Source organism: Sinohyriopsis cumingii, unplaced genomic scaffold, assembly GCF_028554795.1.
Source record: "Sinohyriopsis cumingii isolate HCF-2022 unplaced genomic scaffold, ASM2855479v2 utg001527l, whole genome shotgun sequence".
Classification (NCBI taxonomy): Eukaryota; Metazoa; Mollusca; class Bivalvia; order Unionida; family Unionidae; genus Sinohyriopsis; species Sinohyriopsis cumingii.
In genome coordinates this window covers 2,959,747-3,097,500 of record NW_028316012.1, presented here as the reverse complement: position 1 = coordinate 3,097,500, position 137,754 = coordinate 2,959,747, and the positions used below count along the sequence as shown (strand labels likewise).

At 36.2% G+C, this 137,754-nt stretch overlaps 6 protein-coding genes and 2 long non-coding RNA genes across 8 annotated transcripts; all 8 read left to right on the top strand.

Annotated features, from left to right (window-relative positions):
- Positions 1-6,519: 6,519 nt before the first annotated feature.
- Positions 6,520-8,434, top strand: LOC149772035 (uncharacterized). The gene is made up of 3 exons (XR_016418068.1): positions 6,520-6,648; positions 7,229-7,348; positions 7,839-8,434. It is a non-coding gene; the product is annotated as an uncharacterized LOC149772035 (long non-coding RNA).
- Positions 8,435-16,171: 7,737 nt separating this feature from the next.
- LOC149772034 (uncharacterized) lies at positions 16,172-29,620 on the top strand. Its single transcript, XM_089947970.1, has 2 exons — positions 16,172-16,679; positions 29,571-29,620. The coding sequence occupies exons 1-2, from the start codon at positions 16,172-16,174 to the stop codon at positions 29,618-29,620; spliced, it is 558 nt and encodes a 185-aa protein (XP_089804096.1).
- An 8,154-nt stretch (positions 29,621-37,774) lies between these two features.
- LOC149772033 (uncharacterized) lies at positions 37,775-51,199 on the top strand. Its single transcript, XM_089947969.1, has 2 exons — positions 37,775-38,282; positions 51,150-51,199. The coding sequence occupies exons 1-2, from the start codon at positions 37,775-37,777 to the stop codon at positions 51,197-51,199; spliced, it is 558 nt and encodes a 185-aa protein (XP_089804095.1).
- Positions 51,200-59,335: 8,136 nt separating this feature from the next.
- On the top strand, positions 59,336-72,184 carry LOC149772032 (uncharacterized). The gene is made up of 2 exons (XM_089947968.1): positions 59,336-59,843; positions 72,135-72,184. The coding sequence occupies exons 1-2, from the start codon at positions 59,336-59,338 to the stop codon at positions 72,182-72,184; spliced, it is 558 nt and encodes a 185-aa protein (XP_089804094.1).
- An 8,157-nt stretch (positions 72,185-80,341) lies between these two features.
- Positions 80,342-93,188, top strand: LOC149772031 (uncharacterized). Its single transcript, XM_089947967.1, has 4 exons — positions 80,342-80,849; positions 91,320-91,381; positions 91,896-91,961; positions 93,174-93,188. Exons 1-4 carry the CDS (start codon positions 80,342-80,344, stop codon positions 93,186-93,188), a joined length of 651 nt encoding a protein of 216 aa, XP_089804093.1.
- Positions 93,189-101,368: 8,180 nt separating this feature from the next.
- LOC149772030 (uncharacterized) lies at positions 101,369-114,252 on the top strand. The gene is made up of 4 exons (XM_089947966.1): positions 101,369-101,876; positions 112,376-112,437; positions 112,954-113,019; positions 114,238-114,252. The coding sequence occupies exons 1-4, from the start codon at positions 101,369-101,371 to the stop codon at positions 114,250-114,252; spliced, it is 651 nt and encodes a 216-aa protein (XP_089804092.1).
- An 8,180-nt stretch (positions 114,253-122,432) lies between these two features.
- LOC149772029 (uncharacterized) lies at positions 122,433-123,200 on the top strand. Its single transcript, XM_089947965.1, has one exon. The coding sequence runs from the start codon at positions 122,433-122,435 to the stop codon at positions 123,198-123,200; it is 768 nt and encodes a 255-aa protein (XP_089804091.1).
- A 10,624-nt stretch (positions 123,201-133,824) lies between these two features.
- LOC149772028 (uncharacterized) lies at positions 133,825-135,552 on the top strand. The gene is made up of 3 exons (XR_016418031.1): positions 133,825-134,010; positions 134,587-134,706; positions 135,202-135,552. It is a non-coding gene; the product is annotated as an uncharacterized LOC149772028 (long non-coding RNA).
- Positions 135,553-137,754: the final 2,202 nt, after the last annotated feature.

Sequence of the window (137,754 nt, the reverse complement as noted above, 5' to 3'; positions counted from 1 at the left end):
TTGCTATCTCGAACTTAATATTAAGCACATAACAATATAGACGTATTAACTTTTCGAAATAGTATCATCATCAGGCAGCTGTTTAAGTATCAGTGCTATGCTCAACCAAATGATTGCAGATTTGCATAATTGCAGGTATTGAGATATTTGGTTTTGTCAATACGGTAGCTGACACAGTTTTACTATTGTATTTTTGTCACTTTTCTGTTGTATTTTATGATCTTGTATTATCCTGAATTTGTTTAATCTGATGTAATCTCTGTTGAAGAGGAAATAAAATCTGTCAGTCAGTCAGTCAGTCAGTCAGTCATACATACATACCTACCTACATACATACATACATACATACATACATGCATGCATACATGCATGCATACATACATAAATCAATACATTGATACATACATGCATACACACACATACCTACATACATACCTACATATATACACACACATTCATACTTGCATACATACATGCATACATACACACATACATACATACATACATACATACATACATACATACATACATACATACATTCATACATGCATACATACATACATACATACATTCATACATACATACATTCATACATGCATTATTTCGAAGGTCAATCAAAAGTTTATGCTGCATTCCTGGAGAATGCGAAGGACTTTAATACGGTATGGCATGATGGCCACTTTTATAAGCTATTCTATCTCGAAGTTAAAGGAAAACTGTGGAGATGACTAAAAATTCTTTTCGAGAAGTTAAGGCCCTTGTTCTGCTCAACGGCCATCATTCGAAACCATGCTCAGTCAATCAAGGGGTAATACAAGGAAGAACGCTATCAGCATGGCTATTCTTAGTCATGATAAATGACCTAATATCCTTGCTGGAGTCAACAAAATCTGGAATACAAGTTGGTACCTTAAGTATCCCTTGTGTTTTACTAGGCGATGACATGTCCTTGCTATCTTCGTCATTTATTGGTATGTGTGTTTTACTTCGCCACCTCCATGACTATGCATCGAAGAGGAGACTCCGGTATAATACTGATAAAAGCAATATTGTCATAGTTTCGAAGAAAAAAATAATGCAACAATATAAGTTCATGCTCGGAGATAAAAGGATTCCTATATTCTCTTCTAGAATCTATGCTGGGGTTACTCTCTCCACAGATCTTTCTAATACTGCTGCAGTGAAAAATGCTTGTGATAAAGGAAGATCAGTATTATATTCCCTTGATGGGATTGGCATTGGAAAGGATGGAATGAATCCAATTATTAGCACTAAAATATGGTCAAAAATAGTACTACCTGCAATGACATATGGATGCGAATTATGGTCAAACTTGAGCCAGTCATAGGTATGTGATTTAGAAGTATGTCAAAGAAAATCGGAAGAAGAATTATAGGTCTTGATCAGCGCTCTTCTACAGAAACAACAAGTAGCAGTCTTGGACTGTGGTCAGTAGAGGGATATGTAGATAAAATCAAATTAGGTTTCTTCAATAAAAATCTGCAGAGCTAATGGTTCACTAGCATGGATAATTATATTCAACAGAAGAATTCTTGACTTCCTGATGCACGAGAGCGAGAGCGTAGGGTTTGTTAAAGGTATATATCGTGTTCTTTTGAAATGTATGTATATATTTATGAATATATGTGTATGTGTGTATATATATGTGTATGTGTATATATGTACATGTGTGTATGTATTCATAACTATCTATGTGCATATATGCATGCATGTATATATAGTGTACTCTAAGTCCATTAATGTCAAGCTATGTTCCTATCTTTTCTGTATTAACGAAACATTAACTGAATGAAATCTCTTCTGAAGAGGAAATAAAGTCAGTCTGTCAGTCAATCAGTCAGTCATACATACATACATACATACATACATACATACATACATACATACATACATACACACACATACACACATACACACACAAATATACATACATACATACATACATACATACATACATACATACATACATACATACATACATATATACATATTCTACTCAGGGGCTGTTTTTGATTAACGGACGTATAGATCTGAAGATGTTGAAGTATAATTAGTTTTATATTAAAGCATTGTCTCTGTTTTAGATTAATCAATAAGCAATAACCTCGTGCAGAAGGATCGCCATTGCGTAGTGAAATTTCATAAGATAAATGCTTTAGACATTATTTTATATTCGGATATTATATAGTTGAATTGATACTATTAGTGTATGCCTATATGCATATTAGAAGTAAAGTTGTTAGAAACGATGGAATAATTGCTACTAATGATGGCCTAAGACGAATATGCATATATACAGCCGTACTACAGCAACAATGTATTATCCATCATGAAGAGCATGAGATGTGACTTTGGTATTTTTGCGAATGAAATAATATTACCTTTATATGAGTGGGGTTAATTGTGCTAATATTTTAATGAACGGCTAACTGACAGCAGATCATAATAGTACTGATCGCGTTGTAATTGTGGCATTCTGATGACATATCTTACATTTATTATATGGTTTTATTTTCATCCACAATATTCATGCGAAACAGTTCACCCTCTTCTGATTATGAACTGGCTATACATAAATGACGACGAGTTTCCAAAGTTATCTGGACATTATTTATGGACTAAATATTTAAAGGATACATCACCCTATTAGCGACTTAATGATGCTGTTGTTGAGAATGGCCGCGAGTGGCCAGTGGTCTAAAGCGCTCAACGTTATGGATCACTGTCACTTCACCTATGGAAGCGTGGGTTCGATTTACGGGCAAAAGTGCGTACATGACAAAGCTTGCCAGTAACATTTCGTTGGTCGGTGGTTCTTTCTGGGGTTTTCCCGGGTTCTTACTCTACCATCTTGTGCTGAAAAATGGCTTTAAACCCTACAACAACAACAACAACTTACATAGTTGAAAGCAAACTAAATGAAGAGCTATACTGTGATAGGAAATGGCTGTTTGACTAGACACTTTACAGGGACATTAGTTAAAACCAGTATACTTAGCAAAACGCGCAATCAAAAGTAGAATTGTATTTAGGAGTAAATGACAAAAACGTTACTATAATTTTATTAATATTACCCTGTCCTTGTCGAACCATATACACTTCATATAATGGTGTCTAAGGATATAATAATTTCAAAAAGCGTTAGATAATATAAATTGGATAAGTCAATCTGAATGTATAAAACCATGATTTTTTCTCCATATTTATTGTATGGGGCGAACCCTGAAATATCACTTTGATGTGGGGACAACACAGCTAACAAAACCAGCATCATGGATTTCAAATAAAGAATATACTATAACACATCTTTATCTAGTCTATATTCGTAGATGGACGACATGTAAGGATTTAAGCATTTTTAGGAAATCCGTTCTTACTTTGTAAGGTTTTAACTATTTTAGAACTTTAGTTTCGTATTAATTTGAAATTTACAAGGAACATTAAAACGAGCTGTAAGCGGTCTATTGAAAATAATTTCGAGAGATTATTTTAATAAAACTGATGCTTAATCTTTTATATATTTCAGATTGTAGGAAACTCTATCTCTCTATATAATTGAGAAATCAATCATGTGTTTTGAACGCATACAGTTTTTAAATGGTACAATAGACTCATCCTGGTGATAGCAGAATGTTGAAATTTAATTTTCTCAATCAAGTAAATGTTAAGTTTGTAGACTTTTAGAAACTACATGTATATCTAATGTATATTTGTTTTAACTGCATAGTGAGAATAAAAACAAATAATTAGCTAATTATCGAATCCTGAGTAAAAATATCGATATTAACATTTTTGTTATTATTATTTTATTATTGGTGATGTTGTAATTGTTCGACTGTGACTGGTGCCGATTATATGTTAGGTGAACTTTATAACATATGGATAGATTACATATTTGGATAAAAAGATGGCCCTGTAATTGAAAATACAACTCAGCGCTAATTTACTTGCAGCGGGAAATTAGAAACCTGAACGACGAGGAAATGGTGGGTCTACTCAGCTGTTGAATAAATGTCAAATGGCAAATGTAAATAGCACGAAATATTATACAAAGCTACACAGAGAGAACTGTTTCCAGAATGATGATTAAGTCTTTGGCATAACATTGAACTAAGGTGAGCCCTTTTGTAAATATCGCCTTAATTCATCACGAATAATGGGCATGCAGTAGTATGTTTAAACAGTGTCTAATAAGTTTAAGACAGAAAACAACAATTTTCGTTACAAATCCTATTGACGTTTGATGCTGACATAATAACGTTTGAGCAATGACCCCCAAAATGCAAAACTTAATTTCTGATACAATAAAAAGAAAAGCACGATCACATACTTTGTGTCCCAAGTCATGAACCCCAAAGCACCTTTAATCTACTCAAAACTACTTTTTAACCCGCTCTCGCCAGGAATGATTCCCATTCAATTCGCTTTTTAAACAACCTTTAGCGACAACACATACTTGTAAATGAAATAGGACTTATGTATACAGACAGCTTAGCTCTGTAAAAGCTATAGCTACAATGAATAATACGTACGGTTCACTGATATGTATCCTGTTGCATGAAAGATTAACCTTCGTTTGACCGTTGATTGACGTTCTTAAGATTATTTCGTTAGAATGTATTGATATACCAGTTCTATATAGAAATACTTTCTTGACAAATTGCATACACTGAAACTGAGGATGATATGTTGCTTGATGTTAACAATTATGGTAAATACCATAAAGTCTCATTTTTGCAAAATTTAGTATGTGAACACTTTGATGAATCGTAAGATTCTGACTAGTGACAACAATAATCAATGTTACCAAATTATAATGACAGTCAAATCACCCTATATTGGGATTTAATTCGCAGTACCTCACATTATTTTTTAACATTTTCGAATTGTTATCTAGTCAACAATTTGTTACTTGAAATTTACAAAAAGTAATTTATTTACGACCTTTTCAGTTATCTTTTATTTGTCAGAGCGATTGTATTTGTATAGTTCGCATTCTGCGTTGAATGAATTAACAAATATGTCGTTTATTTCCCAAGGTTTGAATACCGAGCGTTCGCTATATGCAGCCACTTTTTTCAGATCGCATTGATCTACTTACTGATCAGGCTTTCACACGTTTGCCAAGCATGGAAGGGGAATCATTATTTTCAAACCAACTGTGCGTTATGATAACCACATCAGGTTATTGATCTGTGATACATATTATATTAGTCTAATTGCTGAAATATGATCAATCTATAGTATATATCATTTGGTTCATACAAGCAGTTTACGTCACTTCACATGGTCACGATGATGGACTTAATGAATGAAGAAATCGACCAATGATATGCATGCAGTTTCCTTACCAAACGTCGTTACTATCTTACTACGCTGCTTTTCCTTGATTATATTAAATGCAAACGAAGTAAGCGGAATGTTTAACTTTCATATAATATATTTTTGTGAAAACCTTTGAGGCACAGAATGTTGGAATTTACAAGCACTGTTAAGTGGCACTCAACTTTTGGACTTTATCTGACGCTAGTTTTCTCTTTGACGAAGTACCATCACCATGAAGTTAATTTTTTAGTTTTAACTACAACCATAATCAAACAAACACGAATGCATTACGAACTAGAAATGTCTAGCAAACATCCAAATATAAATACGAATAAGTTAGCTTCTTCTAACTTACTAGTGTACCTGTTGTGCTTGCTTACAAAGCATGACACATTCGAATAGTTTGTGTTACTAGATCACAAGTCTGGGAGAAAAAGGATGTGTGTGTGTATGTGCGAGAGAGAGAGAGAGAGAGAGAGAGATATTGGTGACTGTACACTTTCATTTTCCAGCATATTATACACATTTGCATAACTTGGACCTACTACACTCAAGATCACACGCACTATGAATCATGCTCTGAGCAGAACTACACCAACTAGTTTTACCCTCATCAAAGTGATAGAGTGTGATAATGTTTTATTTCCATCCCATAAAAAATTGCTTTATTCTCTACGGTGTCCTCAAATTGGACCTTTAAATCCCCACTAATTCCTTTTTACTCAATTTTGATCATGCTTCTCGATGGGACTACTTATGTAATAACACAACATAATTTCACATATCATTTATATTTATAGAAATACATACATATATATATATATATATATATATATATATATATATATATATATATATATATATATATATATATATATACACATATATATACATATATACAGAGAGAGAGAGAGAGAGAGAGAGAGAGAGAGAGAGAGAGAGAGAGAGAAAGAGACAGGGAAAGATATATTCTACCAAAGTCAATGTATCTAATTCTATGGTCAATACTATCCAAGTAATGAAAGCGGAGATCAGTGGTCATCCAGATGCATCATCCAGTTAACATATATATATAATGAAAACGTTGGCAATCATGAACTATGGAACATACGTACTCTGTGTCAATCAAACATAGGACACAGTTATGATTATTACGATATGTTGTCATTAGGTTTTAGTTCAGGATGAATATTAACGATCCCAGTGTTAGGAATATAATTTTTCTTTACTTTGCAGCTTAGATTCAATCCTCCATTTAGCGGCGTACAATACGAGCTAGAAATGACTATTCGAACAGCCGAGGTAAGTAATTTCTCGCTAAATAGCAATTGAATGTTTCGTCTTTAAATGCAGAATGTAACTGATCCTAAACGTGTATGTCTAATTTCTATAACAGAAGGGTTTAGGTGCACACTTCTATCCGTATCATGCAAACGTTTTGCATACTGCTTTATCGGTGTTAGCTTTGATATTGTGGGAATATTTTAAAACTTAGTGTTCACTATTCTTTCATTAGGCTCTCGTATATATGACAGGTGAATAAATGATCTACTCCTGCTAAATATAAATACACAAAGGTGTAAATCGTCATCGTTATGAAGATAAATACTGTGGGAAATAACTTCCATGAACCTTGTTTTTGCAAAGAATGATGCACACTGAAGATTGATGGAATAAAATTAATACTTAAATTGGTAAGACCGTCCGGGTATCAAGCACAGCAACAAAATTAATCTTGTTTAATTTTTATAAACCGTTATCATCAATCTCCTCCTATTCCTCCTTCTCCTCCTCATTATCTTCTTCTTAATGTTAGTATGATTATTATAATTGTTATTATTATTATTATTATTATCATTATTATTATTATTATTACTACTAGGGTCAAGAAAAGACATGTACAGCTTCGATGTTTGCGCTTCCGAAACTAAACTCTGGCAACAAGGGAGGTAGTATAAAGTGTGACTGTATCGACAACACAGTAATATAGACGATTATAAAGGTAAATAACATATATCATTTGTCTTAAACAGCAAAGACAGAGTAAATATAAATTCCGAGGGCAACTACAAGTAGACGTCTTAATGCTAAACATCTGACAATATATATTGATATATCTTAATCAACGACGAATCTTTGAGAAAACGTCTGAAATACAGTAGTATATCTAGACGATTATTGCATGTCATTTATGTATAGGGTTCGAGTTCCATTCGTGTCAAAAATTAATATGGTGTCTTGCGTGAAACTGGATTTATTCAATACCAATTAAATACATATTTGTCCTATTAACAATATACATTAAAATGTGCCATGAAATCTCTAAATTATAGCAGGGTATCTTGTGCTTATATATATCATAGCACGTAGAAAAGAATATCAGTAAAAGAAAATAATTTTCATGAAGTATTTGTTTCTAGCAATATATTAGAGAAAATAGCGTATACTGCTTTTCCATTTTAAATTGCATTTTGACATATTTTGTTTTGCAGGAAGAAGAGTTTTAGAGATGCAGAAACTATATCCTTCCTTTCCTATTTGAATATCATACATACACGGATATTGCAAATACAACAAATCTACGTCCTACCTGCTTTCTTGTAGAACGAATTGGAAAATAGCACGCTTGCTGGGTACAAACCTAATTTTCACAGTCGTTTTACAATCTTTTTAAATGTACTGATATGATCAAAAGCCTTCCATTTTAAAAACATAATGTATACACTTTTCTCTCAAACTGTCATACTGGATATTTCTAGTAGCTGTCAGCAGCATGATTTTGCACATATACCGTACAAAATGCATAACAGGGTTCTCTATATTATGCGAGTAAGTTTATAGAAATACATTAGAATTAACCCTTTTGGACGATATTGACTTGTTTAACAAATATTTGTACATTTAGATAATTGATAAATTACATCATAGTGTAAATACTGAAATTACATAATTGTCTGAAGTTGGTAAACATTGGCAACGTTGAAGAAAGTCATTTGAAAATTGACATATATAATTAGAACCTTTTACATTTGTAGTTAATAAAAAGTGTATTTTGTAGTGAATAAAGCAGTCTGGTGTATGTACACAGTCAATGTCCTTCATTTTCCTTTTAGTTCACTTAGTAAGAATCACTTATTGCACATTGGATTTGTAACTCCTTTGCAAAGTCGTTAATTCGACATAATGCTCTGATTATTGCTTTTTCGATCTGCGAGTTTTCCTCGTCAAGAAATCGTATAGACCTTTGAGCCAAGCTAAACAGGGCTCAAAGCCATATCGAAAATAAATGTAAATGATAAGTGTTGCTGCAAACAACTTAATTCTCATACATAAAGTGCCAACCCAAACTTATTACATAGTTAGCAATAGTTCTTAACCACGTAATATATTATCATAGCAACACAAAACATATGCCAAGTAAAGCACGCCTAAGAAAACAAAACAAATATTTCTTGGATATTATTCGAACGGAAAATTTAGATTCATTTATATTGATATGTTCATCTAATCGGAGGAAATGCTCATTTAACTGTCACACTTTGTGAAGTTCTGTGTGACCCACTGTTATGCGTTGGGGTGGAATGCTCCTAATATTTATTTGAATTACTGTGGAATTCCCACCCTGGCTCGTTTCTGTAGGAAGTGAAATTAGTGACAGAGAGAGGTAAAGCTGCGAGCCCCCAGTCAGCAATACCGACAATTAAATTATTAAGAACATAAAGGTGAAATTCAAAAGAATACCAATTTAATACAAATTAAACGATACTAATTTCTCAACCAATCTTGTTTCTTCTCTCGACCACGCAACAACCTAATTCATCACGCGATTATAGTGTGAGATGGCTTTCCCTTTACTTGGTTTCTACTCATCTGTGTTTACAACGCCAATTTCTTTCCTCCTTCCGGCGTTCTCCGTACTACGTTCTTCCTGTACGCTACCCATTCTTGTTCTTTTTTCTCCTCCTCCTTTTCTCTCTCTCTCTCTCTCTCTCTCTCTCTCTCTCTCTCTCTCTCTCTCTCTCTATCAACTAGGCTTGTTCTTTGCCTACTGCCTTGCTCTACCCAGTCTCCCTCTCTGAGACTCGGGACTTAGTTCTGTCCCCAAAAGCTTCCTGCGAGAAACACAATAACGTTAGCATGCTTTGTTACCATCTAGCTCACACTAAATCAACAGTCAATCATCAGATAAAGGCTATCTACATCTTCGGTCACGTATTCGTGCACATCGAAAAACACACACGTTCGTATAGAAAACAACGTTGCAATAAAGAGCGGTATCATACTTATGATCCAAACATCACTAAATTGCGTCACATCAATATACATGTATATTCTTAATCTCATTATCCTCAACAATATCACACCAATCAGATGGATTTCTGTGCACTACACTCCCACAAGTGTACACAAATATTCAAATATCCATATTATTTAATTTTACACACTGCAACCATTTCTAAAGTCACAATTCAATTCAACAGTTGCAAAATCTAAAATATCACATGAATAAATACACTAGTTTACCATGAAGTAACTAAATAGCGAATTACAATATTAATTCTGACGAGCGAGCAATCTACATAATCATAGATCATTTCTCAAGTACGCATGTAAATTAAACAATACACAGGTAATACTACATACTAACGATTCTAGTAAGCAAATATACACACTGCACATAATTACAATTACAATATTACATTGCCGTAACATTCTGCAACAATCGAGCAAATAACTCACTGACCTTTACGAAGATGACATTTCGAAATTCGTCGGCTTCTACTTAGATCAAATCCTCACGAAGGATGTCCACGTGTTTCATGTACTTGGTTTTGTCGTGAATCATCTGAAAGTAGCGGGAAGGTTCTGTCAAATACTCCGTCTTGGGTAAACACGGTTGTTGTGCCATTTTACCCCACAAGCACTTTAACATCACTTTGGCAAACGATCGCCTGCCTTCGTTTTTCTCGATGTGGTATAAAGTGATGCCTTCATGCTCCCAGTATTTCTCTTTGAATTTCTTTTGATCTTCGGGAGCGTGACACCAAGAAGGATAGCCACTGGCCTCTTGCTTCAGTTTCAAAAAGGCATCCACGTAGTCTGCGAAAATGCCTTTCTGACTTGGGTCACCCTTATGGTATTGTTGTGTCTTGGGAAAGTGACAAATTTCGTACACTTCTAACAGTTGGTATCCCATGTCCAGTGTTTTGAACAACTCCACGTTGATCCACGTCCCCGTCAAGGCGCGTTCTTCCTTGCTGTGCTGACAAGGCTGGTCTTGGTTGTACGTTTCGGTGCAAGTAAGGCACACAGTAAACATCAGTTTTCCTTGACAATGGTGAAATAACACGGGATGGTACAAGTCCGTGGGAGACAAGACTTTACACTTGATCAAACCTTCGTATTGACGAATGTGATCCAAGTCAATATGTTGCGTCAGCAATCGCGGGTGCCCTGCAGGAAAGCGTCAATATTTGCACACGTAGGGATACAGCGAACACACGTCCAAATATTTAATTTCTTTTCCTTTCTCTTCGTCAGCGTGGTACAGCAAACAGGTGGCATTGGTCCTTCCTCCGTGATCGTACTCGTGTTCCCACATTTCCACCACTTGGTATCCTTGCTGTTCTAACTTCAAGCGTCGCTGACAAGTGTCCCGGTATAAGTCTTCCTAGGTTCGATGTAAAAACTGATTTTTAGTGCCACAATCAGGATGACAGACGGGACATCCGTGAAATAAGCAACCGTTAAACTCGTACACGATCTTGGGTTTTTTTAAGTCCCAGCCATCGACCGAATACGTTCTTATGGTCTTTCCGTCCCCTCCGGTGCGGGCATGCTGAATCCATTTGTCTTCCTTGTCGCACAAGTAATGTAACCAGCGTAGGGCTTTGACCGAGTATTGAGGTTTGACATACTTGGTCGTTTAAGGACTGATGACAGCCACGGTGTTTTCAGGCATGAATCGTTCTTGTTAGATTAAGGAACACTCTTTGGCAATGGTGCAAGCTTCTTTCAAAGGATCGACCCCTCCGTGTTCCATGAACAGTTGTTGAAATTTTCCACAGCAATGCCGTAAAATGTCCACGTCGGAACGACAATACTTTAGCGTTTCTTCCTGAAAGTCAAAAGGGTCCGAGGCGTGAGCCTCGTACCAAGCGTAGAAAGCTTCTCGTTGTTCGGTACGCATGTTGTCGGGGTCTTAATAGTGAGCCTCAGGCAAATGGGGTAGAACGGCATGTTGATTGGCATCTGTATTGAAAAAGTGTGTAAAGTACCCTTTAGCCATTTCTGTCATTCCAAACGTTTTAGGCATTCGACTCGAAGGCATGGCCAAGTAAGTAATCAAATCGTTAAACTGTACTTGTCCCATTTGCATGAAAATGTTTTTGGCTCCGTTCAAAGTGACTTTAGGACGCTCGGTACCTTGTTCCGTGTAGTATCTGAGAAGAAAATGTCCATCGTATTAGGAGAAACTGTGAGCCATCACCGTGGCATGACGATGGCAATCGCCGTAACGTTCGATGTCCTCTTGGCTCCATGTCTTGTCGATGGGGTGTAAGACCCATCGGGCAAAATCGGCTAGCGTGTTCGGTCCTCGAAAGATTTTTTCACGTCCTCCAGGAATCTTGTTGCAGTGAGGGCAATAACTGAAGATAGGTTCTTGAATGCACTTCTCACACGCTCAGTGAGCCACGCAGAAATTAGGAATGTGAATGCCGGTTTCTTGCATGCATTCGAAATCGAAAAAGATGAAATTGCTTTTATCCTTCTTCTTGTGACCATCATCTTTCTATTGTTGGGGTTGGTATTTTTGCATGTATCATGGGTGTTCCAAGACCACGATTTGGTGACAAATGTGAAATTTGTTCTTTCCTCGACATATGTGTGCCTTGGTAGTATTGGTACATATGCCTTGTAAACACGTAGGACACAATCTCAGGAGTTGACAAGTACATTTCTGCTGTGAACCATGTGTCTTCAGATGTTGTTGGTAACAGGCAGGGCTGACAAACGTGCGCAGAAAAGCAGGACAATGTACTCGTTCGTTTCCTTCGTCCTGACAGGGTTGAGAGGCCAACCATCCTGAGCAATTCGATCCACAATGTTTGCGTTGCTCTTGATTGTTGTAATCATATTCACATTTCTCACAGTAATAACCGTATCCCAGGAATGAAGTGATACGGTAATGGTATCGAAATGGTCATCGTGATGATAGAGATGAATGTATTTTCCGTCCTTAAAGTCCTGGCCTCGAAACAACAGAGGTCCGCGCACTACCTGAGGGTACACTTTTAAGGTGTAGCGTCGAGCTAGGGCATCTTGAAATGCCGATCGAAATGGTCATCGTGATGATAGAGATGAATGTATTTTCCGTCCTTAAAGTCCTGGCCTCGAAACAACAGAGGTCCGCGCACTACTTGAGGGTACACTTTTAAGGTGTAGCGTCGAGCTAGGGCATCTTGAAATGCCGCAGCGTGTGTCTTTGGACAGGCCAGATTGTTGTAACATGAGTTCTGCTTCATTTCGTTGTTTGGCTCGGTTCGATTTTCGAATGTTCTCCCAGGCTCTTTTCCATTCTGCCGTGTCGTAATGTCGGCATAGGTTCGTCCCACAACGATAACCCTGGCTAAACACATCTGGTCTTGAGAATTGTGAATTTAGACGAGGCTACGCTTAATGCTGCGAAGGCCGTTTACCAATAAGGCCTTTTTGTTGCCAGTCCCTTGAGGAAGAGAGACGTGGGTCATGGACAGTGTCGCTTTTCCATCGGTGATGTCAAACTGGTCATTGGATTGTTGCACGTGTTGAATCTTGTCCATGACTTAGGAAGGAGTCAATTCTGCGGGACTGCTAAACTCGATCCAAGCAGGGCATTTCAAACCGTCGTGTTCTATGGAAAGTCTCAAGCGATCGTCTTCTTTGGGTTGACATTGTCGCTTGAGTGTGGTGAGCGAAGAATCCCACACCTCGGTGATGAACCCTCCTGCTTTCTCCAAAGGTGCGTAGGACTTGAAATCTTTAAACTTCACCGTGCATTTGTAAGCCGTGGTTCTAAATTTTCTAGAGGGACGCTTTTCCGTCTCTCGAATGTGATAGTAATTTTCAGGGTTGATTGGTGAAATTTGGCTAGGTATAGAATCGCTGGGTGTGGATTCTGGTTCACTAATGTCCTCTTCAAAATCACTGGCATGAATTTGTGCCAAGACTTCAGCAATGGTACGATGCGATAGATCACGTTTCTGCCTCTTACTTTCTTCTCCTTTCTTCACGAATGAATTGGATCGTTTCATCTTGACTGCAACAAGTCAAATGACTAAAGTTTAAACACCATGGGTCACTTTATATCCATGGCAGATCAGCGTATATAAAGGGTGTGTGTCTTGTCCTTCCACTATTCATTTCACTCGCAAACTGAGCAGAACGAGGGACGAGATTACACAGATCGAACTTTTCATCAGAGCTTCGCGAGGGGTCATCAGAAATTTTTCTTCAAAGCAGCCGAGGGACTACTCACGCTCCTTTCGAGGTAAAAGTCAAGATACTTGCTATATCTGTCAGAAGAAATGGCATTGGTCTACAGAGTGTCCAGACCGTCAAAAAAAAAAACATGGGATAGAAGAGACAAAAGTCAAGATACCTGTTATCATTGTCAAAAAAAAGGACATTGGTCTCCAGATTGCCCTAAGAAAATACAGGAGCAAGAAGAAGAAGAGGTGAGTTATGGAAAGGAAGAAGAGGAAGAAAGAAGACAGGTAAAGAAACAGAAACAGTAGAAAAAAAAAGAAGAAGGGAAGAAAGTGAGGATGAAGAGCAAGAAAAAGCTGTGAAAGTGAAGACATTAAAAAGAGAGAGAGTGAAGACAGTCAAAAGAAGAAGCCTATGAACTTTTTTAAATGCTATGTTGTGTTGTGAATTGGATTGTAAAATTTGTACCAGAATAAACAGTCTATAAAATGTAAGTGTCTCTTGGTTTTGATTTTTAGAATAAAAATCTACATTCACGCACTCACACATTCACACGTACTATAAGGGTAAAAAGTTTTTTTTTAAGTTTTAATTGATGTTGGCCATTGAAATATTATCACTTTTCCAGGGAAATGGGTGGCCCTGAAAAGGACCTTTGGGTATTTGTGGGTTTAAACAACAGACTTAAGAAGCAATCAACTTTAACTGTCTTAAGCCTTTGCCACGGCCAGGGCCTACTTCTGGACTGCGTAATGTCGATGATGATTTGGTAGAAATCACTAAGGGTAGTATGGTAGGTGTTGTCACAGGATTGGGTTGTTTAGCTCGGGAAGGTCTTTTTCTCTTCGGTCGTAATAAAGAAGTCCGATACATTTCTTCCAGACATCTTAACTCCGCTAAAATGTCTAACAGTATCGTGACCGTTTGACTTTCACCCTCTTGTTTCTTTACTGCTTCTTCTTGTTGTTTCTTTCTTACCTCTTCTTCTTGCTGCTATAGGAGAAAAGCTTGTTCTGCTTCTTTTTGCTGTTGTATACCTTTCTCCAGTTCTTCTTTCTGTCTCTGTTTAAAATTCTCCACGTGTGGTAAAGAAAGAGAAGGTGGTGAATGCACTGGTTCTGGATCAAATTCTTGCGAAAAAAATCCACAAAATCCCAATTTACCTATTCTGGAAGTAAGTCCAGGTTCTCTTGGGTAGTCTCCACGACCGGTGCACCCCAATTGATCGTCTTCTGAGTTTGCGCCATGTTTATGCTATGTCGCATGGATTGACTGCCCACAAACGCTAGCGACTCTATATAAGGAATGTGACGTCACGGACTGTTCTCTTCCGATTGGACGAATGGTGACTGAATTTTGTAACGAGTGTTTGGATTGGTCAACCAACTCAATCCGTTTCGATCCTTCCTTTCCCTATAAATAATGGCAGTTCGCTACATTCCTTCACCTGTTCTCGTCACCGAGATGTGGACCGACGTGGAATCCTCTACTCTCGTCTCTTCAATGATGTTTAGAACGGACTTACCCATGTACATCCGATTCTCGTGGACTATTGTCAAGATGACGGATACATGTGTGTGGAAAAGAAGAATCTACGTAGAAAGACAAGGTTGTTTAAAGAGGGTTTTGATTTACGGTCCAGAAGTGAGACAGAGTTTAAGGAAAAGAAGGAGACCTATGTGGTGCCCTCTAGGTTAACAGTATGGTATATTAACATAAAACCCAAAGGCCCTTTTCAGGGCCAATCCTATGCCTCGAAAAGACATTCATTTTCATGCCTCAGTTTAAAAAATAAAAAAAATAAAATAAAGTAAATGTGTATTGTCTGTGTTCTCTCCCTGTCCCATGTTCCATTTCCATTGTTCTTCTATAGTCCCATCCATGTTAAAATTCCCCATGTTAAATTCCCATTGTCTCTATCTAGTTCCATCCCACCATGTTAAATTTCTCTTGTCCCTACGGTATCAGACATATTTTCCAATGTTAAAATTTGTATAGTCCTTACGGTACAACACCCCTATTTTATCATTAACGTCCCTAGTCCCTACGGTATTTTTATATACTACTTATGTCCTGTATGATTTTTTGAGTTTAATTTTCAAGCGCATTAAACATTTGATTAGACGTGTATTCCACAACAAAACCCCTTTCAAGACTATCGAAATGTTAGTGTCATAGGAGAACTGCGTTTTCACCTGGCAGAGTTTGAGGTGGGTCTAGTGAGGCCTCTCACGTCATGTTTGATACAGATGACAATCCTATCATGATACGTGCCAGTTGCGTGACACGGTTGCTTTGTGTACCTCCTAATATAACAACAATCGCACATCCCATCCCAATCTATTCAGGCACTTTCATGGATATGACGGAAATAACGCTCATTCATTGTTTCGTCATTTATTGTTATTTTATCATACCAAATGCAGCAGAACCAAGCAAATATGTTCAAAGTGAGGAAATTGCAATTTTAATAAAGAGGATAAATGTGATGGAAACAAAGATAACATATATAGAAAGATTCGCAACTGAAGGCAGACAACGTGAGAAAGCGATGCAAGAACGAATAGAATATCTAGAAAAGGCACGGAGGCATTGTCAGACGCTAACCAATAAAATGGAGACACATCAGGAGGCGATGCAAGGTGAAATCAATCGGCCATATAAAGAAATTCATAATTCAAAAGAAGCGGATAGAAAACTTCAAGTAGCAATATCGGACGCATCCAGGGATGAGAATAAAGATCGTGCAGGTCCGGACAAGGAAATAATTGCCACTACTAATCTGACGATGAACGAGACAAATGTCCTTGACATTAGTGGGGAAATGAAGCCGTCCTTTGTGCATCATAAACGAGCCGACGGTGGTAAGATGTTCAATAAATATAGGCACGAAACCAGAATCACGCACACGTGTTCTTACGAATGTACATACAAAACCTCAGAGAATATCTGTGGTAAGCGAAAGAAAGTACGATCTGCATGGAAGTTAATTCCAGTCACACCATATCCCCCTCAAACTACACCCCAAAATCTAATTATATTAAATAAACATGCGATTCCTATATCTGCAAGACATATTTGTATTGGAGTGCAGTACATAAAACGACTTAGATATAGCTATTAATTTCTGCCGATTATACTGAAACGGTTTTGAAAGCTGTTTGTCTTGCGAACAATTAAAAGCTTTTGTTTATCTCTATCATTAGGGGCCCCGAGTGGACTAGTTGTCTAAAGCGCTCTCCGTTACTAATCACTGCCATCTCACCTCTGTCTGCGTGGGTTCGAGTCTAGGATTCGGCCAATGTGGGTATGTGAGAAAGCTTGCCAGTAGCTTCTCGTGGGTCGGTGGTTCTTCCCGTGGTTTTCCAGGATTCTTCCTTCACCATTAATACTGGCCGCCATGTATAGGCTATCGTGTGCTGAAAAATGGCGTTAAACCCCACAACAACAAAAACAACATCTGTATGATTACCACTCATTAATGCTTATGTATGCTTCAGTTTTGACATGTTAGCCCATAACTTCCAAACGTGTGATATGCCAGTCAGTTCTAAAATATCTATTTTTAAAGGCATGTCTTACCTTCGATTACATGAAAATAATTGTTGAAAGAGAGGTGTCATGATTTTCAAGCAAGGTATTCATTAAATTACTTTAACTTGATGTATTTAAGATCTATCAAAGGTATTTATGGAGAAAGATAACCCATAAGAGAGCGTCTAATTTGGGTAAAAACCCTCTTACAGGAAATGTACTAGTTCAAATAACCTTCTCTTTGTAATTGTTCTTTCATTGTAATAGGTGTGAAACAAACCTTGCACCAATGCCAAAATGACTCCATTTGTTTTAACACGATTGCTTCTTTTGGAATGAAATTTCTACACATATCTTGCTTGGACTTCATTTAGTGTTGGCAGTGTTTATAAAGGAAGTGTTTCAAGCTGAGTCTTGGCATTGTACCAGTGACTAGCAAAACAAAGCTGACGCTTTGTCCTTTTGCATGGAATAAGGTGTACATACATATATACATAATTGTCTATTTCTATAAATGCATACATACGCATATGCAGTAATATATAATTACATGCACAGCTTAACTTCAGAGGTTGAGTATTAGCAAAGCAAAACCGTATCGAGGGTCTGCATAGGTGACAGAAGTGATTGATTTAATTAGAACAATAGCTGAAACATAAAACAATGGATCATACAAGTGGTTTCGGAACAATAGGTGAAATAGACAAAATATTTTGATAGTAGCTTGGCCAATTTAACTGGGAGTGGTATTTTGACCTAATTTAGTTCTTCAATCAGAGGGTATTGGAACAAAAGTAGGAACGGCCATGACCTTTCCGTATAGATCCTCTGGTGTATGCCTTATCTTTGTTCAAAAGAACAAAACTAAACCGTAGATCAATGACTGATGACATCATTTCAAGGCTTATTTGAAGACAAATATTTTATATATTAGTTGTTGTTGATTTTTCAATGGGTTTTGGCCCCGTTTTTAGTACATGCTAGCTAGATATGAAGCGCAGCATACCTGATGGATGAAGAACCCGGGGGAACACTGGGAAGGACCATCGACCATCGGAAAACTACTGGAAAACGTTATACATTACGGCGTTAGCCGAGTCGATAGTCAAGCCGAGGAGGACATGGATGAGATGGCAGTGATCTGAAACGTAGACCGCCTTAGACAACACTGCCATTTCGTGGTCCGTCTAATATGATAGGAATATGGCATACCATATACAAGATTGTACTTGCCCGATCCTTTCAGATGTGATTTATGAAAAAATCTACTAATGGTGGAGCAAACGTTTGAAATATGGATCCGATGCCATGCATTTCATTTTAAATGAAGACAACTATAGCTTTTTGACACACAACGAGACATACTGACTGTGTTCTATAAAACTGCAGTGTGTGGTAGTGAAATCATACTGCAATGCTTTCAGAAGGCTCAAAAATTAAGGTTTTGCTTTACATCAATACATTATATTTTTATCTACAAATGTTTTTTCAGCTGTTTAGTCTGGAGAATAAAGCAGCCATGTAATGAAAATGATATGACCACCCACCCCCAATAAACAAAAACAAACACATATCTTTTGTTCTACTAAATCTCAAAACGATCGTGTTTGGGAAAATGCGTTTCTTTTGTTTCTCTGAAAACCATGAAGACATATTTACATGTCGAATATAAATATATTTCAGCTCATCGTTCAAGAATAAACGCATAGCAATTCCCGGTACTCTTATTCGTAATAACTTATGAATGATCGCTTCCTTTCATGCATGTGTGTGTGTGTATGTGTGTGTGTGTGTGTGGTTGTGTGGTTTTGAAATAGAATACACGATTTGTTCCGAATTTAGTTTGTGACTTTTAAATATTTGAAAACTGTAATTTGTTTGGCAAGTTACACTGTTAACAGAAGATGACTGCGTAGCCGTGTGTCTTGTTCACGGACGTGATTGATCAGCTTTCTTCTGGTCATTTTTCCTTTCTCTTGGTTGCATGCACTCGTATTGTATATGCATAGTCTAAAAGAACACTTCCCATACCATATTTCTTAGTTATTCTGGCAATATCTGGTATAAAGCCCGTTTGTTTTAGCGGGTTGTTCAGATACTGACATAAGCGCATAATGAAAATCGTTTTCCAGATAAAAGTCCAATCGCCCTTACACACTCGGCTGAAAAATAGCAATTTCATCCTATATATGTATGCTTCCATTGACCAGAGTCGCAAGAGTACAAACAGAAGAAAAACTCGTTTGGAATCGACATATTATTGATATTATTCAAAACTATGAAGAAACTTCCTGGAGAGCAAATATGGAACTAAGGGGTGATTTAATTCACTTCAGAAACATTCATTTCGACTTAAAACCAAGTAGTATATGGTTTCATGGGCGTAAATTTCCATTCATGTTATGGCCTATCTCTGAAGTAATGAAACTATATATCATGCCTGTTGGTGAAGTTAAGGTATGCAAACTCTGTGGAAAAAAGACTGACGAAAGAGCGAAACATCTTATTTTAGGTTGCGAAATGCTGCTTGAGGAACGAAACGTTTTCTTTGAGAGAGTGATTGACTCTTTAGAAGTGAGATACGTGGTTAACTTATTCAGTCAAGAAGAAGATATATTGTTGGAGACACTTCTTGGAAGCAGGGTTGATTGCATGTCGTCTATTGATGATGATGTATCAGATTGGCTCATGTTGGTGACCGCAAACAGCATAGCTTCATTCTACAATAAAATGTATCCCTTACTATCAACCAACATGTTCAAACATGACATAAATAGTAAGTAGTAAATTAACATTAAAAATAAAAAATTCAAGGCCAAAGTCTTCTTGTCAAATCCGCAAATTGTGTTGTATGACAGCTGTAGACAGTGTATTTGTTTATGTTTATATATGTATGTGTATATGTATGTACGTATGGGTGTATGTATGTGTATGTATATGTGTATATATATGTGTATATATGTATATGTATATGAATGTGTGTGTATGTTTGGGTATATGAATATATGTGTATATGTATATATGTATGTATAAATATATATATATATACATATATATATATATATATATATATATATATATATATATATATATATATATATATATATATATATAGATATGTGTATGTATATGTATGTGTGTATGTGTGTGTATGTATATGTATGTGTGTATATGTGTATGTATCTGTATGTATATATACATAGATATGTATATATATGTATATATATATGTATGTGTATGTATATATATATATGTATATATGTATGTATGTATAAACATATGTATATGTGTATGTATATGTATGTATGTATGTATTTATGTATATATATATGTATATATATGTGTGTGTGTGGTTATGTATTTGTTTATGTATATTTTCTATAGATTTCTATATGATTTTCGGTATTTGTATATCTCATTTTGTAAATGCATTAGTTGACGATATATATATATCATGCTTGCGTTCTCGTCTATACTGTGTCTCATAATCTTATGATGCGTATAATATCTATCTTAGTAACCTGATATAATCTTTGTTGAAGAGGTAATTAAGTCATTTAGACAGTCAGTCATAGATAAATGCATGCACGCACGGATACGCGCAAACAAGTATATGTATGCATAAATAAATGTGTCATATGAAGAAAAAAAAACTAAATAAAGAATTACACTGTTATAACTTTTTCATTTCATTTTCGTTGCTCTCTCGAACTTAATGTTAAGCACATAACAATATAGACGTATTAACTGTTCGAAATATTATCATCATCATGCAACGTTTAAAAGATCAGTGCTATGCTCAGCCAAATGATTGCAGATTTGAATAATTGCAGGTATTGAGATATTTGGTTTTGTCAATACGGTAGCTGACACAATATTACTATTGTATTTTTGTCACTTTTCTGTACTATTTGATGATCTTGTATTATCCAGAATTTGTTTAATCTGATGTAATCTCTGTTGAAGAGGAAATAAATTCAGTCAGCCGGTCAGTCAGACAGTCATACATAAACACATACATACATACATACATACATACATGCATGCATACATACATAAATACATACATTCAAACATACATGCATGCACACACATTCATACATACATACATACATGCATATATACCTACCTACCTACCTACCTACCTACCTACATACATGCATACATACTTACATACATACATACATACATACATACATACATACATACATACATACATACATTTACATACATTTACATACATACATGCATTATGTAGAAGGTCAATCATACGTTTATGCTGCATTCCTGGAGAATGCGAAGGCCTTTAATACGGTATGGCATAATGGCCTCTTTTATAAGCTATTCTATCTCGGAGTTAAAGGTAAACTGTGGAGATTGATTAAAAATTCTTTTCGAGAAGTTAACGCCCTTATTCTGCACAACGGGCATCATTCGAAACCATACAGAGTCAGTGTATATATGTACATGTGTGTATGTATTCATATATATGTATGTGCATATATGTATGTATATATATATATATATATATATATCATGTACTGTAAGTCGATTATTGTCAAGCTATGTTCCTATCTTTACTGTATTAACGAAAAATTAACTGAATGAAATCTCTTCGGGTATATTATAGTTGAATTGATAATATTAGTGTATGCCTATATGCATATTACAAGTAAAGTGCTACTAATGATGGCCTAAGACGAATATGCATATATACAGCCGTACTACAGTAACAATGTATTATCTATCTTGAAGGGCATGAGATGTGACTTTGGTATTTTTCGCGAATGAAATAATATTACCTTTATCTGGGTGGGGTTAATTGTGCCAATATTCTAATAAACCGCTAACGGACAGCATATCATAATAGTACTGGTCACGTTGTAATTGTGGTATTCTGATGACATATCTTACATTCATTATATGGCTTTATTTTCATTCACAATATTCATGAGAAAGAGTTCACCCTCTTCTGATTATGAACTGGCTATACATAAATGGCTGTTTGACTAGACACTTTACAGGAACACTACTTAAAACCAGTATGCTTAGCAAAACGCGCAATCAAAAGTAGAATTGTATTTAGGAGTAAATGACAGAAACGTTACTATAATTTTATTAATATTACCCTGTCCTTGTCTAACCTTATACACTTCATATAAAGGTGTCTAAGGATATAATAATTTCAAAAAGCGTTAGATAATATAAATTGGATCAGTCAGTCTGGATGTATATAACCATGATTTTTTCTCCATATTTAATATAACGCTGTAATGTATGGGGCGACCCCTGAAATATCACTTTGATGTGGAGACAATATAGCTAACAAAACCAGCATCATGGATTTCAAATAAAGAATATACTATAACACATTTATATCTAGTCTATATTCTTAGATGGACGACAAGTAAGGATTTAAGCATTTTTAGGAAATCCGTTCTTACTTTGTAAGGTTTTAACTATTTTAGAACTTTAGTTTCATATTAATTTGAAATTTACAAGGAACATTAAAACGAGCAGTAAGCGGTCTATTGAAAATAATTTCGAGAGATTATTTTAACAAAACTGATGCTTAATCTTTTATATATTTCAGATTGTAGGAAACTCTATCTCTCTATATAATTGAGAAATCAATCATGTGTTTTGAACGCATACAGTTTTTAAATCGTACAATAGACTCATCCTGGTGATAGAAGAATGTTCATATGTAATACTATATATTATTTGAAATTTAATTTTGTCAGTGAAGTAAATGTTAAGTTTGTAGACTTTTCAAAACTACATGTATATCTGATGGATATTTGTTTTAACTGCATAGCGAGAATAAAAAAGAAATAATTAGCTAATTATCTGATCCTGGATAAAAATATCGACATTAACATTTTAATTATTATTATTTTATTATTGGTGATGTTGTAATTGTTGAATAAATATCAAATGGCACAGGTAAATAGCACTAAATATTAAAAAAGCTACACAGAGAGAACTGTTTCCAGAATGATGATTAAGACTTTGGCATAACATTGAACTAAGGTGAGCCCTTTTGTAAATATCGCCTTAATTCATCACGAATAATGGGCATGCAGTAATATGTTTAAACAGTGTCTAATAAGTTTAAGACAGAAAACAACAATTTTCGTTGCAAATCCTATTGACCTTTGATGCTGACATAATAACGTTTGAGCAATGACCCCAACAATGCAAAACTTAATTTCTGATACAATGAAAAGCAAAGCACGATCACATACTTTGTCGCCCCAGTCATGAACCCCAAAGCGCCTTTAATCTACTCAAAACTACTTTTTAACCCGCTCTCGCCAGGAATGATTCCCATTCAATTCGCTTTTTAAACAACCTTTAGCGACAGCACATACTTGTCAATGAAATGGGACTTATGTATACAGACAGCTTAGCTCTGTAAAAGCTATAGCTACAATGAATAATACGTACGGTTCACTGATATGTATCATGTTGCATGAAAGCATAACCTTCGTTTGACCCTTGATTGACGTTCTTAAGATTATTTCGTTAGAATGTATTGATATACCAATTCTATATAGAAATACTTTCTTGGCAAACTCACACACACACACACAGATATATAGATGTTTAGATGGGTCGTTGTCGGGCATGTAAGATTGAGTTTCTAATTATATGCTCCAGTCCTATGCCATTTCGGAACGGAATAAACAGCGATCCATTCACAGTTCTCATTTCCAGCTACATCAATTCACATTATCCATCCCAAATCGATTGCCAGATCTTCCGAACAAAACACGAATTATCTAATACGATGTACATTTTACTTCACTTTCTTCAATACCGTAAAGTCTCATATTTGCAAAATCAAGTATGTGAACACTTTGATGAATCGTAGGACTCTGTCTAGTGACAGAGGCATGTGTCCGATATTTCTATTCAGAATATTATCTCTAACCATTATTAAAATGGCAATGAGGGAAACTTAGCATAAATAGTACGAATGATATGCACAACAATAATCAATGTTACCAAATTATAATGACATTCAAATCACCCCATACTGGGATTTAATTCGCAGTACCTCACATTATTTTTTAATATTTTCGAATTGTTATCTAGTCAACAATTTGTTACTTGAAATTTACAAAAAGTAATTTATTTACGACCTTTTCAGTTACCTTATATTTGCCAAAGCGATTGTATTTGTATAGTTCGCATTCTGCATTGAATGAATTAACAAATATGTGGTTTATTTCCCAAGGTTTGAATACCGAGCGGTCGCTATATGCAGCCACTTTTTTCAGATCGCATTGATCTACTTACTGATCAGGCTTTCACACGTTTGCCAAGCATGGAAGGGGAATCATTATTTTCAAAACAACTGTGCGTTATGATAACCACCTCAGGTTATTGATCTGTGATACATATTATATTAGTCTAATTGCTGAAATATGATCAATCTATAGTATATATCATTTGGTTCATACAAGCAGTTTACGTCGCTTCACAAGGTCACGATGATGGACTTAAGGAATGAAGAAATCGACCAATGATATGCATGCAGTTTCCTTACCAAACGTCGTTACTATCTTACTACGCTGCTTTTCCTTGATTATATTAAATGCAAACGAAGTAAGCGGAATGTTTAACTTTCATATAATATATTTTTGTGAAAACCTTTGAGGCACAGAATGTTGGAATTTACAAGCACTGTTAAGTGGCACTCAAAGTTTGGACTTTATCTGACGCTAGTTTTCTCTTTGACGAAGTACCATCACCATGAAGTTAATTTTTTAGTTTTAACTACAACCATAATCAAACAAACACGAATGCATTACGAACTAGAAATGTCTAGCAAACATCCAAATATAAATACGAATAAGTTAGCTTCTTCTAGCTTGCTAGTGTACCTGTTGTGCTTGCTTAGAAAGCATGACACATTCGAATAGTTTGTGTTACTAGATCACAAGTCTGTGAGACAAAGGGTGTGTGTATGTGTGTGTGTGTGTGTGTGTGCGAGAGAGAGAGAGAGAGAGAGAGAGATATATTGGTGACTGTACACTTTAATTTTCCAGCATATTATACACATTTGCATAACTTGGACCTACTACACTCAGGATCACACGCACTATGAATGATGCTCTGAGCAGAACTACACCAACTAGTTTTACCCTCATCTAAATGGTAGATTGTGATAATGTTTTATTTCCATCCCATATAAAATTGCTTTATTCTCTACGGTGTCCTCAAATTCGACCTTTAAATCCCCACTAATTTCTTTTACTCAATTTTGATCATGCTTCTCGATGGGACTACTTATGTAACAAAATGCCTAAAATAAAAGTGGCCTCCTGGTAACTGGCAATCGAGAGATAAGTTAGGAAGAAGCAATGTTTGAGGTTAACATGCGGTTAAGTAAACATCGAACAACCTATGATTTCAACCTTATTAATAAAGTGAACGTCAATTATTTTCGGAAAATATTGAGTCTATACCAATATAACACATCACATAGATGCCATAGCTTAGGTCAAGAATATACACTTAATAAACTGTATTTCCTTTGCGTGTGTACAATATTGATGTATATGCCAACAGTCTTTTTTTCATAACTCTATTTTTGAATTGAATATATATAACGAGACCGGTCAAAGACATGTTTACATCCAATCTTTTCCCTAACTTTATCAAGGTGCTGTTACAGGAAATATATTCTGCAATATTATAACAATTATAATGAAAGCAAATGTAATCAGAAACGGAAGTAGGTACTGGAACAAACTAGTTTCGACTATTCTAAGTCATCATCATATTAACCCAGTATTGCAATAACAAGACGGCTAGATAATTCGTCTCATAATATTAACATTCTCTAACAAACCTAGCGTTTGCCCTTTTCGTATGTGTGGCCTTTTATATAGTTTTATTATAATTGAGTGAGTATTGGTTTGATTTCGGGAGCTATCAAACCGAATAATTAGATCGCTTGACGGAGCGGACGTTATAACGAAGATTATTTACCAGACTTATCGAATAACTTCCTATAAATTTCACCATCTTAAGTTTCGTAATATGACAAATTAGGGGATATTCTTATGTGTAAGTGGTTTGTATTTTCGTGATTCGCGAGACAAAGCAAGATGAAGCGAGAAAAATCAAGCAATTATGAGGTAACAATTCCGTGAATGTCGTTTAAAGGAAAGCGATTTACGGTTTAACGCCTTCGCGTTGAAGAACCTCTCAAAGGACGTAGAATATTGTCTTCTTACATATCAAAATAAGTGACAGACACATCGGTCTTAAGCTAGTTTCTCGCAAGTGTTCTGACCATTTAGTTGGTTGCTGTTAGATCCCTTGTATTTGGCACATTCAAATTGAAATATACTAAAAACGCATTAATAATTAAGCTATGCGAAATCACGAGAAGGGCAAGGACAAATTAATCACTGAAGATAAAAGATAAAAGCAAATACAAACAATCCGTCGTTGTCGCCCGATTCATGAACTTCTAACCGATTGTTAACCCTTTGTTGCTTGGCTGCTTTCGTCAGGTCCATATATATTGCGCAAAAGGTTCCTTTTCTTCCATACCGTGTTTGGCAACTTTCTGTCAGCGATTCAGCAAAGAAAAGAAAATAATGTTGACATATGTGGTTATCATCAGTCTTTTCGGACTTTGCATTGCTTTCACTGACATACCGACGTCTGAAACATACACAGATGCTGATGTTAACAACCCTTTGGTACTAGAACAAGCAAATTTCTTTTTCAAACCTTTCACAGGACTTTTGACAAGACCTTGTAGAGGTTCTGTTTTGGTCAAAGTTACAAAAGCAAGACACAGGGTGAGTTAGCATTTCTTTATACTCGTATTTAATAACACAACATAATTTCTCATATCAGTTATATTTATATACATACATGTATATATATATATATATATATATATATATATATATATATATATATATATATATATATATATATAGAGAGAGAGAGAGAGAGAGAGAGAGAGAGAGACATAGAGAGACAGAGAGATGATGATGATGATATTCTTTTATTCCTCCATTTTCTGAAGATTTTAAGACAAAAAAGAAATGCATTTAAATACATAGAATCACAAAAATAGTAGATTCGTTACTTATTGAATTATTTCCAATAGCAAACGAATAAATAAATTAAAATCATTACTAATCTAGATAGAGATATATATACGATAAAACATTTGAAAATGTATCCTCACAACAAAAATAGTTTCCTACTCTCTTTGCAATCCAGTACAAGTATTTCTTTCCTTATATTTTGAGTGAGTTCTCTATTGAATCGAATATATAATATCCTTTATCTTAATGAAATACTTGGTAGATAGTCTGATCATATTTAACCATGCCTCAAATTCTAAACGTTCTGATATATCATTTAAACCACCAAGTAGTATAATCAGTATAACATCATCGATCTGATCACAGAAATCACGGTAAATCACTGGAGGCATATACGAAAATAGACTTTCCATCAAGTGGTTTCTGTCGTCTGAGGTTAAGGCACAATTCATCGAAATGTGCAAAATACGGTCATGACTCATTTTGCCACATAGGGGACACAGTCCAGGTCTTGCTTGCATTCCTCCAATACGAATTAATGTCCCATATTCCATTTTTCTGCTTGAGTCAGTGTAAGCTATTTTCCATAGATGATGCATTTTTAATCCTGGATTAATTTTTAAAAATCTACCAAATCCCTCTGATGGATTTCTGATACTCATTTCATGTTTTCTCTCCTCTAATATCTGTATTCTTGTCCCAATTAAGTTTTTCCATAAACTATGGAAAATACGTACTCTGTGTCAACCAAACATAGGTCACATATATGATTATTACGTTATGGTGTCACTAGGTTTTAGTTCAGGATGAATATTAACGATCCCAGTGTTAGGAATATAAATTTTCTTTACTTTGCAGCTTAGATTCAATCCTCCATTTAGCGGCGTACAGTACGAGCTAGAAATGACTATTCGAACAGCCGAGGTAACTAATTTCTCGCTAAATAGCAATTTAATGTTTCGTCTTTAAATGCAGAATGTAACTGATCCTAAACGTGTATGTCTAATTTCTATAACAGAAGGGTTTAGGTGCACACTTCTATCCGTACTGAAAAATCATGCAAAGGTTTTGCATACTTCTATATCGGTGTTAGCTTTGATATTGTGGGAATATTTTAAAACTTAGTGTTCACTATTCTTTCATTAGGCTCTCGTATATATGACAGGTGAATAAATGATCTACTCCTGCTAAATATAAATACACAAAGGTGTAAATCGTCATCGTTATGAAGATAAATACTGTGGGAAATAACTTCCATGAACCTTGTTTTTGCAAAGAATGATGCACACTGAAGATTGATGGAATAAAATTAATACCTAAATTGGTAAGACCGTCCGGGTATCAAGCACACCAACAAAATTAATCTTGTTTAATTTTTATAAACCGTTATCATCAATCTCCTCCTACTCCTCCTCCTCATCATCATCATCTTCTTCTTAATGTTATTATGATTATTATAATTGTTATTATTATTATTATTATTATTATTATTATCATTATTATTATTACTACTACCACTAGGGTCAAGAAAAGACATGTACAGCTTCGATGTTTGCGCTTCCGAAACTAAACTCTGGCAACAAGGGAGGTAGTATAAAGTGTGACTGTACCGACAACACAGAAATATAGACGATTATAAAGGTAAATAACATATATCATTTGTCTTAAACAGCAAAGACAGAGTAAATATAAATTCCGAGGGCAACTACAAGTAGACGTCTTAATGCTAAACACCTGACAATATATATTGATATATCTTAATCAACGACGAATCTTTGAGAAAACGTCTGAAATACAGTAGTATATCTGGACGATTATTAACTTGCATGTCATTTATGTATAGGGTTCGAGTTCCATTCGTGTCAAAAATTAATATGGTGTCTTGCGTGAAAGTGGATTTATTCAATACCAAATAAATACATATTTGTCCTATTAACAATATACATTAAAATTCGCCATGAAATCTCTAAATTATAGCAGGGTATCTTGTGCTTATATATATCATAGCACGTAGAACAGAATATCAGTAAAAGAAAATACTTTTCATGAAGTATTTGTTTCTTGCAATATATTAGAGAAAATAGCGTATACTGCATTTACATTTTAAATTGCATTTTGACATATTTTGTTTTGCAGGAAGAAGAGTTTTAGAGATGCAGAAACTATATCCTTATTTTCATATTTGAATCTCATACATATACGGATATTGCAAATACAACAAATCTACGTCCTACCTGCTTTCTTGTAGAACGAATTGGAAAATAGCACGCTTACTGGGTACAAACCTAATTTTCACAGTCATTTTACAATCTTTTTAAATGTACTGATATGATCGAAAGCCTTCCATTTTAAAAACATAATGTATACACTTTTCTCTCAAACTGTCATACTGGATATTTCTAGTAGCTGTCAGCAGCATGATTTTGTACATATACCGTACAAAATGCATAACAGGGTTCCCTATATTATGCGAGTAAGTTTATAGAAATACATTAGAATTAACCCTTTTGGACGATATTGACTTGTTTAACAAATATTTGTACATTTAGATAATTGATAAATTACATCATAGTGTAAATAGTGAAATTACATAATTGTCTGAAGTTAATAAACATTGGCAACGTTGAAGAAAGTCATTTGAAAATTGACATATATAATTAGAACCTTTTACATTTGTAGTTAATAAAAAGTGTATTTTGTAGTGAATAAAGCAGTCTCGTGTATGTACACAGTCAATGTCCTTCATTTTCCTTTTAGTTCACTTAGTATGAATCACTTATTACACATTGGATTTGTAACTCCTTTGCTAAATCGTTAATTCGACATAATGCTCTGATTATTACTTTTTTCGATCTGCGAGTTTTCCTCGTCAAGAAATCGTATAGACCTTTAAGCCAAGCTAAACAGGGCTCAAAGCCATATCAAAAATAAATGTAAATGATAAGTGTTGCTGCAAACAACTTAATTTTCATACATAAAGTGCCAACCCAAACTTATTACATAGTTATCAATAGTTCTTAACCACGTAATATATTATCATAGCAACACAAAACATATGCCAAGTAAAGCGCGCCTAATAAAACAAAACAAATATTGCTTGGATATTAATCGAACGGAAATTTTTGATTGATTTATATTGATATGTTCATCTATTTGGAGGAAATGCTCATTTGACTGTCACACTTTGTGAAGTTCTATGTGACCCACTGTTATTCGTTGGGGTGGAATGCTCCTAATATTTATTTGAATTACTGTGGAATTCCCACCCTGGCTCGTTTCTGTAGGAAGTGAAATTAGTGATAGAGAGAGGTAAAGCTGCGAGCCCCCAGTCAGCAATACCGACAATTAAATTATTAAGAACATAAAGGTGAAATTCAAAAGAATACCAATTTAATACAAATTAAACGATACTAATTTCTCAACCAATCTTGCTTCTTCTCTCGACCACGCAACAACCTAATTCATCACGCGATTATAGTGTGAGATGGCTTTCCCTTTACTTGGTTTCTACTCATCTGTGTTTACAACGCCAATTTCTTTCCTCCTTCCGGCGTTCTCCGTACTACGTTCTTCCTGTACGCTACCCATTCTTGTTCTTTTTTCTCCTCCTCCTTTTCTCTCTCTCTCTCTCTCTCTCTCTCTCTCTCTCTCTCTCTCTCTCTCTCTCTCTCTCTATCAACTAGGCTTGTTCTTTGCCTACTGCCTTGCTCTACCCAGTCTCCCTCTCTGAGACTCGGGACTTAGTTCTGTCCCCAAAAGCTTCCTGCGAAAAACACAATAACGTTAGCATGCTTTGTTACCATCTAGCTCACACTAAATCAACAATCAATCATCAGATAAAGGCTATCTACATCTTCGGTCACGTATTCGTGCACATCGAAAAACACACACGTTCGTATAGAAAACAACGTTGCAATAAAGAGCGGTATCATACTTATGATCCAAACATCACTAAATTGCGTCACATCAATATACATGTATATTCTTAATCTCATTATCCTCAACAATATCACACCAATCAGATGGATTTCTGTGCACTACACTCCCACAAGTGTACACAAATATTCAAATATCCATATTATTTAATTTTACACACTGCAACCATTTCTAAAGTCACAATTCAATTCAACAGTTGCAAAATCTAAAATATCACATGAATAAATACACTAGTTTACCATGAAGTAACTAAATAGCGAATTACAATATTAATTCTGACGAGCGAGCAATCTACATAATCATAGATCATTTCTCAAGTACGCATGTAAATTAAACAATACACAGGTAATACTACATACTAACGATTCTAGTAAGCAAATATACATACTGCACATAATTACAATTACAATATTACATTGCCGTAACATTCTGCAACAATCGAGCAAATAACTCACTGACCTTTACGAAGATGACATTTCGAAATTCGTCGGCTTCTACTTAGATCAAATCCTCACGAAGGATGTCCACGTGTTTCATGTACTTGGTTTTGTCGTGAATCATCTGAAAGTAGCGGGAAGGTTCTGTCAAATACTCCGTCTTGGGTAAACACGGTTGTTGTGCCATTTTACCCCACAAGCAATTTAACATCACTTTGGCAAACGATCGCCTGCCTTCGTTTTTCTCGATGTGGTATAAAGTGATGCCTTCATGCTCCCAGTATTTCTCTTTGAATTTCTTTTGATCTTCGGGAGCGTGACACCAAGAAGGATAGCCACTGGCCTCTTGCTTCAGTTTCAAAAAGGCATCCACGTAGTCTGCGAAAATGCCTTTCTGACTTGGGTCACCCTTATGGTATTGTTGTGTCTTGGGAAAGTGACAAATTTCGTACACTTCTAACAGTTGGTATCCCATGTCCAGTGTTTTGAACAACTCCACGTTGATCCACGTCCCCGTCAAGGCGCGTTCTTCCTTGCTGTGCTGACAAGGCTGGTCTTGTTTGTACGTTTCGGTGCAAGTAAGGCACACAGTAAACATCAGTTTTCCTTGACAATGGTGAAATAACACGGGATGGTACAAGTCCGTGGGAGGCAAGACTTTACACTTGATCAAACCTTCGTATTGACGAATGTGATCCAAGTCAATATGTTGCGTCAGCAATCGCGGGTGCCCTGCAGGAAAGCGTCAATATTTGCACACGTAGGGATACAGCGAACACACGTCCAAATATTTAATTTCTTTTCCTTTCTCTTCGTCAGCGTGGTACAGCAAACAGGTGGCATTGGTCCTTCCTCCGTGATCGTACTCGTGTTCCCACATTTCCACCACTTGGTATCCTTGCTGTTCTAACTTCAAGCGTCGCTGACAAGTGTCCCGGTATAAGTCTTCCTAGGTTCGATGTAAAAACTGATTTTTAGTGCCACAATCAGGATGACAGACGGGACATCCGTGAAATAAGCAACCGTTAAACTCGTACACGATCTTGGGTTTTTTTAAGTCCCAGCCATCGACCGAATACGTTCTTATGGTCTTTCCGTCCCCTCCGGTGCGGGCATGCTGAATCCATTTGTCTTCCTTGTCGCACAAGTAATGTAACCAGCGTAGGGCTTTGACCGAGTATTGAGGTTTGACATACTTGGTCGTTTAAGGACTGATGACAGCCACGGTGTTTTCAGGCATGAATCGTTCTTGTTAGATTAAGGAACACTCTTTGGCAATGGTGCAAGCTTCTTTCAAAGGATCGACCCCTCCGTGTTCCATGAACAGTTGTCGAAATTTTCCACAGCAATGCCGTAAAATGTCCACGTCGGAACGACAATACTTTAGCGTTTCTTCCTGAAAGTCAAAAGGGTCCGAGGCGTGAGCCTCGTACCAAGCGTAGAAAGCTTCTCGTTGTTCGGTACGCATGTTGTCGGGGTCTTAATAGTGAGCCTCAGGCAAATGGGGTAGAACGGCATGTTGATTGGCATCTGTATTGAAAAAGTGTGTAAAGTACCCTTTAGCCATTTCTGTCATTCCAAACGTTTTAGGCATTCGACTCGAAGGCATGGCCAAGTAAGTAATCAAATCGTTAAACTGTACTTGTCCCATTTGCATGAAAATGTTTTTGGCTCCGTTCAAAGTGACTTTAGGACGTTCGGTACCTTGTTCCGTGTAGTATCTGAGAAGAAACTGTCCATCGTATTAGGAGAAACTGTGAGCCATCACCGTGGCATGACGATGGCAATCGCCGTAACGTTCGATGTCCTCTTGGCTCCATGTCTTGTCGATGGGGTGTAAGACCCATCGGGCAAAATCGGCTAGCGTGTTCGGTCCTCGAAAGATTTTTTCACGTCCTCCAGGAATCTTGTTGCAGTGAGGGCAATAACTGAAGATAGGTTCTTGAATGCACTTCTCACACGCTCAGTGAGCCACGCAGAAATTAGGAATGTGAATGCCGGTTTCTTGCATGCATTCGAAATCGAAAAAGATGAAATTGCTTTTATCCTTCTTCTTGTGACCATCATCTTTCTATTGTTGGGGTTGGTATTTTTGCATGTATCATGGGTGTTCCAAGACCACGATTTGGTGACAAATGTGAAATTTGTTCTTTCCTCGACATATGTGTGCCTTGGTAGTATTGGTACATATGCCTTGTAAACACGTAGGACACATTCTCAGGAGTTGACAAGTACATTTCTGCTGTGAACCATGTGTCTTCAGATGTTGTTGGTAACAGGCAGGGCTGACAAACGTGCGCAGAAAAGCAGGACAATGTACTCGTTCGTTTCCTTCGTCCTGACAGGGTTGAGAGGCCAACCATCCTGAGCAATTCGATCCACAATGTTTGCGTTGCTCTTGATTGTTGTAATCATATTCACATTTCTCACAGTAATAACCGTATCCCAGGAATGAAGTGATACGGTAATGGTATCGAAATGGTCATCGTGATGATAGAGATGAATGTATTTTCCGTCCTTAAAGTCCTGGCCTCGAAACAACAGAGGTCCGCGCACTACTTGAGGGTACACTTTTAAGGTGTAGCGTCGAGCTAGGGCATCTTGAAATGCCGCAGCGTGTGTCTTTGGACAGGCCAGATTGTTGTAACATGAGTTCTGCTTCATTTCGTTGTTTGGCTCGGTTCGATTTTCGAATGTTCTCCCAGGCTCTTTTCCATTCTGCCGTGTCGTAATGTCGGCATAGGTTCGTCCCACAACGATAGCCCTGGCTAAACACATCTGGTCTTGAGAATTGTGAATTTGGACGAGGCTACGCTTAATGCTGCGAAGGCCGTTTACCAATAAGGCCTTTTTGTTGCCAGTCCCTTGAGGAAGAGAGACGTGGGTCATGGACAGTGTCGCTTTTCCATCGGTGATGTCAAACTGGTCATTGGATTGTTGCACGTGTTGAATCTTGTCCATGACTTAGGAAGGAGTCAATTCTGCGGGACTGCTAAACTCGATCCAAACAGGGGATTTCAAACCGTCGTGTTCTATGGAAAGTCTCAAGCGATCGTCTTCTTTGGATTGACATTGTCGCTTGAGTGTGGTGAGCGAAGAATCCCACACCTCGGTGATGAACCCTCCTGCTTTCTCCAAAGGTGCGTAGGACTTGAAATCTTTAAACTTCACCGTGCATTTGTAAGCCGTGGTTCTAAATTTTCTAGAGGGACGCTTTTCCGTCTCTCGAATGTGATAGTAATTTTCAGGGTTGATTGGTGAAATTTGGCTAGGTATAGAATCGCTGGGTGTGGATTCTGGTTCACTAACGTCCTCTTCAAAATCACTGGCATGAATTTGTGCCAAGACTTCAGCAATGGTACGATGCGATAGATCACGTTTCTGCCTCTTACTTTCTTCTCCTTTCTTCACGAATGAATTGGATCGTTTCATCTTGACTGCAACAAGTCAAATGACTAAAGTTTAAACACCATGGGTCACTTTATATCCATGGCAGATCAGCGTATATAAAGGGTGTGTGTCTTGTCCTTCCACTATTCATTTCACTCGCAAACTGAGCAGAACGAGGGACGAGATTACACAGATCGAACTTTTCATCAGAGCTTCGCGAGGGGTCATCAGAAATTTTTCTTCAGAGCAGCCGAGGGACTACTCACGCTCCTTTCGAGGTAAAAGTCAAGATACTTGCTATATCTGTCAGAAGAAATGGCATTGGTCTACAGAGTGTCCAGACCGTCAAAAAAAAAAAACCATGGGATAGAAGAGACAAAAGTCAAGATACCTGTTATCATTGTCAAGAAAAAGGACATTGGTCTCCAGATTGCCCTAAGAAAATACAGGAGCAAGAAGAAGAAGAGGTGAGTTATGGAAAGGAAGAAGAGGAAGAAAGAAGACAGGTAAAGAAACAGAAACAGTAGAAAAAAAAAGAAGAAGGGAAGAAAGTGAGGATGAAGAGCAAGAAAAAGCTGTGAAAGTGAAGACATTAAAAAGAGAGAGAGAGTGAAGACAGTCAAAAGAAGAAGCCTATGAACTTTTTTAAATGCTATGTTGTGTTGTGAATTGGATTGTAAAATTTGTACCAGAATAAACAGTCTATAAAATGTAAGTGTCTCTTGGTTTTGATTTTTAGAATAAAAATCTACATTCACGCACTCACACATTCACACGTACTATAAGGGTAAAAAGGTTTTTTTTAAGTTTTAATTGATGTTGGCCATTGAAATATTATCACTTTTCCAGGGAAATGGGTGGCCCTGAAAAGGACCTTTGGGTATTTGTGGGTTTAAACAACAGACTTAAGAAGCAATCAACTTTAACTGTCTTAAGCCTTTGCCACGGCCAGGGCCTACTTCTGGACTGCGTAATGTCGATGATGATTTGGTAGAAATCACTAAGGGTAGTATGGTAGGTGTTGTCACAGGATTGGGTTGTTTAGCTCGGGAAGGTCTTTTTCTCTTCGGTCGTAATAAAGAAGTCCGATACATTTCTTCCAGACATCTTAACTCCGCTAAAATGTCTAACAGTATCGTGACCGTTTGACTTTCACCCTCTTGTTTCTTTACTGCTTCTTCTTGTTGTTTCTTTCTTACCTCTTCTTCTTGCTGCTATAGGAGAAAAGCTTGTTCTGCTTCTTTTTGCTGTTGTATACCTTTCTCCAGTTCTTCTTTCTGTCTCTGTTTAAAATTCTCCACGTGTGGTAAAGAAAGAGAAGGTGGTGAATGCACTGGTTCTGGATCAAATTCTTGCGAAAAAAATCCACAAAATCCCAATTTACCTATTCTGGAAGTAAGTCCAGGTTCTCTTGGGTAGTCTCCACGACCGGTGCACCCCAATTGATCGTCTTCTGAGTTTGCGCCATGTTTATGCTATGTCGCATGGATTGACTGCCCACAAACGCTAGCGACTCTATATAAGGAATGTGACGTCACGGACTGTTCTCTTCCGATTGGACGAATGGTGACTGAATTTTGTAACGAGTGTTTGGATTGGTCAACCAACTCAATCCGTTTCGATCCTTCCTTTCCCTATAAATAATGGCAGTTCGCTACATTCCTTCACCTGTTCTCGTCACCGAGATGTGGACCGACGTGGAATCCTCTACTCTCGTCTCTTCAATGATGTTTAGAACGGACTTACCCATGTACATCCGATTCTCGTGGACTATTGTCAAGATGACGGATACATGTGTGTGGAAAAGAAGAATCTACGTAGAAAGACAAGGTTGTTTAAAGAGGGTTTTGATTTACGGTCCAGAAGTGAGACAGAGTTTAAGGAAAAGAAGGAGACCTATGTGGTGCCCTCTAGGTTAACAGTATGGTATGTTAACATAAAACCCAAAGGCCCTTTTCAGGGCCAATCCTATGCCTCGAAAAGATATTCATTTTCATGCCTCAGTTTAAAAAATAAAAAAAATAAAATAAAATAAATGTGTATTGTCTGTGTTCTCTCCCTGTCCCATGTTCCATTTCCATTGTTCTTCTATAGTCCCATCCATGTTAAAATTCCCCATGTTAAATTCCCATTGTCTCTATCTAGTCCCATCCCACCATGTTAAATTTCTCTTGTCCCTACGGTATCAGACATATTTTCCAATGTTAAAATTTGTATAGTCCTTACGGTACAACACCCCTATTTTATCATTAACGTCCCTAGTCCCTACGGTATTTTTATATACTACTTATGTCCTGTATGATTTTTTGAGTTTAATTTTCAAGCGCATTAAACATTTGATTAGACGTGTATTCCACAACAAAACCCCTTTCAAGACTATCGAAATGTTAGTGTCATAGGAGAACTGCGTTTTCACCTGGCAGAGTTTGAGGTGGGTCTAGTGAGGCCTCTCACGTCATGTTTGATACAGATGACAATCCTATCATGATACGTGCCAGTTGCGTGACACGGTTGCTTTGTGTACCTCCTAATATAACAACAATCGCACATCCCATCCCAATCTATTCAGGCACTTTCATGGATATGACGGAAATAACGCTCATTCATTGTTTCGTCATTTATTGTTATTTTATCATACCAAATGCAGCAGAACCAAGCAAATATGTTCAAAGTGAGGAAATTGCAATTTTAATAAAGAGGATAAATGTGATGGAAACAAAGATAACATATATAGAAAGATTCGCAACTGAAGGCAGACAACGTGAGAAAGCGATGCAAGAACGAATAGAATATCTAGAAAAGGCACGGAGGCATTGTCAGACGCTAACCAATAAAATGGAGACACATCAGGAGGCGATGCAAGGTGAAATCAATCGGCCATATAAAGAAATTCATAGGTCAAAAGAAGCGGATAGAAAACTTCAAGTAGCAATATCGGACGCATCCAGGGATGAGAATAAAGATCGTGCAGGTCCGGACAAGGAAATAATTGCCACTACTAATCTGACGATGAACGAGACAAATGTCCTTGACATTAGTGGGGAAATGAAGCCGTCCTTTGTGCATCATAAACGAGCCGACGGTGGTAAGATGTTCAATAAATATAGGCACGAAACCAGAATCACGCACACGTGTTCTTACGAATGTACATACAAAACCTCAGAGAATATCTGTGGTAAGCGAAAGAAAGTACGATCTGCATGGAAGTTAATTCCAGTCACACCATATCCCCCTCAAACTACACCCCAAAATCTAATTATATTAAATAAACATGCGATTCCTATATCTGCAAGACATATTTGTATTGGAGTGCAGTACATAAAACGACTTAGATATAGCTATTAATTTCTGCCGATTATACTGAAACGGTTTTGAAAGCTGTTTGTCTTGCGAACAATTAAAAGCTTTTGTTTATCTCTATCATTAGGGGCCCCGAGTGGACTAGTTGTCTAAAGCGCTCTCCGTTACTAATCACTGCCATCTCACCTCTGTCTGCGTGGGTTCGAGTCTAGGATTCGGCCAATGTGGGTATGTGAGAAAGCTTGCCAGTAGCTTCTCGTGGGTCGGTGGTTCTTCCCGTGGTTTTCCAGAATTCTTCCTTCACCATTAATACTGGCCGCCATGTATAGGCTATCGTGTGCTGAAAAATGGCGTTAAACCCCACAACAACAAAAACAACATCTGTATGATTACCACTCATTAATGCTTATGTATGCTTCAGTTTTGACATGTTAGCCCATAACTTCCAAACGTGTGATATGCCAGTCAGTTCTAAAATATCTATTTTTAAAGGCATGTCTTACCTTCGATTACATGAAAATAATTGTTGAAAGAGAGGTGTCATGATTTTCAAGCAAGGTATTCATTAAATTACTTTAACTTGATGTATTTAAGATCTATCAAAGGTATTTATGGAGAAAGATAACCCATAAGAGAGCGTCTAATTTGGGTAAAAACCCTCGTACAGGAAATGTACTAGTTCAAATAACCTTCTCTTTGTAATTGTTCTTTCATTGTAATAGGTGTGAAACAAACCTTGCACCAATGCCAAAATGACCCCATTTGTTTTCACACGATTGCTTCTTTTGGAATGAAATTTCTACACATATCTTGCTTGGACTTCATTTAGTGTTGGCAGTGTTTATAAAGGAAGTGTTTCAAGCTGAGTCTTGGCATTGTACCAGTGACTAGCAAAACAAAGCTGACGCTTTGTCCTTTTGCATGGAATAAGGTGTACATACATATATACATAATTGTCTATTTCTATAAATGCATACATACGCATATGCAGTAATATATAATTACATGCACAGCTTAACTTCAGAGGTTGAGTATTAGCAAAGCAAAACCGTATCGAGGGTCTGCATAGGTGACAGAAGTGATTGATTTAATTAGAACAATAGCTGAAACATAAAACAATGGATCATACAAGTGGTTTCGGAACAATAGGTGAAATAGACAAAATATTTTGATAGTAGCTTGGCCAATTTAACTGGGAGTGGTATTTTGACCTAATTTAGTTCTTCAATCAGAGGGTATTGGAACAAAAGTAGGAACGGCCATGACCTTTCCGTATAGATCCTCTGGTGTATGCCTTATCTTTGTTCAAAAGAACAAAACTAAACCGTAGATCAATGACTGATGACATCATTTCAAGGCTTATTTGAAGACAAATATTTTATATATTAGTTGTTGTTGATTTTTCAATGGGTTTTGGCCCCGTTTTTAGTACATGCTAGCTAGATATGAAGCGCAGCATACCTGATGGATGAAGAACCCGGGGGAACACTGGGAAGGACCATCGACCATCGGAAAACTACTGGAAAACGTTATACATTACGGCGTTAGCCGAGTCGATAGTCAAGCCGAGGAGGACATGGATGAGATGGCAGTGATCTGAAACGTAGACCGCCTTAGACAACACTGCCATTTCGTGGTCCGTCTAATATGATAGGAATATGGCATACCATATACAAGATTGTACTTGCCCGATCCTTTCAGATGTGATTTATGAAAAAATCTACTAATGGTGGAGCAAACGTTTGAAATATGGATCCGATGCCATGCATTTCATTTTAAATGAAGACAACTATAGCTTTTTGACACACAACGAGACATACTGACTGTGTTCTATAAAACTGCAGTGTGTGGTAGTGAAATCATACTGCAATGCTTTCAGAAGGCTCAAAAATTAAGGTTTTGCTTTACATCAATACATTATATTTTTATCTACAAATGTTTTTTCAGCTGTTTAGTCTGGAGAATAAAGCAGCCATGTAATGAAAATGATATGACCACCCACCCCCAATAAACAAAAACAAACACATATCTTTTGTTCTACTAAATCTCAAAACGATCGTGTTTGGGAAAATGCGTTTCTTTTGTTTCTCTGAAAACCATGAAGACATATTTACATGTCGAATATAAATATATTTCAGCTCATCGTTCAAGAATAAACGCATAGCAATTCCCGGTACTCTTATTCGTAATAACTTATGAATGATCGCTTCCTTTCATGCATGTGTGTGTGTGTATGTGTGTGTGTGTGTGTGGTTGTGTGGTTTTGAAATAGAATACACGATTTGTTCCGAATTTAGTTTGTGACTTTTAAATATTTGAAAACTGTAATTTGTTTGGCAAGTTACACTGTTAACAGAAGATGACTGCGTAGCCGTGTGTCTTGTTCACGGACGTGATTGATCAGCTTTCTTCTGGTCATTTTTCCTTTCTCTTGGTTGCATGCACTCGTATTGTATATGCATAGTCTAAAAGAACACTTCCCATACCATATTTCTTAGTTATTCTGGCAATATCTGGTATAAAGCCCGTTTGTTTTAGCGGGTTGTTCAGATACTGACATAAGCGCATAATGAAAATCGTTTTCCAGATAAAAGTCCAATCGCCCTTACACACTCGGCTGAAAAATAGCAATTTCATCCTATATATGTATGCTTCCATTGACCAGAGTCGCAAGAGTACAAACAGAAGAAAAACTCGTTTGGAATCGACATATTATTGATATTATTCAAAACTATGAAGAAACTTCCTGGAGAGCAAATATGGAACTAAGGGGTGATTTAATTCACTTCAGAAACATTCATTTCGACTTAAAACCAAGTAGTATATGGTTTCATGGGCGTAAATTTCCATTCATGTTATGGCCTATCTCTGAAGTAATGAAACTATATATCATGCCTGTTGGTGAAGTTAAGGTATGCAAACTCTGTGGAAAAAAGACTGACGAAAGAGCGAAACATCTTATTTTAGGTTGCGAAATGCTGCTTGAGGAACGAAACGTTTTCTTTGAGAGAGTGATTGACTCTTTAGAAGTGAGATACGTGGTTAACTTATTCAGTCAAGAAGAAGATATATTGTTGGAGACACTTCTTGGAAGCAGGGTTGATTGCATGTCGTCTATTGATGATGATGTATCAGATTGGCTCATGTTGGTGACCGCAAACAGCATAGCTTCATTCTACAATAAAATGTATCCCTTACTATCAACCAACATGTTCAAACATGACATAAATAGTAAGTAGTAAATTAACATTAAAAATAAAAAATTCAAGGCCAAAGTCTTCTTGTCAAATCCGCAAATTGTGTTGTATGACAGCTGTAGACAGTGTATTTGTTTATGTTTATATATGTATGTGTATATGTATGTACGTATGGGTGTATGTATGTGTATGTATATGTGTATATATATGTGTATATATGTATATGTATATGAATGTGTGTGTATGTTTGGGTATATGAATATATGTGTATATGTATATATGTATGTATAAATATATATATATATACATATATATATATATATATATATATATATATATATATATATATATATATATATATATATATATATATATATATAGATATGTGTATGTATATGTATGTGTGTATGTGTGTGTATGTATATGTATGTGTGTATATGTGTATGTATCTGTATGTATATATACATAGATATGTATATATATGTATATATATATGTATGTGTATGTATATATATATATGTATATATGTATGTATGTATAAACATATGTATATGTGTATGTATATGTATGTATGTATGTATTTATGTATATATATATGTATATATATGTGTGTGTGTGGTTATGTATTTGTTTATGTATATTTTCTATAGATTTCTATATGATTTTCGGTATTTGTATATCTCATTTTGTAAATGCATTAGTTGACGATATATATATATCATGCTTGCGTTCTCGTCTATACTGTGTCTCATAATCTTATGATGCGTATAATATCTATCTTAGTAACCTGATATAATCTTTGTTGAAGAGGTAATTAAGTCATTTAGACAGTCAGTCATAGATAAATGCATGCACGCACGGATACGCGCAAACAAGTATATGTATGCATAAATAAATGTGTCATATGAAGAAAAAAAAACTAAATAAAGAATTACACTGTTATAACTTTTTCATTTCATTTTCGTTGCTCTCTCGAACTTAATGTTAAGCACATAACAATATAGACGTATTAACTGTTCGAAATATTATCATCATCATGCAACGTTTAAAAGATCAGTGCTATGCTCAGCCAAATGATTGCAGATTTGAATAATTGCAGGTATTGAGATATTTGGTTTTGTCAATACGGTAGCTGACACAATATTACTATTGTATTTTTGTCACTTTTCTGTACTATTTGATGATCTTGTATTATCCAGAATTTGTTTAATCTGATGTAATCTCTGTTGAAGAGGAAATAAATTCAGTCAGCCGGTCAGTCAGACAGTCATACATAAACACATACATACATACATACATACATACATGCATGCATACATACATAAATACATACATTCAAACATACATGCATGCACACACATTCATACATACATACATACATGCATATATACCTACCTACCTACCTACCTACCTACCTACATACATGCATACATACTTACATACATACATACATACATACATACATACATACATACATACATACATACATACATTTACATACATTTACATACATACATGCATTATGTAGAAGGTCAATCATACGTTTATGCTGCATTCCTGGAGAATGCGAAGGCCTTTAATACGGTATGGCATAATGGCCTCTTTTATAAGCTATTCTATCTCGGAGTTAAAGGTAAACTGTGGAGATTGATTAAAAATTCTTTTCGAGAAGTTAACGCCCTTATTCTGCACAACGGGCATCATTCGAAACCATACAGAGTCAGTGTATATATGTACATGTGTGTATGTATTCATATATATGTATGTGCATATATGTATGTATATATATATATATATATATATCATGTACTGTAAGTCGATTATTGTCAAGCTATGTTCCTATCTTTACTGTATTAACGAAAAATTAACTGAATGAAATCTCTTCGGGTATATTATAGTTGAATTGATAATATTAGTGTATGCCTATATGCATATTACAAGTAAAGTGCTACTAATGATGGCCTAAGACGAATATGCATATATACAGCCGTACTACAGTAACAATGTATTATCTATCTTGAAGGGCATGAGATGTGACTTTGGTATTTTTCGCGAATGAAATAATATTACCTTTATCTGGGTGGGGTTAATTGTGCCAATATTCTAATAAACCGCTAACGGACAGCATATCATAATAGTACTGGTCACGTTGTAATTGTGGTATTCTGATGACATATCTTACATTCATTATATGGCTTTATTTTCATTCACAATATTCATGAGAAAGAGTTCACCCTCTTCTGATTATGAACTGGCTATACATAAATGGCTGTTTGACTAGACACTTTACAGGAACACTACTTAAAACCAGTATGCTTAGCAAAACGCGCAATCAAAAGTAGAATTGTATTTAGGAGTAAATGACAGAAACGTTACTATAATTTTATTAATATTACCCTGTCCTTGTCTAACCTTATACACTTCATATAAAGGTGTCTAAGGATATAATAATTTCAAAAAGCGTTAGATAATATAAATTGGATCAGTCAGTCTGGATGTATATAACCATGATTTTTTCTCCATATTTAATATAACGCTGTAATGTATGGGGCGACCCCTGAAATATCACTTTGATGTGGAGACAATATAGCTAACAAAACCAGCATCATGGATTTCAAATAAAGAATATACTATAACACATTTATATCTAGTCTATATTCTTAGATGGACGACAAGTAAGGATTTAAGCATTTTTAGGAAATCCGTTCTTACTTTGTAAGGTTTTAACTATTTTAGAACTTTAGTTTCATATTAATTTGAAATTTACAAGGAACATTAAAACGAGCAGTAAGCGGTCTATTGAAAATAATTTCGAGAGATTATTTTAACAAAACTGATGCTTAATCTTTTATATATTTCAGATTGTAGGAAACTCTATCTCTCTATATAATTGAGAAATCAATCATGTGTTTTGAACGCATACAGTTTTTAAATCGTACAATAGACTCATCCTGGTGATAGAAGAATGTTCATATGTAATACTATATATTATTTGAAATTTAATTTTGTCAGTGAAGTAAATGTTAAGTTTGTAGACTTTTCAAAACTACATGTATATCTGATGGATATTTGTTTTAACTGCATAGCGAGAATAAAAAAGAAATAATTAGCTAATTATCTGATCCTGGATAAAAATATCGACATTAACATTTTAATTATTATTATTTTATTATTGGTGATGTTGTAATTGTTGAATAAATATCAAATGGCACAGGTAAATAGCACTAAATATTAAAAAAGCTACACAGAGAGAACTGTTTCCAGAATGATGATTAAGACTTTGGCATAACATTGAACTAAGGTGAGCCCTTTTGTAAATATCGCCTTAATTCATCACGAATAATGGGCATGCAGTAATATGTTTAAACAGTGTCTAATAAGTTTAAGACAGAAAACAACAATTTTCGTTGCAAATCCTATTGACCTTTGATGCTGACATAATAACGTTTGAGCAATGACCCCAACAATGCAAAACTTAATTTCTGATACAATGAAAAGCAAAGCACGATCACATACTTTGTCGCCCCAGTCATGAACCCCAAAGCGCCTTTAATCTACTCAAAACTACTTTTTAACCCGCTCTCGCCAGGAATGATTCCCATTCAATTCGCTTTTTAAACAACCTTTAGCGACAGCACATACTTGTCAATGAAATGGGACTTATGTATACAGACAGCTTAGCTCTGTAAAAGCTATAGCTACAATGAATAATACGTACGGTTCACTGATATGTATCATGTTGCATGAAAGCATAACCTTCGTTTGACCCTTGATTGACGTTCTTAAGATTATTTCGTTAGAATGTATTGATATACCAATTCTATATAGAAATACTTTCTTGGCAAACTCACACACACACACACAGATATATAGATGTTTAGATGGGTCGTTGTCGGGCATGTAAGATTGAGTTTCTAATTATATGCTCCAGTCCTATGCCATTTCGGAACGGAATAAACAGCGATCCATTCACAGTTCTCATTTCCAGCTACATCAATTCACATTATCCATCCCAAATCGATTGCCAGATCTTCCGAACAAAACACGAATTATCTAATACGATGTACATTTTACTTCACTTTCTTCAATACCGTAAAGTCTCATATTTGCAAAATCAAGTATGTGAACACTTTGATGAATCGTAGGACTCTGTCTAGTGACAGAGGCATGTGTCCGATATTTCTATTCAGAATATTATCTCTAACCATTATTAAAATGGCAATGAGGGAAACTTAGCATAAATAGTACGAATGATATGCACAACAATAATCAATGTTACCAAATTATAATGACATTCAAATCACCCCATACTGGGATTTAATTCGCAGTACCTCACATTATTTTTTAATATTTTCGAATTGTTATCTAGTCAACAATTTGTTACTTGAAATTTACAAAAAGTAATTTATTTACGACCTTTTCAGTTACCTTATATTTGCCAAAGCGATTGTATTTGTATAGTTCGCATTCTGCATTGAATGAATTAACAAATATGTGGTTTATTTCCCAAGGTTTGAATACCGAGCGGTCGCTATATGCAGCCACTTTTTTCAGATCGCATTGATCTACTTACTGATCAGGCTTTCACACGTTTGCCAAGCATGGAAGGGGAATCATTATTTTCAAAACAACTGTGCGTTATGATAACCACCTCAGGTTATTGATCTGTGATACATATTATATTAGTCTAATTGCTGAAATATGATCAATCTATAGTATATATCATTTGGTTCATACAAGCAGTTTACGTCGCTTCACAAGGTCACGATGATGGACTTAATGAATGAAGAAATCGACCAATGATATGCATGCAGTTTCCTTACCAAACGTCGTTACTATCTTACTACGCTGCTTTTCCTTGATTATATTAAATGCAAACGAAGTAAGCGGAATGTTTAACTTTCATATAATATATTTTTGTGAAAACCTTTGAGGCACAGAATGTTGGAATTTACAAGCACTGTTAAGTGGCACTCAAAGTTTGGACTTTATCTGACGCTAGTTTTCTCTTTGACGAAGTACCATCACCATGAAGTTAATTTTTTAGTTTTAACTACAACCATAATCAAACAAACACGAATGCATTACGAACTAGAAATGTCTAGCAAACATCCAAATATAAATACGAATAAGTTAGCTTCTTCTAGCTTGCTAGTGTACCTGTTGTGCTTGCTTACAAAGCATGACACATTCGAATAGTTTGTGTTACTAGATCACAAGTCTGTGAGACAAAGGGTGTGTGTATGTGTGTGTGTGTGTGTGTGTGCGAGAGAGAGAGAGAGAGAGAGAGAGATATATTGGTGACTGTACACTTTAATTTTCCAGCATATTATACACATTTGCATAACTTGGACCTACTACACTCAGGATCACACGCACTATGAATGATGCTCTGAGCAGAACTACACCAACTAGTTTTACCCTCATCTAAATGGTAGATTGTGATAATGTTTTATTTCCATCCCATATAAAATTGCTTTATTCTCTACGGTGTCCTCAAATTCGACCTTTAAATCCCCACTAATTTCTTTTACTCAATTTTGATCATGCTTCTCGATGGGACTACTTATGTAACAAAATGCCTAAAATAAAAGTGGCCTCCTGGTAACTGGCAATCGAGAGATAAGTTAGGAAGAAGCAATGTTTGAGGTTAACATGCGGTTAAGTAAACATCGAACAACCTATGATTTCAACCTTATTAATAAAGTGAACGTCAATTATTTTCGGAAAATATTGAGTCTATACCAATATAACACATCACATAGATGCCATAGCTTAGGTCAAGAATATACACTTAATAAACTGTATTTCCTTTGCGTGTGTACAATATTGATGTATATGCCAACAGTCTTTTTTTCATAACTCTATTTTTGAATTGAATATATATAACGAGACCGGTCAAAGACATGTTTACATCCAATCTTTTCCCTAACTTTATCAAGGTGCTGTTACAGGAAATATATTCTGCAATATTATAACAATTATAATGAAAGCAAATGTAATCAGAAACGGAAGTAGGTACTGGAACAAACTAGTTTCGACTATTCTAAGTCATCATCATATTAACCCAGTATTGCAATAACAAGACGGCTAGATAATTCGTCTCATAATATTAACATTCTCTAACAAACCTAGCGTTTGCCCTTTTCGTATGTGTGGCCTTTTATATAGTTTTATTATAATTGAGTGAGTATTGGTTTGATTTCGGGAGCTATCAAACCGAATAATTAGATCGCTTGACGGAGCGGACGTTATAACGAAGATTATTTACCAGACTTATCGAATAACTTCCTATAAATTTCACCATCTTAAGTTTCGTAATATGACAAATTAGGGGATATTCTTATGTGTAAGTGGTTTGTATTTTCGTGATTCGCGAGACAAAGCAAGATGAAGCGAGAAAAATCAAGCAATTATGAGGTAACAATTCCGTGAATGTCGTTTAAAGGAAAGCGATTTACGGTTTAACGCCTTCGCGTTGAAGAACCTCTCAAAGGACGTAGAATATTGTCTTCTTACATATCAAAATAAGTGACAGACACATCGGTCTTAAGCTAGTTTCTCGCAAGTGTTCTGACCATTTAGTTGGTTGCTGTTAGATCCCTTGTATTTGGCACATTCAAATTGAAATATACTAAAAACGCATTAATAATTAAGCTATGCGAAATCACGAGAAGGGCAAGGACAAATTAATCACTGAAGATAAAAGATAAAAGCAAATACAAACAATCCGTCGTTGTCGCCCGATTCATGAACTTCTAACCGATTGTTAACCCTCTGTTGCTTGGCTGCTTTCGTCAGGTCCATATATATTGCGCAAAAGGTTCCTTTTCTTCCATACCGTGTTTGGCAACTTTCTGTCAGCGATTCAGCAAAGAAAAGAAAATAATGTTGACATATGTGGTTATCATCAGTCTTTTCGGACTTTGCATTGCTTTCACTGACATACCGACGTCTGAAACATACACAGATGCTGATGTTAACAACCCTTTGGTACTAGAACAAGCAAATTTCTTTTTCAAACCTTTCACAGGACTTTTGACAAGACCTTGTAGAGGTTCTGTTTTGGTCAAAGTTACAAAAGCAAGACACAGGGTGAGTTAGCATTTCTTTATACTCGTATTTAATAACACAACATAATTTCTCATATCATTTATATTTATATACATACATGTATATATATATATATATATATATATATATATAGAGAGAGAGAGAGAGAGAGAGAGAGAGAGACATAGAGAGACAGAGAGATGATGATGATGATATTCTTTTATTCCTCCATTTTCTGAAGATTTTAAGACAAAAAAGAAATGCATTTAAATACATAGAATCACAAAAATAGTAGATTCGTTACTTATTGAATTATTTCCAATAGCAAACGAATAAATAAATTAAAATCATTACTAATCTAGATAGAGATATATATACGATAAAACATTTGAAAATGTATCCTCACAACAAAAATAGTTTCCTACTCTCTTTGCAATCCAGTACAAGTATTTCTTTCCTTATATTTTGAGTGAGTTCTCTATTGAATCGAATATATAATATCCTTTATCTTAATGAAATACTTGGTAGATAGTCTGATCATATTTAACCATGCCTCAAATTCTAAACGTTCTGATATATCATTTAAACCACCAAGTAGTATAATCAGTATAACATCATCGATCTGATCACAGAAATCACGGTAAATCACTGGAGGCATATACGAAAATAGACTTTCCATCAAGTGGTTTCTGTCGTCTGAGGTTAAGGCACAATTCATCGAAATGTGCAAAATACGGTCATGACTCATTTTGCCACATAGGGGACACAGTCCAGGTCTTGCTTGCATTCCTCCAATACGAATTAATGTCCCATATTCCATTTTTCTGCTTGAGTCAGTGTAAGCTATTTTCCATAGATGATGCATTTTTAATCCTGGATTAATTTTTAAAAATCTACCAAATCCCTCTGATGGATTTCTGATACTCATTTCATGTTTTCTCTCCTCTAATATCTGTATTCTTGTCCCAATTAAGTTTTTCCATAAACTATGGAAAATACGTACTCTGTGTCAACCAAACATAGGTCACATATATGATTATTACGTTATGGTGTCACTAGGTTTTAGTTCAGGATGAATATTAACGATCCCAGTGTTAGGAATATAAATTTTCTTTACTTTGCAGCTTAGATTCAATCCTCCATTTAGCGGCGTACAGTACGAGCTAGAAATGACTATTCGAACAGCCGAGGTAACTAATTTCTCGCTAAATAGCAATTTAATGTTTCGTCTTTAAATGCAGAATGTAACTGATCCTAAACGTGTATGTCTAATTTCTATAACAGAAGGGTTTAGGTGCACACTTCTATCCGTACTGAAAAATCATGCAAAGGTTTTGCATACTTCTATATCGGTGTTAGCTTTGATATTGTGGGAATATTTTAAAACTTAGTGTTCACTATTCTTTCATTAGGCTCTCGTATATATGACAGGTGAATAAATGATCTACTCCTGCTAAATATAAATACACAAAGGTGTAAATCGTCATCGTTATGAAGATAAATACTGTGGGAAATAACTTCCATGAACCTTGTTTTTGCAAAGAATGATGCACACTGAAGATTGATGGAATAAAATTAATACCTAAATTGGTAAGACCGTCCGGGTATCAAGCACACCAACAAAATTAATCTTGTTTAATTTTTATAAACCGTTATCATCAATCTCCTCCTACTCCTCCTCCTCATCATCATCATCTTCTTCTTAATGTTATTATGATTATTATAATTGTTATTATTATTATTATTATTATTATTATTATCATTATTATTATTACTACTACCACTAGGGTCAAGAAAAGACATGTACAGCTTCGATGTTTGCGCTTCCGAAACTAAACTCTGGCAACAAGGGAGGTAGTATAAAGTGTGACTGTACCGACAACACAGAAATATAGACGATTATAAAGGTAAATAACATATATCATTTGTCTTAAACAGCAAAGACAGAGTAAATATAAATTCCGAGGGCAACTACAAGTAGACGTCTTAATGCTAAACACCTGACAATATATATTGATATATCTTAATCAACGACGAATCTTTGAGAAAACGTCTGAAATACAGTAGTATATCTGGACGATTATTAACTTGCATGTCATTTATGTATAGGGTTCGAGTTCCATTCGTGTCAAAAATTAATATGGTGTCTTGCGTGAAAGTGGATTTATTCAATACCAAATAAATACATATTTGTCCTATTAACAATATACATTAAAATTCGCCATGAAATCTCTAAATTATAGCAGGGTATCTTGTGCTTATATATATCATAGCACGTAGAACAGAATATCAGTAAAAGAAAATACTTTTCATGAAGTATTTGTTTCTTGCAATATATTAGAGAAAATAGCGTATACTGCATTTACATTTTAAATTGCATTTTGACATATTTTGTTTTGCAGGAAGAAGAGTTTTAGAGATGCAGAAACTATATCCTTATTTTCATATTTGAATCTCATACATATACGGATATTGCAAATACAACAAATCTACGTCCTACCTGCTTTCTTGTAGAACGAATTGGAAAATAGCACGCTTACTGGGTACAAACCTAATTTTCACAGTCATTTTACAATCTTTTTAAATGTACTGATATGATCGAAAGCCTTCCATTTTAAAAACATAATGTATACACTTTTCTCTCAAACTGTCATACTGGATATTTCTAGTAGCTGTCAGCAGCATGATTTTGTACATATACCGTACAAAATGCATAACAGGGTTCCCTATATTATGCGAGTAAGTTTATAGAAATACATTAGAATTAACCCTTTTGGACGATATTGACTTGTTTAACAAATATTTGTACATTTAGATAATTGATAAATTACATCATAGTTTAAATACTGAAATTACATAATTGTCTGAAGTTAATAAACATTGGCAACGTTGAAGAAAGTCATTTGAAAATTGACATATATAATTAGAACCTTTTACATTTGTAGTTAATAAAAAGTGTATTTTGTAGTGAATAAAGCAGTCTCGTGTATGTACACAGTCAATGTCCTTCATTTTCCTTTTAGTTCACTTAGTATGAATCACTTATTACACATTGGATTTGTAACTCCTTTGCTAAATCGTTAATTCGACATAATGCTCTGATTATTACTTTTTTGGATCTGCGAGTTTTCCTCGTCAAGAAATCGTATAGACCTTTAAGCCAAGCTAAACAGGGCTCAAAGCCATATCAAAAATAAATGTAAATGATAAGTGTTGCTGCAAACAACTTAATTTTCATACATAAAGTGCCAACCCAAACTTATTACATAGTTATCAATAGTTCTTAACCACGTAATATATTATCATAGCAACACAAAACATATGCCAAGTAAAGCGCGCCTAATAAAACAAAACAAATATTGCTTGGATATTAATCGAACGGAAATTTTTGATTGATTTATATTGATATGTTCATCTATTTGGAGGAAATGCTCATTTGACTGTCACACTTTGTGAAGTTCTATGTGACCCACTGTTATTCGTTGGGGTGGAATGCTCCTAATATTTATTTGAATTACTGTGGAATTCCCACCCTGGCTCGTTTCTGTAGGAAGTGAAATTAGTGATAGAGAGAGGTAAAGCTGCGAGCCCCCAGTCAGCAATACCGACAATTAAATTATTAAGAACATAAAGGTGAAATTCAAAAGAATACCAATTTAATACAAATTAAACGATACTAATTTCTCAACCAATCTTGTTTCTTCTCTCGACCACGCAACAACCTAATTCATCACGCGATTATAGTGTGAGATGGCTTTCCCTTTACTTGGTTTCTACTCATCTGTGTTTACAACGCCAATTTCTTTCCTCCTTCCGGCGTTCTCCGTACTACGTTCTTCCTGTACGCTACCCATTCTTGTTCTTTTTTCTCCTCCTCCTTTTCTCTCTCTCTCTCTCTCTCTCTCTCTCTCTCTCTCTCTCTCTATCAACTAGGCTTGTTCTTTGCCTACTGCCTTGCTCTACCCAGTCTCCCTCTCTGAGACTCGGGACTTAGTTCTGTCCCCAAAAGCTTCCTGCGAAAAACACAATAACGTTAGCATGCTTTGTTACCATCTAGCTCACACTAAATCAACAATCAATCATCAGATAAAGGCTATCTACATCTTCGGTCACGTATTCGTGCACATCGAAAAACACACACGTTCGTATAGAAAACAACGTTGCAATAAAGAGCGGTATCATACTTATGATCCAAACATCACTAAATTGCGTCACATCAATATACATGTATATTCTTAATCTCATTATCCTCAACAATATCACACCAATCAGATGGATTTCTGTGCACTACACTCCCACAAGTGTACACAAATATTCAAATATCCATATTATTTAATTTTACACACTGCAACCATTTCTAAAGTCACAATTCAATTCAACAGTTGCAAAATCTAAAATATCACATGAATAAATACACTAGTTTACCATGAAGTAACTAAATAGCGAATTACAATATTAATTCTGACGAGCGAGCAATCTACATAATCATAGATCATTTCTCAAGTACGCATGTAAATTAAACAATACACAGGTAATACTACATACTAACGATTCTAGTAAGCAAATATACATACTGCACATAATTACAATTACAATATTACATTGCCGTAACATTCTGCAACAATCGAGCAAATAACTCACTGACCTTTACGAAGATGACATTTCGAAATTCGTCGGCTTCTACTTAGATCAAATCCTCACGAAGGATGTCCACGTGTTTCATGTACTTGGTTTTGTCGTGAATCATCTGAAAGTAGCGGGAAGGTTCTGTCAAATACTCCGTCTTGGGTAAACACGGTTGTTGTGCCATTTTACCCCACAAGCAATTTAACATCACTTTGGCAAACGATCGCCTGCCTTCGTTTTTCTCGATGTGGTATAAAGTGATGCCTTCATGCTCCCAGTATTTCTCTTTGAATTTCTTTTGATCTTCGGGAGCGTGACACCAAGAAGGATAGCCACTGGCCTCTTGCTTCAGTTTCAAAAAGGCATCCACGTAGTCTGCGAAAATGCCTTTCTGACTTGGGTCACCCTTATGGTATTGTTGTGTCTTGGGAAAGTGACAAATTTCGTACACTTCTAACAGTTGGTATCCCATGTCCAGTGTTTTGAACAACTCCACGTTGATCCACGTCCCCGTCAAGGCGCGTTCTTCCTTGCTGTGCTGACAAGGCTGGTCTTGTTTGTACGTTTCGGTGCAAGTAAGGCACACAGTAAACATCAGTTTTCCTTGACAATGGTGAAATAACACGGGATGGTACAAGTCCGTGGGAGGCAAGACTTTACACTTGATCAAACCTTCGTATTGACGAATGTGATCCAAGTCAATATGTTGCGTCAGCAATCGCGGGTGCCCTGCAGGAAAGCGTCAATATTTGCACACGTAGGGATACAGCGAACACACGTCCAAATATTTAATTTCTTTTCCTTTCTCTTCGTCAGCGTGGTACAGCAAACAGGTGGCATTGGTCCTTCCTCCGTGATCGTACTCGTGTTCCCACATTTCCACCACTTGGTATCCTTGCTGTTCTAACTTCAAGCGTCGCTGACAAGTGTCCCGGTATAAGTCTTCCTAGGTTCGATGTAAAAACTGATTTTTAGTGCCACAATCAGGATGACAGACGGGACATCCGTGAAATAAGCAACCGTTAAACTCGTACACGATCTTGGGTTTTTTTAAGTCCCAGCCATCGACCGAATACGTTCTTATGGTCTTTCCGTCCCCTCCGGTGCGGGCATGCTGAATCCATTTGTCTTCCTTGTCGCACAAGTAATGTAACCAGCGTAGGGCTTTGACCGAGTATTGAGGTTTGACATACTTGGTCGTTTAAGGACTGATGACAGCCACGGTGTTTTCAGGCATGAATCGTTCTTGTTAGATTAAGGAACACTCTTTGGCAATGGTGCAAGCTTCTTTCAAAGGATCGACCCCTCCGTGTTCCATGAACAGTTGTCGAAATTTTCCACAGCAATGCCGTAAAATGTCCACGTCGGAACGACAATACTTTAGCGTTTCTTCCTGAAAGTCAAAAGGGTCCGAGGCGTGAGCCTCGTACCAAGCGTAGAAAGCTTCTCGTTGTTCGGTACGCATGTTGTCGGGGTCTTAATAGTGAGCCTCAGGCAAATGGGGTAGAACGGCATGTTGATTGGCATCTGTATTGAAAAAGTGTGTAAAGTACCCTTTAGCCATTTCTGTCATTCCAAACGTTTTAGGCATTCGACTCGAAGGCATGGCCAAGTAAGTAATCAAATCGTTAAACTGTACTTGTCCCATTTGCATGAAAATGTTTTTGGCTCCGTTCAAAGTGACTTTAGGACGTTCGGTACCTTGTTCCGTGTAGTATCTGAGAAGAAACTGTCCATCGTATTAGGAGAAACTGTGAGCCATCACCGTGGCATGACGATGGCAATCGCCGTAACGTTCGATGTCCTCTTGGCTCCATGTCTTGTCGATGGGGTGTAAGACCCATCGGGCAAAATCGGCTAGCGTGTTCGGTCCTCGAAAGATTTTTTCACGTCCTCCAGGAATCTTGTTGCAGTGAGGGCAATAACTGAAGATAGGTTCTTGAATGCACTTCTCACACGCTCAGTGAGCCACGCAGAAATTAGGAATGTGAATGCCGGTTTCTTGCATGCATTCGAAATCGAAAAAGATGAAATTGCTTTTATCCTTCTTCTTGTGACCATCATCTTTCTATTGTTGGGGTTGGTATTTTTGCATGTATCATGGGTGTTCCAAGACCACGATTTGGTGACAAATGTGAAATTTGTTCTTTCCTCGACATATGTGTGCCTTGGTAGTATTGGTACATATGCCTTGTAAACACGTAGGACACATTCTCAGGAGTTGACAAGTACATTTCTGCTGTGAACCATGTGTCTTCAGATGTTGTTGGTAACAGGCAGGGCTGACAAACGTGCGCAGAAAAGCAGGACAATGTACTCGTTCGTTTCCTTCGTCCTGACAGGGTTGAGAGGCCAACCATCCTGAGCAATTCGATCCACAATGTTTGCGTTGCTCTTGATTGTTGTAATCATATTCACATTTCTCACAGTAATAACCGTATCCCAGGAATGAAGTGATACGGTAATGGTATCGAAATGGTCATCGTGATGATAGAGATGAATGTATTTTCCGTCCTTAAAGTCCTGGCCTCGAAACAACAGAGGTCCGCGCACTACTTGAGGGTACACTTTTAAGGTGTAGCGTCGAGCTAGGGCATCTTGAAATGCCGCAGCGTGTGTCTTTGGACAGGCCAGATTGTTGTAACATGAGTTCTGCTTCATTTCGTTGTTTGGCTCGGTTCGATTTTCGAATGTTCTCCCAGGCTCTTTTCCATTCTGCCGTGTCGTAATGTCGGCATAGGTTCGTCCCACAACGATAGCCCTGGCTAAACACATCTGGTCTTGAGAATTGTGAATTTGGACGAGGCTACGCTTAATGCTGCGAAGGCCGTTTACCAATAAGGCCTTTTTGTTGCCAGTCCCTTGAGGAAGAGAGACGTGGGTCATGGACAGTGTCGCTTTTCCATCGGTGATGTCAAACTGGTCATTGGATTGTTGCACGTGTTGAATCTTGTCCATGACTTAGGAAGGAGTCAATTCTGCGGGACTGCTAAACTCGATCCAAACAGGGGATTTCAAACCGTCGTGTTCTATGGAAAGTCTCAAGCGATCGTCTTCTTTGGATTGACATTGTCGCTTGAGTGTGGTGAGCGAAGAATCCCACACCTCGGTGATGAACCCTCCTGCTTTCTCCAAAGGTGCGTAGGACTTGAAATCTTTAAACTTCACCGTGCATTTGTAAGCCGTGGTTCTAAATTTTCTAGAGGGACGCTTTTCCGTCTCTCGAATGTGATAGTAATTTTCAGGGTTGATTGGTGAAATTTGGCTAGGTATAGAATCGCTGGGTGTGGATTCTGGTTCACTAACGTCCTCTTCAAAATCACTGGCATGAATTTGTGCCAAGACTTCAGCAATGGTACGATGCGATAGATCACGTTTCTGCCTCTTACTTTCTTCTCCTTTCTTCACGAATGAATTGGATCGTTTCATCTTGACTGCAACAAGTCAAATGACTAAAGTTTAAACACCATGGGTCACTTTATATCCATGGCAGATCAGCGTATATAAAGGGTGTGTGTCTTGTCCTTCCACTATTCATTTCACTCGCAAACTGAGCAGAACGAGGGACGAGATTACACAGATCGAACTTTTCATCAGAGCTTCGCGAGGGGTCATCAGAAATTTTTCTTCAGAGCAGCCGAGGGACTACTCACGCTCCTTTCGAGGTAAAAGTCAAGATACTTGCTATATCTGTCAGAAGAAATGGCATTGGTCTACAGAGTGTCCAGACCGTCAAAAAAAAAAAACCATGGGATAGAAGAGACAAAAGTCAAGATACCTGTTATCATTGTCAAGAAAAAGGACATTGGTCTCCAGATTGCCCTAAGAAAATACAGGAGCAAGAAGAAGAAGAGGTGAGTTATGGAAAGGAAGAAGAGGAAGAAAGAAGACAGGTAAAGAAACAGAAACAGTAGAAAAAAAAAGAAGAAGGGAAGAAAGTGAGGATGAAGAGCAAGAAAAAGCTGTGAAAGTGAAGACATTAAAAAGAGAGAGAGTGAAGACAGTCAAAAGAAGAAGCCTATGAACTTTTTTAAATGCTATGTTGTGTTGTGAATTGGATTGTAAAATTTGTACCAGAATAAACAGTCTATAAAATGTAAGTGTCTCTTGGTTTTGATTTTTAGAATAAAAATCTACATTCACGCACTCACACATTCACACGTACTATAAGGGTAAAAAGGTTTTTTTTAAGTTTTAATTGATGTTGGCCATTGAAATATTATCACTTTTCCAGGGAAATGGGTGGCCCTGAAAAGGACCTTTGGGTATTTGTGGGTTTAAACAACAGACTTAAGAAGCAATCAACTTTAACTGTCTTAAGCCTTTGCCACGGCCAGGGCCTACTTCTGGACTGCGTAATGTCGATGATGATTTGGTAGAAATCACTAAGGGTAGTATGGTAGGTGTTGTCACAGGATTGGGTTGTTTAGCTCGGGAAGGTCTTTTTCTCTTCGGTCGTAATAAAGAAGTCCGATACATTTCTTCCAGACATCTTAACTCCGCTAAAATGTCTAACAGTATCGTGACCGTTTGACTTTCACCCTCTTGTTTCTTTACTGCTTCTTCTTGTTGTTTCTTTCTTACCTCTTCTTCTTGCTGCTATAGGAGAAAAGCTTGTTCTGCTTCTTTTTGCTGTTGTATACCTTTCTCCAGTTCTTCTTTCTGTCTCTGTTTAAAATTCTCCACGTGTGGTAAAGAAAGAGAAGGTGGTGAATGCACTGGTTCTGGATCAAATTCTTGCGAAAAAAATCCACAAAATCCCAATTTACCTATTCTGGAAGTAAGTCCAGGTTCTCTTGGGTAGTCTCCACGACCGGTGCACCCCAATTGATCGTCTTCTGAGTTTGCGCCATGTTTATGCTATGTCGCATGGATTGACTGCCCACAAACGCTAGCGACTCTATATAAGGAATGTGACGTCACGGACTGTTCTCTTCCGATTGGACGAATGGTGACTGAATTTTGTAACGAGTGTTTGGATTGGTCAACCAACTCAATCCGTTTCGATCCTTCCTTTCCCTATAAATAATGGCAGTTCGCTACATTCCTTCACCTGTTCTCGTCACCGAGATGTGGACCGACGTGGAATCCTCTACTCTCGTCTCTTCAATGATGTTTAGAACGGACTTACCCATGTACATCCGATTCTCGTGGACTATTGTCAAGATGACGGATACATGTGTGTGGAAAAGAAGAATCTACGTAGAAAGACAAGGTTGTTTAAAGAGGGTTTTGATTTACGGTCCAGAAGTGAGACAGAGTTTAAGGAAAAGAAGGAGACCTATGTGGTGCCCTCTAGGTTAACAGTATGGTATGTTAACATAAAACCCAAAGGCCCTTTTCAGGGCCAATCCTATGCCTCGAAAAGATATTCATTTTCATGCCTCAGTTTAAAAAATAAAAAAAATAAAATAAAATAAATGTGTATTGTCTGTGTTCTCTCCCTGTCCCATGTTCCATTTCCATTGTTCTTCTATAGTCCCATCCATGTTAAAATTCCCCATGTTAAATTCCCATTGTCTCTATCTAGTCCCATCCCACCATGTTAAATTTCTCTTGTCCCTACGGTATCAGACATATTTTCCAATGTTAAAATTTGTATAGTCCTTACGGTACAACACCCCTATTTTATCATTAACGTCCCTAGTCCCTACGGTATTTTTATATACTACTTATGTCCTGTATGATTTTTTGAGTTTAATTTTCAAGCGCATTAAACATTTGATTAGACGTGTATTCCACAACAAAACCCCTTTCAAGACTATCGAAATGTTAGTGTCATAGGAGAACTGCGTTTTCACCTGGCAGAGTTTGAGGTGGGTCTAGTGAGGCCTCTCACGTCATGTTTGATACAGATGACAATCCTATCATGATACGTGCCAGTTGCGTGACACGGTTGCTTTGTGTACCTCCTAATATAACAACAATCGCACATCCCATCCCAATCTATTCAGGCACTTTCATGGATATGACGGAAATAACGCTCATTCATTGTTTCGTCATTTATTGTTATTTTATCATACCAAATGCAGCAGAACCAAGCAAATATGTTCAAAGTGAGGAAATTGCAATTTTAATAAAGAGGATAAATGTGATGGAAACAAAGATAACATATATAGAAAGATTCGCAACTGAAGGCAGACAACGTGAGAAAGCGATGCAAGAACGAATAGAATATCTAGAAAAGGCACGGAGGCATTGTCAGACGCTAACCAATAAAATGGAGACACATCAGGAGGCGATGCAAGGTGAAATCAATCGGCCATATAAAGAAATTCATAGGTCAAAAGAAGCGGATAGAAAACTTCAAGTAGCAATATCGGACGCATCCAGGGATGAGAATAAAGATCGTGCAGGTCCGGACAAGGAAATAATTGCCACTACTAATCTGACGATGAACGAGACAAATGTCCTTGACATTAGTGGGGAAATGAAGCCGTCCTTTGTGCATCATAAACGAGCCGACGGTGGTAAGATGTTCAATAAATATAGGCACGAAACCAGAATCACGCACACGTGTTCTTACGAATGTACATACAAAACCTCAGAGAATATCTGTGGTAAGCGAAAGAAAGTACGATCTGCATGGAAGTTAATTCCAGTCACACCATATCCCCCTCAAACTACACCCCAAAATCTAATTATATTAAATAAACATGCGATTCCTATATCTGCAAGACATATTTGTATTGGAGTGCAGTACATAAAACGACTTAGATATAGCTATTAATTTCTGCCGATTATACTGAAACGGTTTTGAAAGCTGTTTGTCTTGCGAACAATTAAAAGCTTTTGTTTATCTCTATCATTAGGGGCCCCGAGTGGACTAGTTGTCTAAAGCGCTCTCCGTTACTAATCACTGCCATCTCACCTCTGTCTGCGTGGGTTCGAGTCTAGGATTCGGCCAATGTGGGTATGTGAGAAAGCTTGCCAGTAGCTTCTCGTGGGTCGGTGGTTCTTCCCGTGGTTTTCCAGAATTCTTCCTTCACCATTAATACTGGCCGCCATGTATAGGCTATCGTGTGCTGAAAAATGGCGTTAAACCCCACAACAACAAAAACAACATCTGTATGATTACCACTCATTAATGCTTATGTATGCTTCAGTTTTGACATGTTAGCCCATAACTTCCAAACGTGTGATATGCCAGTCAGTTCTAAAATATCTATTTTTAAAGGCATGTCTTACCTTCGATTACATGAAAATAATTGTTGAAAGAGAGGTGTCATGATTTTCAAGCAAGGTATTCATTAAATTACTTTAACTTGATGTATTTAAGATCTATCAAAGGTATTTATGGAGAAAGATAACCCATAAGAGAGCGTCTAATTTGGGTAAAAACCCTCGTACAGGAAATGTACTAGTTCAAATAACCTTCTCTTTGTAATTGTTCTTTCATTGTAATAGGTGTGAAACAAACCTTGCACCAATGCCAAAATGACTCCATTTGTTTTAACACGATTGCTTCTTTTGGAATGAAATTTCTACACATATCTTGCTTGGACTTCATTTAGTGTTGGCAGTGTTTATAAAGGAAGTGTTTCAAGCTGAGTCTTGGCATTGTACCAGTGACTAGCAAAACAAAGCTGACGCTTTGTCCTTTTGCATGGAATAAGGTGTACATACATATATACATAATTGTCTATTTCTATAAATGCATACATACGCATATGCAGTAATATATAATTACATGCACAGCTTAACTTCAGAGGTTGAGTATTAGCAAAGCAAAACCGTATCGAGGGTCTGCATAGGTGACAGAAGTGATTGATTTAATTAGAACAATAGCTGAAACATAAAACAATGGATCATACAAGTGGTTTCGGAACAATAGGTGAAATAGACAAAATATTTTGATAGTAGCTTGGCCAATTTAACTGGGAGTGGTATTTTGACCTAATTTAGTTCTTCAATCAGAGGGTATTGGAACAAAAGTAGGAACGGCCATGACCTTTCCGTATAGATCCTCTGGTGTATGCCTTATCTTTGTTCAAAAGAACAAAACTAAACCGTAGATCAATGACTGATGACATCATTTCAAGGCTTATTTGAAGACAAATATTTTATATATTAGTTGTTGTTGATTTTTCAATGGGTTTTGGCCCCGTTTTTAGTACATGCTAGCTAGATATGAAGCGCAGCATACCTGATGGATGAAGAACCCGGGGGAACACTGGGAAGGACCATCGACCATCGGAAAACTACTGGAAAACGTTATACATTACGGCGTTAGCCGAGTCGATAGTCAAGCCGAGGAGGACATGGATGAGATGGCAGTGATCTGAAACGTCGACCGCCTTAGACAACACTGCCATTTCGTGGTCCGTCTAATATGATAGGAATATGGCATACCATATACAAGATTGTACTTGCCCGATCCTTTCAGATGTGATTTATGAAAAAATCTACTAATGGTGGAGCAAACGTTTGAAATATGGATCCGATGCCATGCATTTCATTTTAAATGAAGACAACTATAGCTTTTTGACACACAACGAGACATACTGACTGTGTTCTATAAAACTGCAGTGTGTGGTAGTGAAATCATACTGCAATGCTTTCAGAAGGCTCAAAAATTAAGATTTTGCTTTACATCAATACATTATATTTTTATCTACAAATGTTTTTTCAGCTGTTTAGTCTAGAGAATAAAGCAGCCATGTAGTGAAAATGATATGACCACCCACCCCCAATAAACAAAAACAAACACATATCTTTTGTTCTACTAAATCTCAAAACGTTTGTGTTTGGGAAAATGCGTTTCTTTTGTTTCTCTGAAAACCATGAAGACATATTTACATGTCGAATATAAATATATTTCAGCTCATCGTTCAAGAATAAACGCATAGCAATTCCAGGTACTCTTATTCGTAATAACTTATGAATGATCGCTTCCTTTCCTGCATGTGTGTGTTTGTGTGTGTGTGTGTGTGTGGTTGTGTGGTTTTGAAATAGAATACACGATTTGTTCCGAATTTAGTTTGTGACTTTTAAATATTTGAAAACTGTAATTTGTTTGGCAAGTTACACTGTTAACAGAAGATGACTGCGTAGCCGTGTGTCTTGTTCACGGACGTGATTGATCAGCTTTCTTCTGGTCATTTTTCCTTTCTCTTGGTTGCATGCACTCGTATTGTATATGCATAGTCTAAAAGAACACTTCCCATACCATATTTCTTAGTTATTCTGGCAATATCTGGTATAAAGCCCGTTTGTTTTAGCGGGTTGTTCAGATACTGACATAAGCGCATAATGAAAATCGTTTTCCAGATAAAAGTCCAATCGCCCTTACACACTCGGCTGAAAAAGAGCAATTTCATCCTATATATGTATGCTTCCATTGACCAGAGTCGCAAGAGTACAAACAGAAGAAAAACTCGTTTGGAATCGACATATTATTGATATTATTCAAAACTATGAAGAAACTTCCTGGAGAGCAAATATGGAACTAAGGGGTGATTTAATTCACTTCAGAAACATTCATTTCGACTTAAAACCAAGTAGTATATGGTTTCATGGACGTAAATTTCCATTCATGTTATGGCCTATCTCTGAAGTAATGAAACTATATATCATGCCTGTTGGTGAAGTTAAGGTATGCAAACTCTGTGGAAAAAAGACTGACGAAAGAGCGAAACATCTTATTTTAGGTTGCGAAATGCTGCTTGAGGAACGAAACGTTTTCTTTGAGAGAGTGATTGACTCTTTAGAAGTGAGATACGTGGTTAACTTATTCAGTCAAGAAGAAGATATATTGTTGGAGACACTTCTTGGAAGCAGGGTTGATTGCATGTCGTCTATTGATGATGATGTATCAGATTGGCTCATGTTGGTGACCGCAAACAGCATAGCTTCATTCTACAATAAAATGTATCCCTTACTATCAACCAACATGTTCAAACATGACATAAATAGTAAGTAGTAAATTAACATTAAAAATAAAAAATTCAAGGCCAAAGTCTTCTTGTCAAATCCGCAAATTGTGTTGTATGACAGCTGTAGACAGTGTATTTGTTTATGTTTATATATGTATGTGTATATGTATGTACGTATGGGTGTATGTATGTGTATGTATATGTGTATATATATGTGTATATATGTATATGTATATGAATGTGTGTGTATGTATGGGTATATGAATATATGTGTATATGTATATATGTATGTATAAATATATATATATATACATATATATATATATATATATATATATATATATATATATATATATATATATATATATATATATATATATATATATAGATATGTGTATGTATATGTATGTGTGTATGTGTGTGTATGTATATGTATGTGTGTATATGTGTATGTATCTGTATGTATATATACATAGATATGTATATATATGTATATATATATGTATGTGTATGTATATATATATATGTATATATGTATGTATGTATAAACATATGTATATGTGTATGTATATGTATGTATGTATGTATTTATGTATATATATATGTATATATATGTGTGTGTGTGGTTATGTATTTGTTTATGTATATTTTCTATAGATTTCTATATGATTTTCGGTATTTGTATATCTCATTTTGTAAATGCATTAGTTGACGATATATATATATCATGCTTGCGTTCTCGTCTATACTGTGTCTCATAATCTTATGATGCGTATAATATCTATCTTAGTAACCTGATATAATCTTTGTTGAAGAGGTAATTAAGTCATTTAGACAGTCAGTCATAAATAAATGCATGCACGCACGGATACGCGCAAACAAGTATATGTATGCATAAATAAATGTGTCATATGAAGAAAAAAAAACTAAATAAAGAATTACACTGTTATAACTTTTTCATTTCATTTTCGTTGCTCTCTCGAACTTAATGTTAAGCACATAACAATATAGACGTATTAACTTTTCGAAATATTATCATCATCATGCAACGTTTAAAAGATCAGTGCTATGCTCAGCCAAATGATTGCAGATTTGAATAATTGCAGGTATTGAGATATTTGGTTTTGTCAATACGGTAGCTGACACAATATTACTATTGTATTTTTGTCACTTTTCTGTTCTATTTGATGATCTTGTATTATCCAGAATTTGTTTAATCTGATGTAATCTCTGTTGAAGAGGAAATAAATTCAGTCAGCCGGTCAGTCAGACAGTCATACATACACACATACATACATACATACATACATGCATGCATACATACATAAATACATACATTCAAACATACATGCATGCACACACATTCATACATACATACATACATGCATATATACCTACCTACCTACCTACCTACCTACCTACATACATACATACATACTTACATACATACATACATACATACATACATACATACATTTACATACATTTACATACATACATGCATTATGTAGAAGGTCAATCATACGTTTATGCTGCATTCCTGGAGAATGCGAAGGCCTTTAATACGGTATGGCATAATGGCCTCTTTTATAAGCTATTCTATCTCGGAGTTAAAGGTAAACTGTGGAGATTGATTAAAAATTCTTTTCGAGAAGTTAACGCCCTTATTCTGCACAACGGGCATCATTCGAAACCATACAGATTCAGTGTATATATGTACATGTGTGTATGTATTCATATATATGTATGTGCATATATGTATGTATATATATATATTTATAATGTACTGTAAGTCGATTATTGTCAAGCTATGTTCCTATCTTTACTGTATTAACGAAAAATTAACTGAATGAAATCTCTTCGGGTATATTATAGTTGAATTGATAATATTAGTGTATGCCTATATGCATATTACAAGTAAAGTGCTACTAATGATGGCCTAAGACGAATATGCATATATACAGCCGTACTACAGTAACAATGTATTATCTATCTTGAAGGGCATGAGATGTGACTTTGGTATTTTTCGCGAATGAAATAATATTACCTTTATCTGGGTGGGGTTAATTGTGCCAATATTCTAATAAACCGCTAACGGACAGCATATCATAATAGTACTGGTCACGTTGTAATTGTGGTATTCTGATGACATATCTTACATTCATTATATGGCTTTATTTTCATTCACAATATTCATGAGAAAGAGTTCACCCTCTTCTGATTATGAACTGGCTATACATAAATGGCTGTTTGACTAGACACTTTACAGGAACACTACTTAAAACCAGTATGCTTAGCAAAACGCGCAATCAAAAGTAGAATTGTATTTAGGAGTAAATGACAGAAACGTTACTATAATTTTATTAATATTACCCTGTCCTTGTCTAACCTTATACACTTCATATAAAGGTGTCTAAGGATATAATAATTTCAAAAAGCGTTAGATAATATAAATTGGATCAGTCAGTCTGGATGTATATAACCATGATTTTTTCTCCATATTTAATATAACGCTGTAATGTATGGGGCGACCCCTGAAATATCACTTTGATGTGGAGACAATATAGCTAACAAAACCAGCATCATGGATTTCAAATAAAGAATATACTATAACACATTTATATCTAGTCTATATTCTTAGATGGACGACAAGTAAGGATTTAAGCATTTTTAGGAAATCCGTTCTTACTTTGTAAGGTTTTAACTATTTTAGAACTTTAGTTTCATATTAATTTGAAATTTACAAGGAACATTAAAACGAGCAGTAAGCGGTCTATTGAAAATAATTTCGAGAGATTATTTTAACAAAACTGATGCTTAATCTTTTATATATTTCAGATTGTAGGAAACTCTATCTCTCTATATAATTGAGAAATCAATCATGTGTTTTGAACGCATACAGTTTTTAAATCGTACAATAGACTCATCCTGGTGATAGAAGAATGTTCATATGTAATACTATATATTATTTGAAATTTAATTTTGTCAGTGAAGTAAATGTTAAGTTTGTAGACTTTTCAAAACTACATGTATATCTGATGGATATTTGTTTTAACTGCATAGCGAGAATAAAAAAGAAATAATTAGCTAATTATCTGATCCTGGATAAAAATATCGACATTAACATTTTAATTATTATTATTTTATTATTGGTGATGTTGTAATTGTTGAATAAATATCAAATGGCACAGGTAAATAGCACTAAATATTAAAAAAGCTACACAGAGAGAACTGTTTCCAGAATGATGATTAAGACTTTGGCATAACATTGAACTAAGGTGAGCCCTTTTGTAAATATCGCCTTAATTCATCACGAATAATGGGCATGCAGTAATATGTTTAAACAGTGTCTAATAAGTTTAAGACAGAAAACAACAATTTTCGTTGCAAATCCTATTGACCTTTGATGCTGACATAATAACGTTTGAGCAATGACCCCAACAATGCAAAACTTAATTTCTGATACAATGAAAAGCAAAGCACGATCACATACTTTGTCGCCCCAGTCATGAACCCCAAAGCGCCTTTAATCTACTCAAAACTACTTTTTAACCCGCTCTCGCCAGGAATGATTCCCATTCAATTCGCTTTTTAAACAACCTTTAGCGACAGCACATACTTGTCAATGAAATGGGACTTATGTATACAGACAGCTTAGCTCTGTAAAAGCTATAGCTACAATGAATAATACGTACGGTTCACTGATATGTATCATGTTGCATGAAAGCATAACCTTCGTTTGACCCTTGATTGACGTTCTTAAGATTATTTCGTTAGAATGTATTGATATACCAATTCTATATAGAAATACTTTCTTGGCAAACTCACACACACACACACACAGATATATAGATGTTTAGATGGGTCGTTGTCGGGCATGTAAGATTGAGTTTCTAATTATATGCTCCAGTCCTATGCCATTTCGGAACGGAATAAACAGCGATCCATTCACAGTTCTCATTTCCAGCTACATCAATTCACATTATCCATCCCAAATCGATTGCCAGATCTTCCGAACAAAACACGAATTATCTAATACGATGTACATTTTACTTCACTTTCTTCAATACCGTAAAGTCTCATATTTGCAAAATCAAGTATGTGAACACTTTGATGAATCGTAGGACTCTGTCTAGTGACAGAGGCATGTGTCCGATATTTCTATTCAGAATATTATCTCTAACCATTATTAAAATGGCAATGAGGGAAAGTTAGCATAAATAGTACGAATGATATGCACAACAATAATCAATGTTACCAAATTATAATGACATTCAAATCACCCCATACTGGGATTTAATTCGCAGTTCCTCACATTATTTTTTAATATTTTCGAATTGTTATCTAGTCAACAATTTGTTACTTGAAATTTACAAAAAGTAATTTATTTACGACCTTTTCAGTTACCTTATATTTGTCAAAGCGATTGTATTTGTATAGTTCGCATTCTGCATTGAATGAATTAACAAATATGTCGTTTATTTCCCAAGGTTTGAATACCGAGCGGTCGCTATATGCAGCCACTTTTTTCAGATCGCATTGATCTACTTACTGATCAGGCTTTCACACGTTTGCCAAGCATGGAAGGGGAATCATTATTTTCAAAACAACTGTGCGTTATGATAACCACCTCAGGTTATTGATCTGTGATACATATTATATTAGTCTAATTGCTGAAATATGATCAATCTATAGTATATATCATTTGGTTCATACAAGCAGTTTACGTCGCTTCACAAGGTCACGATGATGGACTTAATGAATGAAGAAATCGACCAATGATATGCATGCAGTTTCCTTACCAAACGTCGTTACTATCTTACTACGCTGCTTTTCCTTGATTATATTAAATGCAAACGAAGTAAGCGGAATGTTTAACTTTCATATAATATATTTTTGTGAAAACCTTTGAGGCACAGAATGTTGGAATTTACAAGCACTGTTAAGTGGCACTCAAAGTTTGGACTTTATCTGACGCTAGTTTTCTCTTTGACGAAGTACCATCACCATGAAGTTAATTTTTTAGTTTTAACTACAACCATAATCAAACAAACACGAATGCATTACGAACTAGAAATGTCTAGCAAACATCCAAATATAAATACGAATAAGTTAGCTTCTTCTAGCTTGCTAGTGTACCTGTTGTGCTTGCTTACAAAGCATGACACATTCGAATAGTTTGTGTTACTAGATCACAAGTCTGTGAGACAAAGGGTGTGTGTATGTGTGTGTGTGTGTGTGTGCGATAGAGAGAGAGAGAGAGAGAGAGAGAGAGAGAGATATTGGTGACTGTACACTTTAATTTTCCAGCATATTATACACATTTGCATAACTTGGACCTACTACACTCAGGATCACACGCACTATGAATGATGCTCTGAGCAGAACTACACCAACTAGTTTTACCCTCATCCAAATGGTAGATTGTGATAATGTTTTATTTCCATCCCATATAAAATTGCTTTATTCTCTACGGTGTCCTCAAATTCGACCTTTAAATCCCCACTAATTTCTTTTACTCAATTTTGATCATGCTTCTCGATGGGACTACTTATGTAACAAAATGCCTAAAATAAAAGTGGCCTCCTGGTAACTGGCAATCGAGAGATAAGTTAGGAAGAAGCAATGTTTGAGGTTAACATGCGGTTAAGTAAACATCGAACAACCTATGATTTCAACCTTATTAATAAAGTGAACGTCAATTATTTTCGGAAAATATTGAGTCTATACCAATATAACACATCACATAGATGCCATAGCTTAGGTCAAGAATATACACTTAATAAACTGTATTTCCTTTGCGTGTGTACAATATTGATGTATATGCCAACAGTCTTTTTTTCATAACTCTATTTTTGAATTGAATATATATAACGAGACCGGTCAAAGACATGTTTACATCCAATCTTTTCCCTAACTTTATCAAGGTGCTGTTACAGGAAATATATTCTGCAATATTATAACAATTATAATGAAAGCAAATGTAATCAGAAACGGAAGTAGGTACTGGAACAAACTAGTTTCGACTATTCTAAGTCATCATCATATTAACCCAGTATTGCAATAACAAGACGGCTAGATAATTCGTCTCATAATATTAACATTCTCTAATAAACCTAGCGTTTGCCCTTTTCGTATGTGTGGCCTTTTATATAGTTTTATTATAATTGAGTGAGTATTGGTTTGATTTCGGGAGCTATCAAACCGAATAATTAGATCGCTTGACGGAGCGGACGTTATAACGAAGATTATTTACCAGACTTATCGAATAACTTCCTATAAATTTCACCATCTTAAGTTTCGTAATATGACAAATTAGGGGATATTGTTATGTGTAAGTGGTTTGTATTTTCGTGATTCGCGAGACAAAGCAAGATGAAGCGAGAAAAATCAAGCAATTATGAGGTAACAATTCCGTGAATGTCGTTTAAAGGAAAGCGATTTACGGTTTAACGCCTTCGCGTTGAAGAACCTCTCAAAGGACGTAGAATATTGTCTTCTTATATATCAAAATAAGTGACAGACACATCGGTCTTAAGCTAGTTTCTCGCAAGTGTTCTGACCATTTAGTTGGTTGCTGTTAGATCCCTTGTATTTGGCACATTCAAATTGAAATATACTAAAAACGCATTAATAATTAAGCTATGCGAAATCACGAGAAGGGCAAGGACAAATTAATCACTGAAGATAAAAGATAAAAGCAAATACAAACAATCCGTCGTTGTAGCCCGATTCATGAACTTCTAACCGATTGTTAACCCTCTGTTGCTTGGCTGCTTTCGTCAGGTCCATATATATTGCGCAAAAGGTTCCTTTTCTTCCATACCGTGTTTGGCAACTTTCTGTCAGCGATTCAGCGAAGAAAAGAAAATAATGTTGACATATGTGGTTATCATCAGTCTTTTCGGACTTTGCATTGCTTTCACTGACATACCGACGTCTGAAACATACACAGATGCTGATGTTAACAACCCTTTGGTACTAGAACAAGCAAATTTCTTTTTCAAACCTTTCACAGGACTTTTGACAAGACCTTGTAGAGGTTCTGTTTTGGTCAAAGTTACAAAAGCAAGACACAGGGTGAGTTAGCATTTCTTTATACTCGTATTTAATAACACAACATAATTTCTCATATCATTTATATTTATATACATACATGTATATATATATATATATATATATATATATATATATATATATATATATATATATATATATATATATATATATATTTATATATATATATATATATAGAGAGAGAGAGAGAGAGAGAGACAGAGAGAGACAGAGAGAGAGAGAGAGAGAGAGACAGAGAGAGAGAAAGAGACAGGGACAGATATATTCTGCCAAAGTCAATGTATCTTATTATATGGTCAATACTATCCAAGTAAAGAAAGCGGAGATCAGTGGTCATCCAGACGCATCATCCATTTAACATATATATATAATGAAAACCTTGGCAATCATAAACTATGGAACATACGTACTCTGTGTCAACCAAACATAGGTCACATATATGATTATTACGTTATGGTGTCACTAGGTTTTAGTTCAGGATGAATATTAACGATCCCAGTGTTGGGAATATAAATTTTCTTTACTTTGCAGCTTAGATTCAATCCTCCATTTAGCGGCGTACAATACGAGCTAGAAATGACTATTCGAACAGCCGAGGCAAGTAATTTCTCGCTAAATAGCAATTTAATGTTTCGTCTTTAAATGCAGAATGTAACTGATCCTAAACGTGTATGTCTAATTTCTATAACAGAAGGGTTTAGGTGCACACTTCTATCCGTACTGAAAAATCATGCAAAGGTTTTGCATACTTCTGTATCGGTGTTAGCTTTGATATTGTGGGAATATTTTAAAACTTAGTGTTCACTATTCTTTCATTAGGCTCTCGTATATATGACAGGTGAATAAATGATCTACTCCTGCTAAATATAAATACACAAAGGTGTAAATCGTCATCGTTATGAAGATAAATACTGTGGGAAATAACTTCCATGAACCTTGTTTTTGCAAAGAATGATGCACACTGAAGATTGATGGAATAAAATTAATACCTAAATTGGTAAGACCGTCCGGGTATCAAGCACACCAACAAAATTAATCTTGTTTAATTTTTATAAACCGTTATCATCAATCTCCTCCTACTCCTCCTCCTCATCATCATCATCTTCTTCTTAATGTTATTATGATTATTATAATTGTTATTATTATTATTATTATTATTATTATTATCATTATTATTATTATTACTACTACTAGGGTCAAGAAAAGACATGTACAGCTTCGATGTTTGCGCTTCCGAAACTAAACTCTGGCAACAAGGGAGGTAGTATAAAGTGTGACTGTACCGACAACACAGAAATATAGACGATTATAAAGGTAAATAACATATATCATTTGTCTTAAACAGCAAAGACAGAGTAAATATAAATTCCGAGGGCAACTACAAGTAGACGTCTTAATGCTAAACACCTGACAATATATATTGATATATCTTAATCAACGACGAATCTTTGAGAAAACGTCTGAAATACAGTAGTATATCTGGACGATTATTAACTTGCATGTCATTTATGTATAGGGTTCGAGTTCCATTCGTGTCAAAAATTAATATGGTGTCTTGCGTGAAAGTGGATTTATTCAATACCAAATAAATACATATTTGTCCTATTAACAATATACATTAAAATTCGCCATGAAATCTCTAAATTATAGCAGGGTATCTTGTGCTTATATATATCATAGCACGTAGAACAGAATATCAGTAAAAGAAAATACTTTTCATGAAGTATTTGTTTCTTGCAATATATTAGAGAAAATAGCGTATACTGCATTTACATTTTAAATTGCATTTTGACATATTTTGTTTTGCAGGAAGAAGAGTTTTAGAGATGCAGAAACTATATCCTTATTTTCATATTTGAATCTCATACATATACGGATATTGCAAATACAACAAATCTACGTCCTACCTGCTTTCTTGTAGAACGAATTGGAAAACAGCACGCTTACTGGGTACAAACCTAATTTTCACAGTCATTTTACAATCTTTTTAAATGTACTGATATGATCGAAAGCCTTCCATTTTAAAAACATAATGTATACACTTTTCTCTCAAACTGTCATACTGGATATTTCTAGTAGCTGTCAGCAGCATGATTTTGTACATATACCGTACAAAATGCATAACAGGGTTCCCTATATTATGCGAGTAAGTTTATAGAAATACATTAGAATTAACCCTTTTGGACGATATTGACTTGTTTAACAAATATTTGTACATTTAGATAATTGATAAATTACATCATAGTGTAAATACTGAAATTACATAATTGTCTGAAGTTAATAAACATTGGCAACGTTGAAGAAAGTCATTTGAAAATTGACATATATAATTAGAACCTTTTACATTTGTAGTTAATAAAAAGTGTATTTTGTAGTGAATAAAGCAGTCTCGTGTATGTACACAGTCAATGTCCTTCATTTTCCTTTTAGTTCACTTAGTATGAATCACTTATTACACATTGGATTTGTAACTCCTTTGCTAAATCGTTAATTCGACATAATGCTCTGATTATTACTTTTTTCGATCTGCGAGTTTTCCTCGTCAAGAAATCGTATAGACCTTTAAGCCAAGCTAAACAGGGCTCAAAGCCATATCAAAAATAAATGTAAATGATAAGTGTTGCTGCAAACAACTTAATTTTCATACATAAAGTGCCAACCCAAACTTATTACATAGTTATCAATAGTTCTTAACCACGTAATATATTATCATAGCAACACAAAACATATGCCAAGTAAAGCGCGCCTAATAAAACAAAACAAATATTGCTTGGATATTAATCGAACGGAAATTTTTGATTGATTTATATTGATATGTTCATCTATTTGGAGGAAATGCTCATTTGACTGTCACACTTTGTGAAGTTCTATGTGACCCACTGTTATTCGTTGGGGTGGAATGCTCCTAATATTTATTTGAATTACTGTGGAATTCCCACCCTGGCTCGTTTCTGTAGGAAGTGAAATTAGTGATAGAGAGAGGTAAAGCTGCGAGCCCCCAGTCAGCAATACCGACAATTAAATTATTAAGAACATAAAGGTGAAATTCAAAAGAATACCAATTTAATACAAATTAAACGATACTAATTTCTCAACCAATCTTGTTTCTTCTCTCGACCACGCAACAACCTAATTCATCACGCGATTATAGTGTGAGATGGCTTTCCCTTTACTTGGTTTCTACTCATCTGTGTTTACAACGCCAATTTCTTTCCTCCTTCCGGCGTTCTCCGTACTACGTTCTTCCTGTACGCTACCCATTCTTGTTCTTTTTTCTCCTCCTCCTTTTCTCTCTCTCTCTCTCTCTCTCTCTCTCTCTCTCTCTCTCTCTCTCTCTCTCTCTCTCTCTCTCTATCAACTAGGCTTGTTCTTTGCCTACTGCCTTGCTCTACCCAGTCTCCCTCTCTGAGACTCGGGACTTAGTTCTGTCCCCAAAAGCTTCCTGCGAAAAACACAATAACGTTAGCATGCTTTGTTACCATCTAGCTCACACTAAATCAACAATCAATCATCAGATAAAGGCTATCTACATCTTCGGTCACGTATTCGTGCACATCGAAAAACACACACGTTCGTATAGAAAACAACGTTGCAATAAAGAGCGGTATCATACTTATGATCCAAACATCACTAAATTGCGTCACATCAATATACATGTATATTCTTAATCTCATTATCCTCAACAATATCACACCAATCAGATGGATTTCTGTGCACTACACTCCCACAAGTGTACACAAATATTCAAATATCCATATTATTTAATTTTACACACTGCAACCATTTCTAAAGTCACAATTCAATTCAACAGTTGCAAAATCTAAAATATCACATGAATAAATACACTAGTTTACCATGAAGTAACTAAATAGCGAATTACAATATTAATTCTGACGAGCGAGCAATCTACATAATCATAGATCATTTCTCAAGTACGCATGTAAATTAAACAATACACAGGTAATACTACATACTAACGATTCTAGTAAGCAAATATACATACTGCACATAATTACAATTACAATATTACATTGCCGTAACATTCTGCAACAATCGAGCAAATAACTCACTGACCTTTACGAAGATGACATTTCGAAATTCGTCGGCTTCTACTTAGATCAAATCCTCACGAAGGATGTCCACGTGTTTCATGTACTTGGTTTTGTCGTGAATCATCTGAAAGTAGCGGGAAGGTTCTGTCAAATACTCCGTCTTGGGTAAACACGGTTGTTGTGCCATTTTACCCCACAAGCAATTTAACATCACTTTGGCAAACGATCGCCTGCCTTCGTTTTCCTCGATGTGGTATAAAGTGATGCCTTCATGTTCCCAGTATTTCTCTTTGAATTTCTTTTGATCTTCGGGAGCGTGACACCAAGAAGGATAGCCACTGGCCTCTTGCTTCAGTTTCAAAAAGGCATCCACGTAGTCTGCGAAAATGCCTTTCTGACTTGGGTCACCCTTATGGTATTGTTGTGTCTTGGGAAAGTGACAAATTTCGTACACTTCTAACAGTTGGCATCCCATGTCCAGTGTTTTGAACAACTCCACGTTGATCCACGTCCCCGTCAAGGCGCGTTCTTCCTTGCTGTGCTGACAAGGCTGGTCTTGGTTGTACGTTTCGGTGCAAGTAAGGCACACAGTAAACATCAGTTTTCCTTGACAATGGTGAAATAACACGGGATGGTACAAGTCCGTGGGAGGCAAGACTTTACACTTGATCAAACCTTCGTATTGACGAATGTGATCCAAGTCAATATGTTGCGTCAGCAATCGCGGGTGCCCTGCAGGAAAGCGTCAATATTTGCACACGTAGGGATACAGCGAACACACGTCCAAATATTTAATTTCTTTTCCTTTCTCTTCGTCAGCGTGGTACAGCAAACAGGTGGCATTGGTCCTTCCTCCGTGATCGTACTCGTGTTCCCACATTTCCACCACTTGGTATCCTTGCTGTTCTAACTTCAAGCGTCGCTGACAAGTGTCCCGGTATAAGTCTTCCTAGGTTCGATGTAAAAAACTGATTTTTAGTGCCACAATCAGGATGACAGACGGGACATCCGTGAAATAAGCAACCGTTAAACTCGTACACGATCTTGGGTTTTTTTAAGTCCCAGCCATCGACCGAATACGTTCTTATGGTCTTTCCGTCCCCTCCGGTGCGGGCATGCTGAATCCATTTGTCTTCCTTGTCGCACAAGTAATGTAACCAGCGTAGGGCTTTGACCGAGTATTGAGGTTTGACATACTTGGTCGTTTAAGGACTGATGACAGCCACGGTGTTTTCAGGCATGAATCGTTCTTGTTAGATTAAGGAACACTCTTTGGCAATGGTGCAAGCTTCTTTCAAAGGATCGACCCCTCCGTGTTCCATGAACAGTTGTCGAAATTTTCCACAGCAATGCCGTAAAATGTCCACGTCGGAACGACAATACTTTAGCGTTTCTTCCTGAAAGTCAAAAGGGTCCGAGGCGTGAGCCTCGTACCAAGCGTAGAAAGCTTCTCGTTGTTCGGTACGCATGTTGTCGGGGTCTTAATAGTGAGCCTCAGGCAAATGGGGTAGAACGGCATGTTGATTGGCATCTGTATTGAAAAAGTGTGTAAAGTACCCTTTAGCCATTTCTGTCATTCCAAACGTTTTAGGCATTCGACTCGAAGGCATGGCCAAGTAAGTAATCAAATCGTTAAACTGTACTTGTCCCATTTGCATGAAAATGTTTTTGGCTCCGTTCAAAGTGACTTTAGGACGCTCGGTACCTTGTTCCGTGTAGTATCTGAGAAGAAACTGTCCATCGTATTAGGAGAAACTGTGAGCCATCACCGTGGCATGACGATGGCAATCGCCGTAACGTTCGATGTCCTCTTGGCTCCATGTCTTGTCGATGGGGTGTAAGACCCATCGGGCAAAATCGGCTAGCGTGTTCGGTCCTCGAAAGATTTTTTCACGTCCTCCAGGAATCTTGTTGCAGTGAGGGCAATAACTGAAGATAGGTTCTTGAATGCACTTCTCACACGCTCAGTGAGCCACGCAGAAATTAGGAATGTGAATGCCGGTTTCTTGCATGCATTCGAAATCGAAAAAGATGAAATTGCTTTTATCCTTCTTCTTGTGACCATCATCTTTCTATTGTTGGGGTTGGTATTTTTGCATGTATCATGGGTGTTCCAAGACCACGATTTGGTGACAAATGTGAAATTTGTTCTTTCCTCGACATATGTGTGCCTTGGTAGTATTGGTACATATGCCTTGTAAACACGTAGGACACATTCTCAGGAGTTGACAAGTACATTTCTGCTGTGAACCATGTGTCTTCAGATGTTGTTGGTAACAGGCAGGGCTGACAAACGTGCGCAGAAAAGCAGGACAATGTACTCGTTCGTTTCCTTCGTCCTGACAGGGTTGAGAGGCCAACCATCCTGAGCAATTCGATCCACAATGTTTGCGTTGCTCTTGATTGTTGTAATCATATTCACATTTCTCACAGTAATAACCGTATCCCAGGAATGAAGTGATACGGTAATGGTATCGAAATGGTCATCGTGATGATAGAGATGAATGTATTTTCCGTCCTTAAAGTCCTGGCCTCGAAACAACAGAGGTCCGCGCACTACTTGAGGGTACACTTTTAAGGTGTAGCGTCGAGCTAGGGCATCTTGAAATGCCGCAGCGTGTGTCTTTGGACAGGCCAGATTGTTGTAACATGAGTTCTGCTTCATTTCGTTGTTTGGCTCGGTTCGATTTTCGAATGTTCTCCCAGGCTCTTTTCCATTCTGCCGTGTCGTAATGTCGGCATAGGTTCGTCCCACAACGATAGCCCTGGCTAAACACATCTGGTCTTGAGAATTGTGAATTTGGACGAGGCTACGCTTAATGCTGCGAAGGCCGTTTACCAATAAGGCCTTTTTGTTGCCAGTCCCTTGAGGAAGAGAGACGTGGGTCATGGACAGTGTCGCTTTTCCATCGGTGATGTCAAACTGGTCATTGGATTGTTGCACGTGTTGAATCTTGTCCATGACTTAGGAAGGAGTCAATTCTGCGGGACTGCTAAACTCGATCCAAACAGGGGATTTCAAACCGTCGTGTTCTATGGAAAGTCTCAAGCGATCGTCTTCTTTGGGTTGACATTGTCGCTTGAGTGTGGTGAGCGAAGAATCCCACACCTCGGTGATGAACCCTCCTGCTTTCTCCAAAGGTGCGTAGGACTTGAAATCTTTAAACTTCACCGTGCATTTGTAAGCCGTGGTTCTAAACTTTCTAGAGGGACGCTTTTCCGTCTCTCGAATGTAATAGTAATTTTCAGGGTTGATTGGTGAAATTTGGCTAGGTATAGAATCGCTGGGTGTGGATTCTGGTTCACTAATGTCCTTTTCAAAATCACTGGCATGAATTTGTGCCAAGACTTCAGCAATGGTACGATGCGATAGATCACGTTTCTGCCTCTTACTTTCTTCTCCTTTCTTCACGAATGAATTGGATCGTTTCATCTTGACTGCAACAAGTCAAATGACTAAAGTTTAAACACCATGGGTCACTTTATATCCATGGCAGATCAGCGTATATAAAGGGTGTGTGTCTTGTCCTTCCACTATTCATTTCACTCGCAAACTGAGCAGAACGAGGGACGAGATTACACAGATCGAACTTTTCATCAGAGCTTCGCGAGGGGTCATCAGAAATTTTTCTTCAGAGCAGCCGAGGGACTACTCACGCTCCTTTCGAGGTAAAAGTCAAGATACTTGCTATATCTGTCAGAAGAAATGGCATTGGTCTACAGAGTGTCCAGACCGTCAAAAAAAAAAAACCATGGGATAGAAGAGACAAAAGTCGATACCTGTTATCATTGTCAAGAAAAAGGACATTGGTCTCCAGATTGCCCTAAGAAAATACAGGAGCAAGAAGAAGAAGAGGTGAGTTATGGAAAGGAAGAAGAGGAAGAAAGAAGACAGGTAAAGAAACAGAAACAGTAGAAAAAAAAAGAAGAAGGGAAGAAAGTGAGGATGAAGAGCAAGAAAAAGCTGTGAAAGTGAAGACATTAAAAAGAGAGAGAGTGAAGACAGTCAAAAGAAGAAGCCTATGAACTTTTTTAAATGCTATGTTGTGTTGTGAATTGGATTGTAAAATTTGTACCAGAATAAACAGTCTATAAAATGTAAGTGTCTCTTGGTTTTGATTTTTAGAATAAAAATCTACATTCACGCACTCACACATTCACACGTACTATAAGGGTAAAAAGTTTTTTTTTAAGTTTTAATTGATGTTGGCCATTGAAATATTATCACTTTTCCAGGGAAATGGGTGGCCCTGAAAAGGACCTTTGGGTATTTGTGGGTTTAAACAACAGACTTAAGAAGCAATCAACTTTAACTGTCTTAAGCCTTTGCCACGGCCAGGGCCTACTTCTGGACTGCGTAATGTCGATGATGATTTGGTAGAAATCACTAAGGGTAGTATGGTAGGTGTTGTCACAGGATTGGGTTGTTTAGCTCGGGAAGGTCTTTTTCTCTTCGGTCGTAATAAAGAAGTCCGATACATTTCTTCCAGACATCTTAACTCCGCTAAAATGTCTAACAGTATCGTGACCGTTTGACTTTCACCCTCTTGTTTCTTTACTGCTTCTTCTTGTTGTTTCTTTCTTACCTCTTCTTCTTGCTGCTATAGGAGAAAAGCTTGTTCTGCTTCTTTTTGCTGTTGTATACCTTTCTCCAGTTCTTCTTTCTGTCTCTGTTTAAAATTCTCCACGTGTGGTAAAGAAAGAGAAGGTGGTGAATGCACTGGTTCTGGATCAAATTCTTGCGAAAAAAATCCACAAAATCCCAATTTACCTATTCTGGAAGTAAGTCCAGGTTCTCTTGGGTAGTCTCCACGACCGGTGCACCCCAATTGATCGTCTTCTGAGTTTGCGCCATGTTTATGCTATGTCGCATGGATTGACTGCCCACAAACGCTAGCGACTCTATATAAGGAATGTGACGTCACGGACTGTTCTCTTCCGATTGGACGAATGGTGACTGAATTTTGTAACGAGTGTTTGGATTGGTCAACCAACTCAATCCGTTTCGATCCTTCCTTTCCCTATAAATAATGGCAGTTCGCTACATTCCTTCACCTGTTCTCGTCACCGAGATGTGGACCGACGTGGAATCCTCTACTCTCGTCTCTTCAATGATGTTTAGAACGGACTTACCCATGTACATCCGATTCTCGTGGACTATTGTCAAGATGACGGATACATGTGTGTGGAAAAGAAGAATCTACGTAGAAAGACAAGGTTGTTTAAAGAGGGTTTTGATTTACGGTCCAGAAGTGAGACAGAGTTTAAGGAAAAGAAGGAGACCTATGTGGTGCCCTCTAGGTTAACAGTATGGTATGTTAACATAAAACCCAAAGGCCCTTTTCAGGGCCAATCCTATGCCTCGAAAAGACATTCATTTTCATGCCTCAGTTTAAAAAATAAAAAAAATAAAATAAAATAAATGTGTATTGTCTGTGTTCTCTCCCTGTCCCATGTTCCATTTCCATTGTTCTTCTATAGTCCCATCCATGTTAAAATTCCCCATGTTAAATTCCCATTGTCTCTATCTAGTCCCATCCCACCATGTTAAATTTCTCTTGTCCCTACGGTATCAGACATATTTTCCAATGTTAAAATTTGTATAGTCCTTACGGTACAACACCCCTATTTTATCATTAACGTCCCTAGTCCCTACGGTATTTTTATATACTACTTATGTCCTGTATGATTTTTTGAGTTTAATTTTCAAGCGCATTAAACATTTGATTAGACGTGTATTCCACAACAAAACCCCTTTCAAGACTATCGAAATGTTAGTGTCATAGGAGAACTGCGTTTTCACCTGGCAGAGTTTGAGGTGGGTCTAGTGAGGCCTCTCACGTCATGTTTGATACAGATGACAATCCTATCATGATACGTGCCAGTTGCGTGACACGGTTGCTTTGTGTACCTCCTAATATAACAACAATCGCACATCCCATCCCAATCTATTCAGGCACTTTCATGGATATGACGGAAATAACGCTCATTCATTGTTTCGTCATTTATTGTTATTTTATCATACCAAATGCAGCAGAACCAAGCAAATATGTTCAAAGTGAGGAAATTGCAATTTTAATAAAGAGGATAAATGTGATGGAAACAAAGATAACATATATAGAAAGATTCGCAACTGAAGGCAGACAACGTGAGAAAGCGATGCAAGAACGAATAGAATATCTAGAAAAGGCACGGAGGCATTGTCAGACGCTAACCAATAAAATGGAGACACATCAGGAGGCGATGCAAGGTGAAATCAATCGGCCATATAAAGAAATTCATAGGTCAAAAGAAGCGGATAGAAAACTTCAAGTAGCAATATCGGACGCATCCAGGGATGAGAATAAAGATCGTGCAGGTCCGGACAAGGAAATAATTGCCACTACTAATCTGACGATGAACGAGACAAATGTCCTTGAAATTAGTGGGGAAATGAAGCCGTCCTTTGTGCATCATAAACGAGCCGACGGTGGTAAGATGTTCAATAAATATAGGCACGAAACCAGAATCACGCACACGTGTTCTTACGAATGTACATACAAAACCTCAGAGAATATCTGTGGTAAGCGAAAGAAAGTACGATCTGCATGGAAGTTAATTCCAGTCACACCATATCCCCCTCAAACTACACCCCAAAATCTAATTATATTAAATAAACATGCGATTCCTATATCTGCAAGACATATTTGTATTGGAGTGCAGTACATAAAACGACTTAGATATAGCTATTAATTTCTGCCGATTATACTGAAACGGTTTTGAAAGCTGTTTGTCTTGCGAACAATTAAAAGCTTTTGTTTATCTCTATCATTAGGGGCCCCGAGTGGACTAGTTGTCTAAAGCGCTCTCCGTTACTAATCACTGCCATCTCACCTCTGTCTGCGTGGGTTCGAGTCTAGGATTCGGCCAATGTGGGTATGTGAGAAAGCTTGCCAGTAGCTTCTCGTGGGTCGGTGGTTCTTCCCGTGGTTTTCCAGAATTCTTCCTTCACCATTAATACTGGCCGCCATGTATAGGCTATCGTGTGCTGAAAAATGGCGTTAAACCCCACAACAACAAAAACAACATCTGTATGATTACCACTCATTAATGCTTATGTATGCTTCAGTTTTGACATGTTAGCCCATAACTTCCAAACGTGTGATATGCCAGTCAGTTCTAAAATATCTATTTTTAAAGGCATGTCTTACCTTCGATTACATGAAAATAATTGTTGAAAGAGAGGTGTCATGATTTTCAAGCAAGGTATTCATTAAATTACTTTAACTTGATGTATTTAAGATCTATCAAAGGTATTTATGGAGAAAGATAACCCATAAGAGAGCGTCTAATTTGGGTAAAAACCCTCGTACAGGAAATGTACTAGTTCAAATAACCTTCTCTTTGTAATTGTTCTTTCATTGTAATAGGTGTGAAACAAACATTGCACCAATGCCAAAATGACTCCATTTGTTTTAACACGATTGCTTCTTTTGGAATGAAATTTCTACACATATCTTGCTTGGACTTCATTTAGTGTTGGCAGTGTTTATAAAGGAAGTGTTTCAAGCTGAGTCTTGGCATTGTACCAGTGACTAGCAAAACAAAGCTGACGCTTTGTCCTTTTGCATGGATAAGGTGTACATACATATATACATAATTGTCTATTTCTATAAATGCATACATACGCATATGCAGTAATATATAATTACATGCACAGCTTAACTTCAGAGGTTGAGTATTAGCAAAGCAAAACCGTATCGAGGGTCTGCATAGGTGACAGAAGTGATTGATTTAATTAGAACAATAGCTGAAACATAAAACAATGGATCATACAAGTGGTTTCGGAACAATAGGTGAAATAGACAAAATATTTTGATAGTAGCTTGGCCAATTTAACTGGGAGTGGTATTTTGACCTAATTTAGTTCTTCAATCAGAGGGTATTGGAACAAAAGTAGGAACGGCCATGACCTTTCCGTATAGATCCTCTGGTGTATGCCTTATCTTTGTTCAAAAGAACAAAACTAAACCGTAGATCAATGACTGATGACATCATTTCAAGGCTTATTTGAAGACAAATATTTTATATATTGTTGTTGATTTTTCAATGGGTTTTGGCCCCGTTTTTAGTACATGCTAGCTAGATATGAAGCGCAGCATACCTGATGGATGAAGAACCCGGGGGAACACTGGGAAGGACCATCGACCATCGGAAAACTACTGGAAAACGTTATACATTACGGCGTTAGCCGAGTCGATAGTCAAGCCGAGGAGGACATGGATGAGATGGCAGTGATCTGAAACGTCGACCGCCTTAGACAACACTGCCATTTCGTGGTCCGTCTAATATGATAGGAATATGGCATACCATATACAAGATTGTACTTGCCCGATCCTTTCAGATGTGATTTATGAAAAAATCTACTAATGGTGGAGCAAACGTTTGAAATATGGATCCGATGCCATGCATTTCATTTTAAATGAAGACAACTATAGCTTTTTGACACACAACGAGACATACTGACTGTGTTCTATAAAACTGCAGTGTGTGGTAGTGAAATCATACTGCAATGCTTTCAGAAGGCTCAAAAATTAAGGTTTTGCTTTACATCAATACATTATATTTTTATCTACAAATGTTTTTTTCAGCTGTTTAGTCTAGAGAATAAAGCAGCCATGTAGTGAAAATGATATGACCACCCACCCCCAATAAACAAAAACAAACACATATCTTTTGTTCTACTAAATCTCAAAACGTTTGTGTTTGGGAAAATGCGTTTCTTTTGTTTCTCTGAAAACCATGAAGACATATTTACATGTCGAATATAAATATATTTCAGCTCATCGTTCAAGAATAAACGCATAGCAATTCCCGGTACTCTTATTCGTAATAACTTATGAATGATCGCTTCCTTTCATGCATGTGTGTGTGTGTGTGTGTGTGTGTGTGGTTGTGTGGTTTTGAAATAGAATACACGATTTGTTCCGAATTTAGTTTGTGACTTTTAAATATTTGAAAACTGTAATTTGTTTGGCAAGTTACACTGTTAACAGAAGATGACTGCGTAGCCGTGTGTCTTGTTCACGGACGTGATTGATCAGCTTTCTTCTGGTCATTTTTCCTTTCTCTTGGTTGCATGCACTCGTATTGTATATGCATAGTCTAAAAGAACACTTCCCATACCATATTTCTTAGTTATTCTGGCAATATCTGGTATAAAGCCCGTTTGTTTTAGCGGGTTGTTCAGATACTGACATAAGCGCATAATGAAAATCGTTTTCCAGATAAAAGTCCAATCGCCCTTACACACTCGGCTGAAAAAGAGCAATTTCATCCTATATATGTATGCTTCCATTGACCAGAGTCGCAAGAGTACAAACAGAAGAAAAACTCGTTTGGAATCGACATATTATTGATATTATTCAAAACTATGAAGAAACTTCCTGGAGAGCAAATATGGAACTAAGGGGTGATTTAATTCACTTCAGAAACATTCATTTCGACTTAAAACCAAGTAGTATATGGTTTCATGGGCGTAAATTTCCATTCATGTTATGGCCTATCTCTGAAGTAATGAAACTATATATCATGCCTGTTGGTGAAGTTAAGGTATGCAAACTCTGTGGAAAAAAGACTGACGAAAGAGCGAAACATCTTATTTTAGGTTGCGAAATGCTGCTTGAGGAACGAAACGTTTTCTTTGAGAGAGTGATTGACTCTTTAGAAGTGAGATACGTGGTTAACTTATTCAGTCAAGAAGAAGATATATTGTTGGAGACACTTCTTGGAAGCAGGGTTGATTGCATGTCGTCTATTGATGATGATGTATCAGATTGGCTCATGTTGGTGACCGCAAACAGCATAGCTTCATTCTACAATAAAATGTATCCCTTACTATCAACCAACATGTTCAAACATGACATAAATAGTAAGTAGTAAATTAACATTAAAAATAAAAAATTCAAGGCCAAAGTCTTCTTGTCAAATCCGCAAATTGTGTTGTATGACAGCTGTAGACAGTGTATTTGTTTATGTTTATATATGTATGTGTATATGTATGTACGTATGGGTGTATGTATGTGTATGTATATGTGTATATATATGTGTATATATGTATATGTATATGAATGTGTGTGTATGTATGGGTATATGAATATATGTGTATATGTATATATGTATGTATAAATATATATATATATATACATATATATATATATATATATATATATATATAGATATATATATATATATATATATATATATATATATATAGATATGTGTATGTATATGTATGTGTGTATGTGTGTGTATGTATATGTATGTGTGTATATGTGTATGTATCTGTATGTATATATACATAGATATGTATATATATGTATATATATATGTATGTGTATGTATATATATATATGTATATATGTATGTATGTATAAACATATGTATATGTGTATGTATATGTATGTATGTATGTATTTATGTATATATATATGTATATATATGTGTGTGTGTGGTTATGTTTTTGTTTATGTATATTTTCTATAGATTTCTATATGATTTTCGGTATTTGTATATCTCATTTTGTAAATGCATTAGTTGACGATATATATATATCATGCTTGCGTTCTCGTCTATACTGTGTCTCATAATCTTATGATGCGTATAATATCTATCTTAGTAACCTGATATAATCTTTGTTGAAGAGGTAATTAAGTCATTTAGACAGTCAGTCATAGATAAATGCATGCACGCACGGATACGCGCAAACAAGTATATGTATGCATAAATAAATGTGTCATATGAAGAAAAAAAAACTAAATAAAGAATTACACTGTTATAACTTTTTCATTTCATTTTCGTTGCTCTCTCGAACTTAATGTTAAGCACATAACAATATAGACGTATTAACTTTTCGAAATATTATCATCATCATGCAACGTTTAAAAGATCAGTGCTATGCTCAGCCAAATGATTGCAGATTTGAATAATTGCAGGTATTGAGATATTTGGTTTTGTCAATACGGTAGCTGACACAATATTACTATTGTATTTTTGTCACTTTTCTGTTCTATTTGATGATCTTGTATTATCCAGAATTTGTTTAATCTGATGTAATCTCTGTTGAAGAGGAAACAAAATCAGTCAGCCGGTCAGTCAGACAGTCATACATACACACATACATACATACATACATACATGCATGCATACATACATAAATACATACATTCAAACATACATGCATGCACACACATTCATACATACATACATACATGCATATATACCTACCTACCTACCTACCTACCTACCTACCTACATACATGCATACATACTTACATACATACATACATACATACATACATACATACATACATTTACATACATTTACATACATACATGCATTATGTAGAAGGTCAATCATACGTTTATGCTGCATTCCTGGAGAATGCGAAGGCCTTTAATACGGTATGGCATAATGGCCTCTTTTATAAGCTATTCTATCTCGGAGTTAAAGGTAAACTGTGGAGATTGATTAAAAATTCTTTTCGAGAAGTTAACGCCCTTATTCTGCACAACGGCATCATTCGAAACCATACAGAGTCAGTGTATATATGTACATGTGTGTATGTATTCATATATATGTATGTGCATATATGTATGTATATATATATATATATATATATATATATATATATATATATATATATATATATATATATATATATATAATGTACTGTAAGTCGATTATTGTCAAGCTATGTTCCTATCTTTACTGTATTAACGAAAAATTAACTGAATGAAATCTCTTCGGGTATATTATAGTTGAATTGATAATATTAGTGTATGCCTATATGCATATTACAAGTAAAGTGCTACTAATGATGGCCTAAGACGAATATGCATATATACAGCCGTACTACAGTAACAATGTATTATCTATCTTGAAGGGCATGAGATGTGACTTTGGTATTTTTCGCGAATGAAATAATATTACCTTTATCTGGGTGGGGTTAATTGTGCCAATATTCTAATAAACCGCTAACGGACAGCATATCATAATAGTACTGGTCACGTTGTAATTGTGGTATTCTGATGACATATTTTACATTCATTATATGGCTTTATTTTCATTCACAATATTCATGAGAAAGAGTTCACCCTCTTCTGATTATGAACTGGCTATACATAAATGGCTGTTTGACTAGACACTTTACAGGAACACTACTTAAAACCAGTATGCTTAGCAAAACGCGCAATCAAAAGTAGAATTGTATTTAGGAGTAAATGACAGAAACGTTACTATAATTTTATTAATATTACCCTGTCCTTGTCTAACCTTATACACTTCATATAAAGGTGTCTAAGGATATAATAATTTCAAAAAGCGTTAGATAATATAAATTGGATCAGTCAGTCTGGATGTATATAACCATGATTTTTTCTCCATATTTAATATAACGCTGTAATGTATGGGGCGACCCCTGAAATATCACTTTGATGTGGAGACAATATAGCTAACAAAACCAGCATCATGGATTTCAAATAAAGAATATACTATAACACATTTATATCTAGTCTATATTCTTAGATGGACGACAAGTAAGGATTTAAGCATTTTTAGGAAATCCGTTCTTACTTTGTAAGGTTTTAACTATTTTAGAACTTTAGTTTCATATTAATTTGAAATTTACAAGGAACATTAAAACGAGCAGTAAGCGGTCTATTGAAAATAATTTCGAGAGATTATTTTAACAAAACTGATGCTTAATCTTTTATATATTTCAGATTGTAGGAAACTCTATCTCTCTATATAATTGAGAAATCAATCATGTGTTTTGAACGCATACAGTTTTTAAATGGTACAATAGACTCATCCTGGTGATAGAAGAATGTTCATATGTAATACTATATATTATTTGAAATTTAATTTTGTCAGTGAAGTAAATGTTAAGTTTGTAGACTTTTCAAAACTACATGTATATCTGATGGATATTTGTTTTAACTGCATAGCGAGAATAAAAAAGAAATAATTAGCTAATTATCGGATCCTGGATAAAAATATCGACATTAACATTTTAATTATTATTATTTTATTATTGGTGATGTTGTAATTGTTGAATAAATATCAAATGGCACAGGTAAATAGCACTAAATATTAAAAAAGCTACACAGAGAGAACTGTTTCCAGAATGATGATTAAGACTTTGGCATAACATTGAACTAAGGTGAGCCCTTTTGTAAATATCGCCTTAATTCATCACGAATAATGGGCATGCAGTAATATGTTTAAACAGTGTCTAATAAGTTTAAGACAGAAAACAACAATTTTCGTTGCAAATCCTATTGACCTTTGATGCTGACATAATAACGTTTGAGCAATGACCCCAACAATGCAAAACTTAATTTCTGATACAATAAAAAGCAAAGCACGATCACATACTTTGTCGCCCCAGTCATGAACCCCAAAGCGCCTTTAATCTACTCAAAACTACTTTTTAACCCGCTCTCGCCAGGAATGATTCCCATTCAATTCGCTTTTTAAACAACCTTTAGCGACAGCACATACTTGTCAATGAAATGGGACTTATGTATACAGACAGCTTAGCTCTGTAAAAGCTATAGCTACAATGAATAATACGTACGGTTCACTGATATGTATCATGTTGCATGAAAGCATAACCTTCGTTTGACCCTTGATTGACGTTCTTAAGATTATTTCGTTAGAATGTATTGATATACCAATTCTATATAGAAATACTTTCTTGGCAAACTCACACACACACACACAGATATATAGATGTTTAGATGGGTCGTTGTCGGGCATGTAAGATTGAGTTTCTAATTATATGCTCCAGTCCTATGCCATTTCGGAACGGAATAAACAGCGATCCATTCACAGTTCTCATTTCCAGCTACATCAATTCACATTATCCATCCCAAATCGATTGCCAGATCTTCCGAACAAAACACGAATTATCTAATACGATGTACATTTTACTTCACTTTCTTCAATACCGTAAAGTCTCATATTTGCAAAATCAAGTATGTGAACACTTTGATGAATCGTAGGACTCTGTCTAGTGACAGAGGCATGTGTCCGATATTTCTATTCAGAATATTATCTCTAACCATTATTAAAATGGCAATGAGGGAAACTTAGCATAAATAGTACGAATGATATGCACAACAATAATCAATGTTACCAAATTATAATGACATTCAAATCACCCCATACTGGGATTTAATTCGCAGTACCTCACATTATTTTTTAATATTTTCGAATTGTTATCTAGTCAACAATTTGTTACTTGAAATTTACAAAAAGTAATTTATTTACGACCTTTTCAGTTACCTTATATTTGTCAAAGCGATTGTATTTGTATAGTTCGCATTCTGCATTGAATGAATTAACAAATATGTGGTTTATTTCCCAAGGTTTGAATACCGAGCGGTCGCTATATGCAGCCACTTTTTTCAGATCGCATTGATCTACTTACTGATCAGGCTTTCACACGTTTGCCAAGCATGGAAGGGGAATCATTATTTTCAAAACAACTGTGCGTTATGATAACCACCTCAGGTTATTGATCTGTGATACATATTATATTAGTCTAATTGCTGAAATATGATCAATCTATAGTATATATCATTTGGTTCATACAAGCAGTTTACGTCGCTTCACAAGGTCACGATGATGGACTTAATGAATGAAGAAATCGACCAATGATATGCATGCAGTTTCCTTACCAAACGTCGTTACTATCTTACTACGCTGCTTTTCCTTGATTATATTAAATGCAAACGAAGTAAGCGGAATGTTTAACTTTCATATAATATATTTTTGTGAAAACCTTTGAGGCACAGAATGTTGGAATTTACAAGCACTGTTAAGTGGCACTCAAAGTTTGGACTTTATCTGACGCTAGTTTTCTCTTTGACGAAGTACCATCACCATGAAGTTAATTTTTTAGTTTTAACTACAACCATAATCAAACAAACACGAATGCATTACGAACTAGAAATGTCTAGCAAACATCCAAATATAAATACGAATAAGTTAGCTTCTTCTAGCTTGCTAGTGTACCTGTTGTGCTTGCTTACAAAGCATGACACATTCGAATAGTTTGTGTTACTAGATCACAAGTCTGTGAGACAAAGGGTGTGTGTATGTGTGTGTGTGTGTGTGTGTGCGAGAGAGAGAGAGAGAGAGAGAGAGAGAGAGAGAGATATTGGTGACTGTACACTTTAATTTTCCAGCATATTATACACATTTGCATAACTTGGACCTACTACACTCAGGATCACACGCACTATGAATGATGCTCTGAGCAGAACTACACCAACTAGTTTTACCCTCATCTAAATGGTAGATTGTGATAATGTTTTATTTCCATCCCATATAAAATTGCTTTATTCTCTACGGTGTCCTCAAATTCGACCTTTAAATCCCCACTAATTTCTTTTACTCAATTTTGATCATGCTTCTCGATGGGACTACTTATGTAACAAAATGCCTAAAATAAAAGTGGCCTCCTGGTAACTGGCAATCGAGAGATAAGTTAGGAAGAAGCAATGTTTGAGGTTAACATGCGGTTAAGTAAACATCGAACAACCTATGATTTCAACCTTATTAATAAAGTGAACGTCAATTATTTTCGGAAAATATTGAGTCTATACCAATATAACACATCACATAGATGCCATAGCTTAGGTCAAGAATATACACTTAATAAACTGTATTTCCTTTGCGTGTGTACAATATTGATGTATATGCCAACAGTCTTTTTTTCATAACTCTATTTTTGAATTGAATATATATAACGAGACCGGTCAAAGACATGTTTACATCCAATCTTTTCCCTAACTTTATCAAGGTGCTGTTACAGGAAATATATTCTGCAATATTATAACAATTATAATGAAAGCAAATGTAATCAGAAACGGAAGTAGGTACTGGAACAAACTAGTTTCGACTATTCTAAGTCATCATCATATTAACCCAGTATTGCAATAACAAGACGGCTAGATAATTCGTCTCATAATATTAACATTCTCTAACAAACCTAGCGTTTGCCCTTTTCGTATGTGTGGCCTTTTATATAGTTTTATTATAATTGAGTGAGTATTGGTTTGATTTCGGGAGCTATCAAACCGAATAATTAGATCGCTTGACGGAGCGGACGTTATAACGAAGATTATTTACCAGACTTATCGAATAACTTCCTATAAATTTCACCATCTTAAGTTTCGTAATATGACAAATTAGGGGATATTCTTATGTGTAAGTGGTTTGTATTTTCGTGATTCGCGAGACAAAGCAAGATGAAGCGAGAAAAATCAAGCAATTATGAGGTAACAATTCCGTGAATGTCGTTTAAAGGAAAGCGATTTACGGTTTAACGCCTTCGCGTTGAAGAACCTCTCAAAGGACGTAGAATATTGTCTTCTTACATATCAAAATAAGTGACAGACACATCGGTCTTAAGCTAGTTTCTCGCAAGTGTTCTGACCATTTAGTTGGTTGCTGTTAGATCCCTTGTATTTGGCACATTCAAATTGAAATATACTAAAAACGCATTAATAATTAAGCTATGCGAAATCACGAGAAGGGCAAGGACAAATTAATCACTGAAGATAAAAGATAAAAGCAAATACAAACAATCCGTCGTTGTAGCCCGATTCATGAACTTCTAACCGATTGTTAACCCTCTGTTGCTTGGCTGCTTTCGTCAGGTCCATATATATTGCGCAAAAGGTTCCTTTTCTTCCATACCGTGTTTGGCAATTTTCTGTCAGCGATTCAGCAAAGAAAAGAAAATAATGTTGACATATGTGGTTATCATCAGTCTTTTCGGACTTTGCATTGCTTTCACTGACATACCGACGTCTGAAACATACACAGATGCTGATGTTAACAACCCTTTGGTACTAGAACAAGCAAATTTCTTTTTCAAACCTTTCACAGGACTTTTGACAAGACCTTGTAGAGGTTCTGTTTTGGTCAAAGTTACAAAAGCAAGACACAGGGTGAGTTAGCATTTCTTTATACTCGTATTTAATAACACAACATAATTTCTCATATCAGTTATATTTATATACATACATGTATATATATATATATATATATATATATATATATATATATATATATATATATATATATATATATATATATTTATATATATATATATAGAGAGAGAGAGAGAGAGACATAGAGAGACAGAGAGAGAGAGAGAGAGAGACAGAGAGAGAGAAAGAGACAGGGACAGATATATTCTGCCAAAGTCAATGTATCTTATTATATGGTCAATACTATCCAAGTAAAGAAAGCGGAGATCAGTGGTCATCCAGACGCATCATCCATTTAACATATATATATAATGAAAACCTTGGCAATCATAAACTATGGAAAATACGTACTCTGTGTCAACCAAACATAGGTCACATATATGATTATTACGTTATGGTGTCACTAGGTTTTAGTTCAGGATGAATATTAACGATCCCAGTGTTAGGAATATAAATTTTCTTTACTTTGCAGCTTAGATTCAATCCTCCATTTAGCGGCGTACAGTACGAGCTAGAAATGACTATTCGAACAGCCGAGGTAACTAATTTCTCGCTAAATAGCAATTTAATGTTTCGTCTTTAAATGCAGAATGTAACTGATCCTAAACGTGTATGTCTAATTTCTATAACAGAAGGGTTTAGGTGCACACTTCTATCCGTACTGAAAAATCATGCAAAGGTTTTGCATACTTCTATATCGGTGTTAGCTTTGATATTGTGGGAATATTTTAAAACTTAGTGTTCACTATTCTTTCATTAGGCTCTCGTATATATGACAGGTGAATAAATGATCTACTCCTGCTAAATATAAATACACAAAGGTGTAAATCGTCATCGTTATGAAGATAAATACTGTGGGAAATAACTTCCATGAACCTTGTTTTTGCAAAGAATGATGCACACTGAAGATTGATGGAATAAAATTAATACCTAAATTGGTAAGACCGTCCGGGTATCAAGCACACCAACAAAATTAATCTTGTTTAATTTTTATAAACCGTTATCATCAATCTCCTCCTACTCCTCCTCCTCATCATCATCATCTTCTTCTTAATGTTATTATGATTATTATAATTGTTATTATTATTATTATTATTATTATTATTATCATTATTATTATTACTACTACTACTAGGGTCAAGAAAAGACATGTACAGCTTCGATGTTTGCGCTTCCGAAACTAAACTCTGGCAACAAGGGAGGTAGTATAAAGTGTGACTGTACCGACAACACAGAAATATAGACGATTATAAAGGTAAATAACATATATCATTTGTCTTAAACAGCAAAGACAGAGTAAATATAAATTCCGAGGGCAACTACAAGTAGACGTCTTAATGCTAAACACCTGACAATATATATTGATATATCTTAATCAACGACGAATCTTTGAGAAAACGTCTGAAATACAGTAGTATATCTGGACGATTATTAACTTGCATGTCATTTATGTATAGGGTTCGAGTTCCATTCGTGTCAAAAATTAATATGGTGTCTTGCGTGAAAGTGGATTTATTCAATACCAAATAAATACATATTTGTCCTATTAACAATATACATTAAAATTCGCCATGAAATCTCTAAATTATAGCAGGGTATCTTGTGCTTATATATATCATAGCACGTAAAACAGAATATCAGTAAAAGAAAATACTTTTCATGAAGTATTTGTTTCTTGCAATATATTAGAGAAAATAGCGTATACTGCATTTACATTTTAAATTGCATTTTGACATATTTTGTTTTGCAGGAAGAAGAGTTTTAGAGATGCAGAAACTATATCCTTATTTTCATATTTGAATCTCATACATATACGGATATTGCAAATACAACAAATCTACGTCCTACCTGCTTTCTTGTAGAACGAATTGGAAAATAGCACGCTTACTTGGTACAAACCTAATTTTCACAGTCATTTTACAATCTTTTTAAATGTACTGATATGATCGAAAGCCTTCCATTTTAAAAACATAATGTATACACTTTTCTCTCAAACTGTCATACTGGATATTTCTAGTAGCTGTCAGCAGCATGAGTTTGTACATATACCGTACAAAATGCATAACAGGGTTCCCTATATTATGCGAGTAAGTTTATAGAAATACATTAGAATTAACCCTTTTGGACGATATTGACTTGTTTAACAAATATTTGTACATTTAGATAATTGATAAATTACATCATAGTGTAAATAGTGAAATTACATAATTGTCTGAAGTTAATAAACATTGGCAACGTTGAAGAAAGTCATTTGAAAATTGACATATATAATTAGAACCTTTTACATTTGTAGTTAATAAAAAGTGTATTTTGTAGTGAATAAAGCAGTCTCGTGTATGTACACAGTCAATGTCCTTCATTTTCCTTTTAGTTCACTTAGTATGAATCACTTATTACACATTGGATTTGTAACTCCTTTGCTAAATCGTTAATTCGACATAATGCTCTGATTATTACTTTTTTGGATCTGCGAGTTTTCCTCGTCAAGAAATCGTATAGACCTTTAAGCCAAGCTAAACAGGGCTCAAAGCCATATCAAAAATAAATGTAAATGATAAGTGTTGCTGCAAACAACTTAATTTTCATACATAAAGTGCCAACCCAAACTTATTACATAGTTATCAATAGTTCTTAACCACGTAATATATTATCATAGCAACACAAAACATATGCCAAGTAAAGCGCGCCTAATAAAACAAAACAAATATTGCTTGGATATTAATCGAACGGAAATTTTTGATTGATTTATATTGATATGTTCATCTATTTGGAGGAAATGCTCATTTGACTGTCACACTTTGTGAAGTTCTATGTGACCCACTGTTATTCGTTGGGGTGGAATGCTCCTAATATTTATTTGAATTACTGTGGAATTCCCACCCTGGCTCGTTTCTGTAGGAAGTGAAATTAGTGATAGAGAGAGGTAAAGCTGCGAGCCCCCAGTCAGCAATACCGACAATTAAATTATTAAGAACATAAAGGTGAAATTCAAAAGAATACCAATTTAATACAAATTAAACGATACTAATTTCTCAACCAATCTTGTTTCTTCTCTCGACCACGCAACAACCTAATTCATCACGCGATTATAGTGTGAGATGGCTTTCCCTTTACTTGGTTTCTACTCATCTGTGTTTACAACGCCAATTTCTTTCCTCCTTCCGGCGTTCTCCGTACTACGTTCTTCCTGTACGCTACCCATTCTTGTTCTTTTTTCTCCTCCTCCTTTTCTCTCTCTCTCTCTCTCTCTCTCTCTCTCTCTCTCTCTCTCTCTCTCTCTATCAACTAGGCTTGTTCTTTGCCTACTGCCTTGCTCTACCCAGTCTCCCTCTCTGAGACTCGGGACTTAGTTCTGTCCCCAAAAGCTTAATGCGAAAAACACAATAACGTTAGCATGCTTTGTTACCATCTAGCTCACACTAAATCAACAATCAATCATCAGATAAAGGCTATCTACATCTTCGGTCACGTATTCGTGCACATCGAAAAACACACACGTTCGTATAGAAAACAACATTGCAATAAAGAGCGGTATCATACTTATGATCCAAACATCACTAAATTGCGTCACATCAATATACATGTATATTCTTAATCTCATTATCCTCAACAATATCACACCAATCAGATGGATTTCTGTGCATTACACTCCCACAAGTGTACACAAATATTCAAATATCCATATTATTTAATTTTACACACTGCAACCATTTCTAAAGTCACAATTCAATTCAACAGTTGCAAAATCTAAAATATCACATGAATAAATACACTAGTTTACCATGAAGTAACTAAATAGCGAATTACAATATTAATTCTGACGAGCGAGCAATCTACATAATCATAGATCATTTCTCAAGTACGCATGTAAATTAAACAATACACAGGTAATACTACATACTAACGATTCTAGTAAGCAAATATACATACTGCACATAATTACAATTACAATATTACATTGCCGTAACATTCTGCAACAATCGAGCAAATAACTCACTGACCTTTACGAAGATGACATTTCGAAATTCGTCGGCTTCTACTTAGATCAAATCCTCACGAAGGATGTCCACGTGTTTCATGTACTTGGTTTTGTCGTGAATCATCTGAAAGTAGCGGGAAGGTTCTGTCAAATACTCCGTCTTGGGTAAACACGGTTGTTGTGCCATTTTACCCCACAAGCAATTTAACATCACTTTGGCAAACGATCGCCTGCCTTCGTTTTTCTCGATGTGGTATAAAGTGATGCCTTCATGCTCCCAGTATTTCTCTTTGAATTTCTTTTGATCTTCGGGAGCGTGACACCAAGAAGGATAGCCACTGGCCTCTTGCTTCAGTTTCAAAAAGGCATCCACGTAGTCTGCGAAAATGCCTTTCTGACTTGGGTCACCCTTATGGTATTGTTGTGTCTTGGGAAAGTGACAAATTTCGTACACTTCTAACAGTTGGTATCCCATGTCCAGTGTTTTGAACAACTCCACGTTGATCCACGTCCCCGTCAAGGCGCGTTCTTCCTTGCTGTGCTGACAAGGCTGGTCTTGTTTGTACGTTTCGGTGCAAGTAAGGCACACAGTAAACATCAGTTTTCCTTGACAATGGTGAAATAACACGGGATGGTACAAGTCCGTGGGAGGCAAGACTTTACACTTGATCAAACCTTCGTATTGACGAATGTGATCCAAGTCAATATGTTGCGTCAGCAATCGCGGGTGCCCTGCAGGAAAGCGTCAATATTTGCACACGTAGGGATACAGCGAACACACGTCCAAATATTTAATTTCTTTTCCTTTCTCTTCGTCAGCGTGGTACAGCAAACAGGTGGCATTGGTCCTTCCTCCGTGATCGTACTCGTGTTCCCACATTTCCACCACTTGGTATCCTTGCTGTTCTAACTTCAAGCGTCGCTGACAAGTGTCCCGGTATAAGTCTTCCTAGGTTCGATGTAAAAACTGATTTTTAGTGCCACAATCAGGATGACAGACGGGACATCCGTGAAATAAGCAACCGTTAAACTCGTACACGATCTTGGGTTTTTTTAAGTCCCAGCCATCGACCGAATACGTTCTTATGGTCTTTCCGTCCCCTCCGGTGCGGGCATGCTGAATCCATTTGTCTTCCTTGTCGCACAAGTAATGTAACCAGCGTAGGGCTTTGACCGAGTATTGAGGTTTGACATACTTGGTCGTTTAAGGACTGATGACAGCCACGGTGTTTTCAGGCATGAATCGTTCTTGTTAGATTAAGGAACACTCTTTGGCAATGGTGCAAGCTTCTTTCAAAGGATCGACCCCTCCGTGTTCCATGAACAGTTGTCGAAATTTTCCACAGCAATGCCGTAAAATGTCCACGTCGGAACGACAATACTTTAGCGTTTCTTCCTGAAAGTCAAAAGGGTCCGAGGCGTGAGCCTCGTACCAAGCGTAGAAAGCTTCTCGTTGTTCGGTACGCATGTTGTCGGGGTCTTAATAGTGAGCCTCAGGCAAATGGGGTAGAACGGCATGTTGATTGGCATCTGTATTGAAAAAGTGTGTAAAGTACCCTTTAGCCATTTCTGTCATTCCAAACGTTTTAGGCATTCGACTCGAAGGCATGGCCAAGTAAGTAATCAAATCGTTAAACTGTACTTGTCCCATTTGCATGAAAATGTTTTTGGCTCCGTTCAAAGTGACTTTAGGACGCTCGGTACCTTGTTCCGTGTAGTATCTGAGAAGAAACTGTCCATCGTATTAGGAGAAACTGTGAGCCATCACCGTGGCATGACGATGGCAATCGCCGTAACGTTCGATGTCCTCTTGGCTCCATGTCTTGTCGATGGGGTGTAAGACCCATCGGGCAAAATCGGCTAGCGTGTTCGGTCCTCGAAAGATTTTTTCACGTCCTCCAGGAATCTTGTTGCAGTGAGGGCAATAACTGAAGATAGGTTCTTGAATGCACTTCTCACACGCTCAGTGAGCCACGCAGAAATTAGGAATGTGAATGCCGGTTTCTTGCATGCATTCGAAATCGAAAAAGATGAAATTGCTTTTATCCTTCTTCTTGTGACCATCATCTTTCTATTGTTGGGGTTGGTATTTTTGCATGTATCATGGGTGTTCCAAGACCACGATTTGGTGACAAATGTGAAATTTGTTCTTTCCTCGACATATGTGTGCCTTGGTAGTATTGGTACATATGCCTTGTAAACACGTAGGACACATTCTCAGGAGTTGACAAGTACATTTCTGCTGTGAACCATGTGTCTTCAGATGTTGTTGGTAACAGGCAGGGCTGACAAACGTGCGCAGAAAAGCAGGACAATGTACTCGTTCGTTTCCTTCGTCCTGACAGGGTTGAGAGGCCAACCATCCTGAGCAATTCGATCCACAATGTTTGCGTTGCTCTTGATTGTTGTAATCATATTCACATTTCTCACAGTAATAACCGTATCCCAGGAATGAAGTGATACGGTAATGGTATCGAAATGGTCATCGTGATGATAGAGATGAATGTATTTTCCGTCCTTAAAGTCCTGGCCTCGAAACAACAGAGGTCCGCGCACTACTTGAGGGTACACTTTTAAGGTGTAGCGTCGAGCTAGGGCATCTTGAAATGCCGCAGCGTGTGTCTTTGGACAGGCCAGATTGTTGTAACATGAGTTCTGCTTCATTTCGTTGTTTGGCTCGGTTCGATTTTCGAATGTTCTCCCAGGCTCTTTTCCATTCTGCCGTGTCGTAATGTCGGCATAGGTTCGTCCCACAACGATAGCCCTGGCTAAACACATCTGGTCTTGAGAATTGTGAATTTGGACGAGGCTACGCTTAATGCTGCGAAGGCCGTTTACCAATAAGGCCTTTTTGTTGCCAGTCCCTTGAGGAAGAGAGACGTGGGTCATGGACAGTGTCGCTTTTCCATCGGTGATGTCAAACTGGTCATTGGATTGTTGCACGTGTTGAATCTTGTCCATGACTTAGGAAGGAGTCAATTCTGCGGGACTGCTAAACTCGATCCAAACAGGGGATTTCAAACCGTCGTGTTCTATGGAAAGTCTCAAGCGATCGTCTTCTTTGGATTGACATTGTCGCTTGAGTGTGGTGAGCGAAGAATCCCACACCTCGGTGATGAACCCTCCTGCTTTCTCCAAAGGTGCGTAGGACTTGAAATCTTTAAACTTCACCGTGCATTTGTAAGCCGTGGTTCTAAATTTTCTAGAGGGACGCTTTTCCGTCTCTCGAATGTGATAGTAATTTTCAGGGTTGATTGGTGAAATTTGGCTAGGTATAGAATCGCTGGGTGTGGATTCTGGTTCACTAACGTCCTCTTCAAAATCACTGGCATGAATTTGTGCCAAGACTTCAGCAATGGTACGATGCGATAGATCACGTTTCTGCCTCTTACTTTCTTCTCCTTTCTTCACGAATGAATTGGATCGTTTCATCTTGACTGCAACAAGTCAAATGACTAAAGTTTAAACACCATGGGTCACTTTATATCCATGGCAGATCAGCGTATATAAAGGGTGTGTGTCTTGTCCTTCCACTATTCATTTCACTCGCAAACTGAGCAGAACGAGGGACGAGATTACACAGATCGAACTTTTCATCAGAGCTTCGCGAGGGGTCATCAGAAATTTTTCTTCAGAGCAGCCGAGGGACTACTCACGCTCCTTTCGAGGTAAAAGTCAAGATACTTGCTATATCTGTCAGAAGAAATGGCATTGGTCTACAGAGTGTCCAGACCGTCAAAAAAAAAAAACCATGGGATAGAAGAGACAAAAGTCAAGATACCTGTTATCATTGTCAAGAAAAAGGACATTGGTCTCCAGATTGCCCTAAGAAAATACAGGAGCAAGAAGAAGAAGAGGTGAGTTATGGAAAGGAAGAAGAGGAAGAAAGAAGACAGGTAAAGAAACAGAAACAGTAGAAAAAAAAAAGAAGAAGGGAAGAAAGTGAGGATGAAGAGCAAGAAAAAGCTGTGAAAGTGAAGACATTAAAAAGAGAGAGAGTGAAGACAGTCAAAAGAAGAAGCCTATGAACTTTTTTAAATGCTATGTTGTGTTGTGAATTGGATTGTAAAATTTGTACCAGAATAAACAGTCTATAAAATGTAAGTGTCTCTTGGTTTTGAGTTTTAGAATAAAAATCTACATTCACGCACTCACACATTCACACGTACTATAAGGGTAAAAAGGTTTTTTTTAAGTTTTAATTGATGTTGGCCATTGAAATATTATCACTTTTCCAGGGAAATGGGTGGCCCTGAAAAGGACCTTTGGGTATTTGTGGGTTTAAACAACAGACTAAAGAAGCAATCAACTTTAACTGTCTTAAGCCTTTGCCACGGCCAGGGCCTACTTCTGGACTGCGTAATGTCGATGATGATTTGGTAGAAATCACTAAGGGTAGTATGGTAGGTGTTGTCACAGGATTGGGTTGTTTAGCTCGGGAAGGTCTTTTTCTCTTCGGTCGTAATAAAGAAGTCCGATACATTTCTTCCAGACATCTTAACTCCGCTAAAATGTCTAACAGTATCGTGACCGTTTGACTTTCACCCTCTTGTTTCTTTACTGCTTCTTCTTGTTGTTTCTTTCTTACCTCTTCTTCTTGCTGCTATAGGAGAAAAGCTTGTTCTGCTTCTTTTTGCTGTTGTATACCTTTCTCCAGTTCTTCTTTCTGTCTCTGTTTAAAATTCTCCACGTGTGGTAAAGAAAGAGAAGGTGGTGAATGCACTGGTTCTGGATCAAATTCTTGCGAAAAAAATCCACAAAATCCCAATTTACCTATTCTGGAAGTAAGTCCAGGTTCTCTTGGGTAGTCTCCACGACCGGTGCACCCCAATTGATCGTCTTCTGAGTTTGCGCCATGTTTATGCTATGTCGCATGGATTGACTGCCCACAAACGCTAGCGACTCTATATAAGGAATGTGACGTCACGGACTGTTCTCTTCCGATTGGACGAATGGTGACTGAATTTTGTAACGAGTGTTTGGATTGGTCAACCAACTCAATCCGTTTCGATCCTTCCTTTCCCTATAAATAATGGCAGTTCGCTACATTCCTTCACCTGTTCTCGTCACCGAGATGTGGACCGACGTGGAATCCTCTACTCTCGTCTCTTCAATGATGTTTAGAACGGACTTACCCATGTACATCCGATTCTCGTGGACTATTGTCAAGATGACGGATACATGTGTGTGGAAAAGAAGAATCTACGTAGAAAGACAAGGTTGTTTAAAGAGGGTTTTGATTTACGGTCCAGAAGTGAGACAGAGTTTAAGGAAAAGAAGGAGACCTATGTGGTGCCCTCTAGGTTAACAGTATGGTATGTTAACATAAAACCCAAAGGCCCTTTTCAGGGCCAATCCTATGCCTCGAAAAGACATTCATTTTCATGCCTCAGTTTAAAAAATAAAAAAAATAAAATAAAATAAATGTGTATTGTCTGTGTTCTCTCCCTGTCCCATGTTCCATTTCCATTGTTCTTCTATAGTCCCATCCATGTTAAAATTCCCCATGTTAAATTCCCATTGTCTCTATCTAGTCCCATCCCACCATGTTAAATTTCTCTTGTCCCTACGGTATCAGACATATTTTCCAATGTTAAAATTTGTATAGTCCTTACGGTACAACACCCCTATTTTATCATTAACGTCCCTAGTCCCTACGGTATTTTTATATACTACTTATGTCCTGTATGATTTTTTGAGTTTAATTTTCAAGCGCATTAAACATTTGATTAGACGTGTATTCCACAACAAAACCCCTTTCAAGACTATCGAAATGTTAGTGTCATAGGAGAACTGCGTTTTCACCTGGCAGAGTTTGAGGTGGGTCTAGTGAGGCCTCTCACGTCATGTTTGATACAGATGACAATCCTATCATGATACGTGCCAGTTGCGTGACACGGTTGCTTTGTGTACCTCCTAATATAACAACAATCGCACATCCCATCCCAATCTATTCAGGCACTTTCATGGATATGACGGAAATAACGCTCATTCATTGTTTCGTCATTTATTGTTATTTTATCATACCAAATGCAGCAGAACCAAGCAAATATGTTCAAAGTGAGGAAATTGCAATTTTAATAAAGAGGATAAATGTGATGGAAACAAAGATAACATATATAGAAAGATTCGCAACTGAAGGCAGACAACGTGAGAAAGCGATGCAAGAACGAATAGAATATCTAGAAAAGGCACGGAGGCATTGTCAGACGCTAACCAATAAAATGGAGACACATCAGGAGGCGATGCAAGGTGAAATCAATCGGCCATATAAAGAAATTCATAGGTCAAAAGAAGCGGATAGAAAACTTCAAGTAGCAATATCGGACGCATCCAGGGATGAGAATAAAGATCGTGCAGGTCCGGACAAGGAAATAATTGCCACTACTAATCTGACGATGAACGAGACAAATGTCCTTGACATTAGTGGGGAAATGAAGCCGTCCTTTGTGCATCATAAACGAGCCGACGGTGGTAAGATGTTCAATAAATATAGGCACGAAACCAGAATCACGCACACGTGTTCTTACGAATGTACATACAAAACCTCAGAGAATATCTGTGGTAAGCGAAAGAAAGTACGATCTGCATGGAAGTTAATTCCAGTCACACCATATCCCCCTCAAACTACACCCCAAAATCTAATTATATTAAATAAACATGCGATTCCTATATCTGCAAGACATATTTGTATTGGAGTGCAGTACATAAAACGACTTAGATATAGCTATTAATTTCTGCCGATTATACTGAAACGGTTTTGAAAGCTGTTTGTCTTGCGAACAATTAAAAGCTTTTGTTTATCTCTATCATTAGGGGCCCCGAGTGGACTAGTTGTCTAAAGCGCTCTCCGTTACTAATCACTGCCATCTCACCTCTGTCTGCGTGGGTTCGAGTCTAGGATTCGGCCAATGTGGGTATGTGAGAAAGCTTGCCAGTAGCTTCTCGTGGGTCGGTGGTTCTTCCCGTGGTTTTCCAGAATTCTTCCTTCACCATTAATACTGGCCGCCATGTATAGGCTATCGTGTGCTGAAAAATGGCGTTAAACCCCACAACAACAAAAACAACATCTGTATGATTACCACTCATTAATGCTTATGTATGCTTCAGTTTTGACATGTTAGCCCATAACTTCCAAACGTGTGATATGCCAGTCAGTTCTAAAATATCTATTTTTAAAGGCATGTCTTACCTTCGATTACATGAAAATAATTGTTGAAAGAGAGGTGTCATGATTTTCAAGCAAGGTATTCATTAAATTACTTTAACTTGATGTATTTAAGATCTATCAAAGGTATTTATGGAGAAAGATAACCCATAAGAGAGCGTCTAATTTGGGTAAAAACCCTCGTACAGGAAATGTACTAGTTCAAATAACCTTCTCTTTGTAATTGTTCTTTCATTGTAATAGGTGTGAAACAAACATTGCACCAATGCCAAAATGACTCCATTTGTTTTAACACGATTGCTTCTTTTGGAATGAAATTTCTACACATATCTTGCTTGGACTTCATTTAGTGTTGGCAGTGTTTATAAAGGAAGTGTTTCAAGCTGAGTCTTGGCATTGTACCAGTGACTAGCAAAACAAAGCTGACGCTTTGTCCTTTTGCATGGATAAGGTGTACATACATATATACATAATTGTCTATTTCTATAAATGCATACATACGCATATGCAGTAATATATAATTACATGCACAGCTTAACTTCAGAGGTTGAGTATTAGCAAAGCAAAACCGTATCGAGGGTCTGCATAGGTGACAGAAGTGATTGATTTAATTAGAACAATAGCTGAAACATAAAACAATGGATCATACAAGTGGTTTCGGAACAATAGGTGAAATAGACAAAATATTTTGATAGTAGCTTGGCCAATTTAACTGGGAGTGGTATTTTGACCTAATTTAGTTCTTCAATCAGAGGGTATTGGAACAAAAGTAGGAACGGCCATGACCTTTCCGTATAGATCCTCTGGTGTATGCCTTATCTTTGTTCAAAAGAACAAAACTAAACCGTAGATCAATGACTGATGACATCATTTCAAGGCTTATTTGAAGACAAATATTTTATATATTGTTGTTGATTTTTCAATGGGTTTTGGCCCCGTTTTTAGTACATGCTAGCTAGATATGAAGCGCAGCATACCTGATGGATGAAGAACCCGGGGGAACACTGGGAAGGACCATCGACCATCGGAAAACTACTGGAAAACGTTATACATTACGGCGTTAGCCGAGTCGATAGTCAAGCCGAGGAGGACATGGATGAGATGGCAGTGATCTGAAACGTCGACCGCCTTAGACAACACTGCCATTTCGTGGTCCGTCTAATATGATAGGAATATGGCATACCATATACAAGATTGTACTTGCCCGATCCTTTCAGATGTGATTTATGAAAAAATCTACTAATGGTGGAGCAAACGTTTGAAATATGGATCCGATGCCATGCATTTCATTTTAAATGAAGACAACTATAGCTTTTTGACACACAACGAGACATACTGACTGTGTTCTATAAAACTGCAGTGTGTGGTAGTGAAATCATACTGCAATGCTTTCAGAAGGCTCAAAAATTAAGGTTTTGCTTTACATCAATACATTATATTTTTATCTACAAATGTTTTTTTCAGCTGTTTAGTCTAGAGAATAAAGCAGCCATGTAGTGAAAATGATATGACCACCCACCCCCAATAAACAAAAACAAACACATATCTTTTGTTCTACTAAATCTCAAAACGTTTGTGTTTGGGAAAATGCGTTTCTTTTGTTTCTCTGAAAACCATGAAGACATATTTACATGTCGAATATAAATATATTTCAGCTCATCGTTCAAGAATAAACGCATAGCAATTCCCGGTACTCTTATTCGTAATAACTTATGAATGATCGCTTCCTTTCATGCATGTGTGTGTGTGTGTGTGTGTGTGTGTGTGGTTGTGTGGTTTTGAAATAGAATACACGATTTGTTCCGAATTTAGTTTGTGACTTTTAAATATTTGAAAACTGTAATTTGTTTGGCAAGTTACACTGTTAACAGAAGATGACTGCGTAGCCGTGTGTCTTGTTCACGGACGTGATTGATCAGCTTTCTTCTGGTCATTTTTCCTTTCTCTTGGTTGCATGCACTCGTATTGTATATGCATAGTCTAAAAGAACACTTCCCATACCATATTTCTTAGTTATTCTGGCAATATCTGGTATAAAGCCCGTTTGTTTTAGCGGGTTGTTCAGATACTGACATAAGCGCATAATGAAAATCGTTTTCCAGATAAAAGTCCAATCGCCCTTACACACTCGGCTGAAAAAGAGCAATTTCATCCTATATATGTATGCTTCCATTGACCAGAGTCGCAAGAGTACAAACAGAAGAAAAACTCGTTTGGAATCGACATATTATTGATATTATTCAAAACTATGAAGAAACTTCCTGGAGAGCAAATATGGAACTAAGGGGTGATTTAATTCACTTCAGAAACATTCATTTCGACTTAAAACCAAGTAGTATATGGTTTCATGGGCGTAAATTTCCATTCATGTTATGGCCTATCTCTGAAGTAATGAAACTATATATCATGCCTGTTGGTGAAGTTAAGGTATGCAAACTCTGTGGAAAAAAGACTGACGAAAGAGCGAAACATCTTATTTTAGGTTGCGAAATGCTGCTTGAGGAACGAAACGTTTTCTTTGAGAGAGTGATTGACTCTTTAGAAGTGAGATACGTGGTTAACTTATTCAGTCAAGAAGAAGATATATTGTTGGAGACACTTCTTGGAAGCAGGGTTGATTGCATGTCGTCTATTGATGATGATGTATCAGATTGGCTCATGTTGGTGACCGCAAACAGCATAGCTTCATTCTACAATAAAATGTATCCCTTACTATCAACCAACATGTTCAAACATGACATAAATAGTAAGTAGTAAATTAACATTAAAAATAAAAAATTCAAGGCCAAAGTCTTCTTGTCAAATCCGCAAATTGTGTTGTATGACAGCTGTAGACAGTGTATTTGTTTATGTTTATATATGTATGTGTATATGTATGTACGTATGGGTGTATGTATGTGTATGTATATGTGTATATATATGTGTATATATGTATATGTATATGAATGTGTGTGTATGTATGGGTATATGAATATATGTGTATATGTATATATGTATGTATAAATATATATATATATATATACATATATATATATATATATATATATATATATATATATATATATATATATATATATATATATATATATATATATATATATATATATATATATATAGATATGTGTATGTATATGTATGTGTGTATGTGTGTGTATGTATATGTATGTGTGTATATGTGTATGTATCTGTATGTATATATACATAGATATGTATATATATGTATATATATATGTATGTGTATGTATATATATATATGTATATATGTATGTATGTATAAACATATGTATATGTGTATGTATATGTATGTATGTATGTATTTATGTATATATATATGTATATATATGTGTGTGTGTGGTTATGTTTTTGTTTATGTATATTTTCTATAGATTTCTATATGATTTTCGGTATTTGTATATCTCATTTTGTAAATGCATTAGTTGACGATATATATATATCATGCTTGCGTTCTCGTCTATACTGTGTCTCATAATCTTATGATGCGTATAATATCTATCTTAGTAACCTGATATAATCTTTGTTGAAGAGGTAATTAAGTCATTTAGACAGTCAGTCATAGATAAATGCATGCACGCACGGATACGCGCAAACAAGTATATGTATGCATAAATAAATGTGTCATATGAAGAAAAAAAAACTAAATAAAGAATTACACTGTTATAACTTTTTCATTTCATTTTCGTTGCTCTCTCGAACTTAATGTTAAGCACATAACAATATAGACGTATTAACTTTTCGAAATATTATCATCATCATGCAACGTTTAAAAGATCAGTGCTATGCTCAGCCAAATGATTGCAGATTTGAATAATTGCAGGTATTGAGATATTTGGTTTTGTCAATACGGTAGCTGACACAATATTACTATTGTATTTTTGTCACTTTTCTGTTCTATTTGATGATCTTGTATTATCCAGAATTTGTTTAATCTGATGTAATCTCTGTTGAAGAGGAAACAAAATCAGTCAGCCGGTCAGTCAGACAGTCATACATACACACATACATACATACATACATACATGCATGCATACATACATAAATACATACATTCAAACATACATGCATGCACACACATTCATACATACATACATACATGCATATATACCTACCTACCTACCTACCTACCTACCTACCTACATACATGCATACATACTTACATACATACATACATACATACATACATACATTTACATACATTTACATACATACATGCATTATGTAGAAGGTCAATCATACGTTTATGCTGCATTCCTGGAGAATGCGAAGGCCTTTAATACGGTATGGCATAATGGCCTCTTTTATAAGCTATTCTATCTCGGAGTTAAAGGTAAACTGTGGAGATTGATTAAAAATTCTTTTCGAGAAGTTAACGCCCTTATTCTGCACAACGGGCATCATTCGAAACCATACAGAGTCAGTGTATATATGTACATGTGTGTATGTATTCATATATATGTATGTGCATATATGTATGTATATATATATATATATATATATATATATATATATATATATATATATATATATATATATATATATAATGTACTGTAAGTCGATTATTGTCAAGCTATGTTCCTATCTTTACTGTATTAACGAAAAATTAACTGAATGAAATCTCTTCGGGTATATTATAGTTGAATTGATAATATTAGTGTATGCCTATATGCATATTACAAGTAAAGTGCTACTAATGATGGCCTAAGACGAATATGCATATATACAGCCGTACTACAGTAACAATGTATTATCTATCTTGAAGGGCATGAGATGTGACTTTGGTATTTTTCGCGAATGAAATAATATTACCTTTATCTGGGTGGGGTTAATTGTGCCAATATTCTAATAAACCGCTAACGGACAGCATATCATAATAGTACTGGTCACGTTGTAATTGTGGTATTCTGATGACATATTTTACATTCATTATATGGCTTTATTTTCATTCACAATATTCATGAGAAAGAGTTCACCCTCTTCTGATTATGAACTGGCTATACATAAATGGCTGTTTGACTAGACACTTTACAGGAACACTACTTAAAACCAGTATGCTTAGCAAAACGCGCAATCAAAAGTAGAATTGTATTTAGGAGTAAATGACAGAAACGTTACTATAATTTTATTAATATTACCCTGTCCTTGTCTAACCTTATACACTTCATATAAAGGTGTCTAAGGATATAATAATTTCAAAAAGCGTTAGATAATATAAATTGGATCAGTCAGTCTGGATGTATATAACCATGATTTTTTCTCCATATTTAATATAACGCTGTAATGTATGGGGCGACCCCTGAAATATCACTTTGATGTGGAGACAATATAGCTAACAAAACCAGCATCATGGATTTCAAATAAAGAATATACTATAACACATTTATATCTAGTCTATATTCTTAGATGGACGACAAGTAAGGATTTAAGCATTTTTAGGAAATCCGTTCTTACTTTGTAAGGTTTTAACTATTTTAGAACTTTAGTTTCATATTAATTTGAAATTTACAAGGAACATTAAAACGAGCAGTAAGCGGTCTATTGAAAATAATTTCGAGAGATTATTTTAACAAAACTGATGCTTAATCTTTTATATATTTCAGATTGTAGGAAACTCTATCTCTCTATATAATTGAGAAATCAATCATGTGTTTTGAACGCATACAGTTTTTAAATGGTACAATAGACTCATCCTGGTGATAGAAGAATGTTCATATGTAATACTATATATTATTTGAAATTTAATTTTGTCAGTGAAGTAAATGTTAAGTTTGTAGACTTTTCAAAACTACATGTATATCTGATGGATATTTGTTTTAACTGCATAGCGAGAATAAAAAAGAAATAATTAGCTAATTATCGGATCCTGGATAAAAATATCGACATTAACATTTTAATTATTATTATTTTATTATTGGTGATGTTGTAATTGTTGAATAAATATCAAATGGCACAGGTAAATAGCACTAAATATTAAAAAAGCTACACAGAGAGAACTGTTTCCAGAATGATGATTAAGACTTTGGCATAACATTGAACTAAGGTGAGCCCTTTTGTAAATATCGCCTTAATTCATCACGAATAATGGGCATGCAGTAATATGTTTAAACAGTGTCTAATAAGTTTAAGACAGAAAACAACAATTTTCGTTGCAAATCCTATTGACCTTTGATGCTGACATAATAACGTTTGAGCAATGACCCCAACAATGCAAAACTTAATTTCTGATACAATAAAAAGCAAAGCACGATCACATACTTTGTCGCCCAAGTCATGAACCCCAAAGCGCCTTTAATCTACTCAAAACTACTTTTTAACCCGCTCTCGCCAGGAATGATTCCCATTCAATTCGCTTTTTAAACAACCTTTAGCGACAGCACATACTTGTCAATGAAATGGGACTTATGTATACAGACAGCTTAGCTCTGTAAAAGCTATAGCTACAATGAATAATACGTACGGTTCACTGATATGTATCATGTTGCATGAAAGCATAACCTTCGTTTGACCCTTGATTGACGTTCTTAAGATTATTTCGTTAGAATGTATTGATATACCAATTCTATATAGAAATACTTTCTTGGCAAACTCACACACACACACACACAGATATATAGATGTTTAGATGGGTCGTTGTCGGGCATGTAAGATTGAGTTTCTAATTATATGCTCCAGTCCTATGCCATTTCGGAACGGAATAAACAGCGATCCATTCACAGTTCTCATTTCCAGCTACATCAATTCACATTATCCATCCCAAATCGATTGCCAGATCTTCCGAACAAAACACGAATTATCTAATACGATGTACATTTTACTTCACTTTCTTCAATACCGTAAAGTCTCATATTTGCAAAATCAAGTATGTGAACACTTTGATGAATCGTAGGACTCTGTCTAGTGACAGAGGCATGTGTCCGATATTTCTATTCAGAATATTATCTCTAACCATTATTAAAATGGCAATGAGGGAAACTTAGCATAAATAGTACGATTGATATGCACAACAATAATCAATGTTACCAAATTATAATGACATTCAAATCACCCCATACTGGGATTTAATTCGCAGCACCTCACATTATTTTTTAATATTTTCGAATTGTTATCTAGTCAACAATTTGTTACTTGAAATTTACAAAAAGTAATTTATTTACGACCTTTTCAGTTACCTTATATTTGTCAAAGCGATTGTATTTGTATAGTTCGCATTCTGCATTGAATGAATTAACAAATATGTGGTTTATTTCCCAAGGTTTGAATACCGAGCGGTCGCTATATGCAGCCACTTTTTTCAGATCGCATTGATCTACTTACTGATCAGGCTTTCACACGTTTGCCAAGCATGGAAGGGGAATCATTATTTTCAAAACAACTGTGCGTTATGATAACCACCTCAGGTTATTGATCTGTGATACATATTATATTAGTCTAATTGCTGAAATATGATCAATCTATAGTATATATCATTTGGTTCATACAAGCAGTTTACGTCGCTTCACAAGGTCACGATGATGGACTTAATGAATGAAGAAATCGACCAATGATATGCATGCAGTTTCCTTACCAAACGTCGTTACTATCTTACTACGCTGCTTTTCCTTGATTATATTAAATGCAAACGAAGTAAGCGGAATGTTTAACTTTCATATAATATATTTTTGTGAAAACCTTTGAGGCACAGAATGTTGGAATTTACAAGCACTGTTAAGTGGCACTCAAAGTTTGGACTTTATCTGACGCTAGTTTTCTCTTTGACGAAGTACCATCACCATGAAGTTAATTTTTTAGTTTTAACTACAACCATAATCAAACAAACACGAATGCATTACGAACTAGAAATGTCTAGCAAACATCCAAATATAAATACGAATAAGTTAGCTTCTTCTAGCTTGCTAGTGTACCTGTTGTGCTTGCTTAGAAAGCATGACACATTCGAATAGTTTGTGTTACTAGATCACAAGTCTGTGAGACAAAGGGTGTGTGTATGTGTGTGTGTGTGTGTGTGTGCGAGAGAGAGAGAGAGAGAGAGAGAGAGAGAGAGAGAGAGAGAGATATTGGTGACTGTACACTTTAATTTTCCAGCATATTATACACATTTGCATAACTTGGACCTACTACACTCAGGATCACACGCACTATGAATGATGCTCTGAGCAGAACTACACCAACTAGTTTTACCCTCATCTAAATGGTAGATTGTGATAATGTTTTATTTCCATCCCATATAAAATTGCTTTATTCTCTACGGTGTCCTCAAATTCGACCTTTAAATCCCCACTAATTTCTTTTACTCAATTTTGATCATGCTTCTCGATGGGACTACTTATGTAACAAAATGCCTAAAATAAAAGTGGCCTCCTGGTAACTGGCAATCGAGAGATAAGTTAGGAAGAAGCAATGTTTGAGGTTAACATGCGGTTAAGTAAACATCGAACAACCTATGATTTCAACCTTATTAATAAAGTGAACGTCAATTATTTTCGGAAAATATTGAGTCTATACCAATATAACACATCACATAGATGCCATAGCTTAGGTCAAGAATATACACTTAATAAACTGTATTTCCTTTGCGTGTGTACAATATTGATGTATATGCCAACAGTCTTTTTTTCATAACTCTATTTTTGAATTGAATATATATAACGAGACCGGTCAAAGACATGTTTACATCCAATCTTTTCCCTAACTTTATCAAGGTGCTGTTACAGGAAATATATTCTGCAATATTATAACAATTATAATGAAAGCAAATGTAATCAGAAACGGAAGTAGGTACTGGAACAAACTAGTTTCGACTATTCTAAGTCATCATCATATTAACCCAGTATTGCAATAACAAGACGGCTAGATAATTCGTCTCATAATATTAACATTCTCTAACAAACCTAGCGTTTGCCCTTTTCGTATGTGTGGCCTTTTATATAGTTTTATTATAATTGAGTGAGTATTGGTTTGATTTCGGGAGCTATCAAACCGAATAATTAGATCGCTTGACGGAGCGGACGTTATAACGAAGATTATTTACCAGACTTATCGAATAACTTCCTATAAATTTCACCATCTTAAGTTTCGTAATATGACAAATTAGGGGATATTCTTATGTGTAAGTGGTTTGTATTTTCGTGATTCGCGAGACAAAGCAAGATGAAGCGAGAAAAATCAAGCAATTATGAGGTAACAATTCCGTGAATGTCGTTTAAAGGAAAGCGATTTACGGTTTAACGCCTTCGCGTTGAAGAACCTCTCAAAGGACGTAGAATATTGTCTTCTTACATATCAAAATAAGTGACAGACACATCGGTCTTAAGCTAGTTTCTCGCAAGTGTTCTGACCATTTAGTTGGTTGCTGTTAGATCCCTTGTATTTGGCACATTCAAATTGAAATATACTAAAAACGCATTAATAATTAAGCTATGCGAAATCACGAGAAGGGCAAGGACAAATTAATCACTGAAGATAAAAGATAAAAGCAAATACAAACAATCCGTCGTTGTAGCCCGATTCATGAACTTCTAACCGATTGTTAACCCTCTGTTGCTTGGCTGCTTTCGTCAGGTCCATATATATTGCGCAAAAGGTTCCTTTTCTTCCATACCGTGTTTGGCAAATTTCTGTCAGCGATTCAGCAAAGAAAAGAAAATAATGTTGACATATGTGGTTATCATCAGTCTTTTCGGACTTTGCATTGCTTTCACTGACATACCGACGTCTGAAACATACACAGATGCTGATGTTAACAACCCTTTGGTACTAGAACAAGCAAATTTCTTTTTCAAACCTTTCACAGGACTTTTGACAAGACCTTGTAGAGGTTCTGTTTTGGTCAAAGTTACAAAAGCAAGACACAGGGTGAGTTAGCATTTCTTTATACTCGTATTTAATAACACAACATAATTTCTCATATCAGTTATATTTATATACATACATGTATATATATATATATATATATATATATATATATATATATATATATATATATATATATATATATATATTTATATATATATATATATATAGAGAGAGAGAGAGAGAGACATAGAGAGACAGAGAGAGAGAGAGAGAGAGACAGAGAGAGAGAAAGAGACAGGGACAGATATATTCTGCCAAAGTCAATGTATCTTATTATATGGTCAATACTATCCAAGTAAAGAAAGCGGAGATCAGTGGTCATCCAGACGCATCATCCATTTAACATATATATATAATGAAAACCTTGGCAATCATAAACTATGGAAAATACGTACTCTGTGTCAACCAAACATAGGTCACATATATGATTATTACGTTATGGTGTCACTAGGTTTTAGTTCAGGATGAATATTAACGATACCAGTGTTAGGAATATAAATTTTCTTTACTTTGCAGCTTAGATTCAATCCTCCATTTAGCGGCGTACAGTACGAGCTAGAAATGACTATTCGAACAGCCGAGGTAACTAATTTCTCGCTAAATAGCAATTTAATGTTTCGTCTTTAAATGCAGAATGTAACTGATCCTAAACGTGTATGTCTAATTTCTATAACAGAAGGGTTTAGGTGCACACTTCTATCCGTACTGAAAAATCATGCAAAGGTTTTGCATACTTCTATATCGGTGTTAGCTTTGATATTGTGGGAATATTTTAAAACTTAGTGTTCACTATTCTTTCATTAGGCTCTCGTATATATGACAGGTGAATAAATGATCTACTCCTGCTAAATATAAATACACAAAGGTGTAAATCGTCATCGTTATGAAGATAAATACTGTGGGAAATAACTTCCATGAACCTTGTTTTTGCAAAGAATGATGCACACTGAAGATTGATGGAATAAAATTAATACCTAAATTGGTAAGACCGTCCGGGTATCAAGCACACCAACAAAATTAATCTTGTTTAATTTTTATAAACCGTTATCATCAATCTCCTCCTACTCCTCCTCCTCCTCATCATCATCTTCTTCTTAATGTTATTATGATTATTATAATTGTTATTATTATTATTATTATTATTATTATTATTATTATCATTATTATTATTACTACTACTACTAGGGTCAAGAAAAGACATGTACAGCTTCGATGTTTGCGCTTCCGAAACTAAACTCTGGCAACAAGGGAGGTAGTATAAAGTGTGACTGTACCGACAACACAGAAATATAGACGATTATAAAGGTAAATAACATATATCATTTGTCTTAAACAGCAAAGACAGAGTAAATATAAATTCCGAGGGCAACTACAAGTAGACGTCTTAATGCTAAACACCTGACAATATATATTGATATATCTTAATCAACGACGAATCTTTGAGAAAACGTCTGAAATACAGTAGTATATCTGGACGATTATTAACTTGCATGTCATTTATGTATAGGGTTCGAGTTCCATTCGTGTCAAAAATTAATATGGTGTCTTGCGTGAAAGTGGATTTATTCAATACCAAATAAATACATATTTGTCCTATTAACAATATACATTAAAATTCGCCATGAAATCTCTAAATTATAGCAGGGTATCTTGTGCTTATATATATCATAGCACGTAGAACAGAATATCAGTAAAAGAAAATACTTTTCATGAAGTATTTGTTTCTTGCAATATATTAGAGAAAATAGCGTATACTGCATTTACATTTTAAATTGCATTTTGACATATTTTGTTTTGCAGGAAGAAGAGTTTTAGAGATGCAGAAACTATATCCTTATTTTCATATTTGAATCTCATACATATACGGATATTGCAAATACAACAAATCTACGTCCTACCTGCTTTCTTGTAGAACGAATTGGAAAATAGCACGCTTACTGGGTACAAACCTAATTTTCACAGTCATTTTACAATCTTTTTAAATGTACTGATATGATCGAAAGCCTTCCATTTTAAAAACATAATGTATACACTTTTCTCTCAAACTGTCATACTGGATATTTCTAGTAGCTGTCAGCAGCATGATTTTGTACATATACCGTACAAAATGCATAACAGGGTTCCCTATATTATGCGAGTAAGTTTATAGAAATACATTAGAATTAACCCTTTTGGACGATATTGACTTGTTTAACAAATATTTGTACATTTAGATAATTGATAAATTACATCATAGTGTAAATAGTGAAATTACATAATTGTCTGAAGTTAATAAACATTGGCAACGTTGAAGAAAGTCATTTGAAAATTGACATATATAATTAGAACCTTTTACATTTGTAGTTAATAAAAAGTGTATTTTGTAGTGAATAAAGCAGTCTCGTGTATGTACACAGTCAATGTCCTTCATTTTCCTTTTAGTTCACTTAGTATGAATCACTTATTACACATTGGATTTGTAACTCCTTTGCTAAATCGTTAATTCGACATAATGCTCTGATTATTACTTTTTTGGATCTGCGAGTTTTCCTCGTCAAGAAATCGTATAGACCTTTAAGCCAAGCTAAACAGGGCTCAAAGCCATATCAAAAATAAATGTAAATGATAAGTGTTGCTGCAAACAACTTAATTTTCATACATAAAGTGCCAACCCAAACTTATTACATAGTTATCAATAGTTCTTAACCACGTAATATATTATCATAGCAACACAAAACATATGCCAAGTAAAGCGCGCCTAATAAAACAAAACAAATATTGCTTGGATATTAATCGAACGGAAATTTTTGATTGATTTATATTGATATGTTCATCTATTTGGAGGAAATGCTCATTTGACTGTCACACTTTGTGAAGTTCTATGTGACCCACTGTTATTCGTTGGGGTGGAATGCTCCTAATATTTATTTGAATTACTGTGGAATTCCCACCCTGGCTCGTTTCTGTAGGAAGTGAAATTAGTGATAGAGAGAGGTAAAGCTGCGAGCCCCCAGTCAGCAATACCGACAATTAAATTATTAAGAACATAAAGGTGAAATTCAAAAGAATACCAATTTAATACAAATTAAACGATACTAATTTCTCAACCAATCTTGTTTCTTCTCTCGACCACGCAACAACCTAATTCATCACGCGATTATAGTGTGAGATGGCTTTCCCTTTACTTGGTTTCTACTCATCTGTGTTTACAACGCCAATTTCTTTCCTCCTTCCGGCGTTCTCCGTACTACGTTCTTCCTGTACGCTACCCATTCTTGTTCTTTTTTCTCCTCCTCCTTTTCTCTCTCTCTCTCTCTCTCTCTCTCTCTCTCTCTCTCTCTCTCTCTCTCTATCAACTAGGCTTGTTCTTTGCCTACTGCCTTGCTCTACCCAGTCTCCCTCTCTGAGACTCGGGACTTAGTTCTGTCCCCAAAAGCTTAATGCGAAAAACACAATAACGTTAGCATGCTTTGTTACCATCTAGCTCACACTAAATCAACAATCAATCATCAGATAAAGGCTATCTACATCTTCGGTCACGTATTCGTGCACATCGAAAAACACACACGTTCGTATAGAAAACAACATTGCAATAAAGAGCGGTATCATACTTATGATCCAAACATCACTAAATTGCGTCACATCAATATACATGTATATTCTTAATCTCATTATCCTCAACAATATCACACCAATCAGATGGATTTCTGTGCATTACACTCCCACAAGTGTACACAAATATTCAAATATCCATATTATTTAATTTTACACACTGCAACCATTTCTAAAGTCACAATTCAATTCAACAGTTGCAAAATCTAAAATATCACATGAATAAATACACTAGTTTACCATGAAGTAACTAAATAGCGAATTACAATATTAATTCTGACGAGCGAGCAATCTACATAATCATAGATCATTTCTCAAGTACGCATGTAAATTAAACAATACACAGGTAATACTACATACTAACGATTCTAGTAAGCAAATATACATACTGCACATAATTACAATTACAATATTACATTGCCGTAACATTCTGCAACAATCGAGCAAATAACTCACTGACCTTTACGAAGATGACATTTCGAAATTCGTCGGCTTCTACTTAGATCAAATCCTCACGAAGGATGTCCACGTGTTTCATGTACTTGGTTTTGTCGTGAATCATCTGAAAGTAGCGGGAAGGTTCTGTCAAATACTCCGTCTTGGGTAAACACGGTTGTTGTGCCATTTTACCCCACAAGCAATTTAACATCACTTTGGCAAACGATCGCCTGCCTTCGTTTTTCTCGATGTGGTATAAAGTGATGCCTTCATGCTCCCAGTATTTCTCTTTGAATTTCTTTTGATCTTCGGGAGCGTGACACCAAGAAGGATAGCCACTGGCCTCTTGCTTCAGTTTCAAAAAGGCATCCACGTAGTCTGCGAAAATGCCTTTCTGACTTGGGTCACCCTTATGGTATTGTTGTGTCTTGGGAAAGTGACAAATTTCGTACACTTCTAACAGTTGGTATCCCATGTCCAGTGTTTTGAACAACTCCACGTTGATCCACGTCCCCGTCAAGGCGCGTTCTTCCTTGCTGTGCTGACAAGGCTGGTCTTGTTTGTACGTTTCGGTGCAAGTAAGGCACACAGTAAACATCAGTTTTCCTTGACAATGGTGAAATAACACGGGATGGTACAAGTCCGTGGGAGGCAAGACTTTACACTTGATCAAACCTTCGTATTGACGAATGTGATCCAAGTCAATATGTTGCGTCAGCAATCGCGGGTGCCCTGCAGGAAAGCGTCAATATTTGCACACGTAGGGATACAGCGAACACACGTCCAAATATTTAATTTCTTTTCCTTTCTCTTCGTCAGCGTGGTACAGCAAACAGGTGGCATTGGTCCTTCCTCCGTGATCGTACTCGTGTTCCCACATTTCCACCACTTGGTATCCTTGCTGTTCTAACTTCAAGCGTCGCTGACAAGTGTCCCGGTATAAGTCTTCCTAGGTTCGATGTAAAAACTGATTTTTAGTGCCACAATCAGGATGACAGACGGGACATCCGTGAAATAAGCAACCGTTAAACTCGTACACGATCTTGGGTTTTTTTAAGTCCCAGCCATCGACCGAATACGTTCTTATGGTCTTTCCGTCCCCTCCGGTGCGGGCATGCTGAATCCATTTGTCTTCCTTGTCGCACAAGTAATGTAACCAGCGTAGGGCTTTGACCGAGTATTGAGGTTTGACATACTTGGTCGTTTAAGGACTGATGACAGCCACGGTGTTTTCAGGCATGAATCGTTCTTGTTAGATTAAGGAACACTCTTTGGCAATGGTGCAAGCTTCTTTCAAAGGATCGACCCCTCCGTGTTCCATGAACAGTTGTCGAAATTTTCCACAGCAATGCCGTAAAATGTCCACGTCGGAACGACAATACTTTAGCGTTTCTTCCTGAAAGTCAAAAGGGTCCGAGGCGTGAGCCTCGTACCAAGCGTAGAAAGCTTCTCGTTGTTCGGTACGCATGTTGTCGGGGTCTTAATAGTGAGCCTCAGGCAAATGGGGTAGAACGGCATGTTGATTGGCATCTGTATTGAAAAAGTGTGTAAAGTACCCTTTAGCCATTTCTGTCATTCCAAACGTTTTAGGCATTCGACTCGAAGGCATGGCCAAGTAAGTAATCAAATCGTTAAACTGTACTTGTCCCATTTGCATGAAAATGTTTTTGGCTCCGTTCAAAGTGACTTTAGGACGCTCGGTACCTTGTTCCGTGTAGTATCTGAGAAGAAACTGTCCATCGTATTAGGAGAAACTGTGAGCCATCACCGTGGCATGACGATGGCAATCGCCGTAACGTTCGATGTCCTCTTGGCTCCATGTCTTGTCGATGGGGTGTAAGACCCATCGGGCAAAATCGGCTAGCGTGTTCGGTCCTCGAAAGATTTTTTCACGTCCTCCAGGAATCGTGTTGCAGTGAGGGCAATAACTGAAGATAGGTTCTTGAATGCACTTCTCACACGCTCAGTGAGCCACGCAGAAATTAGGAATGTGAATGCCGGTTTCTTGCATGCATTCGAAATCGAAAAAGATGAAATTGCTTTTATCCTTCTTCTTGTGACCATCATCTTTCTATTGTTGGGGTTGGTATTTTTGCATGTATCATGGGTGTTCCAAGACCACGATTTGGTGACAAATGTGAAATTTGTTCTTTCCTCGACATATGTGTGCCTTGGTAGTATTGGTACATATGCCTTGTAAACACGTAGGACACATTCTCAGGAGTTGACAAGTACATTTCTGCTGTGAACCATGTGTCTTCAGATGTTGTTGGTAACAGGCAGGGCTGACAAACGTGCGCAGAAAAGCAGGACAATGTACTCGTTCGTTTCCTTCGTCCTGACAGGGTTGAGAGGCCAACCATCCTGAGCAATTCGATCCACAATGTTTGCGTTGCTCTTGATTGTTGTAATCATATTCACATTTCTCACAGTAATAACCGTATCCCAGGAATGAAGTGATACGGTAATGGTATCGAAATGGTCATCGTGATGATAGAGATGAATGTATTTTCCGTCCTTAAAGTCCTGGCCTCGAAACAACAGAGGTCCGCGCACTACTTGAGGGTACACTTTTAAGGTGTAGCGTCGAGCTAGGGCATCTTGAAATGCCGCAGCGTGTGTCTTTGGACAGGCCAGATTGTTGTAACATGAGTTCTGCTTCATTTCGTTGTTTGGCTCGGTTCGATTTTCGAATGTTCTCCCAGGCTCTTTTCCATTCTGCCGTGTCGTAATGTCGGCATAGGTTCGTCCCACAACGATAGCCCTGGCTAAACACATCTGGTCTTGAGAATTGTGAATTTGGACGAGGCTACGCTTAATGCTGCGAAGGCCGTTTACCAATAAGGCCTTTTTGTTGCCAGTCCCTTGAGGAAGAGAGACGTGGGTCATGGACAGTGTCGCTTTTCCATCGGTGATGTCAAACTGGTCATTGGATTGTTGCACGTGTTGAATCTTGTCCATGACTTAGGAAGGAGTCAATTCTGCGGGACTGCTAAACTCGATCCAAACAGGGGATTTCAAACCGTCGTGTTCTATGGAAAGTCTCAAGCGATCGTCTTCTTTGGATTGACATTGTCGCTTGAGTGTGGTGAGCGAAGAATCCCACACCTCGGTGATGAACCCTCCTGCTTTCTCCAAAGGTGCGTAGGACTTGAAATCTTTAAACTTCACCGTGCATTTGTGAGCCGTGGTTCTAAATTTTCTAGAGGGACGCTTTTCCGTCTCTCGAATGTGATAGTAATTTTCAGGGTTGATTGGTGAAATTTGGCTAGGTATAGAATCGCTGGGTGTGGATTCTGGTTCACTAACGTCCTCTTCAAAATCACTGGCATGAATTTGTGCCAAGACTTCAGCAATGGTACGATGCGATAGATCACGTTTCTGCCTCTTACTTTCTTCTCCTTTCTTCACGAATGAATTGGATCGTTTCATCTTGACTGCAACAAGTCAAATGACTAAAGTTTAAACACCATGGGTCACTTTATATCCATGGCAGATCAGCGTATATAAAGGGTGTGTGTCTTGTCCTTCCACTATTCATTTCACTCGCAAACTGAGCAGAACGAGGGACGAGATTACACAGATCGAACTTTTCATCAGAGCTTCGCGAGGGGTCATCAGAAATTTTTCTTCAGAGCAGCCGAGGGACTACTCACGCTCCTTTCGAGGTAAAAGTCAAGATACTTGCTATATCTGTCAGAAGAAATGGCATTGGTCTACAGAGTGTCCAGACCGTCAAAAAAAAAAAACCATGGGATAGAAGAGACAAAAGTCAAGATACCTGTTATCATTGTCAAGAAAAAGGACATTGGTCTCCAGATTGCCCTAAGAAAATACAGGAGCAAGAAGAAGAAGAGGTGAGTTATGGAAAGGAAGAAGAGGAAGAAAGAAGACAGGTAAAGAAACAGAAACAGTAGAAAAAAAAAAGAAGAAGGGAAGAAAGTGAGGATGAAGAGCAAGAAAAAGCTGTGAAAGTGAAGACATTAAAAAGAGAGAGAGTGAAGACAGTCAAAAGAAGAAGCCTATGAACTTTTTTAAATGCTATGTTGTGTTGTGAATTGGATTGTAAAATTTGTACCAGAATAAACAGTCTATAAAATGTAAGTGTCTCTTGGTTTTGAGTTTTAGAATAAAAATCTACATTCACGCACTCACACATTCACACGTACTATAAGGGTAAAAAGGTTTTTTTTAAGTTTTAATTGATGTTGGCCATTGAAATATTATCACTTTTCCAGGGAAATGGGTGGCCCTGAAAAGGACCTTTGGGTATTTGTGGGTTTAAACAACAGACTAAAGAAGCAATCAACTTTAACTGTCTTAAGCCTTTGCCACGGCCAGGGCCTACTTCTGGACTGCGTAATGTCGATGATGATTTGGTAGAAATCACTAAGGGTAGTATGGTAGGTGTTGTCACAGGATTGGGTTGTTTAGCTCGGGAAGGTCTTTTTCTCTTCGGTCGTAATAAAGAAGTCCGATACATTTCTTCCAGACATCTTAACTCCGCTAAAATGTCTAACAGTATCGTGACCGTTTGACTTTCACCCTCTTGTTTCTTTACTGCTTCTTCTTGTTGTTTCTTTCTTACCTCTTCTTCTTGCTGCTATAGGAGAAAAGCTTGTTCTGCTTCTTTTTGCTGTTGTATACCTTTCTCCAGTTCTTCTTTCTGTCTCTGTTTAAAATTCTCCACGTGTGGTAAAGAAAGAGAAGGTGGTGAATGCACTGGTTCTGGATCAAATTCTTGCGAAAAAAATCCACAAAATCCCAATTTACCTATTCTGGAAGTAAGTCCAGGTTCTCTTGGGTAGTCTCCACGACCGGTGCACCCCAATTGATCGTCTTCTGAGTTTGCGCCATGTTTATGCTATGTCGCATGGATTGACTGCCCACAAACGCTAGCGACTCTATATAAGGAATGTGACGTCACGGACTGTTCTCTTCCGATTGGACGAATGGTGACTGAATTTTGTAACGAGTGTTTGGATTGGTCAACCAACTCAATCCGTTTCGATCCTTCCTTTCCCTATAAATAATGGCAGTTCGCTACATTCCTTCACCTGTTCTCGTCACCGAGATGTGGACCGACGTGGAATCCTCTACTCTCGTCTCTTCAATGATGTTTAGAACGGACTTACCCATGTACATCCGATTCTCGTGGACTATTGTCAAGATGACGGATACATGTGTGTGGAAAAGAAGAATCTACGTAGAAAGACAAGGTTGTTTAAAGAGGGTTTTGATTTACGGTCCAGAAGTGAGACAGAGTTTAAGGAAAAGAAGGAGACCTATGTGGTGCCCTCTAGGTTAACAGTATGGTATGTTAACATAAAACCCAAAGGCCCTTTTCAGGGCCAATCCTATGCCTCGAAAAGACATTCATTTTCATGCCTCAGTTTAAAAAATAAAAAAAATAAAATAAAATAAATGTGTATTGTCTGTGTTCTCTCCCTGTCCCATGTTCCATTTCCATTGTTCTTCTATAGTCCCATCCATGTTAAAATTCCCCATGTTAAATTCCCATTGTCTCTATCTAGTCCCATCCCACCATGTTAAATTTCTCTTGTCCCTACGGTATCAGACATATTTTCCAATGTTAAAATTTGTATAGTCCTTACGGTACAACACCCCTATTTTATCATTAACGTCCCTAGTCCCTACGGTATTTTTATATACTACTTATGTCCTGTATGATTTTTTGAGTTTAATTTTCAAGCGCATTAAACATTTGATTAGACGTGTATTCCACAACAAAACCCCTTTCAAGACTATCGAAATGTTAGTGTCATAGGAGAACTGCGTTTTGGCCTGGCAGAGTTTGAGGTGGGTCTAGTGAGGCCTCTCACGTCATGTTTGATACAGATGACAATCCTATCATGATACGTGCCAGTTGCGTGACACGGTTGCTTTGTGTACCTCCTAATATAACAACAATCGCACATCCCATCCCAATCTATTCAGGCACTTTCATGGATATGACGGAAATAACGCTCATTCATTGTTTCGTCATTTATTGTTATTTTATCATACCAAATGCAGCAGAACCAAGCAAATATGTTCAAAGTGAGGAAATTGCAATTTTAATAAAGAGGATAAATGTGATGGAAACAAAGATAACATATATAGAAAGATTCGCAACTGAAGGCAGACAACGTGAGAAAGCGATGCAAGAACGAATAGAATATCTAGAAAAGGCACGGAGGCATTGTCAGACGCTAACCAATAAAATGGAGACACATCAGGAGGCGATGCAAGGTGAAATCAATCGGCCATATAAAGAAATTCATAGGTCAAAAGAAGCGGATAGAAAACTTCAAGTAGCAATATCGGACGCATCCAGGGATGAGAATAAAGATCGTGCAGGTCCGGACAAGGAAATAATTGCCACTACTAATCTGACGATGAACGAGACAAATGTCCTTGACATTAGTGGGGAAATGAAGCCGTCCTTTGTGCATCATAAACGAGCCGACGGTGGTAAGATGTTCAATAAATATAGGCACGAAACCAGAATCACGCACACGTGTTCTTACGAATGTACATACAAAACCTCAGAGAATATCTGTGGTAAGCGAAAGAAAGTACGATCTGCATGGAAGTTAATTCCAGTCACACCATATCCCCCTCAAACTACACCCCAAAATCTAATTATATTAAATAAACATGCGATTCCTATATCTGCAAGACATATTTGTATTGGAGTGCAGTACATAAAACGACTTAGATATAGCTATTAATTTCTGCCGATTATACTGAAACGGTTTTGAAAGCTGTTTGTCTTGCGAACAATTAAAAGCTTTTGTTTATCTCTATCATTAGGGGCCCCGAGTGGACTAGTTGTCTAAAGCGCTCTCCGTTACTAATCACTGCCATCTCACCTCTGTCTGCGTGGGTTCGAGTCTAGGATTCGGCCAATGTGGGTATGTGAGAAAGCTTGCCAGTAGCTTCTCGTGGGTCGGTGGTTCTTCCCGTGGTTTTCCAGAATTCTTCCTTCACCATTAATACTGGCCGCCATGTATAGGCTATCGTGTGCTGAAAAATGGCGTTAAACCCCACAACAACAAAAACAACATCTGTATGATTACCACTCATTAATGCTTATGTATGCTTCAGTTTTGACATGTTAGCCCATAACTTCCAAACGTGTGATATGCCAGTCAGTTCTAAAATATCTATTTTTAAAGGCATGTCTTACCTTCGATTACATGAAAATAATTGTTGAAAGAGAGGTGTCATGATTTTCAAGCAAGGTATTCATTAAATTACTTTAACTTGATGTATTTAAGATCTATCAAAGGTATTTATGGAGAAAGATAACCCATAAGAGAGCGTCTAATTTGGGTAAAAACCCTCTTACAGGAAATGTACTAGTTCAAATAACCTTCTCTTTGTAATTGTTCTTTCATTGTAATAGGTGTGAAACAAACCTTGCACCAATGCCAAAATGACTCCATTTGTTTTAACACGATTGCTTCTTTTGGAATGAAATTTCTACACATATCTTGCTTGGACTTCATTTAGTGTTGGCAGTGTTTATAAAGGAAGTGTTTCAAGCTGAGTCTTGGCATTGTACCAGTGACTAGCAAAACAAAGCTGACGCTTTGTCCTTTTGCATGGATAAGGTGTACATACATATATACATAATTGTCTATTTCTATAAATGCATACATACGCATATGCAGTAATATATAATTACACGCACAGCTTAACTTCAGAGGTTGAGTATTAGCAAAGCAAAACCGTATCGAGGGTCTGCATAGGTGACAGAAGTGATTGATTTAATTAGAACAATAGCTGAAACATAAAACAATGGATCATACAAGTGGTTTCGGAACAATAGGTGAAATAGACAAAATATTTTGATAGTAGCTTGGCCAATTTAACTGGGAGTGGTATTTTGACCTAATTTAGTTCTTCAATCAGAGGGTATTGGAACAAAAGTAGGAACGGCCATGACCTTTCCGTATAGATCCTCTGGTGTATGCCTTATCTTTGTTCAAAAGAACAAAACTAAACCGTAGATCAATGACTGATGACATCATTTCAAGGCTTATTTGAAGACAAATATTTTATATATTAGTTGTTGTTGATTTTTCAATGGGTTTTGGCCCCGTTTTTAGTACATGCTAGCTAGATATGAAGCGCAGCATACCTGATGGATGAAGAACCCGGGGGAACACTGGGAAGGACCATCGACCATCGGAAAACTACTGGAAAACGTTATACATTACGGCGTTAGCCGAGTCGATAGTCAAGCCGAGGAGGACATGGATGAGATGGCAGTGATCTCAAACGTCGACCGCCTTAGACAACACTGCCATTTCGTGGTCCGTCTAATATGATAGGAATATGGCATACCATATACAAGATTGTACTTGCCCGATCCTTTCAGATGTGATTTATGAAAAAATCTACTAATGGTGGAGCAAACGTTTGAAATATGGATCCGATGCCATGCATTTCATTTTAAATGAAGACAACTATAGCTTTTTGACACACAACGAGACATACTGACTGTGTTCTATAAAACTGCAGTGTGTGGTAGTGAAATCATACTGCAATGCTTTCAGAAGGCTCAAAAATTAAGGTTTTGCTTTACATCAATACATTATATTTTTATCTACAAATGTTTTTTCAGCTGTTTAGTCTGGAGAATAAAGCAGCCATGTAATGAAAATGATATGACCACCCACCCCCAATAAACAAAAACAAACACATATCTTTTGTTCTACTAAATCTCAAAACGTTCGTGTTTGGGAAAATGCGTTTCTTTTGTTTCTCTGAAAACCATGAAGACATATTTACATGTCGAATATAAATATATTTCAGCTCATCGTTCAAGAATAAACGCATAGCAATTCCCGGTACTCTTATTCGTAATAACTTATGAATGATCGCTTCCTTTCATGCATGTGTGTGTGTGTGTGTGTGTGTGTGTGGTTGTGTGGTTTTGAAATAGAATACACGATTTGTTCCGAATTTAGTTTGTGACTTTTAAATATTTGAAAACTGTAATTTGTTTGGCAAGTTACACTGTTAACAGAAGATGACTGCGTAGCCGTGTGTCTTGTTCACGGACGTGATTGATCAGCTTTCTTCTGGTCATTTTTCCTTTCTCTTGGTTGCATGCACTCGTATTGTATATGCATAGTCTAAAAGAACACTTCCCATACCATATTTCTTAGTTATTCTGGCAATATCTGGTATAAAGCCCGTTTGTTTTAGCGGGTTGTTCAGATACTGACATAAGCGCATAATGAAAATCGTTTTCCAGATAAAAGTCCAATCGCCCTTACACACTCGGCTGAAAAAGAGCAATTTCATCCTATATATGTATGCTTCCATTGACCAGAGTCGCAAGAGTACAAACAGAAGAAAAACTCGTTTGGAATCGACATATTATTGATATTATTCAAAACTATGAAGAAACTTCCTGGAGAGCAAATATGGAACTAAGGGGTGATTTAATTCACTTCAGAAACATTCATTTCGACTTAAAACCAAGTAGTATATGGTTTCATGGGCGTAAATTTCCATTCATGTTATGGCCTATCTCTGAAGTAATGAAACTATATATCATGCCTGTTGGTGAAGTTAAGGTATGCAAACTCTGTGGAAAAAAGACTGACGAAAGAGCGAAACATCTTATTTTAGGTTGCGAAATGCTGCTTGAGGAACGAAACGTTTTCTTTGAGAGAGTGATTGACTCTTTAGAAGTGAGATACGTGGTTAACTTATTCAGTCAAGAAGAAGATATATTGTTGGAGACACTTCTTGGAAGCAGGGTTGATTGCATGTCGTCTATTGATGATGATGTATCAGATTGGCTCATGTTGGTGACCGCAAACAGCATAGCTTCATTCTACAATAAAATGTATCCCTTACTATCAACCAACATGTTCAAACATGACATAAATAGTAAGTAGTAAATTAACATTAAAAATAAAAAATTCAAGGCCAAAGTCTTCTTGTCAAATCCGCAAATTGTGTTGTATGACAGCTGTAGACAGTGTATTTGTTTATGTTTATATATGTATGTGTATATGTATGTACGTATGGGTGTATGTATGTGTATGTATATGTGTATATATATGTGTATATATGTATATGTATATGAATGTGTGTGTATGTATGGGTATATGAATATATGTGTATATGTATATATGTATGTATAAATATATATATATATATACATATATATATATATATATATATATATATATATATATATATATATATATATATATATATATATATATATATATATATATATAGATATGTGTATGTATATGTATGTGTGTATGTGTGTGTATGTATATGTATGTTTGTATATGTGTATGCATCTGTATGTATATATACATAGATATGTATATATATGTATATATATATGTATGTGTATGTATATATATATATGTATATATGTATGTATGTATAAACATATGTATATGTGTATGTATATGTATGTATGTATGTATTTATGTATATATATATGTATATATATGTGTGTGTGTGGTTATGTATTTGTTTATGTATATTTTCTATAGATTTCTATATGATTTTCGGTATTTGTATATCTCATTTTGTAAATGCATTAGTTGACGATATATATATATCATGCTTGCGTTCTCGTCTATACTGTGTCTCATAATCTTATGATGCGTATAATATCTATCTTAGTAACCTGATATAATCTTTGTTGAAGAGGTAATTAAGTCATTTAGACAGTCAGTCATAGATAAATGCATGCACGCACGGATACGCGCAAACAAGTATATGTATGCATAAATAAATGTGTCATATGAAGAAAAAAAAACTAAATAAAGAATTACACTGTTATAACTTTTTCATTTCATTTTCGTTGCTCTCTCGAACTTAATGTTAAGCACATAACAATATAGACGTATTAACTTTTCGAAATATTATCATCATCATGCAACGTTTAAAAGATCAGTGCTATGCTCAGCCAAATGATTGCAGATTTGAATAATTGCAGGTATTGAGATATTTGGTTTTGTCAATACGGTAGCTGACACAATATTACTATTGTATTTTTGTCACTTTTCTGTTCTATTTGATGATCTTGTATTATCCAGAATTTGTTTAATCTGATGTAATCTCTGTTGAAGAGGAAATAAATTCAGTCAGCCGGTCAGTCAGACAGTCATACATACACACATACATACATACATACATACATGCATGCATACATACATAAATACATACATTCAAACATACATGCATGCACACACATTCATACATACATACATACATGCATATATACCTACCTACCTACCTACCTACCTACCTACCTACATACATGCATACATACTTACATACATACATACATACATACATACATACATACATACATTTACATACATTTACATACATACATGCATTATGTAGAAGGTCAATCATACGTTTATGCTGCATTCCTGGAGAATGCGAAGGCCTTTAATACGGTATGGCATAATGGCCTCTTTTATAAGCTATTCTATCTCGGAGTTAAAGGTAAACTGTGGAGATTGATTAAAAATTCTTTTCGAGAAGTTAACGCCCTTATTCTGCACAACGGGCATCATTCGAAACCATACAGAGTCAGTGTATATATGTACATGTGTGTATGTATTCATATATATGTATGTGCATATATGTATGTGTATATATATATATATATATATATATATATATATATATATATATATATATATATATATATATATATATAATGTACTGTAAGTCGATTATTGTCAAGCTATGTTCCTATCTTTACTGTATTAACGAAAAATTAACTGAATGAAATCTCTTCGGGTATATTATAGTTGAATTGATAATATTAGTGTATGCCTATATGCATATTACAAGTAAAGTGCTACTAATGATGGCCTAAGACGAATATGCATATATACAGCCGTACTACAGTAACAATGTATTATCTATCTTGAAGGGCATGAGATGTGACTTTGGTATTTTTCGCGAATGAAATAATATTACCTTTATCTGGGTGGGGTTAATTGTGCCAATATTCTAATAAACCGCTAACGGACAGCATATCATAATAGTACTGGTCACGTTGTAATTGTGGTATTCTGATGACATATTTTACATTCATTATATGGCTTTATTTTCATTCACAATATTCATGAGAAAGAGTTCACCCTCTTCTGATTATGAACTGGCTATACATAAATGGCTGTTTGACTAGACACTTTACAGGAACACTACTTAAAACCAGTATGCTTAGCAAAACGCGCAATCAAAAGTAGAATTGTATTTAGGAGTAAATGACAGAAACGTTACTATAATTTTATTAATATTACCCTGTCCTTGTCTAACCTTATACACTTCATATAAAGGTGTCTAAGGATATAATAATTTCAAAAAGCGTTAGATAATATAAATTGGATCAGTCAGTCTGGATGTATATAACCATGATTTTTTCTCCATATTTAATATAACGCTGTAATGTATGGGGCGACCCCTGAAATATCACTTTGATGTGGAGACAATATAGCTAACAAAACCAGCATCATGGATTTCAAATAAAGAATATACTATAACACATTTATATCTAGTCTATATTCTTAGATGGACGACAAGTAAGGATTTAAGCATTTTTAGGAAATCCGTTCTTACTTTGTAAGGTTTTAACTATTTTAGAACTTTAGTTTCATATTAATTTGAAATTTACAAGGAACATTAAAACGAGCAGTAAGCGGTCTATTGAAAATAATTTCGAGAGATTATTTTAACAAAACTGATGCTTAATCTTTTATATATTTCAGATTGTAGGAAACTCTATCTCTCTATATAATTGAGAAATCAATCATGTGTTTTGAACGCATACAGTTTTTAAATGGTACAATAGACTCATCCTGGTGATAGAAGAATGTTCATATGTAATACTATATATTATTTGAAATTTAATTTTGTCAGTGAAGTAAATGTTAAGTTTGTAGACTTTTCAAAACTACATGTATATCTGATGGATATTTGTTTTAACTGCATAGCGAGAATAAAAAAGAAATAATTAGCTAATTATCGGATCCTGGATAAAAATATCGACATTAACATTTTAATTATTATTATTTTATTATTGGTGATGTTGTAATTGTTGAATAAATATCAAATGGCACAGGTAAATAGCACTAAATATTAAAAAAGCTACACAGAGAGAACTGTTTCCAGAATGATGATTAAGACTTTGGCATAACATTGAACTAAGGTGAGCCCTTTTGTAAATATCGCCTTAATTCATCACGAATAATGGGCATGCAGTAATATGTTTAAACAGTGTCTAATAAGTTTAAGACAGAAAACAACAATTTTCGTTGCAAATCCTATTGACCTTTGATGCTGACATAATAACGTTTGAGCAATGACCCCAACAATGCAAAACTTAATTTCTGATACAATAAAAAGCAAAGCACGATCACATACTTTGTCGCCCCAGTCATGAACCCCAAAGCGCCTTTAATCTACTCAAAACTACTTTTTAACCCGCTCTCGCCAGGAATGATTCCCATTCAATTCGCTTTTTAAACAACCTTTAGCGACAGCACATACTTGTCAATGAAATGGGACTTATGTATACAGACAGCTTAGCTCTGTAAAAGCTATAGCTACAATGAATAATACGTACGGTTCACTGATATGTATCATGTTGCATGAAAGCATAACCTTCGTTTGACCCTTGATTGACGTTCTTAAGATTATTTCGTTAGAATGTATTGATATACCAATTCTATATAGAAATACTTTCTTGGCAAACTCACACACACACACACAGATATATAGATGTTTAGATGGGTCGTTGTCGGGCATGTAAGATTGAGTTTCTAATTATATGCTCCAGTCCTATGCCATTTCGGAACGGAATAAACAGCGATCCATTCACAGTTCTCATTTCCAGCTACATCAATTCACATTATCCATCCCAAATCGATTGCCAGATCTTCCGAACAAAACACGAATTATCTAATACGATGTACATTTTACTTCACTTTCTTCAATACCGTAAAGTCTCGTATTTGCAAAATCAAGTATGTGAACACTTTGATGAATCGTAGGACTCTGTCTAGTGACAGAGGCATGTGTCCGATATTTCTATTCAGAATATTATCTCTAACCATTATTAAAATGGCAATGAGGGAAACTTAGCATAAATAGTACGAATGATATGCACAACAATAATCAATGTTACCAAATTATAATGACATTCAAATCACCCCATACTGGGATTTAATTCGCAGTACCTCACATTATTTTTTAATATTTTCGAATTGTTATCTAGTCAACAATTTGTTACTTGAAATTTACAAAAAGTAATTTATTTACGACCTTTTCAGTTACCTTATATTTGTCAAAGCGATTGTATTTGTATAGTTCGCATTCTGCATTGAATGAATTAACAAATATGTCGTTTATTTCCCAAGGTTTGAATACCGAGCGGTCGCTATATGCAGCCACTTTTTTCAGATCGCATTGATCTACTTACTGATCAGGCTTTCACACGTTTGCCAAGCATGGAAGGGGAATCATTATTTTCAAAACAACTGTGCGTTATGATAACCACCTCAGGTTATTGATCTGTGATACATATTATATTAGTCTAATTGCTGAAATATGATCAATCTATAGTATATATCATTTGGTTCATACAAGCAGTTTACGTCGCTTCACAAGGTCACGATGATGGACTTAATGAATGAAGAAATCGACCAATGATATGCATGCAGTTTCCTTACCAAACGTCGTTACTATCTTACTACGCTGCTTTTCCTTGATTATATTAAATGCAAACGAAGTAAGCGGAATGTTTAACTTTCATATAATATATTTTTGTGAAAACCTTTGAGGCACAGAATGTTGGAATTTACAAGCACTGTTAAGTGGCACTCAAAGTTTGGACTTTATCTGACGCTAGTTTTCTCTTTGACGAAGTACCATCACCATGAAGTTAATTTTTTAGTTTTAACTACAACCATAATCAAACAAACACGAATGCATTACGAACTAGAAATGTCTAGCAAACATCCAAATATAAATACGAATAAGTTAGCTTCTTCTAGCTTGCTAGTGTACCTGTTGTGCTTGCTTACAAAGCATGACACATTCGAATAGTTTGTGTTACTAGATCACAAGTCTGTGAGACAAAGGGTGTGTGTATGTGTGTGTGTGTGTGTGTGTGCGAGAGAGAGAGAGAGAGAGAGAGAGAGAGAGAGAGATATTGGTGACTGTACACTTTAATTTTCCAGCATATTATACACATTTGCATAACTTGGACCTACTACACTCAGGATCACACGCACTATGAATGATGCTCTGAGCAGAACTACACCAACTAGTTTTACCCTCATCTAAATGGTAGATTGTGATAATGTTTTATTTCCATCCCATATAAAATTGCTTTATTCTCTACGGTGTCCTCAAATTCGACCTTTAAATCCCCACTAATTTCTTTTACTCAATTTTGATCATGCTTCTCGATGGGACTACTTATGTAACAAAATGCCTAAAATAAAAGTGGCCTCCTGGTAACTGGCAATCGAGAGATAAGTTAGGAAGAAGCAATGTTTGAGGTTAACATGCGGTTAAGTAAACATCGAACAACCTATGATTTCAACCTTATTAATAAAGTGAACGTCAATTATTTTCGGAAAATATTGAGTCTATACCAATATAACACATCACATAGATGCCATAGCTTAGGTCAAGAATATACACTTAATAAACTGTATTTCCTTTGCGTGTGTACAATATTGATGTATATGCCAACAGTCTTTTTTTCATAACTCTATTTTTGAATTGAATATATATAACGAGACCGGTCAAAGACATGTTTACATCCAATCTTTTCCCTAACTTTATCAAGGTGCTGTTACAGGAAATATATTCTGCAATATTATAACAATTATAATGAAAGCAAATGTAATCAGAAACGGAAGTAGGTACTGGAACAAACTAGTTTCGACTATTCTAAGTCATCATCATATTAACCCAGTATTGCAATAACAAGACGGCTAGATAATTCGTCTCATAATATTAACATTCTCTAACAAACCTAGCGTTTGCCCTTTTCGTATGTGTGGCCTTTTATATAGTTTTATTATAATTGAGTGAGTATTGGTTTGATTTCGGGAGCTATCAAACCGAATAATTAGATCGCTTGACGGAGCGGACGTTATAACGAAGATTATTTACCAGACTTATCGAATAACTTCCTATAAATTTCACCATCTTAAGTTTCGTAATATGACAAATTAGGGGATATTCTTATGTGTAAGTGGTTTGTATTTTCGTGATTCGCGAGACAAAGCAAGATGAAGCGAGAAAAATCAAGCAATTATGAGGTAACAATTCCGTGAATGTCGTTTAAAGGAAAGCGATTTACGGTTTAACGCCTTCGCGTTGAAGAACCTCTCAAAGGACGTAGAATATTGTCTTCTTACATATCAAAATAAGTGACAGACACATCGGTCTTAAGCTAGTTTCTCGCAAGTGTTCTGACCATTTAGTTGGTTGCTGTTAGATCCCTTGTATTTGGCACATTCAAATTGAAATATACTAAAAACGCATTAATAATTAAGCTATGCGAAATCACGAGAAGGGCAAGGACAAATTAATCACTGAAGATAAAAGATAAAAGCAAATACAAACAATCCGTCGTTGTCGCCCGATTCATGAACTTCTAACCGATTGTTAACCCTCTGTTGCTTGGCTGCTTTCGTCAGGTCCATATATATTGCGCAAAAGGTTCCTTTTCTTCCATACCGTGTTTGGCAACTTTCTGTCAGCGATTCAGCAAAGAAAAGAAAATAATGTTGACATATGTGGTTATCATCAGTCTTTTCGGACTTTGCATTGCTTTCACTGACATACCGACGTCTGAAACATACACAGATGCTGATGTTAACAACCCTTTGGTACTAGAACAAGCAAATTTCTTTTTCAAACCTTTCACAGGACTTTTGACAAGACCTTGTAGAGGTTCTGTTTTGGTCAAAGTTACAAAAGCAAGACACAGGGTGAGTTAGCATTTCTTTATACTCGTATTTAATAACACAACATAATTTCTCATATCATTTATATTTATAGAAATACATATATATATATATATATATATATATATATATATATATATATATATATAGAGAGAGAGAGAGAGAGAGAGAGAGAGAGAGAGAGAGAGAGAGAGAGAGAGAAAGATATATTCTACCAAAGTCAATGTATCTAATTCTATGGTCTATACTATCCAAGTAATGAAAGCGGAGATCAGTGGTCATCCAGATGCATCATCCAGTTGACATATATATATATAATGAAAACGTTGGCAATCATGAACTATGGAACATACGTACTCTGTGTCAATCAAACATAGGTCACAGTTATGATTATTACGTTATGGTGTCATTAGGGTTTAGTTCAGGATGAATATTAACGATCCCAGTGTTAGGAATATAAATTTTCTTTACTTTGCAGCTTAGATTCAATCCTCCATTTAGCGGCGTACAATACGAGCTAGAAATGACTATTCGAACAGCCGAGGTAAGTAATTTCTCGCTAAATAGCAATTGAATGTTTCGTCTTTAAATGCAGAATGTAACTGATCCTAAACGTGTATGTCTAATTTCTATAACAGAAGGGTTTAGGCGCACACTTCTATCAGTACTGGCAAATCGTGCAAACGTTTTGCATACTTCTTTATCGGTGTTAGCTTTGATATTGTGGGAATATTTTAAAACTTAGTGTTCACTATTCTTTCATTAGGCTCTCGTATATATGACAGGTGAATAAATGATCTACTCCTGCTAAATATAAATACACAAAGGTGTAAATCGTCATCGTTATGAAGATAAATACTGTGGGAAATAACTTCCATGAACCTTGTTTTTGCAAAGAATGATGCACACTGAAGATTGATGGAATAAAATTAATACTTAAATTGGTAAGACCGTCCGGGTATCAAGCACAGCAACAAAATTAATCTTGTTTAATTTTTATAAACCGTTATCATCAATCTCCTCCTACTCCTCCTTCTCCTCCGCATTATCTTCTTCTTAATGTTATTATGATTATTATAATTGTTATTATTATTATTATTATTATTATTATTACTACTAGGGTCAAGAAAAGACATGTACAGCTTCGATGTTTGCGCTTCCGAAACTAAACTCTGGCAACAAGGGAGGTAGTATAAAGTGTGACTGTATCGACAACACAGTAATATAGACGATTATAAAGGTAAATAACATATATCATTTGTCTTAAACAGCAAAGACAGAGTAAATATAAATTCCGAGGGCAACTACAAGTAGACGTCTTAATGCTAAACACCTGACAATATATATTGATATATCTTAATCAACGACGAATCTTTGAGAAAACGTCTGAAATACAGTAGTATATCTAGACGATTATTAACTTGCATGTCATTTATGTATAGGGTTCGAGTTCCATTCGTGTCAAAAATTAATATGGTGTCTTGCGTGAAACTGGATTTATTCAATACCAGTTAAATACATATTTGTCCTATTAACAATGTACATTAAAATGTGGCATGAAATCTCTAAATTATAGCAGGGTATCTTGTGCTTATATATATCATAGCACGTAGAAAAGAATATCAGTAAAAGAAAATAATTTTCATGAAGTATTTGTTTCTAGCAATATATTAGAGAAAATAGCGTATACTGCTTTTCCATTTTAAATTGCATTTTGACATATTTTGTTTTGCAGGAAGAAGAGTTTTAGAGATGCAGAAACTATATCCTTCCTTTCCTATTTGAATATCATACATATACGGATATTGCAAATACAACAAATCTACGTCCTACCTGCTTTCTTGTAGAACGAATTGGAAAATAGCACGCTTGCTGGGTACAAACCTAATTTTCACAGTCGTTTTACAATCTTTTTAAATGTACTGATATGATCAAAAGCCTTCCATTTTAAAAACATAATGTATACACTTTTCTCTCAAACTGTCATACTGGATATTTCTAGTAGCTGTCAGCAGCATGATTTTGCACATATACCGTACAAAATGCATAACAGGGTTCTCTATATTATGCGAGTAAGTTTATAGAAATACATTAGAATTAACCCTTTTGGACGATATTGACTTGTTTAACAAATATTTGTACATTTAGATAATTGATAAATTACATCAACGTTGCAATAAAGAGTGGTATCATACTTATGATACAGACATCAGTAAAGTGCGTCACATCAATATACATATATATTCTTAATCTCATTATTCTCAACAATATCACACCAATCAGACGCATTTCTGTGCATTACATTCCCACAAGTGTACACAAATATTCAAATATCCATATTATTTAAGTTTACACACTGCAACCATTTCTAAAGTCACAATTCAATTCAACAGTTGCAAAATCTAAAATATCACATGAATAAATACACAAGTTTACCATGAAGTAACTAAATAGCGAATTACAATATTAATCCTGACGAGCGAGCAATCTACATAATCATAGATCATTTCTCAAGTACGCATGTAAATTAAACAATACACAGGTAATACTACGTACTAACGATTCTAGTAAGCACATATGCATACTGCACATAATTACAATTACAATGCCGTAACATTCTACAACAATCGAGCAAATAAATGACCTTTACGAAGATGACATTTCGAAATTCGTCGGCTTCTACTTAGATCAAATCCTCACGAAGGATGTCCACGTGTTTCATGTACTTGGTTTTGTCGTGAATCATCTGAAAGTAGCGGGAAGGTTCTGTCAAATACTCCGTCTTGGGTAAACACGGTTGTTGTGCCATTTTACCCCACAAGCAATTTAACATCACTTTGGCAAACGATCCCTGCCTTCGTTTTTCTCGATGTGGTATAAAGTGATGCCTTCATGCTCCCAGTATTTCTCTTTGAATTTCTGTTGATCTTCGGGAGCGTGACACCAAGAAGGATAGCCACTGGCCTCTTGCTTCAGTTTCAAAAAGGCATCCACGTAGTCTGCGAAAATGCCTTTCTGACTTGGGTCACCCTTATGGTATTGTTGTGTCTTGGGAAAGTGACAAATTTCGTACACTTCTAACAGTTGGTATCCCATGTCCAGTGCTTTGAACAATTCCACGCTGACCCACGTCCCCGTCAAGGCGCGTTCTTCCTTGCTGTGCTGACAAGGCTGGTCTTGGTTATACGTTTCGGTGCAAGTAAGGCACACAGTAAACATCAGTTTTCCTTGACAATGGTGAGATAACACGGGATGGTACAAGTCCGTGGGAGGCAAGACTTTACACTTGATCAAACCTTCGTATTGACGAATGTGATCCAAGTCAATATGTTTCGTCAGCAATCGCGGATGCCCTGCAGGAAAGCGTCAATATTTGCACACGTAGGGATACAGCGAACACACGTCCAAATATTTAATTTCTTTTCCTTTCTCTTCGTCAGCGTGGTACAGCAAACAGGTGGCATTGGTCCTTCCTCCGTGATCGTACTCGTGTTCTCACATTTCCACCACTTGGTATCCTTGCTGTTCTAACTTCAAGCGTCGCTGACAAGTGTCCTGGTATAAGTCTTCCTAGGTTCGATGTAAAAACTGATTTTTAGTGCCACAATCAGGATGACAGACGGGACATCCGTGAAATAAGCAATCGTTAAACTCGTACACGATCTTGGTTTTTTTTAAGTCCCAGCCATCGACCGAATACGTTCTTATGGTCTTTCCGTCCCTTCCGGTGCGGGCATGCTGAATCCATTTGTCTTCCTTGTCGCACAAGTAATGTAACCAGCGTAGGGCTTTGACCGAGTATTGAGGTTTGACATAGTTGGTCGTTTGAGGACTGATGACAGCCACGATGTTTCCAGGCATGAATCGTTCTTGGTAGATTAAGGAACACTCTTTGGCAATGGTGCAAGCTTCTTTCAAAGGATCGACCCCTCCGTGTTCCATGAACAGTTCTCGAAATTTTCCACAGCAATGCCGTAAAATGTCCACGTCGGAACGACAATACTTTAGCATTTCTTGCTGAAAGTCAAAAGGGTCCGAGGCGTGAGCCTCGTACCAAGCGTAGAAAGCTTCTCGTTGTTCGGTGCGCATGTTGTCGGGGTCGTAATAGTGAGCCTCAGGCAAATGGGGTAGAACGGCATGTTGATTGGCATCTGTATTGAAAAAGAGTGTAAAGTACCCTTTAGCCATTTCTGTCATTCCAAACGTTTTAGGCATTCGACTCGAAGGCATGGCCAAGTAACTAATCGAATCGTTAAACTGTACTTGTCCCATTTGCATGAAAATGTTT

Coding starts and splice junctions, on each gene's coding strand:
- LOC149772034 (XM_089947970.1), top strand. CDS start 16,172: ATGGATATGACGGAAATAACGCTCATTCATTGTTTCGTCATTTATTGT. Junction 16,680..29,570: donor TCATAAACGAGCCGACGGTG/GTAAGATGTTCA, acceptor TTTGTTTTGCAG/GAAGAAGAGTTTTAGAGATG.
- LOC149772033 (XM_089947969.1), top strand. CDS start 37,775: ATGGATATGACGGAAATAACGCTCATTCATTGTTTCGTCATTTATTGT. Junction 38,283..51,149: donor TCATAAACGAGCCGACGGTG/GTAAGATGTTCA, acceptor TTTGTTTTGCAG/GAAGAAGAGTTTTAGAGATG.
- LOC149772032 (XM_089947968.1), top strand. CDS start 59,336: ATGGATATGACGGAAATAACGCTCATTCATTGTTTCGTCATTTATTGT. Junction 59,844..72,134: donor TCATAAACGAGCCGACGGTG/GTAAGATGTTCA, acceptor TTTGTTTTGCAG/GAAGAAGAGTTTTAGAGATG.
- LOC149772031 (XM_089947967.1), top strand. CDS start 80,342: ATGGATATGACGGAAATAACGCTCATTCATTGTTTCGTCATTTATTGT. Junction 80,850..91,319: donor TCATAAACGAGCCGACGGTG/GTAAGATGTTCA, acceptor AACCTTTCACAG/GACTTTTGACAAGACCTTGT. Junction 91,382..91,895: donor TTACAAAAGCAAGACACAGG/GTGAGTTAGCAT, acceptor TTTACTTTGCAG/CTTAGATTCAATCCTCCATT.
- LOC149772030 (XM_089947966.1), top strand. CDS start 101,369: ATGGATATGACGGAAATAACGCTCATTCATTGTTTCGTCATTTATTGT. Junction 101,877..112,375: donor TCATAAACGAGCCGACGGTG/GTAAGATGTTCA, acceptor AACCTTTCACAG/GACTTTTGACAAGACCTTGT. Junction 112,438..112,953: donor TTACAAAAGCAAGACACAGG/GTGAGTTAGCAT, acceptor TTTACTTTGCAG/CTTAGATTCAATCCTCCATT.
- LOC149772029 (XM_089947965.1), top strand. CDS start 122,433: ATGGATATGACGGAAATAACGCTCATTCATTGTTTCGTCATTTATTGT.